The sequence below is a fragment of the Neovison vison genome, chromosome 3 (genome assembly GCF_020171115.1).
Source record: "Neovison vison isolate M4711 chromosome 3, ASM_NN_V1, whole genome shotgun sequence".
In the NCBI taxonomy this organism is placed as follows: domain Eukaryota; kingdom Metazoa; phylum Chordata; class Mammalia; order Carnivora; family Mustelidae; genus Neogale; species Neogale vison.
This window is the reverse complement of record NC_058093.1, coordinates 213,795,400-213,917,295: the sequence shown is the minus strand read 5'-3', so window position 1 is coordinate 213,917,295 and position 121,896 is coordinate 213,795,400. Positions and strand designations below refer to the sequence as shown.

The 121,896-nt window shown below is 51.6% G+C and overlaps 8 protein-coding genes across 16 annotated transcripts; 4 read left to right on the top strand and 4 right to left on the bottom strand.

The window, feature by feature from the left end:
* The first annotated feature begins 1,475 nt into the window (after positions 1–1,475).
* Positions 1,476–3,696, top strand: DERL3 (derlin 3). Of its 3 annotated transcripts, none has more exons than XM_044241072.1 (7): positions 1,476–1,600; positions 1,740–1,778; positions 1,864–1,937; positions 2,056–2,149; positions 2,615–2,810; positions 3,282–3,372; positions 3,472–3,696. In XM_044241072.1, the coding sequence occupies exons 1-7, from the start codon at positions 1,508–1,510 to the stop codon at positions 3,551–3,553; spliced, it is 669 nt and encodes a 222-aa protein (XP_044097007.1). In that variant the 5' UTR covers positions 1,476–1,507; the 3' UTR covers positions 3,554–3,696. The 3 variants fall into 3 exon arrangements, with proteins under 3 accessions (XP_044097007.1, XP_044097006.1, XP_044097005.1); XM_044241071.1 differs by having other exon boundaries at positions 1,716–1,778; XM_044241070.1 differs by having other exon boundaries at positions 1,713–1,778.
* A 1,881-nt stretch (positions 3,697–5,577) lies between these two features.
* Positions 5,578–43,052, bottom strand: SMARCB1 (SWI/SNF related, matrix associated, actin dependent regulator of chromatin, subfamily b, member 1). Of its 2 annotated transcripts, none has more exons than XM_044243797.1 (9): positions 42,792–43,052; positions 38,357–38,495; positions 36,565–36,694; positions 31,915–32,052; positions 29,762–29,889; positions 19,432–19,598; positions 13,646–13,836; positions 6,320–6,451; positions 5,578–5,924 (listed from the first exon to the last, which is right to left on the bottom strand). In XM_044243797.1, the coding sequence occupies exons 1-9, from the start codon at positions 42,882–42,884 to the stop codon at positions 5,885–5,887; spliced, it is 1,158 nt and encodes a 385-aa protein (XP_044099732.1). In that variant the 5' UTR covers positions 42,885–43,052; the 3' UTR covers positions 5,578–5,884. The 2 variants fall into 2 exon arrangements, with proteins under 2 accessions (XP_044099732.1, XP_044099733.1); XM_044243798.1 differs by having other exon boundaries at positions 38,384–38,495.
* A 1,141-nt stretch (positions 43,053–44,193) lies between these two features.
* On the bottom strand, positions 44,194–54,497 carry MMP11 (matrix metallopeptidase 11). Its single transcript, XM_044243796.1, has 8 exons — positions 54,387–54,497; positions 49,094–49,323; positions 48,011–48,154; positions 47,798–47,931; positions 47,417–47,658; positions 47,121–47,337; positions 46,211–46,468; positions 44,194–45,038 (listed from the first exon to the last, which is right to left on the bottom strand). Exons 1-8 carry the CDS (start codon positions 54,495–54,497, stop codon positions 44,905–44,907), a joined length of 1,470 nt encoding a protein of 489 aa, XP_044099731.1. The 3' UTR covers positions 44,194–44,904.
* A 2,367-nt stretch (positions 54,498–56,864) lies between these two features.
* On the top strand, positions 56,865–58,850 carry CHCHD10 (coiled-coil-helix-coiled-coil-helix domain containing 10). The gene is made up of 4 exons (XM_044241069.1): positions 56,865–57,010; positions 57,291–57,498; positions 58,384–58,531; positions 58,634–58,850. Exons 1-4 carry the CDS (start codon positions 56,970–56,972, stop codon positions 58,651–58,653), a joined length of 417 nt encoding a protein of 138 aa, XP_044097004.1. The 5' UTR covers positions 56,865–56,969; the 3' UTR covers positions 58,654–58,850.
* C3H22orf15 (chromosome 3 C22orf15 homolog) lies at positions 58,847–61,543 on the bottom strand. Of its 3 annotated transcripts, XM_044241068.1 has the most exons (6): positions 61,193–61,543; positions 60,512–60,598; positions 60,281–60,418; positions 59,969–60,043; positions 59,728–59,888; positions 58,847–59,383 (listed from the first exon to the last, which is right to left on the bottom strand). In XM_044241068.1, exons 1-5 carry the CDS (start codon positions 61,215–61,217, stop codon positions 59,749–59,751), a joined length of 465 nt encoding a protein of 154 aa, XP_044097003.1. In that variant the 5' UTR covers positions 61,218–61,543; the 3' UTR covers positions 58,847–59,383; positions 59,728–59,748. The 3 variants fall into 3 exon arrangements, with proteins under 3 accessions (XP_044097003.1, XP_044097001.1, XP_044097002.1); XM_044241066.1 differs by lacking the exon at positions 61,193–61,543 and having other exon boundaries at positions 60,512–61,089; XM_044241067.1 differs by lacking the exon at positions 61,193–61,543 and having other exon boundaries at positions 58,847–59,380; positions 60,512–61,089.
* Positions 61,544–65,333: 3,790 nt separating this feature from the next.
* VPREB3 (V-set pre-B cell surrogate light chain 3) lies at positions 65,334–66,558 on the top strand. 2 transcript variants are annotated; one of them, XM_044241065.1, is made up of 2 exons: positions 65,334–65,460; positions 66,228–66,558. In XM_044241065.1, the coding sequence occupies exons 1-2, from the start codon at positions 65,412–65,414 to the stop codon at positions 66,494–66,496; spliced, it is 318 nt and encodes a 105-aa protein (XP_044097000.1). In that variant the 5' UTR covers positions 65,334–65,411; the 3' UTR covers positions 66,497–66,558. The 2 variants fall into 2 exon arrangements, with proteins under 2 accessions (XP_044097000.1, XP_044096998.1); XM_044241063.1 differs by having other exon boundaries at positions 65,347–65,460; positions 66,180–66,558.
* Positions 66,559–68,150: 1,592 nt separating this feature from the next.
* ZNF70 (zinc finger protein 70) lies at positions 68,151–76,159 on the top strand. Of its 3 annotated transcripts, none has more exons than XM_044243792.1 (2): positions 68,151–68,199; positions 71,431–76,159. In XM_044243792.1, the coding sequence occupies exon 2, from the start codon at positions 71,508–71,510 to the stop codon at positions 72,852–72,854; it is 1,347 nt and encodes a 448-aa protein (XP_044099727.1). In that variant the 5' UTR covers positions 68,151–68,199; positions 71,431–71,507; the 3' UTR covers positions 72,855–76,159. The 3 variants fall into 3 exon arrangements, with proteins under 3 accessions (XP_044099727.1, XP_044099730.1, XP_044099728.1); XM_044243795.1 differs by lacking the exon at positions 68,151–68,199 and adding an exon at positions 68,381–68,414; XM_044243793.1 differs by lacking the exon at positions 68,151–68,199 and adding an exon at positions 68,613–68,633.
* Positions 76,160–99,726: 23,567 nt separating this feature from the next.
* On the bottom strand, positions 99,727–106,761 carry LOC122903203 (immunoglobulin lambda-like polypeptide 5). Its single transcript, XM_044243790.1, has 3 exons — positions 106,562–106,761; positions 101,295–101,413; positions 99,727–100,175 (listed from the first exon to the last, which is right to left on the bottom strand). Exons 1-3 carry the CDS (start codon positions 106,759–106,761, stop codon positions 99,859–99,861), a joined length of 636 nt encoding a protein of 211 aa, XP_044099725.1. The 3' UTR covers positions 99,727–99,858.
* Between the last annotated feature and the right edge of the window lie 15,135 nt (positions 106,762–121,896).

Here is a 121,896-nt window from a genome sequence, read left to right as displayed (position 1 = left end):
ATGCCCCAAACTCAACAGGGCCATGAAGGGATTCCGTCTGCTCTCCTTTTCCCCAAGCGTTTTTTCATCTTGTTAAAGGCCACCACCATCCATCCGCCCTATGGCTCAGACCTTCAAGTCACCCTTGGTTGCTCTCTCGCAGCTCCGTCCCATCAATGGGCAAAAGCGTCTCCCGCCCTTCCCCTATGCTCCAGGCTCCACCCTGCCCAAGCCACCGTTGTGCCTTGCAGCCTCCCCTGCTCGCTGATTCTTCAGGCAGTCTACTGTCCTTGCAGCAGCCACAGGGGTCTTTTTAAAGTAACAATCAAGCGTCACTTTCTCATCACTTGTTTGCAGAGGCTTCTCAGATCACCCCACCTGCAGTGATGGCTCACGACCCAACCCTCCAGTCTTGGCATTATTTGCGTCAGTTTACTGTCGTGGGAACACAAGCTCTCCTATTAGTACGAGCCTATGACTACCTGTCTCCTCATCTTTTCTTGGCTGCTGTATCTCCCACATCCAGAAAAGCGCCTGGAACGCAATCTGTGTTCAGTAAACAGTGGACTTAATGAATGAATAAATGGAGTTTCTCTTTTCCATCAAAATGATGAAAACGGGGTGCCTGGGTGGCTCAGTTGGTTAAGACGTCTGCCTTCCGCACAGGTCATGATCTCAGGGTCCTGGAATTGAGCCCCCAGTAGGGTTCCCTGCTCCATGGGGGAGACTACTTCTCCCTCTCCCGGCTCCCCCCGCTTGTGCACGTGCTCTCTGTCAAATAAATAAAATCTTAAAGAAAAAAAAAAATAAAGAGGCCCTTTCCAGCCCGTTCACTTGCTCTGGCCGGTGTTGTTACTCTGGCGTTTTGGGTTCGAAGACTGCCCGCAGGAGTCGGCGTGGGGTCAAGTGGACTGCAGGAGGGTACGGGGGTGGGGTGGTTGGACACAGTGCTGAGCGCTTCTTCTGTTAAGGGTCAGGTGGCACTGTGTTTGGCTGTCAGTAGGAGAGAAGGACGGGACAAAGTGTTTGGCGGCGCTAGGTGGACTCACAGAGCCTTCAAGACCAGACTCCCGTCGGTTCCGCCTTGCCCACCGCCCAGTGTGACCCCGCCCCTTCCGGTCTCGCAGTTCCGCGGTCTTTTCCCCTCTTCACTTGCGGAGTAACCTCAGTCCCGCCCCAAAAATCTTGTGCGTCCTCGCTATTGGTTCTCTCTAGCTTGCCGTGAAGCGACCCGTTCCTCATTGGTCACACGTTCTCCCGCGCCGCCACGCCAGCCATCACAACAACCGCCACGTGCTCAACCGTGGGGCCTGTTCTTTGGTCCCGAGCTCCGACCCGCCCACTACCCTGTCCCGCCCCCGGCTTCCCGTTTCCTCCTCCTATTGGTTACCGGGCCCAGGGTCCCTCCCTCGACCCTGGGCGTGCGGCGCCTCCCACGCGGATTGGCCGAATTCGAGAGTGAGGCGGGCTTTGGAGGCGGGTTAAAGAGCGCGCAGCAAGTTGGGCCACGCGTGTCAAAGAAGTTTCAATGGCGTGGCAGGGGCTGATGGCCGAGTTCCTGCAGGTGCCCGCGGTAACGCGAGCCTACACCGCGGCCTGCGTCCTTACCACCGCTGCTGTGGTAAGCTGGCTAGACGGGTGGGGGCATCTCCGTGGCTGCAGTCCGGGAGGGGTGTCGTCGTGGTTACCGCTGCGTTCCGGGGGCACCACCTGACGCGTCCCTGGTTCCGCAGCAGCTGGAGCTCCTCAGCCCCTTCCAGCTCTATTTCAACCCACACCTCGTGTTCCGGAAGTTCCAGGTGAGGCGGCCCCGCTCATGGCACCTGACAGCCGGGCCCTGCCTGCCCTGCGCCTGACCGCCCGCCTTCCTTCCCATCTCTGTAGGTCTGGAGGCTCGTCACCAACTTCCTCTTCTTTGGGCCGCTGGGATTCAGCTTCTTCTTCAACATGCTCTTCGTGTATCCTGCACCGCGCGGACCCAACCGTGGGGCGGTGGGCGGGTCGCCGGGCTGGGGGATGCGCGCTGTGGGGAAACTGAGGCTTTGCCTGGTGACACTTCCTTTACGGACGCCGCAGGTTCCGCTACTGCCGCATGCTGGAGGAGGGCTCCTTCCGTGGCCGCACGGCAGACTTCGTCTTCATGTTCCTTTTCGGGGGTGTCCTTATGACCGTATCCTTTCCCGGGCTCTGAAACTAAAGGCCGCAGTGCCTCTGCTCCAGCCTGTGCTGGCATTGAGCGACAGAGTCGCTCCCTCCAGCTTAGGATGTATTTACCATACATAGCGGACTCAGCTCCGGATGTCAGTGGCAGCTCTTCAATGCCGTACACAAAATGCTACAGGGCAATGTGCAGGGGAGCCGGGTGGCGTGGTTGGGGGCCAAGCCCTGCATGCCCATTGTCAGGAGAAACTGGGGCAATGACAGGCAGTGTTTGGAGGCTGGGGGTGGACAAGAAAGGCAGATCACTTGTGGGGCCTGAGGCCATAGTGTGGCCTTGATTGGAAGGGCACAGAGGGGTGATGAGGGAAGGGAAACTAGGGATGATTCCAGGGTGTTAGCAAGTCAGAGGGGCCCTGGGCAGGAGCTCTGAGGCCTGCACCAGGAGAGGGCCTCCAGCACCTTGACTCTGGCTCAGCTGCTGGGGCTCCTGGGCAGCCTGTTCTTCTTGGGCCAGGCACTCACAGTCATGTTGGTGTATGTATGGAGCCGCCGCAACCCCCAAGTGAGAGTCAACTTCTTCGGCCTCCTCACCTTCCAGGCACCATTCCTGCCCTGGGCGCTTATGGGTTTCTCTCTGCTGTTGGGCAACTCCATTCTCGTGGACCTGCTGGGTAAGCCTGCCTGTGCATCCGCCCTCCCCCAACAGGCCATCTGGTACCTGATGGGTCTTTGGAAGGACTCTCACCTGTCCTCCCACCCCCTCTTCCAGACCTTCTAGCTCCTTTGTTCTCCCGGCCCCTGAACAACCCAGCCAGCTACGGGCTCCCCATATTCGGGTGTACTGATGCTCATGTGGGTCCTGACTAGAGATGAGGATAGGTGTGTCAAGGTGCCAGCCTTGACTCCTATTCCTCCCATGTTCTCAGGCCCTCCCCTCCCTACGTCCTGCCCACTTCTGGGCCAGGTAAGCCTGTCCTTCAAGGTCAACCCTGTGCTGGCAGTCTGTGCAGAACACTGGGTACTCCTACTCTGGGGCCTGAGGTTGCTGGACCTGCCTGCGCATGGAGGCAGGGAGTAGGCTGTGAGGGCCTCGGGCTCTGGACTGTGGAGAGTGGCCTCAGCCATCCAGGGTTCTCCTACAGGGATTGCTGTGGGCCACATTTACTACTTCCTAGAGGACGTCTTCCCCAACCAGCCTGGAGGCAAGAAGCTGCTACTGACCCCCAGTTTCCTGTGAGTGCTAGAGATAATTCTGCTACCCTCCCTCAGATGTCTCCCTGCACCAGTGGGAACGCCCGCTGGCCTCAGCTCAGTGTGGGCCCCCCCCTACAGGAAGCTGCTACTGGATGCCCCACAGGAGGACCCCAATTACCTGCCCCTCCCGGAGGAGGAGCCAGGACCCCTGCAGCAATGACCCTACCCAGGGCCGGCCTGTTTTCCTGGCCTCTGGCAGGCCTCCATTCTACCCCTAACTCCCGATTACAGGAGAGCAACCTGTCCTGGAGACTGGGCTGGTGTCCAGGGCCCACCCAAATAAACAGAATGACCTGCTTCTCATTGCCCGCAGCACTGGCTCCCTGCCTTGGCTGGCCACATCCTTCCACGGAGCTGGGCAGGTGTTGCTGGCCTTGACCTAGGACCACCAACCCTGGCCTGCCCTCTCAGACCAATTGTAGGTGGTAGGATGGGAGGCCCAAAGGGGGTCAAGAACCTGCCCACAGTTGCCCAGCAGCTTTGAGCTCACACATGGCATACTCAGGGTTCTTACTCCAGCTTTGCCAACACCTTGATGGAGCCTTGGGCAAATCCCACCTGCACTGATCTCTGCTCCAGGCCAGGCAGCAAGGGGGTTGGCCAGGTCTCATTGGCTGGGGCCAGGACTGGGATGTTCCCATCATGCCAGGCATAGGGCCTCCTGTCCATGGTACCCTCAGGCTGATGCCTCACTTGACTCTTTCTGTCCCTCACAAGCAACAAGGGGACCTTTGCCCCATTTTCCAGCTGAGCAGCCAAGGGACTTGGCCAAGGCTCCATGAAGTCAGGTGCAGGAGAGGGCCAGGACCGGGGTCCTCTGCCCTTTCTGCAACCCCAAAGCTTAGAATTTTCACCTCCACAGAGTTCTGCAAAGTTCTCTCCCTGATGTTTGTAGCTGAGGACCATGGGAGCCTGATCTGATACCACAGCTCACTTTTTTCTTTGGTAAAGCGGGTACCAGACAGCCTGGCCAACTTTCCTCATTGCCCTAGACTAGTCATAGTTACAGTTGATTCCTGGATGATCAACAGCAAAGGCGTTCCTCCAGCCCTAGGCTGTCACGTTCACGGATGACAAAAGTATTCATCATGGAGTCTGACCTTAATTTTGTAGGGAAACAGTGTGGAGTTGCAGCTGGCTCTGTAGGAGCACTGGGCTGGGTTGCCCAGAGGGGCTGAGGCGGGCAGTATTCAGTCCATCCCACCAGTTGCATGGGCACATGGACCAAGCAAACCCTTCAGCAATGGAGCCCACTTGTCTCCAAGGCCAGGGGAGCCCAGTCCTGGAATCTTCCTCATTGTTCAGGGCCTTCCAGTGAAGCCCAACTTCGCTCCAGCAAGTTGCACTCCTGCATGAAGGGCAGTGGGCCTGAGTACAAACTCCCCAGGAGCTAGGAGCTGTCATGTTCCAGGACTTGATCACAGGACCCCCAGCCCAGATGGCCATCTACCCCTATATCCTGGCAACCAAAACCCCAATTCCTACTCAAGAGCTCTGCCCTTGGCCAGTGTGGGGCTCAGGTTGGGAGCCAGGTGGCACCATGCTCCTGCCACACCCGGGGAGCAGAGCTGCCCTGACCCAACAGGGAAGACGCGGCAGCAGCTAATGGCAGCCGCCTGGTGTTGGGGTCTGTTCTCTTCGGCAAGACTGCAGCCATGGGCTCAGTTCACCAAGCACTGCTTGGCTCCGTGAGGAGACCCGCACATGCCACCCTTGTGGTGCCTTCTGTAGAGTGGGGACATTTCCCCATGAGACAAGGATGCAGAGCTGAGGAGAGGCCCAGGGCTGTGCCTCCCTTCTAGACACACCACAGTCCCCACTCCAGCCCCAGGCAGGCGTGCCACTCCACATGTCTTACTCCTTGAGACCCACCTGAGAGAGTTGCTGGCAGGGCTCAGGGCTCCAGCCAGGGTGGAGCTGGAACAGGGTGGGGCTATTGCTGACAGGTAAGCCGGCCCCCTGCCCTCAGAACCTCACGGCCTCACTTCTGTTCCTTGGAGGATGGCACAGGTGGTGGGTATGGGCTGAGGGTCTGGGGGCCTCGGATGCAGCCTTATCAGCCCCCATTTGCCCGCCTGGGGCTCTGAGGCACAGAAGGGCAAGAGGCCTGGTGTGCTGGCCTTGGCCACACTCCACCCAGCCAGACCCTGCTCCTCGTTCCCTTTCTTATTTTTATGCTACCACTTTGAAAAAATGGAACATGACCTGTTGTCTTTATTTAAAAAGTGTTGCTAGCCCTACCTGGGGCTCCTATACAAAAACAAAACACAATCCAAAAATGAGGCCTCTTTCTGACCAGGACTTGGGTGGGGACTGGGGCTCAGAAACCGGAATGTGTGCCCAGGGGAGGGTGACCGTAAGCCCTCCCCACACCCCATGCTCCTCAGGATGGCCCCGGCCTGCCCCCTTTGCCTCCTGCCTTGCCAGGAGATGAAGGAGAGGCGGTCCAATCTTCTGAATGCTCCGTGGGAGCCACGCACCGACAGGCTGGTTACCAGGCTGGGGCAGTGTTGGCAAGACGCCTCATACGCCTGCAGGAGGAGAGAAGGAGTGACCCAGAGCCCCCCAGGGATCTCTAGTGCAGCCGGGGAGTGGGGACAGAGATAGGACATGGATGGTAAGAGGGAGGATCCCTAGCCCCACTCGGCCTGTGTCTGTCTGCTGCTGGAGGCCCTGAGTCTGCCCTCTCTCCAGCTTGCACAGGTCCCGCCTACCTCTCCAGGGCTCCAGATGTGTAGGTCTGGACTGTGGTCAGACCCAACCGAGGGCTTATTTTTGTTCCCTGCAGGGAAACCCACACAGGGGCCTGTCTTTGGCAAGTTGGTTCCCCACAAAACCAGGTCACCACATCCCTCACCTGCCTTCAAGACAGTGCCTTTGGTCAGAGCCAGCTGTAAGGGACCTGGAGGGGTGGGGGTGTGGATACCTCGTGTTCCTGTCCTGGTCGCGGATCTTCTTTTCCATCTCGGCATCTGTCAGAGTCTCCAGCAGCGGGCACCACTGGTCAGCATCCCCTGTGTTCCGGATGGCAATCTCCACCGTGGGTAGGGGGTTCTCACTGTGGGCCGGGTTGGGATGGAGTGGGGGGTAGTGACTGCTGAGTTCACAGAGTAGCAGCTAGAAACGTCCCCAGAAACAGTGTCCGCCCCCTGCCAGAATGCTGGAGCCAGGCCATGGCAGGAAGGCCCACGCCTTTCCTGCTACCTCCTCTGTCTCCTCCTTACTGAGCCATTTCCATGCCTGGCTCCTCAGAACAGCACTCCTGAGAGGAGTGGCCCAGTCATCACCTGTCACTCAGACCTCAAGGCAGAGTCACTGGAGATGCCAGCCCCCCCCCCACCACAATAACAGCCTCTCTTCAAAGCACTCTCAAACAGGCTCTTGATTGCTGCCGAGGTGTCTCTGTCTATAAGCCTGGAGAGGGCATTCCCCGTGACCAGCGTTGCTGGGGAGGCAGGGGAGGGCAGTCTATCCCACTCAGTGTCCAGGGCCAGGACCCACCAGCCTCAATTACTCATCCCACTGAAGGCCACTGGGCCGGCCTATTCCTGAATATTCTGTACACTTGCCCTTCAGCCCACTTCACTGGCCCAACTAAGCCCCAGAGAACTGGGCTATTTGCCTAAGGTAGACAGTTGGGCCTGGCACCCTTGTCCCCAAATCACTACACTCCGTAGCCTCTAAACGACCACTCTGATAGCCACCTAAGCCCCTTCTTGCCAAAGAGACACAGCATGAGCATGGGGAGAGAGGGAGGAGCAGACACCATGGGAGGGAGGACACAGCTGAGCTGCCACCTCTCCAGGCCTTGGTTTCCAAGCCTCAGAGCATGGCCTTCACAGTGACCCCTCCCAGCCCCTTCCCCTATCACCACCGCCACGTCACTAGGCCCTTTTCTCTCTTCTCCAGCTGGGTGGCCTGCACCTGTCCCCCGAGGCTCAGCACCCCAAGAAGGCCAGCCCCCTCCACTGCAGCCCTATCACGTGTCTGCCCCCCTGCAGAACACTGTTTGCTCTGGTCGGGCATTGTTGGTTTTGATATTTTATCTGGAAATCAGGAACAATACCACAGCTGTGGGAACTTTTCAGAGCTTTGCTGTTATTTAAACCAGCCAACATATGCCCACTATGTTGGTGTTGGGACGGGGCTCCCCAGGGGCCAGGAGCCTTGTCACAGAGTTTCCCTGTAACTGGTGCTCAAGGTTGTATGTGTGGCCCACTGGAGAGGGGCGTCCGGTGGGCACATAGCAGCCAAGGGCCAGCTCTGGCCTCCCTCGCGTTCTTTTCCTCATCCCAGAGTCTCAAGGAACGCGAGCAGACATGGGCTAAGGCTCTCACCACAGCCCAGGGCTCCCTCCGGCTCCTCTGCAGGAGTCAGGTTCACCTCCTGCTGCTGAAGCTAGTCCCCGAAGCCCAAGCTTGTGCTGGTGACTCAGAGGCCAGTGGATGCACCAAGCCCTCACCCGAGGTTCCCCGAGGCCGAGCCTCCTCAGCAGCTCCTAACAGCTGTTCTGCAGCCAGGGCCGTGGTTTGGCAATCCTAAACCACCCAGTCACAGACCCAAACATCATCCCGCACCTCAAGGCCTCCCAGCTGCCGCCTTCCTTGGGAGGACAGACATGAAAGGCGCCAAGCCCATGCTGAGGGGAGCAAAACATGTTTTCCTCTTAATTTAAACAAGAGCTCGTGAGTAGGTTCTGGAGGCCCCTTTGTTTACCTCCCCTTGGCTCTGGGAAGATTCCACTCCTGTGGGTTTGTTCTAAAATAAGAACTGCTCGATCCAACCCTGTAAGAATGGGCTTTGGGCCAGTAGGCCTGCCTTGGATCTGGGACAAACACAAAGGCGGGAGAGCCACCTTGCCTCCCACTCCTCCTCTGAGGGGATTCCATTCCACATCACGGCTTCAAGGTCACCTGGGACCCCAGATGCTCCTACTTTCTTGCAGAGTCCAGGTGGGGACACAGAGCCCAGGTAGGGGAGGGCTGTAGCTGAGGTGACAGAGGGCCCTGGGCCGCAGCTTGTAGGGTTGTCTTGCTGTGATCTCACTTTTATGCCCTTGAATGACACAAAAGCCAGGAAACACTACTAGGCCCACTTCACAAATGAGAAGGACAGACTCTTGGAGGGATATGACCTGCCCATGGCTGCTCAGCTGGGAGTGGGCAGGGGACAAAACCCGACACCACCCTCCTCTTCCTGGTCAACGGATTTTTACATGGTGTGGGAGCCCACGCAATGGGGAGAGAGCAGTCTTTCGAACATATGGTGCTGGGTTAGGCAGTGATTTCATAGGTGTCACATTAAAAAAAAGGACCGTGGGGGCGCTGCGCTGACTCAGTCAGTGGAACATGCAACTCTTGATCTTGGGGCTGTGAGTTTGAACCCCACGCTGGATGTAGTGATTACTTAAAATCTAAAAAAAAAAAAAAAAAAAAAAAAAAAGCACAGGCAACAAAAGAAAAAATAAACTGGACTACATTAAAACTTAAAACTTCTGGGACGCCTGGGTGGCTCAGTTGGTTAAGCAGCTGCCTTCGGCTCAGGTCATGATCCCAGTGTCCTGGGATCAAGTCCCACATCCGGCTCCTTGCTCGGCAGGGAGCCTGCTTCTCCCTCTGCCTCTGCCTGCCTCTCTGTCTGCCTGTGCTCGCTCGCTCTCTCTCCCTCTATCCCTGACAAATAAATAAATAAAATCTTAAAAAAAAAAAAAATTTAAAAAAAAACACAAAACTTAAAACTTCTGTGCTTTGGGGTTCCTGGGTGGCTCAGTGGGTTAAAGCCTCTGCCTTCGGCTCAGGTCATGATCCCAGGGTCCTGGGATCGAGCCCCACATCGAGCTCTCTGCTCTGTTGGGAGCCTGCTTCCTCCTCTCTCTCTCTGCCCGCCTCTCTGCCTACTTGTGATCTCTGCCTGTCTAATAAATAAATAAAATCTTTAAAAAAAACACAAAAACACCACAAACTTCTGTGTTTCAGGGCACCTGGCTGGCTCAGTCGGTGCCACATGAGATTTTGGGTCTCCCAGGTGTAGGTTAAAGCCCCAGGTTGGGTGTGGAGATTACTGGGAAAAACAAACTAACCAACCCAAAACCAAACCAAACCAAAACAAATAACTAAATATATAAAAAAAAAAAGACGACAAAAAACTTTTGTGTTTTGAAGGACACTGTCATGAAAGTGGAAAGACAATCCTAAAGTGGGAGAAAATATTTGCAAATCCCATCTCTGATAAAGACTCCTATCTAGAATATATAACGAACACTTAGAACTCAGTAATAAAAATGCAAATGACCCTATTAAAAAACAGGGGACCTGAACAGCCATTTTGTCAAAAGCAATGTACAAATGCCCAAGGTCATCAGGGGTCAGGGAAATGCAAATCCAAACCACGGAGTTCCCCCTACCCCACTGCCCTAGGAGTGCTAGATTCAAAAGTGAGATACCAGAACAGAAGCCTGACTGCTGGCTGGGAAGTAAAATGGGGTGGTGGGTGGTTTCTGGAAAGCAGTCGGGTCCTCCCTCCAAGTAAGTGCTCAACACAACTATCATGTGACCCAGCAACTCCCCTCCTAGCACCTACCCAAGGGCACTGAAAAGAGGCACCGAAACAAAAATGAACGCTCACCCCACTACCCTTAACAACAGCCCCAAAGGGACAACAGCCCAACTGTCCCTCGACGGCTGACTGGGTAGATAAAATATGGTCCATCTGTATGATAAGGTATCACACAGCCCTCAAAAGGAACGAAGCTCTGATACAGGCTGCCACAGGGAGAAGTGACACTGAGAAGTCAGCCACAGAAGACCATGTGATCTGGGATTCTATTTATACTGAATACCAGAAGAGGCAAGTTGACGCAAAGCAGATCAGTAGTCACCTGGGGCTGAGAGCCATGGGGGCAGGGCAATGGTGAAAGGGGGCAAGGCTTGCTGAGGGTGAGGAAAGGCCTGCCAGCTGTGACAGCTGGGGCTCTGCGGATCCTACAGATCCCGTGCTAGCTGGCTGGACCGCACCGTACATGCACTGTGCCTCCAGGAAGTGGTTCTCAAAGCAGATAAGCAGGCAAGCAAATGCCTGCCACCGGCAGGTGGGCAGAGTTCCAGGAGGAACCCGTGTGGCTCCTGGTCAACAAATCCAAAATGACCCTGGCGTCTCCCAACCCTGATGTGCACCAGGGACACTGCCTCTCTGGCCCCCATCGGGCCCAGATCCCAAGTTCTCTGGCCCCTCCCCATGTCCCTGGCTTCCTCCTGGCCGGCACTCTGTCCTCCCTCCCCACCCTGGGGTCTCATGCTCCCTACCCCGGGCCTGCACCCTCCAGTACTTTCAGTGGCCACACACAAGTCTCCTATGCTGGACAGGGTGCTATTTCTTCTCTGCACCCAGCTGCAGCCACGGGACTGGCCAGCAACTACACTGACACAACTTTCCTCACAGGTAGCAGCTTGCAGGTTTGGGTATCTGACAGCCTCCCATGTGCCAGTCGGCCCAGGCCCTTATCCTGGTGGAGCCCTGTCCCCCTCCTGCTAGGAGTCTGGGGCCCCCTATCCATTTGTTACATGCCATGCTCCCTCCTCATGCTTGCCACATCAGGCCTGCCCTTCCCATGGCTGGAGGGAAGCAGCCTGTTCTCTGGCCTAGCTCCTGAGACTTGTCTGCCTCTGCTCACACATGCCCCGTGACCAGCAGCCTGCCCTGCTCCACTGTGGACACAATTCAGTGCCACCATCACTGCAGATGGCACCGCAGCCGGACACTGGGCTTGGTCCAGAGGGCAGACAGACAGGAAGGACCAGCTGGCGGGAATTCAGAGCATTTATAACACAGGATGACGGAGGCCCCGGATTTCAAGCCCCTTTGAAGGAGTCATGTGACTCAGCGGTTGCCAAGCTTTGGGTGTAGCAGAGACCAGGCCAGGGCTCCTGATCCCACCCTCCACAGACCAAGTGGCCCCTGGCCCTGGGGATGTTGAGAGCCCACTCTACTCCCACTACACAGCCTTTCCTCCAGAAAGACTGACTGATACCCGGCTCCCTGAGGAGAGTCAAGAGCGGTCAGAGCTCCCAAAGGATGACATGGTGCAGTGGTGACAATGTGGGTTAGAGGCAAGAGACAGAAGTTGCAGTCCCTTCCCTTGATTGCTTTAGAAGGCCACAGTCGTCCGCTGGACGATGAAGCCTACGTCAAGCCAGCTTCTGACCCTAAGCTCCCATCCCTGTCTTGCAAACTCTCTTTAGAGTCCAGATGCCCACACCGCACCCAGCACACATGACAGGCCAGGCCTAGCATGAGGAGTGCAGGAGGCCTGGTCAGCTGGGAAATCACAAGCAGCCGTCCCAATACAAAAGAGACACTGGGGTGTCTCTCAGATCCAGACAGGCTGCGTCCCGCCGGCCTGGCCTGCTGGGGCTGCTGGGAAGGGGGTATGTGCTTACCCCAGTCTCTAGTCAGCGGACCTGCCTTCCACCCCCAGGACGAGAAACCTGCACACTCAGCATGACAGCCTGCAGATCGCAGCGGGCTGGGGCTCTGGAATGCTCCCCGTCCAGCCAGCTGGAACTTATTAAGTGGCTTCTGAGATGGGGGTGTGGGGGCCGTCTATAAGTCCTGACCTGCCGCCAGCAGGGACTCCCAAGGGGGCCTGCTCTGTGAGCTGTCTGGCACACCACCAACGGCCTGAAGCCTCGGCAGGGGCTATGGGAGGTTACCTGGGATCGCCCCGAGATAAGAGCAGGAGGACGCCACCACCCTCAGGGTCTTCCTGCTCTGAGCACCCCCAGTCCACAGCATCTGCTGGTCAGAATGTGGATTCTGACCTGATCAGCATCTGGGGGATGAGGTATCTAGCATCGGTGTCACTCCCATGACCTGTACCACATCACCACCTCCCAGGACCTGGAGAGGGGCACTCCAGCAAGTGAGGCCACCCCAGATCGGTCTATCAGGCCCATTGGCCTTGGCTTAGGTACAGCACGAACGGACATGTAGGCCCGCACCTCCAGCCGGACTCTCACAAGGGTCAGACGCCGCCACATTGCAGCTCATGGATGCCTCCTCCCAGGCAGGGCCTGGACCTTGTCTGTGCAGCAGGACCACCTGGACGGCAGGGCTGCTGGGAGGTTATGGGAGGGGACACATGTGCTGTCCCAGCCCAGATGCTGGGAGTGCAGGCGGCGCTTGGACACCCCCCGGGAGCTCAGTGGTTTCCCAGGGCCAGGATCCTCAAGGCCCAAAAGTGTATGGTCATTCCTTCTCTCTTGCTCAGATTTACAGGAACCAGTCAGAAAGCAGTCAGTCTCCTGGGATTTCTGGGAAAATCAGCTGAGACACAAACATACTCAAGAGCTCCGTTAACTGTCATATCTTTGCCAAAAGACCTTCGCACTGGCTCCTCATGGGCCATTTTAAGCTGCCGTCCCTGAGTAATAATTGCCAAATGTAGACAACGACAGTTATGAGCAGAATAAATGCTAACATCCTGTTTTGATGCAGGATACTCATCACTACCCACAGACTGCACTTTCCCAAGGGGAAAAGGAGCTCAGGGAACAGTTCTGCAGCGGGCAATCTCTACTCCCCGTGATCACTCATCAACCCCACCCCCTACCAAACCTGTACTCTGCACTCCGGGGCCACCATCAATGGGAAAGCCACATCTGCCTCTCCAGAAGCCACCATCCCCTGGTCCACCCCCACACTGCCACAAAGGACACAGGACTGGAATGTTCTGTTTACACTTCCACCTTCATAGGCAGCCTGGATATGACTCTTTATCTTTCACGACGCCCAGTATGGGGTCCTGCTGATGTGGGCGCTCGACTAGCCTCTGACTTAATAGTGAGATACAACAGTAAAAATAAACTGCTGGAGATCCCTGACTCTCCCGAGGACCAGCCCTTATTTGAGACAGAAGGCAAGTCCACCAGATGACAGTTCCTGGGGTGGGCAGTCTACCCCCGATGGAGGGAAGAGTCTGGGCAAAATCACAGAGGTGGCGGGGCAGTAGAGTGTGGCCTTAGGCAGTTGAGGGGGGCACTACTGGGTACAGAGGGGATAGAATCACCCCCCACCGTGATGAGGATGGGGAGCCCTGCCGCTGACACACAAGAGGCAGGAGGAGTGAGCCACCAAAAGGCTGCTAAGCTGGCCAAGGCTCCAGAGAGACCCGAAAGCATCACCGAACATAGGGAGATGTTTTTTCCCCCTAACAGGTTTGCAAAGGAATGAGGGCGGGCTGCATCTGGTCTCCTACCTGAAGGCATAGGTCTTCTGATGCCAGCTCAGCTGTCCCCGGATGCTGTAGGCAATGGTGGTGACGAACTCCCCGCCCAGCCCCAGCTCCGAGCACAGCTTCAGGGCAAATTTCTCTGGTGAGTTCTCCTTTTCCGACATGTCCCACTCAAACTGGTCCACCAGTGAAATGTTTCCCACGTGGATGTTCAGCTGGGGCAAGAACCAAAGAACACAAGGAAGAGGAGTCAGAACCACTCCCAACCTCGGGAGGCCTCGAAGAGGTGAGAGAGCTGACTGGGGAGCCGCCGGGCCAGGCTGGACCTTGCCCACAGCTTGCTAGCTGAGAACCAGGGCTGGCCCTTGTCCTTCTGGCCACACAGGTTCTCATCTAGATAACGGAGATGACACCATATACCTGCTGAGGGGTTGTGGCTAAGACCTGGCAGAGTCACCCATCTTGCTTAGTAAGTGTGATCACAGACCCACATCCCACTCGAACAGCCCATAGCGCAAAGCCTGGGGGCAGGTAGCAGAGGCTCACAGCCAGCCCAGCCCACCATGCTCCCAGCAAACATCCTGACATGCAACCTGGCGCCAGGAGAGGGTCCGGGCCGTGGCTGTGCAGCCCCCAGATCGAGATGGGACACAGCCTGAGCCACAGGAGCTCCCCACTGACACTTGCACTCAGAACCCCTACCTTTACTCATCACGCCACAAATGAGCAGGCCTGCTCTGAAACAGAAAGGACTCATCAGGGTCTGGCTGTGTTCTCTGCGCACTGTGCCCACGAGGGTCCTCCTATGGCTCTGTGGGGTTGGGACCACCCCTTACTGCTCTCCAGCTAAGCAGGCCACCATGCACCTGCCCATCCATGCTATTACCCCTGCGTGCTCAGCTTTTTAAGACAAAGATCAGGGTGGCCACTGCTCGGGGACCACCTGCTGCCCTCAGAGCAGCATGGGACCTCACTCCCTCTCCCCATTCACAAAGCCTTGCACCTCTGTACCCCACACACCACTTTTCCCTCACTGCAAACAAGCCCCATCTTTTCCCATTTCCATGTTCTGCTCATACTGGAGCTGCCTCTTCCCCTAACAGGAACCTAATGCCCAGTGAGCCCCAAGGGCATGCTGGGACCAAAAAGATGGGAAACAGCAGGCAACCCACAGAAAAACATCAAACAGGAGCAACGGGTGTAGCGATTCCCACGCAACCCAAGCAGGCCCTGCCCCAGGTGCAATGGCTGGAGTCCTCCTGGCCACCAGGCAGAACTGCGCAAATTTGGGGGCCTGTCCCCTGCCAATAACTGGTCATTAACACTTGCATCTATTAAAAAATACAGATTGTGTGTCGTCAAGGAGAGGCACAGGGAACAGAAAGGTGAGTATTACCGGCAAAAAACCATCTTCATGCGCTGACATTCCAGCTGGGGAAGAGACACCAAAGCAAGTGAAATGGCGCTCGACTAGTGATGTGGGCGCTCGACTAGCCTCTGACTTAATAGTGAGATACAACAGTAAAAATAAACTGCTGGAGATCCCTGACTCTCCCGAGGACCAGCCCTTATTTGAGACAGAAGGCAAGTCCACCAGATGACAGTTCCTGGGGTGGGCAGTCTACCCAGTGAATGGAGGCTGAGGCTTCCTAGGGGAAGGCAGCATTTTAGGAAGAACTGAATGGACATAGAGAGCAGACCATGGGGCTCCCTGGAGAGAAGGATCTTAGGCAGAGCTGGGCCTGAAGGCTCCAGTTTCCTAAGGGCTCCAGTTTCCACAAAGGGATCTGGAAGCCCTGTGGAATGTTTTGAGCAGCAAAACTTCCCTGGGCCAGCTGTGTCCGACCTTAGTGCTAGCAAGCCTTTGTGTCAGAGCCGGGCAGGAAACCACCTGAGGTGGGGAGTGGGGACGACAGGTGGGATGGAGGGCCTGAAGGGGCCCCACAGCTGCCTAGTTGCCAAGAAAGCCTCTGGTCAGGAGAGATGGTGGCAACCCTCAGCAGATTTTCAACTGCCTGACAACTTCCTATACGGCTGCCCATAAGCTCCACGAGGATTTGAAACAACACACACACCCAAAAATCCTGAGGAAAAAATACCAGGAAGCCAGCTGGTCAGACTCATGAGGACCCTATTCATGTCCAACCCCAACAATTTGGAAAATGTTGGTGGGTGTGGCTAAATCCCTAAGGCCACTTCCCCACTATGGTTATAGTTATAGGCGAGGATTCGAAGACTTGGCACAGGGCAGAGTCCTCAGGGACATCCTTCAGAGATGAGAGACGAGGCATGAAAATGCAGGTGAGGCTCCCACTGCCCCCATTTCTCTGTGAAGTTCCCCTTCCCTCTCAGTCATGCCCTTTCTCTGCTGCTTGGCCAGCCAAAATACGAAACTAGAATGGGTTAAGAAAAACAGATTCGTATTTCTCTCAAAAGAAATTAACCAGTGGGGCACCTGGCTGGCTCAATCAGTAGCACATGCAGTTTTTAAATTTTTTTTTACATTTAATTTAATTTTTAAAAAAGATTTTATTTATTTGAAAGAGAGAGAGGGAGAGCACAGAGGCAGAGGGAGAGGAAGAAGCAGGGAGCCTGACACAGGACTTGATCCTGGGATCATGACCTGAGCCAAACGTAAACACTTAACCAACTTAGCCACCCAGGTATCCCAGGACATGCAATTCTTTTTTTTTTTTAAGGATTTTATTTATTTATTTGACAGAAAGATAGAGAGCCCAAGCAGGCAGAGCAGCAGGCAGAGGAAGAGGGAGAAGCAGGATCTCTGCTGAGCAGGGAGCCTGACGCAGGGCTTGATTCCAGGACCCTGGGATCATGACCTGAGCTGAAGGCAGATGTTAACTGACTAAGCCCCCCAGTGCCCTCCAGAACATGCAATTCTTGATCTTGGGTCCCAAGTTCAAGCCCACACTTAAAAAAAAAAAAAAAGAAAGAATGAAAAGAAATTGACTAGTAAGGAGACTGAATGAGTAAACAAAACTTCCCCCACAAAGAAAAGCCCTGGGTCCTAATGGCTTCACTGGTGATTTCTATGAAACACTGAAAGAAGAACTAGCATCAATCCTTTTAAAATTCTGTCAAAAAACTGAAGAGGAAAGAACACACTTCATAGCTTGTTGTCCAGATATCAAAGCCAGATACTACAAGAAAAGAAAACTACAGATCAATATTCTTCATAAACACTGATGTAAAAATCTTTAACAAAATACTAGCAAACTGAATTTTGTGGCATATTAAAAGAATTATATGCCATGACCAAATAGGATTTATTCTAGCAAGGCAAAGATGGTTCAAAACAAAAACTGACCAATGTAACACACCATATTAACAGACTGAAAAACAAAAAACACAGGATCACCTGAATTAATACAGAAAAGGCATTTGACAAAATCTGACAAACTTTCATACAAAAAACTCAACAAACTACAAAAAGAAAAAAACTTCAACTAATAAAATCCACATATGAAAAACCTATAGTGAACATCATACTCAATGGTAACACCAGAAAGCTTTTCCTTTAAGATCAGCAACTAGCCAAGGAAGCTTGCTCTTGTCATTTCTAGTCAACAGAATACTGGAATTTCTAGCCAAGAAAAAGAAATAAGGTATCCCAATTGGAAAAGGAAGAGTGAAGGTTACTTCTATTTATAGAGGATATGATCTTATACATAGAAAACCTTAAAGATCACATACAAAAAAACTGTTAGAACAAATGCAACAAAGCAGCAAGATACAAAGTCAACATACAACTCATCAGCTGCATTTCTATACATGAATAAACAATCTGAAAAAAAAAAACAAATCGAGAACGATTTCTTTCAGAACAGCATCAAAAAGAATAAAATACTTATGACTTAACTTAACCAAAGAGGTGAAATGCCTGTATGATGAAAATTACAAAAACTGCTCAAAAAAATTAAAGAGAGCATAAATAAATGAAAAGGTATCCCATGTTCATGGACTGGAAGACAGAGTATTATTAAGATGTCTAGACTATCCAAAGCAATTTACAAATTCATTGCAATCTCTACCAAAATCTGAACAATGTTTCTTGCAGAAACAGAATAAAAATCAATCTTGAACTGAATCTAAGGGACCCTGAAGAGTAAAAACAATCTTGAAAAAGAAGACCAATGCTGAAAGACTCACACATCCTAATTTCAGAAACTACAGTAATCAAAACAGTGTGGTACTGACATAAAAACAAACACACAGACCAACAAAACAGAAATCCCAGAAATAGGGGTGCCTGAGTGGCTCAGCGGGTTAAGCCTCTGCCTTGGGCTCAGGTCATGATCTCAGGGTCTTGGGATCAAGCCCTGCATCAGGCTCTCTGCTCAGCAGGGAGTCTGCTTCCCCTTCTCTCTCTGCCTACTTGTGATTTCTCTCTCTCTGTCAGTAAATAAATAAAATCTTAAAAGAAAAAAAAAAAAAAGAATTCCCAGAAATAAACTCTCAAATATACAGGCAAATTATTTTTGACAAACTGTGCCAATAGCATTCAATGTGGAAAAGAAAGTCATTTCCACAGATGATGCTGGGAAAACAGGCTATCCACATACATAAGAATTAAGTTAGACCCTTACCTGACACCATATATAAAAATTAATTCAAAATGGATGAAAAACCCAAATGTAAGAGCTAAAACTATAAATATATTAAAAGGAAACAGAAAAAAGCCTCATAGCATTGGATTTGACAGTGATTTCTTAGATATGAGACCAAGGGCACAGGGAACAAATTAAAGGACAAACTGGACTTCATCAAAATAAAAACTTTTATGTATCAAAGGACACCATCAAAAGAGTAAAAAGGCAGAGCGCCTGGGTGCTCAGTGGGTTAAGCCTCTGCTTTTGGCTCAGGTCATGATCTTGGGGTCTTGGGATCCAGCCCCACATCGGGCTCTCTGCTTAGCAGGGAGCCTGCTTCCCCTCTTCTCTCTGCCTGCCTCTCAGCCTACTTGTGATATCTCTCTCTGTCAAATAAATAAATAAAATTTAAAAAGAAAAAAAGAATAAAAAGGCAACCTACAGAACAGGATGAAATATTTGCAAATCACATATCTGATAGAGTGCTGATATCCACAATATATAAAGAACTTGTTAAACTCAACAACAAAAGAACAAAATACCTGATTAAAAAAAGGCAAAGAACTTGAACACATTTCTCTAAAGATCTACAGTTGACCAATAGGCACATGATAGATATTCAACATCACTAATTAACAGAAATGCAAATCAAAGCCACAATGAAATAACACCTCACACCACAGAGGTGCTATAGCAGGCAGGCCTAGGCCCAAATCTCAGCACTACTACTTATCAGCTGGGCAGTATGAGACAGGTGATTTCACCTCTTCATGTGGCAAGCTCTTCACCTACAAAACAATGGGTAAGGCAACATCTTCCTCCAGAACTATAAGTGGGTTACTAGATAGTGGGAAGTGTGGTTGACCCAGCCAGTCCACAGGAAGAATGTGGCACTGCTGTCCATCTCACTGTGGGCTTCCCTATTCTGCCTGTCAGCTGGCTTCATCTCCTCTGTACCACTCGGGCTCTGCTCAACACCTGGCAATGCCCTGAATACACCCAGAATACATCTCTTACTCAGAGAAAACAGCCACAACCCTTCCTGGGGTAGAGTCACATGCTACCTTTAGGATAGCTTTCCAGAAGTCCAATTCCACAGCATGGACCCTAAGGCCAAGGAGGTTCAAAGACTCAATGTACTCTCAGCACCCTATAACCACCCAGGACAAGACAGGCTCTGGAGCAGGGTGAAGAACTGCCCACCTTAATGATGACACGCTGATCTGACTGGTCCTCCAGGATGCTGTCCGTGGGATAAGATTCTATCTGTTGTCTGATGGCAGAGGCGATGGCTGGCACAAATGTCAGCGGGTTCAAATCCAGGTCATCACAGAGGATTTCTGAAAACATCTCAGGGGTCATCAGCTTCTCTGAAATCAGGAAAAAGGGCAGGAATTGCCAACTGATTGCAGGACCTAACTTCACCATGTTTGGCCCTAGCCTCCCCATCCCCTTCCTTCTCTACTAGACCTCCCCAACAAAGTTGAGGATGAAGGGAATGACCACTCTGGGAGGGTGGGTAACCCTCCCAGAGATGGGGCTGGAGGAGGAAGTGAAGTTAGAGCATCACCGGCTTCTGGCCCGCGTTCCACATACAATCCTTTGACACCTTGATCTGGGACTTCTAGACTCCTGAATGGAGAGGAAATGAATTATCGTTTAAATAATCCAGTCTGGTATTTTGTTATGGAAGTCTGACCAAAATAATAGTCTCCTTCCAGATAAGTCACTTTGAGGTCAGCGTCCCACTGGCATACCATCATTCACCACTTCCTTTCCAAAAGAGAAATCCCTGAGATATTAGGCTGCTTGTGGCTTTTTAGGGACCTTACTTCAGCTTCTCTCAGGGCAGGACATACACATAACAAGGTGACGAATATGCAGGTGTAAATGGACCCTGGATGCTGGAAATGTAGCCATACCAGGTATGAATTTGCACTGGGCCATCTGCAACTGGCCAGTTACAGCAAGGTACCATGAGATCAAATGTTCTCTCTGTTCTGCCCTATTGTTGTAACCCAAACTGTAATGGCCATGCACCACTTCTGGGATGAGCCACAGACAAGAAAGGATGCATCCCCTTATTGGTACATGGCATGATTCCATCATCAGGAACCAGGTCTGCTCAACAACTTACCCTACTATTTCCTCACTAGCCCAGAAGGGCTAGAGACCAGCCATCCTAACAGTACCCCCAGGACAGACCCAGAACTCAGCCAGTAAGATCAGTAACTCATATAGCAAGCAAGCATAGCTAATTTTGGAAACTGCAGCATAGAGCTGAAGTGCCCTATGAAGCACCCTATGAGTACAATGTGCAAAACATTACTAAACTTTTTAGTTTGAGAGAACTGCAGATTAACATGCAGTCTTGATTACTGTAGCTATATGTTAAGACTGGAGACTGGGGAGACGGATTCCTCCTACTTTATTCTTTTTAAAAACTGCTTTAGTTATTCTAGTTCCTTTGCCTTTCCATTCAAATTTTAGATAATTTTGTCTACATATACAAAAAGTCTTGCTGAAATTTTCACAGGAATTGCATTCAACTTGCAGATCAATTTAGGGGAACTGACATCTTGAGTATTCTAATCCTGAACATGGTATGCCTGTCCATTTATTTCAATCTTCTTTAATTAGTTTTATTGGCGTTTTTCTAGTTTTGGTGTATAAGTCCTGTAAATGTCTGCTAGATTTACACCGAAGTACTGTTTTTCTTTTTTAAAAGATTTTTAGAGATGGAGATCTCATGTATGTGCATGGGGGTAGAGGGAGAATCCCAAGCAGACTCCATGCTGAATGTGGAGCCTGATGCCACAACTCTGAGATCATGACGTGAGCCAAAGAGTTGGTTGCTCAACCAATTGCACTGCCCAGGTGCCCCCAAAGTATTCCTTTTCTTATTGTGTCAATGTAAATGGTAACATAGTTTTGAGTGCCGACTGTTCACCAATAGTACATAGAAATACAATTGATTTTTGCGTGTTTATCTTGTATCCTATGACCCTGCTAAACTCATCATTGGTGTTAACAGGTTTTTTGTCAATCTCTTGGGATTTTCTATGTAGACTATCATGTCACCTACAAATAGGGAGAGTTTATTTATTTACTTATTACCATTTATTTTAGAGAGAGAGAGAGTGTGTGAGCAGGAGGAGGGGCAGAGGTAGAAAGATAATCCTGAAGCAGAATCCCTGGTGAGTGTCGAGTCCAACGTGGAACTCAATCCCAGGACCCTGAGATTAAGACCCAAGCCAAAATCAAGAGTTGGCACCCAACTGACTGAGCCACCCAGCCACCCCCAAACAGGGACAGTTTCTTTCTGATCTCTAAGTCTTCAATTTAATTTTCTTGCCCAACTGCACTGGTTAGGTACAAGAGTGATGAGAGCAGACATCTTTGTTTTGTCCCTGATCATAGGCAGAAAACATTCAGTCTTTCACCACTAAGTATGTTAGCTATAGGATATTTTGTATATACCCTTTATTATATTGCAGTAGTTTCCCTCTATTCTCATTTTGCTTCAAGTTTTTGTCAAGAATGACTGTTAATTTTTTTTCTGCAAGAAACTGCTCTCGCCTGGTTTTTCTTTTTTAGTCTGTTAATACGGTAGATTATGTAGACTGATTTTCTTTTTTTTTTTTTTTTAAAGATTTTATTTATTTATTTGACAGAGAGAGATCACAAGTAGGCAGAGAGGCAGGCAGAGAGAGAGGAGGAAGCAGGCTCCCCGCTAAGCAGAGAGCCCGATGCGGGATTCGATCCCAGGACCCTGAGATCATGATCTGAGCCGAAGGCAGTGGCTTAACCCACTGAGCCACCCAGGCGCCCTGTAGACTGATTTTCAAACATTTAACTAGATCTGCATCCCCAGAATAACAAACCCTATTTGGGTCACTGGTGTACAATTCTTTTTATATATTGTTGAATTCTGTTTGCTACCCTTTTGTTAAGGATTTATGTGTCCCAGTGCCTGGGTGGCTCATTCATTTGTGTCTGACTCTTGATCTTAGCTCAGTTCCTGATCTCGGGGTTGTGAGTTCAAGCCCTGCATTGGCTCCATGCCTGAGCACAAAACCTACTTTAAGGATTTTATTTATTTATTTATTTGTCAGAGAGAGACAGAGAGCACACACACAAGCAGGCAGTGTGGCAGGCAGAGAGAGAAGCAGGCTCCCTGCTGAGCAAGGAGCAATGCCAAGACTGGATCCCAGGGCCCTGGGGATCATGACCTGACCCAAAGGCAGTGGCTTAACTGATTGAGCCACCCAGGCGTCCCTGAAACCTACTTTAAAAAAAAAAAGGATTTATGTCTATATGGGGCGCCTGGATGGCTCAGTGGGTTAAGCCTCTGCCTTTGGCTCAGGTCATGATCTCAGGGTCCTGGGATCAAGCTGCACATCAGGCTCTCTGCACAGGGGGAGCCTGCTTCCCCCGTCTCTCTGCCTACTTGTGATCTCTCTCTTTGTTGAATAAATTTTTAAAAATCTTTAAAAAAAAAAAAAAGATGTATATCTATAATCATTAGGGATACCGGTCTACAATTTATTTCTGTACTGTCTTTAGTTTTGATAACAAGGTAGGTATGAGCTTTGTGAAATGCATGGGGGGGGCAGTAATATTCATTGGGAAGTGTTTCCTCTTCTATTTTCTGGAAAAGACTGCAGAGAATTTATGTTAGTTCTTCTTTAAATGTTTAGTAAAATTCCCCAGAGCCACTATTTGTGCCTGGAAATTTCCTTTTGGAGAGGTTTTCAAATTATGAATCATATTTCTTAATAGTGATAGGGCAATTCAAATTATCTATTTGATAATGAGTGAACTGTGTTAGTTTTACAAGAAACTGCTCCATTTTGTCTAAATTGTCAAACTTATGTGTGTAGAGCTTTTGTGGTACTCCCTTTTGATATCTACCAAATCTGTAGTGAACTTGATAATTTTTGTTTTCATCTTTTGTTGTTAGTCCTGCTAGGTGTGTCAATTTTACTGAGCTTTTCAAAGTATCAGCTGTATTTCATTAATTTTCTCCATTGTTTTTGTTTTTAATGTTGTTTGATTTCTGCTCTATTAAGCCCAGCCTTCTGCTTGCTTTGGTTTTATTTTGCTCTTCTTTTTCTTAATTCTTGAAGCAGAAGCTTAGATTAGATTCTAAATTTTCTACTTTTCTATTGTAAACTCTGATGCTACAGATTACCCTGTCAGGACTACTTTAGCTGTATCCTACAATTTTGGTATGTGATTATTTTCATTCAGGTTCATGTATACACTTATCTCCTTTTAGGTTTCCTCTCTGAACCATGAATTAGTTAGAAACATGTTGCCGAGTTTACAAGCACTTGAGTCCCTTCTGGTTGAAGAACACATAATGTACAATTTCAATTCTTTTAAATTTGTTGAGGTTTGTTTTATGACCCATGACATGGTTTGTATGGTATATGTCCCACAGGAAGTGGGACAGCATTTTGCTGTGACAGATGCAGTGTTCCACAAATGCTTGACACTGCTGGCTGCTGCTGGTGGTGGTGGGTTTCTATCATCTTGCTCATTTTCTTTCTTTTTTTTAATTTAATTTTATTTATTTATTCGACAGAAAGATAGACAGACAAGTAGGCAGAGCAACAGATGGGGGTGGGGGGCAGTGGGAAGCAAGCCCCCTGCTGAGCAGAGAGCCCAGTGTGGGGCTCGATCCCAAGACCCTGGGATCATGACCTGAGCTGAAGGCAGATGATTTAACCCACTGAGTCACCCAGGCGCCGCTCATCTTGCTCATTTTCTGTCTAGTTGTTCTATCAGTTGTTGAGAGAGAGCGATACCAAAGTCTGCACTGTAATTGTGGATTGGTCTGTTTCTCCTTTCAGTTCTGTTTTTGCTTCCCATTTTTTCCAGCTCTGCTGTTTGGTGGGCACATATTTAGGATTGCTATGTCTTGTTGGTGGACTGACCTTTTTATTATTACAGACCCCCCCCAACCCTTATCTGTGGCTTTGCTTTCCACAGTCTGTTACCTGTTGCCAACCTTGGTCTGGAAGCAGATGACCATCCTTCCGAGGTATCATCAGAAGATCACAGTAGGCTAATCCTAGAGCTCACTTGATCTCATCACGTAGGCATTTTATAATCTCAAATCATCACAAGAACAAGGGTTGAGTACAGTACACTAAGGTATTCTGAGAGAGACCACATTCATACAACTTCTATTACAGCACTGTTATAATTGTCCTATTATTGTTAATCTCTTGCTGTACCTAGTTTATAAACTTTGCTGTAAGTAGGTATGCATAAGAAAAAACATGGTATACATTGGACTGGGCACTATCTGCAGTTTCATGCACCCACTGGGGGCCTTGGAACATATTCCCCATGGAGAACGGGGTACGACTGTACTTCTTCTCTCTACCTGTGGTCATTTGCTTTGCTCTTAAGTCTGCCTCATCTCATACTAATGCTACCGTTTCTGCTTTCTTCTGATCAATGCCTGAATGATGTATCTTTTCTGTGTTCTTACATCCAACTTACTTATAGCATTATATTTGACATAAGTTTCTTTTAGATAATCTATCATTTTAAAAATGCACTCGGCTCAGTTGGTAGAGCATATGATTCTTGATCTTGGGGTCATGAGTTCGAGCCCCATGTTGCATGTAGAGGGTACTTTAAAAAATGAAGTGTTGGGGTGCCTGGGTGGCTCAGTGGGTTAAAGCCTCTGCCTTTGGCTCATGTCATGATCCCAGGGTCCTGGGATCGAGCTCCACACCGGGCTCTCTGCTCAGCAGGGAGTCTGCTTCCCTCCTCTCTCTCTGCCTGCTTCTCTGCCTACTTGTGATCTCCATCTGTCAAATAAATAAAATCTTTAAAACAAAATAAAAAATAAAAATAAATAAAAAATGAAGTGTTGAGGGGCACCTGGGTGGCTTAGTTATTAGGCATCTGCCTTTGGCTTGGGTCATGATCATGGGCTCCTGGGACTGAGCCCCACATTGGGCTCCCAGCTCATCGGGAGGCCTGCTTCTCCTTCTCTCACTCCCCCTGTGTTCCCTCTCTCGTTGAGTCTCTCTCTGTTAAATAAATAAATAAAATATTTTTTTAAAAAAATGAAGTGTTGAAAAAAATGCACTCTGAGAATCTCTCTTTTTTTTAACTGGTAATTACTGACATATTAAGGCTTACATCTGCCACTTTGTTTTTGTTTTTCCTGTTTTCTTTTCTTGCCTTCCTGTGGATTAGTTGGAACATTTTTTAGGATTCCATTTTGATTTACCTGTAGTATTTTTGAGCATATCTCTTTGTGGAGAATTTTCAAGTGCCCTTCTATATGTAACATCATATACACATAACTTTTCAGTCTATGGTTTCTTAATTTTTACCAATTCAAGTGAAGTATAGAAACCTTACCTCTCATCACGTCCCTTTACATTTCCCCATTTATGAGTATCTTAATATATTTCCTCTACATATGTTTAGAACCACATCAGACAGCATTACCACGTTTGCATCAACTGTTGAACATAATTTAGAAAACTCAAGAGGAGAAAGCAAGCTTATTATATTTACCTGTACCTTTGCTTATCATATTCATTCTTTCTTCATGATGTTCCGAAGTTTCTTTTGTAATACCCTTTTTTAAGATAAGATTTATTTGAGAGAAACAGAGCACGGGCACATAGAGGGGAAGTGAGAGGGAGAAGCAGGCTCCCCAGTGAGTACAGAGCCTGAAGCAGGGCTTGATCCCAGGACCCTGAGATCATGACCCAAGCCAAACGCAGCCACTTAACTGACTGAGCCACTCAGGTGCCCCTCCTTCTTTTTAAAAAAAATATTTATTTGAGAGGGAGTCAGTGAGTGAGAGCACAAGCAGGTGGAGGGGCAGAGGTAGAAGGAGAAGGAGACTCCCCACTGAGCAGGGAGCCTGATGCAGGGCTAGATCCCAGGATTCTGGGATCATGCCCTGAGCTGAAGGCAAACAATTAACTGACTGAGCCACCCAGGTGCCCTATCATCTCCCTTCTTTTAGGTTAGGTCTCTAGGGGATAGTATTCCTTCATCTGAGGATTTCCCTTTCATTCCTGAAGGATATTTTTACTGGGTGTAAGATTCAAGATCAGCAGTCCTTTTCTTCCAGTGCTTGAAAAACCACGTGCCATTTTCTCCAGCCTCCATGGTTTTGGATGAGAAATCTGCTGTCAGCCTAGGTCTTTCCCTCTAAGTCAGGTGTTCTTTTTCTCAGCTTACAAGATCTTTTCTTTGGGTTTAGTTTTTATAAGTTTAATTAAGATAGGCCCTGGCATGGATTTCTTTGGGTTTATGCTGCTGGGATCCACTCGGCTGCCTGAATCTGTCACTTGGGGTTTTTAAGCATCCAAAGGGAACACATGGACACAAACCTCTAGAGCCTGCTTCCTGTAGCCAGGCCCCACTGAGTTAACCTGCAGGGCCCTGGTCACCCCTGGCCCGTGTGTAGGAGAAGATGCCACACCTTCTCCTGGGGTAGCTCAGGGCCCTGCCTTGGGATGCCCTCAGCCCCTGGTGGGGCCACACTGGTGTCCACATGCTCTTGTTCAGCAGCTCATCCTTTCTGGAGGATTTTAACACACCCCAGGGAGGCTGGCTATTGAGACAGATGATGTCATACTTCACCAGTGACTCACATAAGCTCTCTTCCATATCCTTCTAAGAGAAGATAACCTTGAAATCATTGTTAACAGCTTCCTTCCAAAAAGTTTGTTGGAGCCAAATCCCGGTTCTGAAGACTGTCCTGGTTCTGGAGGACATGTAGTTCATTCACAGCACTCAACATTTTCAGTCCCTTGGTGATATGATAAAGTATCTCACACCCACCATAGTTACTTGAAATTTTGAAGTAAATGAGATATGATCACAAAGAACACCAGTGATTCCGAACATTTTAACTCCCATGCCAGGGGCAGAGCTTCCTAATCACCAGTTAAGAATTACAGCTCTTAGACAGGCTAAGTACCACTGTGGGCTGATGAAGAGCTTGCAGAACAAAATTATTTTGGTTCTTCAAGGGTTTGTACCAAATTACACTTAGTGGGGGATAGGATATGTTACCAGAGGACTCCTTTGAGGAACAGCCCAGAGAAACTCCTGGCAGTGTTCCCAGAAAGATACAGGTCTTCACTGCGTTATACAGTGTCCTCTTTCTGAGAGCCAGGGGGAAAGGTGCTTTTGGATGCAAACAGTACGTTGTCAATTCTGTCGCTTCTGAGCCTCGAGTGGCTGCTCATCCTGACCACAGCAGGAACTGCAGAACCGATCATCCTGTCGCTTTCTGCCCAGTTCTAAAGGGCCGAGTGGCATGCCCTCCCCTCACACCATACGCCTACTGAACTGAGAATATGAACCAGAACACTGGCTTCATTTTGCATCTTCTCATTTCATTTTCTGCCTCATCCAATTTTCCCTAATGACAACTTTTGCATTTGCTTTATTCTTTTGTACCCAGCGTTCCCATGTAAGATGCCTTCTCCCTTCTAAAATAGGGTGGGAGTAGGGATAAATAGTTAGAGCTTTCTACATGTTATTGAAGAAGGATAACATGATAATACGTGTATGGCGTCTGTTTGAACAGCTAAGTTCCTATGCCATGGCCTAAGGCCAGGTTCTATGCTAAATGTTGTAAGAAGAGCAGTGATTAAAAAAAACGAAACAAACAAACAAACAAACAAAAAACAGCTCTCTGACCTCAAGGGGTTGAAACAGGGAGAGAGAAAGATGAATTAACAATGAACTCTAGGGCGCCTGGGTGGCTCAGTGGGTTAAGCTGCTGCCTTCGGCTCAGGTCATGATCTCAGGGTCCTGGGATCGAGTCCCACATCGGGCTCTCTGCTCAACAGGGAGCCTGCTTCCTCCTCTCTCTCTGCCTGCCTCTCTGCCTACTTGTGATCTCTCTCTGTCAAATAAATAAATAAAATCTTTAAAAAACAAAACAAAACAAAAAAACAATGAACTCTAACACACACCAGCAGAGCTAAGCCGGGAATGGTGTAACAAAGGCCGTGCAGCACTGGCCATGGCCTAGGGCTCATTAGCTACCCTGTCCCCATGTTGGAGTATCACCAACGCACCATACCTGCCCTGTCTATGCTCATTACAACCTCCTGGAACCCCTCATCCCAACTCCCCCTGGCCATATCCTCTCTCTAGCCCACTAACCCATGGGCCCTGGAGGACAAGCACCTGGCTCTTGGGTCTTGTTCCCAGAGCTGGGCAGAGGCCCTTGAACTCAGGCCTGGCATGTCAAGTGCCAGGAGATGACCACAGGAAGCACCCGGATTCCTCCAGAAAGCTCAAGACAACCGTGTGTCAACAACTACACACATTGTTCCCTGAGGAAATCCCTCTGGGAGAAAAAAGTTGTAAGCAATTATGTTCTCTGCCATGGGAAGGTCTAACAGCAGAAGGAGTTTGAGCAAACAGAGGCACTACACTCATCAGAAAATCATGCACTAATTATGAAGACCAAAGAAACCAGAGAGATACTTATAACTGAATTAAAATAAAATTATACTTGCACTTTAACTACAAGTCTGTTAAGTTATGTTTGCACATGCAAATGACTGGCAGGGAAACTATTAGCAGGGACGGTGAGATTCTGGACAGTCTCAACTTTCCTTCACTTAAAAATTATACTCATGGGGTGCCTGGGTGGCTCAGTGGGTTTAAGTCTCTGCCTTTGGCTCAGGTCATGATCTCAGGGTCCTGGGATCAAGTCCTATATTGGGCTCTCTGCTTAGTGGGAAGCCTGCTTCCTCCTCTCTCTCTCTCTGCCTGCCTCTCTGCCTACCTGTGATTTCTGTCAAATAAATAAATAAAATCTTAAAAAAAAATTATACTGACTGGGGTTTTTCATTGTTGTTGTTTGGTTTGGATCTGAAAATAAATAGTCTGTTTATTGCAAACAGTCTGAAAGATTCACGAAAACAATAAAGAAAAAATAAACACAGGTGCAATCCTCCTTCCTCGTTGGGATGAGAACACAATACTCCGGCAAACATCTCCTATGCTTTTGTCTGCTCCTTTGCATGGAGTCATGCTCAGACTCTGGGAGCCAGGGGAAAGCAGGAACCTGACCCAGGACTTAGAAAGCCAATGGGAAGAGGAAGAACAGAGCAAGGGCAGACCTTCTGGGGCCCAGCAAGGTACAAGCACACACATAGATATGAAAAACCAGAGGGGTGGACAGGGCTGATGGGAGGCGTATGGATTGCCATGCGGCCAAACTGGTCTAAGCAGCATCAAGGTCATCATCAAGCTCTGTGGACAGATAGCCTGCATCGTGACTGGCCCCTGACCCGCCCACGCTCAGTGGGAGAGGAAGGAACCCGAAGCTCATGGGTCCAACCCTCAGTATGGGGGGCAGAAGCAGGATTCGAACACAGAGTCCACACCCTCCCCATCTATGCCATGACGCTCTGAATGTCGTGTTCAGAGTCCAGGATCCCAATGAGCAGTAGGTAAGAAAAAGAACCGTTCCACCACAGTCGGGCCTGGGCTTCGCAGAGCCCAACATTACCATTCATGTTCCAGGTAAAGGCATCTCGCAGCTTTTGCCCGTCAATCTCCATGTCCAGCCGGATGGGGACCAGCACCTCAGGCTGGGATGCGTTCTCATGGATCACAGCTGGGTCATGGTCATCAAAGCTGGAAGTGAAGTGGCAGCAAATTCAGCAAGGGGTGCTGTGGGTCTCCATGCTCAGGACCTCCCTCCCTGCACTGCTGGTCACTGTGAACCTGGCCAAAGGGGAAAATCCCACTTCTTATGGCGACTCATTGACTGAGAGCTAAGCTGGCAGAGACGAGCCAGCAGGGGTCCTGCAGCCACAAGGGCACAGCTCACTCTTCAAGGACATATAGGGAAGGGAGAGGGAGTTGTGAGCTATAACCCTGATGCACCCCAAAGGAAAGGAGATTTAAGCCCCAGAGCAGGTAGAATTTTCACAGAAAACTATAGGAAAGGAATGATATTTCCAGAAGAAGAATACTTGAGCAAAAGCCAAGGGGCAGGAGCAGTGAGGAGCTGTTGGGGGTAGTAAAAGCCAGAGCACTGGAGGAGGAGTGCAGACTGGAAGGAAGAGGGGGAGCAGCATGGGGGATGCAGAGAAGCTACAGGTGTCCACAAGTACCCACGATTCTCCACCTCAGGCTACGGAATCCAGCCTCTTCCCTGAGGGAGCCCCAGGAAAACCCAAAGCAAGGCAGTTCTGTGGTCATAACCGTATTTTAGGCAGACAAAGAGGGAACAGACTGGGGTGGTGAAGGGGATGGGGAAGATGCCGGAGGGTAAGGGGACCCTAAGGGAGTCTGTGGAATACAGAGGGCTGAGACCTGTCTCAGGTGGGGCAAAAGTGACAGACAAACAAAGGCCAGACACCAAGGCTCTGGGAAGCACGGATAGGGAAAGGGACAAGAGTGGCTGTTTTAAAGAGGGGAAAGCAGTGCTGAGAAAGTGAGGTCAAAGAGCGAAAGGAAGGAAAGGGAAAAATGAAGAGGGAAAAGGGGTCAGCGATGCAGATGCTGGCAAGGGGTGAACTCTTAGCAGAGGGAACTACAAGGGCAGAAGCTTCTGAGTGGCTCTGAAGGCAGCATGGAGGTTCATATGTCTGAGGCAGAGTGAGGGCAGCAAGAGAGGGAGCCAGAGAGTGGTAGCCGCTATAAGGACTCCAGCCCTGGCAGACACGTGACGGGGTATCTGGAAGACCTGCAACAGGAGCGGCGCCATCTATCCTGGGGCAAGGGGGCCCACATCTGAGTGGGGGGCTGGCTGAGGGTGGTCCAATTCCGGACACTTGGAAGGCTGAGAAGGCAGGAATCTGCTGAGACTAGCTCTGGGGCATGAGAAGAGGGCAGAGTTCTGAGGCTTTGGCCTGAGCGCAGGAAGCCTGGGATTGCTAAATCCTGGGTTGGACGGTCTGCAAACAGCGTGTGACAGACACCTGAGGACAGTGTGTAGGGGTGAGGCCGGGCTGTGGAGATGAAAGTGGGAGTGGATACTTAAAAAAATGCCTCCCAAAAGACATCTAGTCCTAATCTCTAGAACCTGTGATCATTATATGGCAAAAGGGGAGAGAGGGGACTTTGCAAATTTAATTAATATCTTAAGAGAAGATTCTCAAGTGACCCTGAAGCACCTCACAAGCATCCTTTTGAGATGAGGAGGCCCTGTGACCCACTGGGGCACATACTGGGGATGCAACCACAAGCCACCAGGGGCCAAAACAGGCAGGAACTGCTTCTCCCGAGAGCCTCCAGAGGGAGTAGGGTCCAGCCAACACCTTGATTTTGCTGCACTGAAACTCCTGCTCCTGAACTGTAAGAAATACACGTGCATTGTTTTAAGCCACCTAGCTTGTGGTGATCTGCTCCGGTGGCCGCAGGGAACAAACCGGAGGCTTCTCCGCGGAATGGCATCTGAAACCACAAGGGAAGATCCAAGGGTTGCATCTTCAGGAGCACCACTGGAGGTGTTGGGGACAGGAGAGAGCAGCGAGACTAAAGCAGGCAGAGCCTTAAAGCAGCAGCAAGCTGGACACTGGCTGTTCTCGAAGCCAAGGGGTACAAGTTTCAAGAAGGCAGCATAGCGATTTAGGGACCACAAGGTCAAAGCAGAGGGAAGAGGCTAAAACTGAGGTGGAATCTATGGCAGGGAAGGGTTTGAGGCATGCTCACCACAGAGGGAAGGTTCTCTTCTTGTCCCGGCCCATGCGGTTCCTGTTGATGGTCGTGGAGCAGGGCACAGCGTCCAGATGGTGGGAGCTGTTGGGCAAGGTGGGCACCCACTGACTGTTCCTCTTGGCTTTCTGTTCCCTGGGGAGATGCAAGAAACGCCCCTGCTCAGTCTAAGAGCCCATTACTGGCCATCAGGCTCCAAGTCACAGTCAGTGGACACCTACTGCACCTCTGCTGGGCTCCAGGACCCTGTGGGAGCCCCTAAGCACCCCAAATTCTGCACATGTCTACTCCTCAGGCTCCAACTGGCACCAATTCAGAGGCACCCGGGCTAGATGAAGGGTGCAGGGACTCCAGACAGCAGAGCAGCGCCCAGACCAGTGCTCGAGTCGCAGTGTAACACGGAACCTGCCAGGCAGGACTCCTGGGAAGCACTGTCCCCTCTGGAGGGAACGTGCATGAGGCGGCAGCATCCAGGAGAAAAGACCTTGGAGGGGAGCCTTGTGCACTTAGTTGGGGCTCACTGGGAGTCAGGATAGGGGAGTAACTGGAATGGGGAGGGCATGTCCAGAAGTGCACAGGTGGCGGAAGAGAGGAAACTTGGGCTGTGGGCTTGGCAGGCTGGACAGGTGGGACATGGAGACAGTCCTGATCCCAGGGGCTGGCATGCTCTCAAGGACAGCTAGGAGTCCCCAAGGAGTCGGAAGGAAGGCTGTTCTTCTAGAACAGGCTGTTCTTTTAGATACACAGGCCAGCTTGAGATGGACAAGGCAACACTTCTGGCTTCCAGGTTTCCAGACCAGCAGGGCGGATGAGAAGCTGTGTTAGTAAAAGCTTTCTAGAAAGTGAGGCAGGCTCCAAGTAATTTAAGTGACCTACCATAAAGGACTCACTCCTCTCTACAGATTACAGGCTTCTCTTACTACTAGGAAAATACCAGAAGGCTATTTTAAGCCGAGGCTCCAGGGCTGGGTTAGTCTGAAAGGCAAGTACTTTCCCACCCTGCCCTGTGCATCACTTTTTCATTCTCAAGGCCACCTTCCCTAGTGAGTCTGAGCAACGTGAAGGCAGCGACTGTGTGTCATTTGCTTTTATATCCCCAACGGCCACACTGCGTCTCCTTCAATGACTGTGTGCTACAGTTCTGAGAACAGGACAGCAACTGCTCGATTCCCCTCCCCTCGGTGTCCTCACAGGAGGGGCAGGGAGACGCGGCTGGCAGCCCTTCTTTCCATGGGATGGTGGAGGCAGAAGCAGTGGCCATGCCTGCCGGGCCGCAGGCCCTTTGACTCTTTCCTTTTCTAAAGCTGGGGCCACTTGCACCTTCAATGAGGCCATTGCAGAGCGCCCCTTTTCTAAGGTGGGGGCAGGGAGAAATGTAGAGTACCAAACTCCTGGCTGGGACTCTTATCAAGTCTCCCATACCCACATCTTACTCTGATCTGATGACCTGCCTTACCACATACCAGAGGCCTGAGCAAAGGAGGAACGTGCAACTAATTTGGGCAGAGCTTATAGCTAGGACAGCAAGACTGGGGTCCCCTACCACAGTACATATGGGCCAGTGGTTTTGAATCCTGGCTGCACAGATTCACATAAGGGTTCAAAACTGGGGTGCCTGAGTGGCCCAGTCATTAGGCGTCTGCCTTCGGTTCAGGTCAGGATCCCCGGGTCCTGGGACTGAGTCCCACATCGGGCTCCCTGCTCTGCAGGAAGCCTGCTTCTCCCTCTCCCACTCCCCCTGCTTGTGTTCCCTCTCTTGCTGTCTCTCTCTCTGTGTCAAATAAATAAATAAAATCTTAAAAAAAAAAAAGTGCAAAATTTCTGGTAGGAAATCTCCGAGCCCCACCTGTATCAAGGGACTCTAATCTCTGAAGAGGGCCCAGGAATACAAATTCTTTACAACTGCCCTGGGCGATGCTGGTGCAGCTGGCCCTATATTTGGGAACCTCAGGTCAAAAACACCACTTTTTTCCCGAGCCTCCCAGACCTGGCATTGTGGTTCCTCCTTCATCAGAAAAATCCTGCCTTATCTCAGTAGAGATCCCATTCACTCCCAGGCCTGGGTCGCTCTGCCATGCCCCTCTGTCAGGTAGCTGTCTCGAGGAGCATGCAAATCCTGTCCCAGACACAGGGAGTAAGCCAGATACTGAATCCAAGAATCTGGCTCAAGGGATTCAACCTTTCTTCTGCAACACGTAGGTCCGCCCAAGAGGTGACAAGGAGGGAAGGCCCCAGTCTTCCTACGGAGGTGATGGGTAGTGGGCCCTTCCTGAGCACAGAGCCCAAGGAAACCAGCTTCACTCAACTTCTAGCCCCAACACTCCCAGCAGTTTTTTGTTTTGTTTTGAAGTAGGCCATGCCCAGTTTGGAGCCCAATGCGGGGCTGGAACTCCTGACCCTGAGAGCTAGACCTGAGCTGAGATCAAAAGTCACCCACTTAACTGACTAAGCCACCCAGGAGCCCCCCCTCCCAGTAGTTTTGGGCTCTGGGGTAACTGCAGTACTCTATTCCCTCAGCTGTTCCTCATATGACATGATCATCAAGAAGTGTTTACTGCCCCATAAAAGGTTCCTGGCTGACATGTGAGGACTTGAAAGCCCCAGCCATATGTACATAATTTCCTTCTGCCACTTCCCTAGGAAAGTCTAGCCATCCTTATGCTCTTACCACATCCCCAAAGGGAAAGAGGAATCTGCAGAGCACACATGCAACATTGGCCAAGTGGGATGTGTGTCACCTTTGGGTGGGGGTGGGGGTGAGGGGGGGAGGATTAGAAAAACGACCCAATGGTAAAGTTGAAAGAAAATCTGGAAAGAAAGGATTTTTCCATAACCGCATCACTCAAAACAATAACCCTTCCCACCCCCTCTCGGTGCCCCCAGGGGTTTTGTGCATCTAAATGCATGTGTTCTTGAGAACCGAGAGGGTAACAGAGGTATTCTGCACAGTGCCTGCACACGAAGCCATGTTTCTGGTTGCTGCAGAATCTATTTAATTATGACCTAAACAGTCACCAACATCCCAGTCTATCTGGTTTGAGGATAGTCTGCCCTGTCTATGTCCTAGGATGTCACACCCTAGCCTACTCAGCTGTCCGCACCTCTTCTCGCTCGGCCTCTCCCTAAGGCTGGACACCCAAGGGGCTCCATATCGTCCGTTACTACTCCTGATGCTACCAAGTGCCTCTGGTGCATATTATGGTCTCTGCTGGTGGTGGCGGTCTTTTAAATTATTTGTCTGGGACACACTCCCAGTGGTGACGTTAATGGGCCAGAGAATGAAAACAGGTTTGGTGTCATCACCATGGCCTTGTACAAAGCCTCTGCAGGGTGCCTGAGTGTGTGAGCTCTAGCCTACCTTTCCTGGTAGGGAATGTCTTTATGTCGCTAGTTGTTTATTTGTTTTACTCCGAATTCTAAACACTACACAGGGACAAACATCGTCTCCTCTATTTGTTTACTCCTTGTGTTTCTGGGGCGGGGGACATTCTTTACCTATTCAGATACTGGAGTATCCAGGTTTCTCTTATAAACCTGAATGAATAAATACCAAATAAAATTACCTATGGGGGCACCTGGGTGGCTCAGTGGGTTAAGCCTCTGCCTTCGGCTCAGGTCATGATCGCAGGGACCTGGGGTCAAGTCCCATATTAGGCTGTCTGCTTGGTGGGGAATCTGCTTCCCCTTCTGTCTCTGCCTGCCTCTCTGCCTACCTATAATCTCGCCTGTCAAATAAATAAATTAAAAAAAAAAAAAAACCCACCTATGAAAATGAAAAACAAGATAAAAAATTAGAAAGTAAATCTGAACGAACAGACTCTATAATGTAACCACCATCCAATTACTTACCTAATCCTTACTGTAAATACTCTCAAAGGTTCTGAACTCATACATTAAAATCTATCGTTCATGGGCGCCTGGGTTGCTCTGTCAGTTAAGCATCCAGCAGTTGATTTCCGCTCAGGTCCTTATCGCAGGGTCATGGGCTCAAGCCCCCCAGCACTCAGTGCAGAGTCTGCTTGAGATTCTCTCCCTCCCTCTCCCTTCCAACCCCAAGGCTTGTACGTGTGCGCACTCTGTCTCTCTAAAAGAATAAATAAATCTTAAAATCGATTGTTCGCTCTTTTGTTAATTTATCTGGGCCACTCATTTTTTCAAACAGATTAGTCCCAGTTTGAAAGCATTCCTAATGGCCTTCCAGAAGCCAAGACTTGGCCTATGTTTCTCAGAAATTCCACAGACACAGAAGAAACTTGGAAACCTGGCTAAGACAATTTGTTAACACAGTGGGTTAAGTGTTGCAAAGTATTTTGGTTCAGCAGTGCTTGGGTGGAGCAATGCGTGCAGCTTCTCACTCATAGTTTCAGCTCAGGTTGTGATCTCAGGTTCTGAGATCGAGCCCTGCCTCTGGCTCCAGGCTCAGCAGGGAGTCTGCTTAAAAAAGACTCTCTCTCCTCCTCCCTCTGCCCCACCCCACACTCTGGATGTGCAAGTGCACACTTGTGCCTTCACTCTTTCTCCCACTCTCAAATAAATACATCTTTGAAAAATATTTCAGCTCAGCTGAATCACAGTTAGTTCTGGAGTAGGAGAAAAATACCTGTGGGTGTTGCCCCGAGAGCATGCCCTGGCCGGGGGGTGCACTACCTGAGGTAGGTGGGGGGCTCCGTGCTGATGGACACCGCCTTGTACTTCTCGTCATTGCCGTCAAGAATCTCTTCCACCTCTGAGGCTTTTAACAGTGTCACGCTGGTGGCCAGGGTCGTGTAGCCGTGATCTGTAAGCAGAGACGTCGCTGCGGTCACCCTGCTGGCAGGAGAGCAGGGAGCAGCAGCCAATCGATGCGGCACATCAAGGTCCTCACATGCACGAGGAGGGACAAGCAGGTGTCACCCTTACTACTGCTAAATGTTGGCCTCTTCCAAAAGGGCGATCTGGATGGAGTGCTTTGGGGGTCCTACCGAGTCAACACTCCCAGAGGACTGACTCGCACTGATTTGTGCCAGGAGCACCGGCACAGAGGAAGCACGCGGGGCAGCAGCAGCTACAGCGTAGCACAGCCAACCAGTTCTCTCCCGGCAGGGAAGGGAGGCTCCAGAGTAATACCACCAGTGGGAAGAGGTCTGACACCACGGCAATCCACGACACGAAGCAAAGTGGAGAGATGGAATGAAAGATGAAAAATACTTTTCTTTTAAGACAAGAGCCCAGAGAGTTAGAAAGAGCTGCTTCACACCAAACATGAATGCCCGGCCCCGCGCCAGTCAGTGCGTGCCGTCTGGGAAGCAGGACAGAAGCTAGGCAACTCGACCCAGGGCTCTTCGGGGAACCTCGGTCAAGAGATGCTAGCTGTCTGCGCATCCCCACTGGCTTCTCCTGGAGAAACAAATCAGTTATGGGGAAGGTGTCTCCGAAGCAAAAGGCAGAAGAGTCACTGAGACTTTTCACTTGAGGCTTGCCAGGGTGAATGCAAAGCTAGGAACTCACTGCGTTAGTGACTGGTGCTCCACTGGGGGGCAGGGGGCAGACGGAGGACAAAAAGGAGACTGTTTTAAAGCAAGTGAGTGGCAGTGTTATAGCAGCAGATAAAAAAAAGCAGCTCCGGCTCCTGCATTAAAAGAACAACTACTTTGCCCACAGTGGACAAGACCACAGCAGCACCTACAGACACAGGGCAGACAGACAAGCACGCACGTGCACGGACACACACACACACGCACGCACGCACACACGCACGCATGCACGGCTTTAGGCAGAGTCTTAACCCAGGCCCGGGGCAGCACTGTGTAAGGCATCACTGCCAAGTTCACATGTTGCGCCGCATCCAAACCGGAAGGTACAGCGAGATGCTCCCGCCAGAGCCCTCCGAGCATCTGCAGAGCACCTTCTGGCCCTGTGCAGAGCTGCCACTGCCAAAGCCCACCCGTGTCTCGAGTGTCGGGCAGCTCAGCCAGCAGGTCCCAGGCACACCTCAGGCACACCAAGCAGGGACATGCACGAGAGCACTAGCACGCCGGCTGCCAGGATGAGGTGCTACGGGATGGATGTGCTCTGGGAGGCGAAGCGGTGAAAGCCCCAGAGGGGAGTGGGAGCTGGGGCCACCACCCGCCGCTCGGGCTGCATGAAGGGTGACGATGGCGACACGCCCACGGCAGATGGCAGAGCATCACAGCATTCCTAAAACGTTTTGAGACCAACATGTCTTCACAGCACCCACTTGAGTCCCGGCCCCGCCGCCCTCACGCCCCCACAGGCCCTGCTAAAAATACCTGACAGGGACCGCTGGCTGTCTCGCCTGAGCTGTGTGGCCAGCCCCAGGGCAACCCTGCCCCGCTAAGGTCAGGGCTGCAGTGAAGACACTCTGGAGTGAAAACGTTTTATCTTCATGACATAAGCGAGTGGTTTTGAAACAGGTTTACAAACCCTCGTGAAGACGCACCCTTAGTGTTAGGTTTTGTTTTTTTACCATGTGACGATGCAACTATTTTCTTCCTCTCTTCCACAGTGGCTAGTCGCCTCCAGAGCGAGGGGTATCTCTTGTACAGAGAACCTCGGAACATACGGAGGTAGTTTCCCACCTATGAGTAAAGCAAGAAGGCTCATTATGAGGGTCACACCTCAATGCAGAAAGAGAGGGTCGTGGTGCAGAGGCTCTGTCCAGCTGAGTGACAAATTGAACATAAGTTACCCTCCGGGCCCCGGGCTTTCCGCAGCCTTAAAAACACATTCTGCTGACATCGAGGGTTCAACAGCAGTGCACATCTGGCCCCCATCTGCCCCTCATGGCAGGGGCCACAACATCTGCCTCCTGAAGACAGGACCACATTCTGAAAGGCCTGACAGGACGCTTCTGATGCAGGCTCCCAGAGCTCACTGAGGAGCTCACGGGGATTTTGATTTTAGACTGAGGATCCTGGGCCCTTTCCAGAAATGTAAGGCCTCTTTGACTTTCTTTTATCCTAAGAACAAGACTTTGATATTTTTACGATCTAATAAACACCAAAAAGGTCTTTTAATTTTAGACAGATGCAGGATAATTTCCCCCACAGCCCCTGTTGCTTTGTTTAGTAACAAAACTCAAACCAGGGACACCAAAGGAATTTTCCGAAGAGTTTAAAAAGCACTTACTGGCAATCACCAGATTGCTATATAAATCATTACTACCCCAAACAACTGCTTCAGCTTGTCTGCCCCAGATAGTCAAAGTATGACTTCCTTAATGAAATGAAATCTAGTCTCCAAGTTTTCATCAAGAAACTCAATTATTTCACTGACAGTGCAAAAATGACTGCTTGGGTCCCCTAGCAGGGGACCCTCAGTAGACCGAGTGCCATGTGTGGCTCCACCAGTGGTGGGAAGCCCAGCCCTTTCCTGGGTCTCCTCACTCATCTGTCAAACAGGCAGCAACTCTGAACTTTGCCCCACAGAGCACCATTTCTATTATTTTTTCCATTTACCTACCCGCACGATATATTTGTTGAATTAAAATGGGTTTCTCCCATTTTCACGAATCAAAGATTGTTAGGATTGACAACCAGGGCTGCGGAACAGCCTGATAAAGGAGTGGCCACAGGCAGTCAGTCGCTCATGCTTCATACAGAAGGCACAGACCCCTCTCTGCATTATTTGGCCGAGTATCATTACTATCCAGGGGCAAACAGATAATTTCCACTAGGTTTTTGGAAAGAAATTGACAACAATGCGCTCCACTATTACTCTGCGGGTCCTGTAGGGCTCCAGGACACTTACATCCTCCCCAAGATCCCTTTGGTACTTGGGAGACTAGGCTTTGCCTTCCTGGCTCTCCCCTACACCAGCCTTCACCCTCTCTGGAGGGTGAAACATAAAATGAAGGTTGGGGCGCACAGGTGGTGCAGTCAGTTAAGGGCCTGACTCCTGGTTTTGGCTCAGATCAGGATCTCAGAATTGTGAGATGGAGCCCTTAGTCGGGCTCTGTGCTGAGTAGGGAGTCGGCTTGAGATTCTCTCTTCCTCTCCCTCTGCCCCTCCCACTTTGTTCGTGCTCTCTTTCTCTCTCAAATAAGTAAATAAGTCTTAAAAAAATAAATAAATAAGAAGCACCTGGGTGGCTCAGTCAGTTAAGCATCTGACTTCAGCTAAGGTCATGATCCCTTGATCCCTGGGATCAAGCCCCGCATGGGGCTCACTGCTCAGTGGGAAGCCTGCTGCTCCCTCTCCCGCTCCCCCTGCTTGTGTTTCTTCTCTCGCTGTGTCTCCCTCTGCCAAATAAATAAATAAATAATCTTAAATAAAATAGAATAAGAAGGTGTGAACCTGGGGACTTCTTAGGGTCCCATCAGCTCTGTTACTCTGGCTTGGCAAACACAGCTGCCAGAAGATGGCAGGAAAACAATGACACATAGGCTTGCTGCAACTGCAGTTGCCTCCCAGGCAATCCCAGCGGTGTTGCTATGGCCAACGCAACCCTTCCAAGGGGAAGGGGCTCAGAGCCCATCTACCCAATGTTGTCACAGGAGCTACTGGTTATAATAGTCAGCTTCCTGATCTAATATCCTTCCCAGACCTCCAGAGGTCTGACAACTGTTAGCCTGGCCCAAGAAAGCAGACGGCTCTCCCCTCTCCCATCTAGGTTTCTACAGACTGGGTCTCAAGACAATTCTCACTCAACAGGGCTGCAAGAGAAGACTACAATTAGCCTTCGAGACACCAAGAGGTGTTATGGGAAAGATCTTGGAGACATTGAGTCTAAGCATCTCTCACACACAAGAAAAGTGAGGAGGCAGAGCAGAGCTGGAACCAGACCTCCGCCTTCCCATCTCTCAATATACTCCACCTAATAAATGAAAGCTTGCTTTTCAAAAGTAGCATCCAGGGACGCCTGGGTGGCTCATCGGGTTAAAGCCTCTGCCTTCGGCTCAGGTCATGATCCCAGAGTCCTGGGATCGAGCCCCACATTGGGCTCTCTGCTCAGCAGGAAGCCTGCTTCCTCCTCTCTCTCTCTCTCTGCCTGCCTCTCTGCCTACTTGTGATCTCTATCTGTCAAATAAATAGTCTTAAAAAAAAAAAAAGTATCCACCCAGAGTCAAGGCCAAACTGAATGCTTTTTCTGCCCATTAGATCAGGTATGGGCTTCTTTAAACAATGTATCCAGTACCATAGAGAAACTCTTTAAATACCCTGTATCCTGCATTTGGGCACTTCCTACAGGTCACTGAGAACCATTCTGAGCTGTGGCACATGGACAGGCACGGACTTCGCTTCCCCACTATGTCTGAAGAGCAGCACTGATGTGAAAACGTGAAAAGTTGATGGATAAATCCTGCCCTTTTTGTTTTATAAAAGTTGGTGGGTGCCTGGGTGGCTCAGTGGGTTGAGCCGCTGCCTTCGGCTCAGGTCATGATCTCAGGGTCCTGGGATCGAGTCCCGCATTGGGCTCTCTGCTCAGCAGGGAGCCTGCTTCCCTTCCCCTCTCTCTGCCTGCCTCTCTGCCTACTTGTGATCTCTCTCTGTCAAATAAATAAATAAAATCTTTAAAAAAAAAAAAAAAGAAAAAAAAAAGTTGGTGAGGGGCACCTGGGTGGCTCAGAGGGTTAAAGCCTCTGCCTTTGGCTTGGGTCATGATCCCAGGGTCCTGGGATCGAGCCCCACATCGGGCTCTCTGCTCAGCGGGGAGCCTGCTTCCTCCTCTCTCTCTCTGCCTGTTTCTCTGCCTACTTGTGATCTCTGTCTGTCAAATAAATAAATAAAATCTAAAAAAAAAAAAAAAGTTGGTGAAAAATGGACTCTAAAGTCCTGATGCTACTGACGACACTGATCTCCTAACCCGATACAACTAAAACAAGCCAGGAATCACAGGGTGTCCTCAAAGCCTCAGTGTGACCATCATGAGGCTCCATTCATGCATGCTATGTTCAATCATAAAGACTTAAATCCCCCATTATTTTAAAAAATGGGAAGGAAATGCTGGCATATGATACTGAACACTGCCACAAGGAGCAACAACCCAGGGCATCTTGTAACTGTTTTAGTTCTCCAGGACTGGCACTTACCTCATTACCCAAAAAAGACTCTATGGCTTGGTATTTGCACATCTGAACTGCATATCCCCAGTTACACACTAGCTGGGGATTACTTTTGGATCAAAAAGGGCTAGTCTGAGGCAATCTAGAAAAAAGCTTAGTTTTTAGTACAAACTCCCACAGAAAGACCAATTGTAGGGTTTTCCTAAAGTCAGCTGTCCAGCCGTTTCAACAAAATGCTGTCACTTCCGGTTAAGAACTGAAAATATTTAGAATCTCTCCCTGAAAATTCAAATTAAGTTCAGGATAGTCCAAGTGTCAATTTCTTCGGAACTGTTGATTGATCTAGCTCAGGGACTGGGGCCTCATCCACGCAAAAGCAAGCATCCTCCTCCCTATTTTCTCATTGGTGAATAAAAGTAACCAACACAATGAGGCATGAAACATCAGTGAGCCCCGTTTCCAACCTGCAATTTCGGGATTCCAGATGCAGCAATGGAGGAGGGATGCATGTGAAACTTTCAAAATCACTCCCCCAGGCGCCCCAGGGGCTAACCGAAACATCCTGTTTCTCCGCGGCTGCCTGGAGTTGTACCAACTCAGGGCGGAACCAGTGGCTCCTCGTGGTGCCCTAAGCCCTGGCCGCCCCTCACCCTGCGCGCCCCTCACCCTAGCTAACAGAGTAAGCGAACCCCGAACGAGAAGGTGCGCGGGGCGGAGTCAAACAGGCCCCGCCCCGCTCCTTCCTACGGGTCCCCCCCCCCGCGCGCGCCCGCCCACCGCGATGAATGGAGATGCGCGTTCCCGGCGCGCAGACCCGCCCCGAGGCTCCCGCTGGGCCGGAGCCGGAGGACGAGAACGCGCCGCGGGCTACCTCAGAGCCGATCATGTAGAACTCGCCATCGTCCTCCAGTTGGAACTTGACAGGCTTCTGCCCGAAGGTCTTGCTCAGCGCCATCATCATCATTGCGGCGGCGGAGGCGGGCGGCCAGGGCCGGGCTGCGAGGGATCGGGAGGACTGAGGAGGAGCCGGGGCGTGCCGAGCTGAGGAGAACCGAGGCCGGGAGGCGACAAGCGGGCCGATACAGGGTTCGTGCCGCCGCCGGGGTCCTCAGCCGCCGCCGCAGACGACGACCAGGCCGCCCTCAGTGCGCATGCGCGGGGCGTTGACGCTGACGCGCGCGCCGCCGCCGCCGCCCAAACAAAAGGCCGGGGCGCGCCCCCTCGGGCCCTTTAAAGGAGCCATGACCGGTTTTTCCTCCAGGCTGCTTCCCAAGTAGAGGTACCCGGCAGAACTTCTCAGGGACAGAAATAGCAGCCGAGGCCCTGACTCAAGCGGTGGTTTTCCCAGCCTCACTTCTGGGAGTAGGACTCCGTTCAGTGGAGGAGGAATGAAGTGGGGCCTGAGGCCAGAGCTATCTGTGCCTCAGTTTCCCCACCCAGAAAAACCCAGTGTAGTTGAGTAGATAAGAGGATCCTAAGAACAGATACCCTATTTCCGGGCCCACAGCTGTGCCTGCGGCTGTGGAGATGGGTGGAATGACAACACTGGGTGGGGGAGTGGCATGGGCAAATTTTCCCCAGGCTTGGCAGCATTCCAAGGCCCAGGTGGTATTTGGTTTGGCTGGCAAACTTCTCCATTCCTTCCTTAACTCTGCACTTTGTGACTACAACAGGCGCAGCTGTGGGGTGGTGAGCGAAATTCGATAGCCTTGGCCTGCAGAGCTTACAGCTGGGAGTGGAGCTAACACTGTTGAAAGCATCAAAGCTTCCTTGTGTCTGGCTGCACAACGCAGCAGGTCAAGAACAGCCCACCACTGACAATTTCACGTGGTTCAGTCTAATACAATTGCAGTTGTGATAGGTGAGGCTGGCTGGCCTGGCAAGGTGACCCTTCAGAGTTGGGTGGGAATCAGTTGTGCTAACCATTGAGTTTTGTTCTCAAAGACAGCAGTGCGAAACGTAGTATTAGAGGAGCGGGGCTAGGGTGGGACAGGATCAGATAAAGTGACCACCACTTGGTGGAGGATGCCCCAAGGGGCCAGTGGGGAAGCCTAGAATCAATTGCAAAGCCACTCCAGGTGTCCAGCCAGACAAAATGAAGGAATGGAGCAAGAGAAGCCCTAGGCATTGCGTTGGTCCCCAAGGGCAGAAGCTTGGGTGGGTGCGTGGATGGAGTAGGCTGTGACCCTGGTTCCTAAGACAGGAGGCTCCCACCTCCCCAGCTCTTTTCCCCTCCTGGCCTCATAGTTACAGAAAGAACTCAGGCACGCAAGTAGAAAATAACCATATTTAATAACAGTACTCAGTAGAAAAAGAAAAAAAAGGCTTTGTACACGCTGTACACACATTTACATGACTTCAGAGGGTCCCAGTGCTGGAATGAGGGCTGGGAAGGATCTAGCCCAAGCCAGGATTGAGGTATGTTGGGGCTTCCGGGGCCCAGGGTCTCCAGCAGGAAACACCCCCACCCCGCCCCAAGCTGACTCTGGACCTTTTGACCTGGATCCTGGGGAACACATCACTAGGATCATCAGCTAGAAGGCAGCCAGTTCCAAACACCTACCCAGAGCTGACCTCTCAGGAAAAGGCAGAATGCTCCCCCACCACATGCCAGCACCCTGCAGGGACCTCACAGCAGGGACAGAATGAGGGCTTCAGCTCCCCAGCCCTGCTGAGGTGCTAACCTGAGGGACAGGGATGGAGACTGAGGGCAGCAGGGTTTGAATGTGACCTGCACAGGTTGGGTGGGGCTGGCCCAAGACCACTGTCACCCTCAAGTAACACCAGAGTCTCCTTGCCCAGTCTGAGACAGTTGCTGGCAGGTGACCATGACCTGCATGGCCCTCCCTGCACCCCCAGCCCCCCTGAGGAAACACGGGTTCCATCCTGTGCCTGTACCCACAGCCACAAAGATGGCCACTGGTCTCTACCCCAGACCAGTGGTCTGGCAGGGGTCAGGAGCCCTGAGAGCATTGAAGTCGAGGTTAGCGGAAAGTGTTGGCAGGCTCGGTACAGCCGAAGAAGTCAGGGCCCACGAGGCGGGGGAAGCCCTCCAAGGCCTTCACCTTCACAGGGTCGAACTTCCAATAGAGGCGACCACGTAGAAAGTAGGCATAGCCTGAGGAGAGAGGAGGGTCACGCTGGCATGGGTAGACACTGGGCCCTGCAGCTGCCAGTCAGAATGTGTCCAGGTCTAGGCAAAGGGGGAGGTCAGATTGCCAGGGCTTGACCACTGTTGCACTCCTTGAAACCTGCAGGTCCCAGCATGGCCATTCCAGAACCTTCCATCCTTAAGAATCCTACTTTCCCCAGGTCTGAGCTGGACTATTGTCCAGCTTCACAGATGCCTGGAGTCTCAGAAACTCAAACCCTACCTCTCAGGAAAGCAAGTCTCCCTCCCTTCTCCAGACACCACCAATCCCCTCCCTGCCATGTCAGTCTATTCCTATACCTGCCAGTGACTATAGGCAGATGTCCTGAGGCAAGGTGTACCAATGCGGGTGACCGAGAGCCCCAGAGCCACCACAGGATAGCTCTGCCAGCAGGTCCCGAGGTAGGACAGCACAGAAGCAAGCTTGAGAGTACAGGGGAGAAAGTAGTGGAATGAACATCAGTCCTGCTCTAGTCCTTTGAGATTGTGAGAAGCCAGCCCGGTGGTTCCATGCTAAGCAGCAGGGACTGCCTGGGTGGGAGGCTTGGCTCCCCATGATCCACCTGAGAGGCACAGTTAGGGACCTCATCACCTGAACATCTGTTTGCCCCTCTGAAAACTGGCTTTGTAAAAAGTGTTAGGTCGGGGTGCCTGGGTGGCTCAGTGGGTTAAAGCCTCTGCCTTCAGCTCAGGTCATGATCCCAGGGTCCTGGGATTGAACCCCAAATCGGGCTCTCTGCTCAGCGGGGAGCCTGCTTCCCTTCCTCTCTATCTGCTTGCCTCTCTGCCTACTTGTGATCTCTGTGTCAAATAAATAAACTCTTAAAGAAAGAAAGAAAGAGTTAGGTCAGAGGGCTGCTCTGAGAACTGCAGGAGACACACCCGGAGTTTAGCACCGTGCCCAGAACATCATCAGTCCTCAGCATGCAGCAGTTATTATTTTCCGAATTATGACTCTGACCCTCAGCTTCCCATCTGCAGCATGGGGGCAGAGCACTGCCCTGGTGCAAGGAAGAGGGTGGATGGGGAAAGCCCTGGACAGAGGACCTGTGATGAGGAGCTAATGCCCAGGCAACTGCTGCGGGGGAAGTGCGGCTCTGGCACTACTCGTACCAGCCAGCCACTCCACCCCAACGCACCATCAGCATCCCGGAAGGCGGCGTCGATCTCTGGGGGCACCCCTCGCCAGTCAGTGGCCCTGCGGGGCACAGGGCTGTCTACCCGGCCGGTGCTGAGGTGGAAGCGCCAGTAGTCTCCGCCACCGAAGAAGTAGATCTTGTTCTTCTCAGGGCCCCAGGCCAAGGCGGCCTGGATGGGTGACCCCAGCAGGCCCAGCTCAGAGATGGGTGCAGGGCCCAAGACTGGCTTCTCACCGTTGTACACCCAGTATTGAGCACCTGCCGGAGAGGGGAGGTTGCAGTGGAGCTGCCCGACGGCTGTGCCCGGCCAGTGTGGACCCACGTGGCCACCACCACTGCCACAGACCTCCCCCAGCCTCAGTTTCCTTGTCCATAGAACACTCAGGCCAGTAATCCCATTTGACACCCTTATCCCCAGAGGGAAGTTAGAGCCAGTGGGGATAAGCTGAGGTGCTGCATGCTCTGGAGGTACCATGTGGGGAAGGTCCTTCTAAATAGGAAGGAGGCCTCCTGAGCTCCCACTCCTTCCCCTGGCATTTAGCTACCTGTGGCAAGCACTTCTGACCAGTCCCTGGGCCCCACCCTTGCCGCAGCAGGCTTGAGCCTCTGTGGCTGAAGTCCCTGCCACCTAGAATGTTCCAGGCTCCTGTCTCTCCCAGGTGAAAGTTACAGCACAGGGTCTGGGGTTGCCAGAACCAGATCAAATCCCTGCTCTGCCTTTTCTACACTGGGCCCTCAGGCGACACTGCCCCCCATCTACTCCCCAGAGACCTCATCTCTAGGGCAGGCATGCTAGTCACCCATAACCACCCTCAGGGCACTCTGGCTGGTTGGCTGGCCGGCCCTCTCCTTGGCCATGATGCTCCCGGCTCCCAGAAGTCTCCTGAGCAGAAACCCCAGTCCCCCTCACCTTGGAAGAACCAGATGTGGCCCTGGGCATCTTCAAAGGCTGCATCCACGGGGCTGGGCAGTCCCTGCCAGTGGCGAGAAGCCAGGGCCGGGTAGCCAGGCTGCAGCCGGCCCCCACGCAGCCGCCACACAAAGCCCGCCTTGAAGAAGAAGAGCTCGCCACGGATGGTAGAGACCGCATCAAAGGTGGCCTCGCAGGCATCCGGCGGGGCTTCCGTCTAGTGCGGGAGAGAGGGGCTGAGAAAGAGCCCGCATCGGAACCATGGAGGGTGAAGGGAGCTGGGAACAGGGCCTCACCTCCAGTGGGGCAATCTCGTTGGTGTCCACCCCAGCCTGGGGGCCCACAGCTGGGGGCCTGGAGGTGGGGGCTGGCCGTGGTCGCCCGTAGAGGTGCTGAATGCCCCTGCGGTCATCTGGACTGAGGCTCAGCGGATAGCGGAAGGTGTAGAAGGGGGACATAAGTGCCTTAGCAGCCGTCGTGTGCTGCAGCCCCAGCACATGGCCAAATTCATGGGCTGCCACCTGCAGGAGGTCTGTGCCTGGAAAAGGGAGATAGCCCAGCAATCCCCAAACTTCCTGCTGCAAGATACCCAGGCTCCAGAGCCCAGCACAAGGACTTGTCCCCATTGGCTATGGTCTTCACTTGCCCCAGCTGGAAAGGGGGTCCCTAGCCCATACCCTGATTGTTCCCGATAGTCCAGGTCTCGTCGTAGTCGAAGTGGACATCTCCTTCTCGGTGGGTCTTGGGGAAAAAGGCATGAGCCAGGATTCCCCCGGGCCCATCAAATGGCAGGTTGTCCCCATGCCAGTACCTATGGGTGGGTGGGGCAGAGTCAGCTGCCGCTGATAGGTGGGGTGAGCTCCCTGTGGGTTCTCAGGCCACTGGTTCACCTGGTGAAGTCGATTGTGATGTCAGCGTGGCCCTCATGCACCTCGGTGAAGGTGAGTGGTGTCACCTCGCTCCACACCTGCAGGGCCTCTGCTACCGTCTGCCGCACCTGCTCCCGCACCAGCTGCCATGGGAACCGGAGGATCCTGGGGGGAGGAGGAGGGGCCTGGGCCTCGCTTGGGACAGCTCCCTGCTGGCTGATGGGCCAGGAGTTGCCCCTGGGTGCTCAGCGGGGAGGCATGCAGGGGGGACACAAGTCAGGTGTGCTCTGGGCCTCAGCTGTGATCCCTCTTCCACAGAGCAACATCTTTGTAAGGGTTTGTATGTCCTTTGGTGCACACAGGTGTCTGCATTTGGTGGAAAGAACGCAGAACCAGGAGGAGCCCCAGGACCCACTTTCTAGACCTGACTGTGCCACTTGCTGTGGGGAGGGGACCCCAGCCTCTGGCCCCCAACTTGGTTTTAGCTCCCCACCCAGGACATTTCTGAGCTCTGATCTGTGTGACACCATCATCCTTCATGTGTCTTCTGTCCCAGGGCAACTCCCCACGTCACCTACAGGAGAAGCCTCAGCTTCTGCATCATTGCCCAGGTTACCTGTCCTGCTCGCTCACCATGGTTCCCACCCGCATGGACTCCAAGCTCTCATCATAGGTCTGAACAATGACATAGCTAATGCCTAGCTCCCCGAGAGGATAGGCCACGTCTCTTCCAACTACCACAAAATCCCAGGGCCCGGCACTTTCTAGGTCCCCACTAGAGGTTGCCTGGGTGATGGAAGGCCACCCCCCTGCATGTCAAGGGAGCCACCAGCTGTAGCCTTTTCCAGTGTTGACAGAGCTACGGCCCCCTCCGCGGGCAGGCATGGCCATATAGAGTGCTGCCTGTGTATGCATCTAAGTTGGGGTTCAGGGAGTCAGTCAGTCCACGGATGACTCGGGGGTCAGTGGACACAAAGGCCTGTTAACCACAGAGATCTAGCTCCAGCACGTGTATCAAGAAACAGAAGAGGGTGGCTGTTCCCACACAGACACGCAGGTTTGTGGAGACGTCTAGAATCTGCTTGCATGGCCACTGGCCCCTACCTGTAGGTGAGGTCCGTTTTTTCCCAGCGCCCGCCTGACAGCACGAACCGCTTTTGTCGGTTGCGGGCGCTCAACCCATCAGGCGGGTCAGGCACACCGCAGCGGGGGGGTCTGGGACTGCTGGCAGGCCGGGGACTCTCCTGGGCAGTAGGGGCAGGTGCCAGGCTGCCGGAAGCGGCTTCATGCCAGGGCTGTGACCCCTTCCTCAGAGGGTGGCGGCGGTGTGCATCCTGGACAGGAGATAGGACGGCAAGGCTTAATCAGGCCCTGGGTCCTCCCGACCCATCAGCATACCCATGTGCAGCCCCAGCCCACTTAATGGATGGGCAAACTGAGGGTGAGGGGGACAAGTCATCGCACAGCAGGGCCCTTCGGCATGGACAGGCTCAGATTTGCTGAGATTTGTTCCAAGGCACCCTGCTGCCTTCCTGCCCACTACGGGAGGGCCTGGGCTGCCAATCCAGCCCCCTGGGCCAGTAAGGTCTACTGACTACTACAGTAAGGCGCCTGACTCTCCACACTTACCCAGGAATAGATCTTACAAAGCTTTCAAGGAAAGGCCAGGAAAGCTCTTCCTGCTCCACCAACTGGCCCCCACTTTTTCTCTTTCCTTTCTTCCAGCCTCCCCGCCAAGCCCCACCAACTCTGCCCTCTCCAGTTAGGTGAATGGGTTCCGACACCCACCACCACCACTCCCCAGTGTAGAAGAGCTGTAGCCCTGCAGCGCAGCCTTGATGTGCTCACCTGAAAAATGGGGCGAATACCTCCCCAGTGGCGATCCATGTGTGGGCAGGGGGAAACAGATCATTATCAGTTGCCCAGCCCCCACCCAACCCTGCCATGCTGGAGCCCTGGCACCACAGATGGGTGTTGAATTCTAACCTGGAGCTCCCACCCTGTGCAACCTCCAGGGTCGGTCAGGGCGGGGGTAGGGGGGAGGTCACAGTTCTCATGCCTTAAAAACAGCAGAAGCTCCGGGAAGTTGGGAGACCCTTTAAGGTCACCCAGCAAGGGCACAGGCAGGGCCAGGTACAGACTCTGGTGTCCCAGGCAAAGGGGAGGCTAGCACAGAGCCATGCTGTTTGTTAAGGACTAAGTGTTAGGGCTGACAGGTCTGGGCGGGAGGCTAGGGCCTCCCCACAGCCATATTTGGGGTGGGAGCCAGGCCACCCAGGCTCCACCCTCGCCCTTAGCCTCTGGCAGCTCTCCCAAGGCTCTAGGCGTCCCAGGACTCTGACGCCCAGCACCCCCAGTCTCCCAATTCCAGAGCTACCAATAATTCAAGAGCCACCCAGACTCAACCCCAAGAACACCCCATTAGGAAGGGGTCTTCTGAACACCCAGAGGCCACAGCCACCTGGAGTATGAGAAGAAGCCTTTCTAATTTCAGACCAGCTTTCTAATTTCAGAGCTTGCTTCCTGAATGGTTTGTTAGTTCTCTGGCAGAGCCCAGCCTCACTGGCTTATAGGTTTCCGTCACTACTGGACTTATTGCTAGGTAAGTACTTCTCATTTGCAGTCCACATGTATCTAGACTTGGACCCCGCCAACAGTTCACAGACATGCTCTTATCCCTGTGTGGGATCTCTCACTAACTCCACTGTCCTCATCGCCCATTTCTCAGATGAGAAAACAGAGCCCAGAGCAGTTAAGCAATTTGCCCCGGGGAATAGCTGGCAGGTGGTAGGCTCTCTGTGCTCATAACCCACTCCCTACCTGCTACCTGGCTGTATTCTTCAAGCTGGAGCCACCCTTCCCCTGGAGGAGGGATCCAGGCTGGCCTCACCTTAGTGACAGTAGAGAAGGAGTGGGAAAATTATTAAGCACCTGCTACTTTCCAGGGCCCCCATCAGCTCACTGAACCTCCACCCCAACATCCCCAGTAAGATGGGGAAGATACACATGCAAGGTCTCACGCTGCAGATGTGGATCCCAGGTCTGTGTGCCTAGCCATGGGAGCCTGCCCCTTCTCTTCCCCATACTGCCCCCTTTGACTTTCTGGATAAACAGATTCCTTCCCCCAACCCTGGAACGGGCAAGACTGGGTTATTCCCTGGGAGCCTAGAGCCCAGAGCCCAGCCTACCAGGTCTCTTCACAGCTCTGTTCAGAATTCTCTGATCTTCTCTGCCCTCCCGTGAGGACTGGAGCAGCGGGCCATGTAGTGAGGGTGAGTAATGAACACACACACCATCCCTTCCTCTCTTGTCCTCATGAAGCTCTAGATCTGTGCCCAGACCCCTGGAACATAGTACTCTCAGTCCAACAGAAAGAGCCACAGTCTGAGATAGGCCCAATGACATAGGCCCAGTCCTATGTCACGGTCACCCTGGAAGGACGTCTCTTCCCTCTTTTAGCTGTGACTTCTCTGTCCGTTGAGGATGGCACCATAGCAGACGGCTTTAAATAACCTTCTTCTATATTGCCTACTGTAGCCTCTTCCCTGGCCCAGCTCCTTGGCCTTGTGGGCCTTCCCCTCCCACACTTAGATACCTGCTCTCCCCAACTGTGCTACAGCTCCCAGCACTCGCCTGGGGGCCAGCTCCCCCATAGTTCTCAGACCAAATCATAAACAGGAATTGCACCTAGCAGCAGGGAGCCAGCAGGCCCAGAGAAGAGGGACTGGTGCAGCATCTCCCTCAAAGCCAGAGGCTCGGGCTCATTGTCCATGTCACACTCACTGGTCTTGGAGTGAGTGAGCAGGAGGTGCTAGAATCAAGGTTTCCTTTCCAGTATTTGGGGTTTGGAGCCTATCATTTAATGGCTCTTGGCTTCAGTTTCCTCATTACTGGAATGGGACACGTGCTCCCTGACCTGCAGACCTCCCACACTTCATCTTTCTGAGTCTTTTCTGGCCCAGGGTCAGGCACCTTAACTGCAAGGCCTGGCACAAAGCCCCTTGCTGATCCCTAAGATTGGTGTGCTTTGTTCTTCCGAGGCTGCTGGGATTCAGTGAGGTGGGGTGGTAGGCACCGACCATGCCTGGCCTCTTCTACACCCCTGGAAGGGTTGTGGAGCAGGCACCAGCACATTTCTCAGAGGAAGAAACGAGCCCAGAGAGGTCAAGGACTTTGCTCAGGGTCACATAGCAAGTCAGAGAAGAGCTGGGTCTAGACCTGGGGCTCATGCCCTCTCCCCTTACCTCTTCAACTCTTGGCCTATCTCCAAAACCCACATTCCTGAGAGGTATTTCTTTTTCTGATGCCTTCCCTTCTCCTTTTCCTCAATCAGGAGCCTCTCCTGGGATTGACGTGTGGTGGGCACTGAGCTGATTCACCCCCGCCTTCCTCTTGGGGGCACCAAACCATAGCTTCAAACATACTTGAGGAACTTCTGAGGTGACTCCCTGTCCTGGCTGAGCTAGAGGCTTGGGGTCAGCACCTGGGTCAACTTCTAATCTAAAAAATGGGAGGCACCCCATAGAGGGGAGATAAAGGACCCCAAACCAAAAAACTGCTGGGTAAGACCGGCTAGTTTCGCCCCTCTCTGAGTGTCAGTTTGCTATTGATCCAAGGGGTCTTGTTAATAACAGCTCTGCCTTCTACAGTCAGCAGAAGGTGACCGTGATGGGAGGGCATGTGGTCAGACTGTGGGAAAGAATGGGGAGCATCACCACACCATTCTAAGGTGAGGCTCAGAGAGATCAAGCAGCCCACCCAAGTCGTACACCAGGCAACAAGCAGGTCCCTCTATTGCCCGCCTCCCCCAATGGCTCCAAGAGGGAACACAGCATCGGTCCCACAGGGCTGCGGGGCTTTCATCAAGCTTAAAAGCTGCGAACTGGGGTGGATAAATATTTACAGAGCTTTCCTGGCCCTGCCGACACGGCAGCCTGCGGATAAACACGGCAAAAGCGACCCCAAGTGCTCCCTGCATATCTGCGGAGTGATAGACAACAGCCCAGCTCAGACCCGGCCCCGACTGACCCTGCACGAGCATCAAAGTGGCAGCCACAGGTGACAAGTGTGTGTCCAGCATGACTGGCTGTGCCCTCTCCTCCCATGACCTCATTTAATCCTAGGTGTCCGGCAGTGGGCACTGTTATCCACCCCCTCTCAACCAAGATGGAGGGGTGGGGTCCAAAGACACAACAGGACTCACCTAGGGCACATGGTTCAAACCAGATCTCCAACTCCTGAACCCAGGGGCTACCCATGGGGATTCCAGACTCTGCCCCAAGCTCAAGGGGACTGGGAGGGGTTGGGGAAGAGGCAGAGCCTCTGGACTGAGGTGCCCCCCGCTCCCTAACCTACCCGTCCTATCCTCTTTTGCTCCCAGCCAGGATGGGGCAAGACTGGCCAGGGCAGAGCTGGTGTGAGTGGACAGAGGGGGCCTGGCTGGTCAGATCTCCTGCCTCACCAGACCATCCCACGACTCCTGCCTGTCACACCTGCTAATGCTCCCATCCCAGCCTGAGCTGTCTGGATGCCCCAGCTGAGGTCCAAGGGGCCTGTGGGCCTGCAGTTGCCCTCACTCTGCCTGGCCACCCTTGTGAGTGGTCCCTTGAGGCTCCAGCTGGGCACACAGGCTCTCACACAACATCCCGTGACTGCCCTTCCTCTGGTCACTCTGCTGCCCTCTCACCCAGACTATCTTTTCTCCTAATCACCCGTTCTTCTCTCTTCCCTTTCTCTCCCCATCTCTTTCCTTTCTCAGGGTTTCTGCTGCCCACTCTCGGCTCTTCTTTCTCTGTCGCATGCACGAACACACACACACACACCCTCCCTGGAGCTCTCACGCTCATTCTGTCCTGGTTTCACACCTCCCAAACTTGTAGGTGCCCAGGTGGTGCCACTTCTTCCGGGCTCAGACTCCATGTGCCGCAGAGCAGTGCTGCCTTCCCAGCTCTTCCTTAATGCTCCAGCTCATTGCAGGGGTGTAGGTGTGCTCACGGAGGCCACACACCTGGAGGCTGACACCAGCCTGAGTCTTTGTCCCCGCAATGAATAGGAGGCCCTGGAACCACTCCCTCTGCTACCTGGCCCAGCACACAGCCCAGCATCTGCAGCTGCGGCCACGGAGGAGCAGGTCCCCACGCTGGGAAGGGGCGTGCTAGTCTAGCGCAGAGTCTCGCCTCACCGGCCGGAGCGATCCCGGCATAGGCTCCACTTGCACACCTCCAGGGACGGAAAGCTCACTATCTTTCACGTTCACTGGAACCCAGAAAGCATTTCGGGTAATGGGCCTCTCCAGGCTACCCCGGACGCCCCCGTGGGTCCAGTTCGGCCCCTGGGCCCAGCCCGCGTGCCCGGCACCCCCTCCGAGAGGAGCGGCCGACCAGCGGCGGGCACTCACCAGGGGCTGCGGGGCCCGGGCCAGCAGCGGCGGCGGCGGGAGCAGCAACAGCAGCAGCGGGAGCAGGAGGACGCGCAGGACCGCGCCACGAAACCCGGCGGCCCGTGCCATCCGCCCCGGGGCTGCTGGGCCTGCTGGGCCGCGCCGGGCCACCGCCCCTTATAGCCTCTGCCCCGCCTCCGGCCCGCCCTGGCCCCGCCCCTCGTGCCTTTTGTTCTAAACTATCCCGGTGGTGGCCGCCGCCAGGGTGGGGGAGGTGGACGGGGAGCGGCTGGCCCGGGTGGGGCGGAGGGCCGGGGACCCAGCCCTTCCAGGGGTCGGGCGGAGCCTGAGGTCTCTGAGGCCCAGTGCTGGGTGACCGAAGCTAGCTGGCGCAACTCCGGGCCTCAGTTTCCCTGCTGTGCTATGAGGAGTCTGAGAGAAGTTGGGTTTTACTCCTTCTGGTCCCTACCCCCCATCTTTGGAAGGCTTTCCCTAGCTGGTCTCCCTGGTGGCCTGACCTCTGACCTATTGCTAGCCTGTGACAGGTGGTTGTTCCCATGGGCAAGTTCTACCCCTTACAGCCTTAGCTGATCCATCTGGAAGATGCCACAACAGCCCTTCTGATACCAGGATGTGTCTCAAGGGAAAATGAGGCATAAGGAGGAGGCTGGCCAACCCCCCAGCTTGGAACAGAACTACAATTTATAAATGGGAAAACTGAGGGCCCAAGAGGAAGGGACCAGATCAGGCTTTCCCAGACCAGCAGGCAAGAGAAGGGGTGGGGAGGGAGGGTGCTATCAGCAGGCTGAGGTAGGTGGGGGGATGGTGTCTGAGTGGGGCACCAGCTGCCAAAGAGACTAACCTGTTCCACAGGGGCCCTAGGGGTCAGACCCCTGAGATCTGAGAGAAAGGAGGTGAAAATCAAAGGAGAGGGTGGTGTCCATACTCTGGAAGGGATCCTCTGCTCTCATTACCTGGGGCCTTGTCACTTCACTAAGGCAATCTGCTCCATCAATGGCAACCATGTACAGCCCAGACCCAGGCTGTGGCTCTCATCCTGCCAGGCAGGGTCCTAAGAAGCTGCAAGGTGAGACTGTGGGCGCCCGGTCTGGGCCGAGTAAGGGAAAGAGTCAAAGAGGGAGAGGGGGGCAATCAGATCCACTCAACCCCTCCCTACTGGTCCCAGTCCTGCGAGTCCTCATAGCCTCTCCAGGAAGGCGCCACAGAGGAAAGAGAAGACAGACCTCAAGTGTTAGCAATCTATTTCTTTAAAGTGACTCACTTTTGCTTGGGGTGATTTCATCCTCCCTACAATCCTGGTGCCACAAGCCCTGTACCCACCTCCCACCCCACAGCACATGGGACAGTGATAGAGGAGGGTAAAGAAATCAGAGCTCCTCTCAGTCCAAGGGTAATAATATGGTCACCGAGAAATCACTCAGAAAAAAAAAAAACATAAACCTCAAGTTCCTGAAGGGCTGGGAAGCGTCCTAAACCCGCGCCTCCACCCTTCCCTTGGCCTGGAACCAAGATGGTAAAATCCGGAGGCCACAGGATTCAAACGCCTCTGGGCACCTTTGGAATGGGTATGCTGCTTGTATGTCCCGTAAATGCTGTCAGTGTCCGGCGCTGCGTCCGTTTTGCGGGTTAGGGTGTCAGGCGGGGTGCTGGGCGAAACGGAGGGGGCGGTCATCCTACCCGAGGAGGGTACTGCGCAAGGCTTCGCAGGGTTGCCATGCACTTGAACCAGGGAGTCGAAGAGGGGCTCCGGGCGCCCCCTGGCGGGAGCTCTGGGAAAAAATCCCGCCACGCCTTCTTTTGGGTATTTCTTCCCAGCTCGCTTCCCCTCTAGCCCAGCTGCCCTCCTCCCCGGCCGGGGACCCTGAGGTCAAGTCGTAGTGGGTAAACCCAGTCCGTAGGAGGGGGGACCAAAGCCTTGTCTGGCGCCTGGTGCCCCTCCCTTGCTGGCTTCATCCGGTCGCCTCCCTGTCTATTTCTTCCCTGGCGATCGGACAGCAACCAACTCCACTCCCTGGGCTCCGCGGTGGTGGATTTTTTTTTTTTTTAAAGATTTTATTTATTTGACAGAGTGACGGCGAGAGAGGGAACACAAACGAGGGGAGTGGGAAAGGGAGAAGCAGACTTGCCGCCAAGCAGGAAGCCCATTGTGGAACTCTATGCCAGGACCCTGGGATCATGACCCCAGCCAAAGGCAGACACTTAAAGACTGAGCCACCCGGGTGCCCTCAGAGGTGGTTTTTGAAGGGACTTGGCCCATCACCGCGGGGTCAGCCCTCGGCACTTTGCAGCATTGGCCCGAGTGCCCAGGGCCCACACAGCTCGGGCCAGGCGCAGAGAGCGCAGGATAACACGGCCAAGTAAGAAGGGTATTGAGACGAGGTGACGCTGTAAGGGACAGGTCCCGGAGACCCGCGTGAAGGTGAGCACCGCCCCACGCTCAGCCACTCCCTCTGGAGGCGTGTCCTCTAGGCCCCGCCCCCTTGCGCCCGCAGTGTTTAGCGGTGCCGCGTTAGTCCACGAGACAGAACCGCTGTCACTGTCGCCGTCTCTGATTGCGCTTGGTTGCGTCTCACCGCCATCATGCCCCGGGGGAGCCGAAGCACGACCGCCCGGCCAGCCAGGTGTCAGCGGGACAGGAGCGGTTGGGGAGGGGGCTAGGGAAACGTGGGCACTCCCGCGCAAGGGCGCAATAGCTTGACCTTGGCGGCTGCTGCGCCATCTTGGTGGGGGGAGGGGCGGGGTGCCGCAACCGCGTGTCTTAAGAGGGTGGTCGCCCACCCTCGGGGCGAAGAGGGGAGGAGGGGGAGGACGGGGTTCGTGTCCAGGAGCTGCGGGCCCTTGGGGCCCCAGTTCAGGGGTCCGGCCGCGATTAACCCTACTTAATTACCCCCTACCCCGCAGCCGCACTGTTCACCCGCCCGCGCACCCGCCGCCTTCGGCCCCTGCACCGGCGCCCGCCTCCTCCGGCCAGCCCGGCTTGATGGCGCAGATGGCGTCCACGGCCGCTGGGGTGGCCGTGGGCTCGGCTGTGGGACACGTCGTGGGTAGTGCCCTGACCGGAGCCTTCAGCGGGGGGAGCTCAGAGCCTGCCCAGCCTGCCGCCCAGCAGGTGAGCAGCGGGCTCAGGAAAAACTGAGGCCGACTTCCCATAAGGGTCACACTAGTAGGAAGCTGCTGGAATGTCCAGCGAGAAGTGCCCTGGCACCTTCAGAGCTACGTCAGGCCCAGGACTTTTCCAAGAAGGGTCTTTTTCCTCTCTCTGCTTTTAGCCCCCTGTTGATGACAGGCAGGCTCTCCTAGCCCCTTTCCTGAGGCCAAGGTCCCTACACTTCTAGGGACCAAGCAGCCTTTTAAAAATGGGGAAACCAAAGCCCTTAGCGATTCAGAGAGTGGCTCAAGGTAACCTAACCCTAGTGGAGGGATGTTGAAGTTCTGAGCCCCCACTCTCCCCATTCCCAGGTTCTGCCCTCTAGTTCCCACATCCCAAGGGCAAGGGGTAGCCAGCAGCAGGTCTGAGCCCCATTTCCTGTTCACCGTTGCCCTACTGGGCACCTCATTAGTCCTGAGCCAAATGTGGCTTAGTGGCAGGGTCAGGGGTCATGAGGATTGCTTTGGCTGAGCCTGTAAGCTGCTATTACTTGTGGGGGTGGGGCTTATACACCAAGAGTACAAGCACAACGCTTAGCTTTTCTAGAGCCTTCTCCCATCTCTCAGGCCCTGCTTACTCAGTGAGCCCATTATGAGGGAATTGGAAAATGCTGTCCATACCGGCACTAGCATCAGCTGAGTTGGTTTGAAAGGGCTGTGGGCTCCTGATTCTCAGAGCAGCTGGGACTAGACAGGGCAGGCTGGCCCCTGAGTCACTCAGCCTGCCAGGGAGCCCAGGGGCACCTGGGCTGGGGGTGTGGGGAGAGGCTGGCGGCCCCCAGCATTGGAGCCCACTTCTGGGTGCCAACCTAGAGCCGACTTTGCTGCCTCCTGTGCCATACTCTAGGCTCCCACCCGGCCTGGCCCCCAGCCCCTGCAGATGGGGCCCTGCGCCTACGAGATCAAGCAGTTCCTGGACTGCTCCACCACTCAAAGTGACCTGTCCCTGTGTGAGGGCTTCAGCGAGGCTTTGAAGCAGTGCAAATACAACCACGGTGAGCGGGTAGCCCCTGACCCAGGCTGGAGTGGGAAGGACAGTCCCTTGTGTTGTACCTGCAGGCTGACCACTGGCCTGTGCCACCCCTCTCTCTCTGCAGGTCTGAGCTCCCTGCCCTGAAGAGACAGGTGCAGACCGGTGCAGATCCATGAGCCAGCCCTGCACTATCCCACCCACCCTCCCCCCTTCACCGACAGCTGGACCATGACGTCAGATTGTACCCACATAGCTGGGATTGGGAGTGAGGAGGGGGTTTCTCACCCCGCAAATGACCGGAGACACAGATGTGCAATTAAAAGAGTTTATTTTAGACTGTAGCCTGCTGTGTGCCCTCTCAGTAGCCTGGGGTGAGAGTCTGCTGGGGGAGGGGGTCAAAGAGCATCACCGGACGTCCATTTGTGCGGTTGAATTGCTTTACCTTAAGCTGACATCCTGGGTGGGGGCTGGGGAGGAGGGCTGTTGTAATCTGATGACCTTGGACAGCCCAGATAGGAGTGAGGTATTAGCCTGGACCCCCAAGGGCATTTGACTCTGGGGACTGGAATCCCTGGATAAGCCTCTTTGTTGTCCTCTGCTCTCAGGGCTGCTTGCTCTCCCTTCACCCTTGTCTCTACCTCTGGATCCCTTTCTCTGCACCCACATTTTGGGGGCCACCCCCTCATGGTGCCCTCACAGCCACTCCATGACCTTGCCCCTCTGGCTGATGCAACTTCTTCGTAAGTCCAGATTCTGCAAGAATGGCCCTGGGCGGCTCTTTGGGCACGATCACATGGTAGAGGTCACGGCCATCCCCCTTGGATTGGAGTCCTGCTCAGCCACTTGGCTGTGATGTTCCAGATCACAGGACCTGCTGGAACAGACGAGCAGACCCTGCACAGCCAAGGCATACCTCACGATCACGTGCTCTGGGCTGCTGCCTTCATTGAGTGCATCAGCCCTGCCTTGAGCACCTACTGTGTCCTAGGCTCTGTTTGATATCTCCAGGCCACGGAGGATGTTCCTGAACTTGGGTACTCAGAGTCAAGTGGAGTGGTAGGGATGTCTTTTGGGCCAGTATGTTCTATCTTGTTGGTATTTGTGTGTGTAGTTGGGAGGGTAAAGGGGATGGTGGTTGTGGTCTATCGGCACATATAAGCCTGTCCCCTGGGACTTTGGGTGTGAGCATCCCCCCAGGTGTCCGTGTCTCCTCCTTACCTGGCCAGCTTCTGGCCCCAGCTAGCGGGTCCTGGATGGCAGGGAGCCCATCCTTCGTGGCCTTGAAAGGGAACCTTGCTCCTGGTGCCCACGCCGAGTGCTTGTGCGCTTCTTCCGGCCATCACTTGCAGGGTGTAGGCCTGACAGGTGGCGAAGCTCCTCTGGAAGGCCCAGGAAGCCCTACTTATGGGTGCTGGGGAAAAGGTGCGCCCTCCCCCTGGGGCTCAACCATGACACTCACCTGCAAGCTCTGGATACTGGTCATCCAGGTTCTCCAGGAGGGACTCATAGCGGGTGGGGGCCCCACCCTCCCCCTCTGTGGAGGGAGGAAGACCAATTCCTGACCAGCCTGCTAGTTTGCACCCGCACCTCTCACTCTGGACCTGTTTGCTGGGCCTGGCTGGGGCCTCCCGACAAGGCATTGGATGGAAAGGGTCAGGGCTAGGTCCTGGCCAAAGGTGGGGGGGCTGACCAGGGCCTCGGGTGGTCTCAACTGCTGCCCCCCTCCCTCATTCTAACATAACTCCAGGGGGAGATCTTGGGCCCCACTTACTGAAGATCTGCACGAGGACATAGGTTCCACGCTCCTGCAGCAGGGGGCTGCCCATGGAAGGGGCTGGGGATGCCTCCTCCTCCAGTCCTTCATCCAGACTCACTAAGTGCCCGTCCTCAGCCAGGAGGGCAATGATCGCTGGGAAGGCAGAAAGGGAGGCAAGACAGGGCTGGCATCTCTGCCGGGGGGCCCTTGGCCCCTCTTCCCCAGCACCCCTCCCTGCCCCCTCACCATTCGGGGGCACCTGCCCCCTCTGCCTCAAGTGGGCTCTGAGGGTCACGGGGCTGCACCAGGTGTTCACCAGCTCCCAGCAGCCAGCTGTAGGGGTGGGCAGAAGTGAGTGAATGCCACCCCTGCCTTCCCCCCAGTCTGGGACCATCTGTCTCTCTTCCATCCCTTCTCTAACCAGAGCAGAGAATAGGGCTCCATTATTGAGCCTGTACCCTCCTCCATCCATCTCTTGAGGTCTCAGTGACCAGGGCACACAGCTCCTGTCTCCTGCACGCAGTGCTGCCTCTGCACAGGACCTCACCTCCCACCCCAGCCCCACCTGCCACTGAATCTGCAACTGTGGCCAGAACTTTAGGTGCCTGATGAGCCAGGAATCTTGACCACCCACCGAATTAGAGATTGTGTAGTTCAACAACACACCCCATGGTGACGTGGTAGTTGGTTCTCTAGAGGAGCCATGAGAATTCCCCAGGACCCAGCCATCAGGGTTGCCCCACAACAGACTCCAAGCACTCTCTCTGTCTCCTCATAGAGCTGTTTCCCTAACCTTCCCCCGTCCTCTTACACAAGTGCATCCCCCTTCCCCACACTGTCTCCCTAATCTCTCCCAGGTCAGAGGGAAGCAAGCCTCTGAATGTACCACCCCCCTACCCATCTGTAGGGACAGGGGACCCCACTTACCTCCAAACATCACTTTGATAAACATGGCTGTAGGAGAGAAGAGACAGATGTGGGGGCTTTGATCCCCCAATCTGACTTTCCAGCTATAGAAGGATTTAGGGCTGAGATCTAATGGGGAGAATGGCACTGCCAGGAAATGTGTGTCTTGGGGGGAATGGGTGGGCGGATCGGGCTTAGGTCCTTGCTTGGCCACCCTTAGGTCTAGATTCTACCAGTCTAAAGGGGTCCTTTTGGCTTCCTCTTCCTCTTGCCTGCTGGTTCAGAGCAACCTGAGGAGACTGAGGCCCTCCCAGCTTCCAAGCTGGTCTCCATGGCAGTGGGAGCTGCCAAGTCATCTAGGCAGGAAATGCCTTCCCCCACCCCACAGTATCCCGGTAACAGGATCTGGTGCAGGAGTGCAGGCACTCCCTAAGGCAGGGCTGCAATGAGGGTTCAAGGCTTGTGGTCCAAGGATGGCCCAAGACCACATCCCCCCACCAGTAGAGAGAGAGACAGAGCTCCCTGGCTTAAAGTGGGGAGATTCCTGGATCAGTGCCCCTGGTCCTGGGAAAACTATGACCAGGTAAGGCTATGGCCTGATGGAAGCAGGAGGATTCTCAGCACCCTTGTGATCCCCTACCTTCTCAAGGCCCCCTTCCCTGTCCTCACTTCCCTGCCCTCTCTGCCTTTCTCCTCACGTCCACCCTCCCCTCTTTTTCCTTCTGTCCTTGTTTCTCTCCTTGTTTGGGCAAGTTTCTTGAGCTATGATTTACATACAGTAAAATTCACTTTTTCGTGTTTTCCAGTTTTGACAAATCTCATAGAACCACCACTGCATTCGGGAGGCAGATCATTTCCCTCATCCCCAGCCCCCAAATTCCTTTATGCCCCCTTGTAGTCCGTGCGAGCCTCTGGACACCATGGCTCTGTGTCCTGCCGCTGCCTTTTCCAGAATTGTATAAAGGGAATCATGCAGCATGGAGCCTTTGGAGTCTGGTCTCTCTCACTCAGTACGCAAATCACTCAACAGCTCGTTCCTTCTTGCTGCTGAGGAGGGTCCCATTGTCGGGGTGTGCCTGTGTGTTGATCTATTCACCTGCTATTGTTTGGATAGTTCTCAGTTTTTTGCAGTTACGCATAAGGCCAGGATAGACATTGGCGGACAGGATATTGTGTTTCTCTGCCTCTCCATCCATGCCCATCCTTTCTTTGACTTTCTCTCCCCCTTTCTCTTCTCTTCATCGTCTTCTTTCCTTCCTCCCCCTTAGCACCCTCTCCTTCTCTCAGTTTCTGTCTCCTGCCCCCTCTCCATGAGCCCCTACCAGACCCCTTCAGCCAGAGTGCCAGGTAGGCGTCTGGAGCAGGCTTCTGACCTTTGCCAGCTCCCTTTCCCCAAGGTTTTAGAAATGCACCGCCCCCCTCACTCCCTACCAGGGTGATTAGGCTATATGTCCTACCCGCTGGGCCACTGACTCCGGAGGAGGACTGGATCCTCGGAGCAGCTCACCCAGCACTCAGCTCAGTGCTCCGCCCCCATGGGGGATGGGCAGTAAGAACACGGCTCCGCAGAGTCCTCGTGAGGATTAAACGTGGTAACTCTTTTCTCTTTTCCTTCCTTCCCCCCTACCTTCCTTCCTTCTTTCTTTCCTTCTTTCTCTTTTCTTCTTTCTTTTTCTAAAGATTTTATTTATTCATTTGACAGACGTAGATCACAAGTAGGCCGGCAGAGAGACGAGGAGGAAGCAGGCTCTCCGCAGAGCAGAAAGCCCAGATGCCGGCTCTATCCCAGGACCCTGGGATCATGACCTGAGCCGAAGGCTGAGGCTTCCACTGAGCCACCCAGGCGCCCCTTTTCTTCTTTCCTTTCTGTTCTTTTATTTCTTAGTAAACTCCACACCCAGTGTGGGGTTTGATCCCAGAGATTAAGAGTTGCATGCTCTACCGACTGAGCCAGCCAGGCGCCCCTTAAACATGCTAACACTTTAAAGTGCTACCTTGGGGGGTGGGGGTGGCATCTGGGTGGCTCAGTCGTTAAGCGTCTGCTTTCAGCTCAATTCATGATCCCAGCGTCCTGGGATTGAGCCCCACATCAGGCTCCCTGGGAGCCCCCTTCTCCCTCTCCAGCTCCCCTGTGGCTTGTGTTCCCTCTCTATCTCTCTCTGTCACAAATAAAATCTTTTAAAAGATTATGTATTAAAAAAAGGGGTAGGGGCGCCTGGGTGGCTCAGTGGATTAAGCAGCTGCCTTCAGCTCAGGTCATAATCTCAGGGTCCTGGGATTGAGCTCCGAAGCAGGCTCTCTGCTCAGCGGGGAGCCTGCGTCCCCCCCCCCCCCCCCCCCCCGCCTGACTCTCTGCCTACTTGTGATCTCTCTCTGTGTCAAAGAAATAAAATCTTTAAAAAAAAAAAAAAAAGTGCTCGGAATGCCGCAAGTGCTCAGAATGAGCACTGTGCCAACAAATAGTATTTTGCAGATTAATTTAAACACTGGACACCACTGTCCCTGGGGACCTGTGTCCGGCAGACCTCAGGTCAGGAGGGGCGGCAACCAAATTCCAGAAGAATGTCCATGCAGAACCCTGAAGCCTCAGCTCCAGCAACCATCCTTGTTGTCTCAAGGGTTCATTTCCAGTGCTGCCTTGAAGGAGTCTTTGAAATTGAGTGTCTTGGAGATGCCCTAAGGAGATGTTAGAGACAGAATGGGACCCATTTGGGGGAGGTGGGGCTTTATAACCTCCCCCAAGGGAGCTCTCAAGGCTTTGAGTTAATGAGAATGTGCTGTTTTAATTACTTTTATAATTATTTAGGTATGCTAAGGCCAGCAGGCCAGGAGATTGCCTTTGAGAAAAGAGTTTGTTCCCCACAGATCTCTAGAGCATGGGGCATGCAGCACCACAGAGGGACACATAGGGAAGCACCCACACTGGGTCAGGAGGCAGAAGGCAAGAGAGAGCCCTGTAGTTTCTTTATCTCTATTTTTTTTTAAAAGATCTTATTTGTTTATTTGACGAGACAGACACAACGAGAGAGAGAACATAAGCAGGGGGAGTCGGAGAGGGAGAAGCTGGCTTCCCATGGAGCAGGGAGCCCAGGACCTGGGATCATGACTCCAGCCGAAGGCAGACACTTAACCAACTGAGCCACCCAGGCACCTTGGTCTGGCAAGTTAAAGGAGCTGGCCATGTCAAGTGCTAGTGAGGATGTCTCCAGACTTCTCCCACCTGCTGAGGGGGGGGGCGGGCTGCAAGATCCGTACAACCCCATTGGGAACACTAGTAGTTATCTACTAGAGATAAATGCGCATGTTCCCTCCGCCCAGCAACTTCTGTCCTGGGTGTCTACCAGAAGAAATGAGAACACAGGTGCACCAGCAGTTTTATTTGTAATGGCTAAAGACTAGAAAGAATGGGAAAGGTATGGCTTTGCGGTGGTCCATCCACATACAACCATGAGAATAAATTAGACACCGCTGTACACATATGGGTGACTCTTATAACGCTGAGCGGAAGAAGGAGGAGCAACAGGAACACACTGCCATTCCCTAGAGTTGGTGTTCTAGAGCAAGCAAAATTGATCTAAGTGATTGAAGTCAGAATGATGGTTACCCTTGGGGTTAGAGAGCCTGTTACTGATGGGGAAGGCACATGAGGGAGCCTTCTGGGGAGATGGAAACGTTCTAAATTGTCATCTGAGTAAAGGGTGCAGGGTATAAGTATAAATAAAATCATCTAGCCAGGGGTGCCTGGGTAGTACAGTCGGTCGAGTATTTGACCCTTAGTTGAGACTCGGGTGATGGTTTCAGGGTCATGGGATCGAGACCTACGTCAGGCTCCACTCTCAGCATAGAGTCTGCTTCTCCTTCTCCCCCTGCTCCTCCCCTATTCTCTCTCTCTAAAATAAATAAATAAAAATATTAAGAAAATCATCAAGGCATACACTTAAAAATCTGTGCACCTTACCCTACATGAGTTACACCTCAATAAAAAAGCATCTACCCACTATAATTGCACGTGTATATCTGGATTTCTGTTCTCAGGAGGCCCTGTGGGGCCAGGCCATCCACATTTGGGAACATAGGGCCCGCCGTTGGGCCCCAGCCACTGTACCCCCATGCCCCCACCCCCAGTCAATGGGCTGATTTGCATGCCTTGTCATGGTCCAGGGGCTTCCCCTGCTTGGGCTCTGAAGCACCTGGGACACTCCCAACAGAGCAACTCCTGTCTGCCTCCCTGCCTCTGGCCATGGCCTGCTGGCATCTGGCCCTCCTTCTGACTGGGACCCTCCTGTCTGGTGAGCTCCCCCAGGCCTGGCTCACCTGGGGTCGGGTGGGGGATGGCACGGGCTCCAGAAGGCCCCTGCAAGGAAACAAATTGATGTGGGCAGTGGGAGGGTTCTAGAAGGGGCATTAAGATGGAGGGGAGAACTGGCTACAAATAACTCTGCCCTAGACTCGGGGCATGTCAGTTCTCGGTGTGGGCCTCAGTTTCCCCATTTGTGAATGGGGAACGAGCAAATTGTTAGGATCCCTTCAGATTCTGATTCTTTGGGATCTCAGAAGAAATTGGAATTGATCGGTCACCTTTTTAGTTTTTCACGTGGGAAGCTACCCCAAGGGCCTCAAAGACAAACTACCCTTGACAAGATTCCTAGCAGCCAGTTGTCTGAGGTTGACCTGAAGGATGGGACAGCCCAGGAGGCTTCTGGGTGGTGGCAGTAGCCAGAGTCTGGAAGAGCCAGTGTGATTGAGGGGTAAGGAATGGGGGCTGGCAGAGAAGGACTCGGAGGCTACCAGTCCCACACTCTGAACTCTAGGTGCTCAACTGAACACAGATTCTTGGGAACATAGCACAAATGAGGACTTGGGGGTTGTCAGCTTTGTGCCCCACCCATCTCAATTCTATGCACAGGTCTATGAGCCTTTCGGGAGTCAGAGTCTCCTTGAAGAGAGACCAAGCCTTTGTGGGGTGGGGACAGGAAGAAAGGAGCCCACGAGTCTTTCTGTCTCTCAGTCTTTCAGCCAGGCTTACCCCAGCCAGATGCACTGCTGGTCTTTCCAGGCCAAGTGGCCCAACTCTCCTGCATGCTCAGCCCCAGCCATGCCACCATCGGGGAGTACGGCGTGTCTTGGTATCAGCAACGGGCAGGCAGTGCCCCCAGATACCTCCTCTACTACCGCTCAGAGGACGACTACCACCGGCCCCCTGACATCCCTGACCGCTTCTCGGCAGCCACAGACGCCGCCCACAATGCCTGCATCCTGATCATCAGCCCCGTGCAGCCCGAGGACGACGCAGATTATTTCTGCTCTGTGGCTTACACATCCTAGGGGTGGAGCGTGGGCTTCTTGTCTGCCTCTCATTCCTGCACTCTGATCTTGGGCCCCCCTCTTTCCCCAAACCTTGAACTTTCCTCTGTAAAATGGGTTAACAGTATTAAACATGTAAAAAAGAATAATATCAAACATATGAACAGTAACTATTCTGAGGGCCATGAAATTCCTGCTGAAAAAGTGACTGGGAGTGTGGGGGTAGGGATTCTGGGGATTGTTACAGAAGAGGAAGCACCTGAGATCCTTGGGGCGGGGTCCAGCCTCTCCACTAGCCCCCAGGGGGCTTAGACTGGGCTTCCTGTGACCTGAGGAGCTGGAGGAAGAGAAAAAGGAACCAGCTCTTGCTGTTCCTAGCTCCGCATGGCTGGTTGTGGTTCAGCACTCAAGAGGTGGCTGGACTGGGTCCTTATGGAGTCCCTGCTTACTCCTTGATGGGGTATGGAGGGGGTATGAGTATGTATGTGGGGTGGGGCCACTCAGAGGCATCCCAGAGCTCGGACAGAGGGTGCTCATTGCAGGTGGCAGCATCTCTATCTTTCTAAGTGTTTTATTTATTTATTTATTTGACAGAAAGAGATCACAAGTAAGCAGAGCAGCAGGCAGAGAAAGGAAGAAGCAGGCTCCCTACTGAGCAGGGAGTCTGATGTGGGACCCGATCCCACGACCCTGGCATCATAACCTGAGCTGAAGGCAGCCGCCTAACTGACTGAACCACCCAGGTGCCCCTGGGCAGCATCTCTCCCATTAGGAATGTGTGTTCTACTGGTCACCAGTGGTAGGCCTGTGCCCCTCTCCCTGACCAGTTCTCCCACAGGCGGGGAAGGCTGTACCTGAGCAACTGGGCCGAATGGGGGCACTGGGTAGGGGAGCAATCCTTATTAGAAGCAGAGCTGAGAGTCTGAATGTGTGGTGGGGGTTGGGAGGTGTTGGAGCGGGCTTCAAAAACACACTGTTCTTCCCTCCGGGTTCCTTGAAGAGGCGCCTATGTCTGGAGGTCATCCCTCACATGCACTGGGGTTCCGGGTCTCCAGGGTCCAGCCTCCACTCCCAGCTGTCTCCTGGGCCCTCACTCGGCCCCTTCTTGTCTGTCTCTGCTGGTACCAGCTCGGCAGGCAGGACCAGGTTACCCAGGAAGGGTGAATCATGCAGGACCCCTGGGCCTGCGCGGGGTGACAGGCTCCACAGCTCTAGTTACCCCTTCCCTTCTCCCGAAGACCCCCGCCGCCCGCGTGGCCTCTAGCTCGCCCCCACCCGCAGGGCAAGTGCAGCGGGAACTTGGCTCCCTGCCTGCGGCTCTACGCCCGCCCGTCCGCCCGCCCTTCCCGGCCTCAGTTGCCTCTTCTGTACTCCCGCCAACGGCTAACCAGCTGTCTCCCCCAAGACCAGGACTTGTTCTGGGAACCGCCCAGAGACCACCAGTCCCAGCCCTGGAACCTAGAGTCGTGGCGCCTAAGTTCGCGGACGCCAGGGGCCGCAGGAGCACCGAGACGTAGAGACCTCCACGCGGCCTAGAGCGGTCCCGGAAGTGCCCGCGGGTGGGGGGCGGGGCTCCGGGCGCTCGGGCAGCCGCGGGCTCCGCGTCAGCAGCTGCCTCTGAGCTAGGCCGGGTCGGCCGCGGGTTGGAGCAGCTCTGGTGCGGCCCCGCCCCGCCCGCCCGCGGCCCCGCCCAGGCCCAGGTGAGCGGCCCCGCCCCGGCCCAGGTGAGTGGCTCCGCGTCAGCCAGTGTGACCACCTGTCCCTCCGGTGGCCCTGGGTATGGGCGTCCCCCATCGGTGGGAAGCCTGTAGGGGCTCCGCGTCGCCTCTCGAGCGGCGTGTGCGTGTCCGCAGCCGCCCGCGGGCCTCCAGCCAGGAAACCCTGACGGGACCGAGGGTCTCCCGGGTGCCCAGGCCCCGAGGGCTCCCCGAAGCATAGGGTGAGCATACAGGAGAAGACGAGGAAGGCCCCGAGAGAGGTGGGAAGTTGGGGTTCCAGACCTTGGGATCTTCGGTCCCAAAATATTTAAGACATTGTTGAGGACAGATAAAGGATCGCCAACTTTGTGAACGGCGTGGAGACTTCAGCATGTAGGTGGTCTATAGTGGGAATGGGAAACCCTTAAGGAGGGAACCTTGGAAACATCAGGATTTAACAGGTGGGTGGAAGAAGAGTTGTAATCACAGATGCCAAGAAAAAGGGATCGGAAAGCATTAAAACGGGGAGTGGGGGAAAGAACTTTCATAAATGAAGAGAATAAAGAAGGACGTGGGAGAGGGGGGGGCTAAAAATCTTGAGGCGTTCAGGTATGCAAGGTGGGTTTAATGACAGGGTAGACCCGTTTTAACACATCTTCCAGGTTTTCAAGAGAAAGCCTGAAACCTACAGAGTTTCCAATATTGGCAGCTAAGTCAAACAAAAAGAAAAGGTTCCAGCCCTTTCCCGAGCCAAACAAAACGCGTCTGTGACAGGATCCTCAGGCTGCCAATTTGCAACTTCTGAAATGAAGGGTTTTGAGAAGGGAGCTTTTGGTGAGCACTGCCAAAAGGGGTGGGAAAGTGAGGTCTGAGAATAGAGGGATTGGCCATAAGGAGGTCACTGGATGGAAGAGCTGAAGATGCTGAAGTCCCAGCTGGAATTGGAAACTTGAAATTTTGTCTTGGTGCAGTACACAGTCCTATGATTTTCTTTGGCAACATTTAACATCTTAGGAGGAATTGACAGAGAGCTTTGGTATTTGGTGGCTGGTTGCAGCAGGGCAAATAGGTGAGGAACGTGATGCTGGTCAGAGTCTGTGGTTCGATCCACAATGGAGTCTAAGCTAGACAGGGAAGGGTGGACTAGAAGCGGAGAGCCAGTATGAAATCAGTGGGTTGTTAGACCCAATGAGATCAATCTAGAGAACCTGAAGGATGGGAGATTCTGGTTGCTGAAGAAGAGGGGAAGGGGAGATAAGTGATCAAAGAATTTTTGAGAATACTTCAGTTCTGTGCTTTTTTTCCACACCTGGCCTTCATATCGCCTGATTATTCATTAAAAAAAAAATTTCCAAATGGGAATGAGCTTCATTGCGACTATGCTGATTAATTTAGTGTGTTTTTGAGCTGCTTGTCTATGCTTCAGTGTACTGCTAATAGTACCTTTGTATATAGAATTGTGAGGATTAAATGCACATGTGCTTATAGAAGGTCTAGTAGTGCCTAGCACATAGTAGATGCTCAATAAACACGAGCTATTATTGTTATGATTCCTGGGGTTTCCCTTAAGCTTGCACAGCAATTTTTTTTAAGATTTTATTTTTTATTTATTCGACAGAAAAAGAGAGATCACAAGTAGTCAGAGGAGCAGGCAGAGAAAGAGGGGGAAGCAGGCTCCCTGCTGAGCAGAGAGCCCGATACAGGGCTCGATCCCAGGACCCTGAGATCATGACCTAAGCTGAATACAGGGGTTAACCCACTGAGCCACCCAGGTGCCCCTTGCACAGCAATTTCTGAACGAGGTCGCGAGAGGCTCCCTTGGAGGCCACCACAGTGGAATGGGGGGTGTTTCAAGATCCGTCCATGTCCCTATGAAAATAACCCCCATTAACTGGAGCATCTCTGCTTTTATCTTTTATTTATTTGTATCTCCCAGATGATTTATTTGAATAGAGTTCTATGCCCCCCTCCCCTCAAAAAATTGTAGCCATCAGTTCTAGCAGGAAAACATGACTTTTCTTCCATTCAGTCATGTATTTATGCAACCACTGTGTGTGGAGATTGTCCTGTTATGCTGGGGGCTGGGGGCTTCACGTTGAAGGAGCACAGTACTTGCCCCCAGGGAGCTCTCAGGCAGCATGTTTGCCATCCAGGGTTGTGAGTGCTTTGATGGACACATGCACTGAGCTCTGCAGATCCCTGAGCCTGAGATCACCAGACTTAGGGTACAGAAAAAGGGACATTAAGACTGAGTCTGGGGGCTCCTGGGTGGCTCAGTGGGTTAAAGCCTCTGCCTTTGGCTCAGGTCATGATCCCAGGGTCCTGGGATTGAGCCCCGCATCAGGCTCTCTGCTCTGCAGGGAGCCTGCTTCCTCCCCTCTCTCTCTGCCTGCCTCTCTGCCTACTTGTGATCTCTGTCAAATAAATAAATAAAATCTTAAAAAAAAAAAAAGACTGGGTCTGGGAAGATGAGCCAGTGGCAATCTGAGACGGGAGGGGAACCTGTTAGGAGGATGAAGCAGCAGCTAGGGCTACATGGAAGGAGAGGCTGGAGCTGGGGCTGGGACGGCTAGTGCCAAGGGCTTTTTGAAGGCTTTGGGCTGCCGCGAGATCCTGAGGAGATGATCGGGCCTGTGTTTGGGGTATTTGACGCTGGTGTCAAGGTAGAGAACAGACCTGAGGGAGGAGTAGAAGCTGGGGGTCGGTGGTCATTTGGGCGGTGAGCATTGAAGTGATCCTGGGGAACTGCATGAGGCCTGAGCTGCAGACTGACAGAGAGACAGAGACCTCTTAATAGAGCCTCAGGAAATGGATAGACTAGAAGTATGCGGTGAGAGAGGGAGAAGGTCTAGGCTGACTCCCAGGGTTGTGGCTTGGGCACCTGATTGGAGGGGCTGCAGCTAACCTAGTAGAGGAGGGAAGTTTGTACTCTCTCAAAAACTGCCATCGTCAAGATCCTCCATTAGCCAGAATCTTGCCCCCTTTCCACAGTGGCTCCACTTCTGGTCTCGTCTACCTTTCTGAACCCCTTCAGTCTTTAGATTCTAGATCCCTTGGTATAGCACTTGATTCTGTCCATCTTCTTTGTAGTGTTTCTGATAAATCAGACTTGTCTCTAACTCAGTGGGGATCATCTCAAGGGCCAGCTTGGATCTTATACCTATTTCGTTTGGTCCACGATAGATTCTGGCACAGGCAGGAGGTACGTCCTAGGGCCCTGATCTGCAGACTTGACAATGTTCCTTGTTTTCTTCTCAGATTGGGAGGACAGTAAGTGCCCTTAAGAAGACGATCTTTCAAGAAATACAGTTATTGGGGGTGACACTAGATTCACAATGGAGGTTCCCCCAGCAGCCAAGTTTGGTGAGACCTTTGTGTTTGGGGACAGCTTAGAGATACAGCAAGGACTCTTCCCAGAGGAGGACCTGGGGGATCCTTTTCTTCAGGAAAGAGGTTTAGAGCAAATGGCTGTTATTTATAAGGAGATCCCTCTCGGGGAACAAGACGAGGAACATGACGATTATGAGGGCAATTTCAGCTTATGCTCAAGCCCTGTTCAGCATCAAAGTACCCCCCCGGTGAATAGACCCCAGGATGATGATATCTTCAGCCCAACCTTCTTCCAGAAATCAGACCTTAGTATGTGTCAGATAATCCACAGTGGAGAGGAACCCAGTAAACACAATTGTGAGAAGGCAAACAGGGCACACTCAGGACCTAATGAGCCTCACAGAACTGCACCACCCGCAAAACCCTATGCATGTCGGGAATGTGGGAAGGCCTTCAGCCAGAGCTCACACCTCCTCAGGCACCTGGTGATTCACACCGGGGAGAAGCCCTATGAGTGCTGTGAGTGTGGGAAGGCCTTCAGCCAGAGCTCACACCTTCTCAGACATCAGATCATTCACACTGGGGAGAAGCCCTACGAATGCCGGGAATGCGGAAAAGCCTTTCGCCAGAGCTCAGCCCTCACGCAACACCAGAAAACCCACACTGGAAAGAGACCGTACGAGTGTAGGGAATGTGGGAAGGATTTCAGCCGGAGCTCAAGTCTCAGAAAACACGAGAGAATCCATACAGGAGAGAAACCTTATCAGTGTAAGGAATGTGGGAAATCCTTCAACCAGAGCTCCGGCCTGAGCCAGCATCGGAAAATCCACACCCTCAAGAAACCTCACGAATGCGATCTCTGTGGGAAAGCCTTTTGTCACAGGTCCCACCTCATTCGGCACCAGAGGATTCACACTGGGAAGAAACCTTACAAATGTGAAGAGTGTGGGAAGGCCTTCAGCCAGAGCTCCAACCTCATTGAACATCGAAAGACCCACACTGGTGAAAAACCCTACAAATGCCATAAGTGTGGGAAAGCTTTCAGCCAGAGCTCCTCCCTCATTGAGCACCAGCGCATCCACACTGGGGAGAAGCCCTATGAGTGTGGCCAGTGTGGGAAGGCTTTCTGCCACAGCTCTGCCCTCATTCAGCACCAGAGAATCCACACCGGAAAGAAACCTTACACATGCAACGAGTGTGGCAAAGCCTTCCGGCACAGGTCAGCCCTTATTGAGCACTATAAAACCCACACCAGAGAGAAGCCCTATGAGTGTAACAAATGTGGCAAGTCCTTCAGGGGAAGCTCACACCTTATTCGGCATCAGAAAATCCATGCTGGGGAGAAGCTCTAGAAGGAGGAACTCACACCAAAGCTTGAGACCCTTTCCCAGATGGAGCCCACACCCCATCGCCTTGTGAAAGACCCTGCCCACCTCCCTGATCCCAGGGCCAAATGGAAATGTGCCACCCCCAGCGCTTCTGGCCACACACGCTAGCAGCCAGGCCCCCTCACGGACCCCCAGGCACCCCACATACGGCCGGTTTACTGAGTGGCAGGGAGGGTGGAGTAATGGGAAGGCCCCTGAAACAGAGGCATACCCCAAAAGAGACCTGGCCTTCAAGTCATTCACATTTGACTCCCAAGCCTAGGAGATTGGGTTTTGCCATCTCTTTGCCTTTGTCAAAATCCAGAAGAATAAACAGAGGGAGAAAGTTGAGTGAAACACACAAAAATGTCAGATGGACTCTTTAACGTCAGCTGCCGTCTGGCACTTTGAGAAGACATAACTGTGTTCACGGTCCAAATCCGCTAAAGAAAAATGAATCCGGAAGTAGATAAGTTAACAGCAAAATGGAATCTTCCACCTGGCTTGAGCATTGGTGGGGACAACCAACAACCTCCCTTACAGAAGAAAGGGAGGGTCTGAAAGGACTCATTCTGGGGTTGGGGAAGAGGGTGGCAAGCCCCTGGCATGGTCTCTTGATCCCTGTTCTGGGTTAGAATAAGAATAGTTTCTGGCAGATGGCTCTTTCATAGGACGGTAGAGGTTTGGTCCTGTAGGCCAGAGGACATTTGACCTTGGCTTTGACTCAGCCTGGCCCAAGGCATTAGTGCCCTCCAGTTATAACCTCTCCACAAGACCTAGGGCTCCCCAGACTACAGCGTGCATAGGTCGGCCCTATGGCCGGTTTCTGGTCCAGTGGCTCTGTAGTGCTGGGGGACATGGGAAGCCTGGCCATCCAGTCAGAGGTCCCAGTTCAGATCCCAGTTCCACTCCTCCTGCTTGTGTGACCTTGAGGAAGCTCCAAGGCTCTGTTTCTCAATCTATGAGATGGGGCTATTGGGACCTGGCTGACTCCTGTTCAGAATGAAACCAGCCAGGAAGTGCTTTGGCAACTGGCAGTTGAGGATGGAGACCAAGAGGGACCCTTGCCCTAGCCAGAGATCTATTTCCTAAAGGCAGGAGAGGCACTCCTGCTGGTTCTTTGGATGCCAGGGCCTGCAGCCCACCCTCTTGTTGAACCAAGACTCAGGCTTTTACCCCCTCCTGCCTGCCCCTGGGGCTGTGGGTGCCCTGTGGGGCTACCTCCCACAAAGGGACCCTTTCCAGATGCCATCCTAAAGCTCTCCCCAGCGTCAGTGTGGTCTGTGTGGCCTGCATCGCCATGCTTCTCTCCTCTCAGGCTTTGCTCAAAAATTACCATTGCCTGCTGCCTGCCTAGACCAACTCATTTGGCATCCCCAGAGGTGGGGCTCAGTGGTATGTTTTTAAATCTCCCTAGGTGATCAGAATGTTCTAGTACATAGCCAGGGTGTGAGCCCTAGGCTAGGCATCATCACAACCCCAGCGTCTCCCAAATGTGCTGGGCATGAGCAGAGTTTGAAGGTGGCCATTCTGTCTCAGTCCCCACACCTCCCTTCTGCCAGGAATCGGCACGGGCCGAACCGTGTCTGGCTGGTTGAGAGGTGTCTGGCCCTGGTCCTTGGGCCTTCGTGTGTCCACCAGGATCTCTTTGTTACTGCCTTCCCCCAGGCTCCTCAGTGCCAGTCTGAGCGATTCTGAAGTTTTCCAAAAGTTTATGGCTGGGATCCCATGACCCCCATCATGGGAATACTGGCTGTTTCAGCTCATCAGAAGCTCAGCTTGGTGGTCATGTATTGTTTTGATGAATACAAATGGACAAGTAATGGTTACTTAGTATGTGGAGCTTGGCAGGCTGGAGACTTTAAAAGGCCAGGTCTCCATCTGGGGGGATGACAGCGGGCGTCCCAGCCATGGGGACAGCAGCTGCTCCTGTCAAGCTCCTCTCTGTTGCATGAATGTGTGAAACCTCGAGCCAGCACCCGGGTCTCCTAGAACCTACCGTACCACCAGCTAGACCAGCCTGACCAGCTGGCCCCACGTATTGTGGGCAGGTGGCCTGCACTGAGGGTCTGCATTCACTTACTAAAAGTGCAGAGATAATTGAGACCCCTGCTCAGCGTGGGTGGAACAGCACCCCCCCCACAAGATCTACCTCCTTGGCACCCCCATTTGACCTCCCCTTGGCCAGGCCTGTCCTCACCTGGCAGTCGTCAGTTTCCTACATTTGATGTCTCTCCGTGTGCTTCTGCACACCCCAGCCAAATTGATTTTCCTAAAGCTTTTTGCACATGCCACCACTTTCCTTAAAACCAACCCTTAGGGGCTGTTCTACGGATAAGCCCCCATTTCAGCCAATCTGGCTTGCTCCTTTGGAACAGACCACAGGGGCTTCAGGCCACCCTGCCTGGACGCTCCCTTGTCTCCCAGCTTCCCTTAGCTCATTTTATGCCCTTCTTGCGTTTTGGGATATGCACTTTTGCCTCCTCCTCATCCCCCGACCCCCGTCTCCTCCTTCCTCTTGACAATTTATGTAACATTGAGACCCCCTTTTCAGAAGGGTGGATGGACTCTCCCATAACCATGGTGGAACCAGGTACTTTTCAAAGACTGAGCAGGACCTAGTCCCTTCTGTTCGTATTCCTTCACTTTTATATATTTTCAAATCCTTCAATTTATTTAGGTTCTGGAACAGTATAGTATTACAAGAGAACATCCTGGTAACATTTTAATTGTCCTGGGATTTAGTTATTGTTTTTGTTTGTCTTAGATTTTTTTTTTTCCTTCTAATGGCAGATGTTGAGTGTTATAAAGCTCCGGCTTTCGGTTTTGTTGACTAATTGGATGGTTTTGTCCAAGTGTATGTATTGTCTGCTCTTTTTTTTTTTTTAACTTCATATTTTATATTTCTAAATTTATTTAGCTATAGCTAATCATATTTTTAATGTTTCTAGTAAATGCAGGTACTCTGGTCTAGGACTTTTTTCTTAGAGCTTTTTCTGCATTCTTTCAACTTGACACATGCAAGTTCTTGTTACCGTACGAGGAGTTGCCTTTTGGCCCAAGGGTTGTTATTTTTTCTGTACTTCCAAGTGATGAGTGCATAGGTCATTGCCGTTCTTTCTTACTGTGCTGTGGTATCAACATTTTTAAGTGCCCATAGAACGATGCTGGGCCTGAAGATACGACCAGTTTTTATAAAGCATTTGTGTACTCTCAAGAAATGGGTTTGTACTCCATCCGTTCTATTTGTTAACTTGTTTTTAAATTACTTTATTCAAGTTCATACTTTCTCTGTTGTTTACTTTACATTTCTTAACCTGGGGTCTGCATACTGCCCAGGAGCCCAGGAGCACACAGGTCTATTGTAGAGTCGGCATAGAGGGTGGAACAAAGCTGGGGGTTATGAATGTGAATGGATTGTTTGGGGTCAGGGGTTGGGGGGACATGTAGCATTCCCCACATTCTGGAAAGGCTCTGTGAGCCCCCAAACAGTTATGAGCACTCACTGACATGATCAGATCGTAGTCTGATTTTGTGTTTTTTACTTTGTTATTTCTGTTTCACTTCAATTGTTTCTATTTTATGTTTGTTGTTGTAATGTTAGATGTGATCTGCAGTTTCCTCAAATCCTTTTTGAGAAGCAGGGTATCACTAAGTAAGTACCAGGATATTTGGAGCATATATATTTAATAGTACTATATTGAAAAATTGTGCCTTTCTCTGCCCTCTTTGCCTCTTTGAATGCTTCTAGCTTACATTTCTCTTTTCCAGATACCATAATTGAAGCCCCTTGCTTTTTTCAATTTGCATCTGCATGAGAGTTGCTTTCACTCAGCATTTTATTTTCAAAATTTGTGTATATATTTTGCTGTATAACTTATAAACAGCAAAGTGTTGGATTTTATTTTCTGATTCTATAATTCTTTTTCTTTTTATGCAAGAAGTACTCATATCACAATTTAGAGTAAGGCATAATTTATCTTCATGCTTATGTTTTTATATAGATGAACTCACTTAACCCAGAAGAGGCCATGCTCATTTAAGCCCCATCTCTAGGAGTTATTCACCATGTGTGGAGTATTATTTCTGGGGATCCTGAGGGTGTGTTGTTGGGCACACCTGCTCCTTCCTGCCTTGGTCAATGCCAGGCTCTGTCCTGAGCCCACTCTTGAAGTCAGCCTCTGGCTGCAGCACACCTGGCTGATGCCCCTCACAGCCCTGTGGAACTCAGAGGAGTCAGACATACAAACCTGCATGGCAAACTGGAGGCAAAGAGGATTGAAATATTTCAATTTTCGATTCTCACTCCCAAAGTTCTTTCAGCATAACTTGGAATGGTACATTGTGGCTTACTTTTTAGAAAAAACTTCCAGATGTAGGAAAGAATTAGACCTCACAGATCCCTCCCCACACTCCCCAAGTCAACGTGTATAGTCATCTGGACGAGAAGCGGGAACACTGATTGCATAACCCCCATCCCCATCACCTCTCTGTCCCAGGTGGCTTCCCTGGTCAGCCTTCCCCCTTCCCCTTCTCCTGTGATGGTAGGGGGAAGCACTGTCACAATTGCAGAGGCTTGAGAATATGGTCACTCGGCCCTTCCTGTGGCAGGTGGGGAAACAGAGGCCATGACTATAGCATAAGTGAGGTGCTTTGGTGTCAGATCTCCCCAGCAGCTGTGGGAAGGAGGAATTCTGGAGGTTCTGCTGCAGCCTTGGGCAGCTCTTGGCAGGACTTTTCAGGTGGCAAGTGGTTTAGTCACCACAGTCCAAAGTGAAAACCAAGTATTCTCTGTCCGCTCGGAGCTGCTCAGCCCTTGGGGACAAGTGGACGTTTGCCAACGTCACAAAAGGTGGATATATGTATTTGCCAGAATGCCAACGCACAGAATTACTGGGGATGGGGAAAGAGAAGCCCTTTTCTTGTTGGAGAACCCCATCTTCAGTATCTAATGACCCAGGACACTGCATCAGAAGGCTGCCTGGTGAGTGCGGAATTGGGGTGTCAGGACGTGGACCATGCCTACTGCACCAGAGGCCATCCCCTTGCACACACTCAGAATGCTGGTGGGGAGCACATGCTGAAGACCGTCCAGGGTCCACACCCTCCCCACTGGGGGTTGCCTGCCTTCTGAGGTCCCGAAGTGCCTTCTGGTGGCCGTCTGCAAACACGTGAAATGTTGTTACCAGAGCTCCCCAAGTGAAGTGTCTTTCAGTCCCTGCTTCCCTTTATGAACACCCTTAGCCAGACTTCACCTTCTCCCTGGAGATGACTGGAAGCACCACCGTTTCTGCCTTCTGGACCTCACTTAGGTCTTCCAGGTCCTGGAACCCCTGAAGTGAGAGTGAGTCACAAACAGCCAAGTAATAACGTGCTCCTTATGTAACCCTCACATTGCCTCTTGGAAAAGCAAGTGGTCCCTTGTGTGGTTCTGGGTGGGTCTTCTCACAGGACTGTAGGCACCCCCAAAAGTGAAGAGCTGTACTAGGCTTGTGCTGGAGGTGAAAAGGGAGCACAGTTGCCTTCCTGGAGGCTGGTGGGGGTTTGTGTGGGTCTTATAAATAAAGCCTAATGCCTCTCCCTCCCTCTGAAGGCCCATCTTGGGAGTTCCCCTATAGAGGCCTTCCTCTCTGCCCATCTTCCTTTTTACCTGAGTCCTGGAGGGGAGGGACCTGCCACCATGTCTCAAGGTGGGCTGGAGACTGGAGCCTATGCTGTGTAAGTAAGGGGACTTACTCCTGCCTGTTGTGCATAGCAAGGGTTTTTTTTTTTTTCAACACACATTCACCTGTTCTTCTCTCCGTACTTGCTGATCTCAAGCCAAGAGCCAGACACCACCTCCTCTCCTGCCTTCTCGTTCACTCTTCCCCACCCCAAGTCAGGGCCTTACTCTCTCAAGGCCACCTCCTCCTGTCACTTGATTGCTCCTACTCAGGGCTGCTGCTGTCCACCTCTGGCCCACTGCAGGCCTCCCACCACTGACCTGACTTACCCTCCATGTCCGAGTGATCATTCTGACTCAGTCGGATGGGGTCACTCCCTTTCTCAAACACCCCTGTTGGTTTCTTTCTTTCTTTCTTTCTTTCTTTCTTTCTTTCTTTCTTTATTTTTTAAGATTTTTATTTATTTATTTGACAGACAGAGATCACAAGTAGGCAGAGAGGCAAGCAGAGAGAGAGGAGGAAGCAGGCTCCCTGCTGAGCAGAGAGCCCGATGCGGGCCTCGATCCTAGGACCCTGAGATCATGACCTGAGCCGAAGGCAGAGGCTTTAACCCACTGAGCCACCCAGGCGCCCTCTTTCTTTCTTTTTTAAAAAAGATTTTATTTGTTTATATAACAGAGATCACAAGTAGGCAGAGAGGCAGGGAGAGAGAGAGGAGGAAGCAAGCTCCCTGCTAAGCAGAGAGTCTGATGTGGGACTCGATCCTAGGACCCTGAGATCACGACCTGAGCCAAAGGCAAGAGGCTTTAAACCATTGAGCCACCCAGGTACCCCAATCCCTGTTGGTTTCTATGTAAACCTCTGCTGAGGCCAGCTTGTAGGCCCTTCCAGATGTGACCCTTTGTCCTCACCCAGGCCCTCCATGCCCCTGCCACGCTGAACCCTGTGTTCCCAAACATGCCTTCCTCTGGCAGGAAGAAAGGAAGGGTGCCCTTCGGGGGACTGTTGTCTCCCACCCACAGAAAGAACATGGGCTGAAGATGGGGCATCTTTCTCCAGGGTTAGCTACTCTGAGAAGGCCAGGTTCCCCCATTGTGCCTTTCCCGGCTCTGTGCTGTACTGCAGGTGTTAGGTGCAGCTGGACGAGGGAAGAAGGCCATGTTCAGGGTGAGGGTCAACACCTCAGTTAGTGGAGAATGAGAAGAGACAGTGGGTCCAAGATAGGGTGACTATCCTCCTCTGTGTCTCACGGTGACACTTTCACATCATCTCAAGACCTGGCATATTTATATATCTCCTAAAATTGACTTTGCAAGCCCCCTGGGGATCCCCAACTACAGTTTTGCCTGAGCCCTCACCCTCCACAGCCTGGCCCCTGCCCAAGAGAGCCAGGGCTCTCAGATCCTCACAGTGACTGAAGCTCACCTTGTCCTTGGTTTTTTTCCAGTGTGATGGAGCCAGGGCCCAGCCGGACTCTTGAGGGAAAGCCGCTCCATAGAGTAAAGCGAAGAGCCTGGAGTCCGTTTCAAGATTGTAACGGGAGACCTTAGTGTTTTGTGTTCTCAGGCACCAATGTTGAGAATTCGGGCAAGAGTCCAGAGTACCTGGAGCAGGGGAGTGAAAGGGAGGGAGACCAAGAGACCCGCCAATCCACAGGGACAGAGGAGAACCCGGCTGGGGCAACAGGGGGATCCCCTTGTCTGAGACCTCAGTGCTTTCTAGAGGCTAAGTATCAGATGTGGAGCAAGAGGCCACCAGTGGGCGCCAGGAGCCTGCCCCATAGAGCTACTGGGAGCAGGACACACCACCCCCTCACAGGACAGGTGCTCCCCAGCCTATGGGATGTCCAGTAGCTGCCTCCCCTCCCGCCTCTTCACACCATCTCCTCTCCCTTTTGCTTCAGCCATGCCCACTGGTCTGAAGCCAGACCTGTGTGGGGGAAGCCCACCTCCAGCTCTGGGGTCACAGGAGGCCAAGCCTGGAGGCCCTTACTACATGCACGGGTGCTACCAGATTTTTACACATCTCTACCAGTAACTTGTAGAAGAAGATGGCTGTGAATGAAAAAGGCTAGAGAAGACTTGAACAAGACAGTTGACCTCACAGCCATCTATGGAGCAGAGCGTGCCAAATGCGGAACACATTCTTTCCAAGGACACATGGAAAAAAAGTACACACATGCTGGGCTAGGCCGAAGTACAGATTATGTTCTTGGAATACAGCACAATGATGCTAGAAACCAGAAACGTGTAGCAGAGAAAGTGGAGCCGCTTCACCCCCTAGCCAGGATTTACAGGCCAGGGCACCAGCAGCAAGATGTGTCTCCCATACACACAGCTTCAGGCTCTGTTAGTTGAGAAGTTCTCGTTCCCGAGAGAAGCATGCTTTTTCCAAGGATGCAGTAAGAGGTCACCCCCTTGGCCACTGTGGGCATCTCATGTCAGGGCACAACAGGCGTGGGTGATCAGCCTGTCGGTATTGGGAGCTGGGAGGAATGCGGAGCTCCGAGGGCCTCAGGGTACCTTCATCCTGAGAGGACAGTTCATGCCAACTACTCCTGCCTCCCTCAGTCAGAAGGGCTCCTGTCCTAGATCCTCCAGAAAGGAGATTTGGATTACTGCACTGGACAAGGTAGCCAGGCCTGCTGAGTTGCTTGGTGATGGCCAAGGGAATACAGAACAGGCAGTGGAAGCAATAAGCACCAGCTGCAGCCAGGGAACCAGCACAGAAAACAGTAGTTCCCAGCATTTCTTTCTTTCTTTCTTTCTTTCTTTTTTATTATTTGACAGACAGATCACAAGTAGGCAGAGAGGCAGGCAGAGAGAGGAAGGGAAGCAGGCTCCCTGCTGAGCAGAGAGCCCAATGCGGGGCTCGATCCCAGAACCCTGGGACCACGACCTGAGCCGAAAGCAGAGGCTTTAACCCACTGAGCCACCCAGGTGCCCCCCAGCATTTCTTTCTTGCTTCTACATGAATATACATACATTTGTTTACTTACCTACTTTTAAGATTTTATTCAGTTTTTAAATTTTTTGTTCTATTTTATTTATTAAATTATAATGTAGTATTTGTTTCAGGGGTACAGGTCTGTGAATCATCAGTCTATTCAGTTATTTTTATTTTTAAAGATTTTATTTATTTATCGGGGAGAGAGAGGGGGAGAGAGAGCGAGCACAGGCAGACAGAATCACAGGCAGAGGCAGAGGGAGAAGCAGGCTCCCTGCCGAGCAAGGAGCCCAATGTGGGACTCCATCCCAGGACGCCGGGATCATGACCTGAGCCGAAGGCAGATGCTTAACCAACTGAGCCACCCAGGCGTCCCCTATTCAGTTATTTTTAAAGACAGAGAGAGAGCAGGCATGTGGGGGAGAGGGAGGTGGGTGGGGAGAGGGGCAGCGATAGAAAATCTCAACCAGTTTCCATGTCTAGCACGGAGCCCAACATGGGTCTTGCTCTCACAACCATGAGATCAGTACCTGAGCCAAAATCAAGAGTCAGATGCTTAACTGACTGAGCAACCAGGTGCCCCTACTTTGGAGATTTTATTTTTTAAGTTATCTCTATACCCAACATAGGGCTTGAACTCACAACCCCGAAATCAAGAGTTGCCTGTTCAATCAACAGGTCCAATGGCATTGCTTTCGGCCATGTATTTGTATTTGTCTCCACAAATTTATATGTGTATTTTTCTCTACAAATTTGGCCAGTCTTGTCTTAACAGTGCCATTAGTGTGTTCAGCAAAGCTGAGGACTGAGGATGGTCTGCACCATGGAAGTGTGGTAAAACTGGTCAAACCACTTGCTGAAGCACATGGTCAGTAAAATGGGTTCCATGGTTACCATGAAGGTCTAGAGGGATTCCCCCGATAGGCAAAATCTTTTTATTTTTTTTTAAAGATTTTATTTATTTATTTGTCAGAGAGAGAGCAAGCACAAGCAGGGGGAGCAACAGACTCCCCACTGAGCAGGGAGCCCGATGTGGGACTTGATCCCGGCACCCTGGGATCATGACCTGAGCCAAAGGCAGATGCCTAACTGACTGAGCCACCCAGGTGTCCCAGGGATAACCTTTCTAAGAGAATTTAGCTGCAGAAAAAGCAGCAGCCTGTCTGCAAGGGCAAGTATCAGCCTAGTGAGAAATCATACAAACCATGACTGAAACATATTCCTATCCACGGAATTGGGAAAGCTGTATGAAACCCATTTGCCAAAATTCAGATGGTCCAGCGGGCAGTTGAAAGTGTCTGGGCACAGTTTAAACAGGATTTCCTGGACTGTACTTTGACAGCTGGGACAAATGAGGTAGGCAATTTTATTAATTAATTATTATTATTTTTATAATTGTATAATAAGTATTGTAATTATTATATTTAATATTATTTAATTATTATAGTTAATCATTTATTAATATTTCCCCAGCAATATTGGCTCATGAATGCCATAATTTTGTCACCACACCAATGGTTTAATGTATGTACAGTGTTAGGGTAGTGGGAAATTTAGCGTTTCTGATCAGGTCGGATTGTTACTTCATCCAAATCAGAGTTCTCACTGCTTATCAAACCACAGCTATTAGATTTCCAATCTTATTTTTCCTTTTTGGGGACCAATTGTTGGGTGTCAGTGTTTCCAGATTATCATTTGGGAAAACATCTCTTTGGACCATGACCTGATCCTAAATCAAGAGTTGGACGCTCAGGGACGCCTGGGTGGCTCAGTTGGTTAAGTGGCTGCCTTCAGCTCAGATCCTGGTCCCAGGACCCTGGGATCGAGTCCTGCATCAGGCTCTCTGCTCAGCAGGGAGCCTGCTTCTGCCTGCTGCTCTGCCTACTTGTGTTCTCTATCTCTCTTTCAAATAAGTAAAATCTTCTAAAAAAGAAGCTGGGAGGGGTTGTTCTGAAGGAGAGTGCATTGGAGAAAGCCAAGAGTTCAGGATGATGATGGTTTCTCATTGTAAGTGGCTGGGGTGGTCAGTTTCTTGTAGAAGATGCAGAGAAAGTACAGCTTTCTCCCTTGGGGCCTGTAATTGATGGTTCTTTCCTGTTGATGCTTCTGCTGGAGGTCTGTGATTGACAACCCTTGGGTCCCTGCGGTAAGTCAGAGACCTCCTGCCATTCCATTTCAGCAAGCTTCCCTTTTATCAATGTTCACAAACTTCTGTTCAGCTCCAGTTGTTGTTGTTGTTGTTGGTGTGTGTGTGTGTGTGTGTGTGTGTGAGTCAGCTAGGAGAGGAATGAATATCAACTACATACCTTCTCCCTTGCTCACACACACAGACACCTAAACACACACCCCACACTCACACACTCAGGAGTCTGAGACTGGCACTTCCTTCATCCCTCACACTCCTGGTCAACACTCACAGTCTTTCACTCTCATTCATTGGTCCTCTGGAGCCAAGGGAGGATCCTTGCTCTACATGGAAGGGCCACGGGCTTAGAAAGAGAGCCGCACACAGGATGGGAACCTGATGAGAGGGTGCAAGGCGCTGGCGGTGCCCCGCAGCTTGATGGGAGGAGGGGTTCCTTGGGCTCCGAGACCTTTCTGCCTTCAACCCCAGAAGCGGGGCTGCCCTGCTCGCAAGTGAGGGGCGACCTGGAGAGGGCCCTCTCTCTGGGCACACTGCTGGCCGAGCTTCTCCCCAGAGTGTGGGTCCCAGGGAGGCGGTCCAGAGCTCTCTGCTTTCCTAGGAGGGGATGGGGGTGGCGGGGGCGGGGGGGCGCCCTGTCCCATCCGGCTCTAGCCTCCTTCAATCTCCCCTGGGCTCCCGGAATCGCCTCACCCTCCTCGGCCACGAGGTCTCTGACCTATCGTTAGAAAAGCAGGGAAGGGCTTGCGCGTGCACACGGACTGAAACAAGCGGAGACCAGGACGGGACTTCCGAGTGACACCACCGGAAACTGAGGCTCGAGAGTCCAGGGTTATACTAGGCGGGGGAGAATGGGGACCAGGATGGGGGGGGGGGCTTAGTGACCTCCATTTGATGCCAGGGGGCTTTATCAGGGTTCCCAGTGCCGCAGGGGTATGCTCACCGTGGGGGCAGCAACCTGCGAGCATCAACAATCCAAGAAAGGGCATGAACATGGGGACCCGGGGCATGGCCTGTCTCTGAGCTGCAAATGAGAGCCAGCTGCAGCTCAAAGTAAAAGTGACCATAGATGCCCCATGTCCTCGCAGCTGGAGGAATACAGAGGCCCTCTGCTCCTGCGGTTCCAGGTCTGGTATGTGGCCCTCTGAAGCGCTGGTGTGTGCAGGGAAGACGCGCCAGGGTTCTCGGGGCCAGTGTCTGTGGAGGAGGAAACAGAACTGCCCCCGTGTTCATCCATCTACCAGGATGGCCAGTACTGTGCTGTCTATTCATACACGGAGCCATCCTGCTCAGTCCTTATCTGTGTAGGAAGTTAGAAGGAGCAAGATATGTCCATGTGATGTTCAGGTACATTTGAGAACCTGGAGTAAAATGCAAGGGGCTCAGCATAAACTGCGGGGCTCCAGGGACACACTGGCTCCCTCTCCTGCCTCCTGCCCTTCCCTGGATGGGGCCACACTGGCCTCCTGGCTGTTCCTGCAGTTTGTCAGTTACACCCCACCCCAGGGCCTTTGCACTTACTGTTCCTTCTGTAGGAGCACCCTTCCCTAGTTGCCTACCTGGGATGGTCCTCTCACTTTCTTCAGGAGTGGCCTCTCCTGTCCATCCATATAAACTAACAGTTGTCACTCTCTCCCCCTTAACCCCTTCCTTTCTGTAAGGAACTCATCACGCCACATATTACAGTAGAATATGTTGTTTGTTCTGGCCTCTGCCACTCACTGGAACTTTGCTCCGGGATGTGGTCTCTGAGGCCACAGCCATGTCCAGGCCCTACAGCAGTGTCAGGCTTCAGAGAAGATCAGTTTCTGCTTGAAGACTGAAAGACATTGGGTTTCTTCCTGGAAAGTAGGGAAAGCATGGGACTATGGGGCAAGGGCAGGGACGAAGGGAGTCCAGTTTGACCAATTGTTTTTCTTTCTTTTTTAAAAAAGATTTTATTTATTTATTTATTTTGAAAGAGAGAGAAGTGGGAGGAGGAACAGGAGAGGGAGAAGCAGGCCCCCCACTGAGCAGCAAGCCTGATAACGTGGGGCTTGATCCTAGGACCCTGAGATCATGACCTGAGCTGAAGGCAGCCACTTAACCAACCGAGCCCAGGCGCCCTGACTAGTTGTTTTTCTTCTCTTAGTGAAAGATCTGAGTTGGTTGACCACAGGTTAAGATTTGATGCTTCTGTGTGCACCACATCTGTGTCAGCGTTCTTGGTATTTTTGTGGTTCCCCACCCCATCTAGCATGAAGGAGACCTCTTTCAGGGACCCTCTGGTCTAGAAATTCCTCTTCCCCATCCCTTCTTCCCATGTGGTAGGCTGTGCACCCTGTGTGTGAGGGAGTGAGGGGTAAGAAACAGCCAGCTCCATGGGAGAAGTCCCAGCCTCTGAGTTCTGGCAGGATCCTGGGATCTGGGAGGTGTGTGTGTGTGTGTGTGTGTGTGTGTGTGTGTGTGTGAGAGAGAGAGAGAGAGAGAGAGAGAGAGGACACTGTACAGAGACCCTCGGGATGTATTGGCCAGGAATGTATCTGGGACACTGTGCAGCACGTGGAGAATAGCCAGGGGAAGTGGTGATGTCCCTGTGTGGGTGACGCTTCTGTGCTGTGCACGATGACCTCCTGGCTGGGGCTCCTGACCGCTGGACCATCAACTCCTGATAGGCCCAAGCTCCTCTCTCAGGCATGGGCCTGAGACTCCTTGGGCTGGGGCAGTGCTGACAGGCCTGGCCTTTCAGAAGGGACCTGGGATGTTGGGTGTGGGGGAGTGGGCTCACTCTGCTCTCCCAGGCCTGAAAGGAGGAGTGGCAGGAGGGGAGGCTGAAGATGGTATCTGGTTGGCTGAGTTGCAGAGGTAGTGGATTTCTTACAGAAGATTCAAGGTAGGTCTGGTCCTTTTGTAATTGATTATTTTTTTTCCATTGATGATTCTTCTGCAGAAGATCTGTAACTGACCATGCTTCCTGAAATTGACATTGAGTAGTAGGGTTCTTGGTTCCAGCCTCTCCTTTATCCTCTGAAGTCTGCTTTAGTGAGGTTTCTCTTTACTGATTTACCCAAGGACAAGTGCCAGCTGAGCCAGGATGTGCTTAAATGTGCTTCAGTTCCACAGTCCAGAAGCAATGCTGAGTCATAGGGTATAGATCACAGAGCTGGAGCCCAGTGGGGTGGGGTGGGGGCGGTGCTTTCAAGGCCAAGGACATATGAGCACCATGTGAGAGAGAGCACGGGGCTTTGGGGCTGGTAGCCAGGCTCACAGTGGGGCCCAGGCAAGCCCTTCACCCCCTGTGGGCCTCAGTTTCTCCTGAGAAAGATGGGTATGTGTAGCCAGTCTCTAAGGTCAGCCCAGGCTCTAATACCCTTCCCTACCAGGATGGAGGCACCAGGTCCTAATGCTGAAGGTCTCCCCTCCAACCTCCACATCAAGGGCAGCTGTCCCGAGAAGGCCAGATGGGCTTCTGGCCTCAGAAACGGAGAGGCCATGTATTATCTGGGGCAGAGGGGACCAAGTCCCTTCCTTGGGTCCTGACTAGGGGGACCACCAGCAGGGCCTCTGTGCCTTCCCAGAGCCCCATGCATGTGGGTTCCACAGCTCCTGGTCCACAGCATTCATACCCTCCAAGCCCCCTGAGACCAGCCAGAGGCTGAGCTCGCAGCCCTGAGCCTTCTCCCACTACCTGGAGCTCAGTCATTCCAATGAGACACAGAGTAATCACTGGGGAGAGGGGTCTGAGACCTCCTGAGGAGGGGTTACCCCATGGTAGGTGCCCCAAGGGACTGGAAAGAGGTCTCAGAGCCCCCTCTGCCCCCTGCCTCAGGGCAGAGCTGAGATCAGAGTGGGACTGGTGGGAGGGCAGTGTCCTCAGGTGTGTCTCTGTCCACGCCCCAGCTGTCCCTTCCTCAGGGTCTAGGCAGGACTTCAGGGCTCTGAGGGATGGGTGGGGGGTATGTGCTGCCTTTCTGGAAGTTGGTCTATGACATGCTTCCATAGGGTTAGATAGGCATGACCTTCTATCCATGAGGTGATGGTCAGCCCGAGGTCTGTGGTGGGTCTGGTGCACAGGGAAGGAGGCCAGGCCGTTGGATGCGTCTTGTATGGAATGGTGGCACTGGCGGAACCCAAGACAGGCTGCCTAAGTGTCATTAGAGCCTCCCACTCACAAGGGTAATGCACGCCCAGGTTTCCCCACTCCTCTGTGGCTGTGTTGTTCGGTGACAAAAGAAGGTCTCTGTCTAGCTCTCATCTATTGTCTATCAATCACCTATCATCTGTCTATCGTCTCTTGTCCATCATCTGTCATCTGTCATCTATCGTCTAATTGTTGTCTGTGTGAAATGCAAGGTCAAGTCTGGAAGGACATACACCTGATAAGACCAGCACAATTTCCAGGCTGTGCTGGCTACTTCTTTATACTTTTCTGCTGTTTATTTTTTTAATTTTTGAAAAGATTTTATTTATTTATTTGAAGAGAGGGAGAGAGCATGAACAGGGGGAGGGGCAGAGGAAGAAGCGTAATTCCTGCTCAGCAGGGAGCCCTGGGTGGGGGGGACTTGATGCCAGGATCCCAGGATCATGACTTCAGAGGAAGGAGACGCTTAAGCAACTAAGCCACCCAGGCTTCCCTCTGTTTTCTTTTTTAAAAGAATCTTTAAATTTCTTTTTATAATCAGGAAAACAAACAAACAAACAAATCCTAAGCTGTCTCCATTTTAAAAAAGAGAATAAATGAAAACAACATGCTGTCCAGTGCCAGGGCCCCAGAGAAAGCTTCACTCCGGGCTCCACAGGTGTCTGAGGCTGGCTCTGGAGCTGGGGCACACCTGCCCAGGGTCGCCCAGGACCAGGTGCTACCAGATGGTGGCTCCTCTGCACCAGTGCAGCCGAACAAAGAAGGCTTGTCACAGCAAAGGGCTGGAGAGCACAGACGCTGTGTTGAGAGCGAGAAAACACACGCAGTCTAACTAGATCTGTGGGAAGTTCAAAGCCAGGCGAAGCTGAGAAATGGTTCAAGGGCACAGAGATATGACACTGCGGAAAGGAGAAACAGGACGTTGACCCAGGGACTGCTGAGGTCCTGGGCACATTCTGATTCGTAGGTGGGACGTAACAGTGATTTTGTTACTACTTTTCAAAGTTCACAGATATATTTTCTGAACAGATGTCATGGTCCTTCTAATGCATGGTTAGAACAGAGGAAGTACATCACAACATCAGCAGTGGCTCTTCTGGGTGAAGGATGAGGGGTGAATTTTTTTCTCCTGTTTGCTTTTCTGTACTTTCTACATTACTTGACTGAACTGTTGTTATTTTTAAACTAAAGGCCAAGATGAATAAACTGTATTTTAAAAGAAACTCAGAAAACAAATAAGGTGATTCTCCCTTGTGCTGAGCTGAGCTCAACACACTCGATTGCCTCCACCTGGGCCTGAAGTTCTAGGGACCCAGAGGGACCCCAAACCTTTGTGCCAGGATGGCCCCGAGGTAAGAGAGAAATATCTCCCCAGGCCTTGTTCTTTCCTCCCAAGATTAGTCCCTCCAGGACCTTTGGCTGACTCCCAAACCTTTTTTTTTTTTTAAGATTTTATTTTTATTGATTTATTTGACAGAGAGAGACACAGCGAGAGAGAAGTAGAAGGGGAAGCAGGGGGAGTGGGAGAGGGAGAGGGAGAAGCAGGCTTCCTGTTGAGCAGGGAGCACAATGCGGGACTCCATCCCAGGACCCTGGGATCATGGCCTGAGCTGAAGGCAGATGCTTAACCAACTGAACCACCCAGGCGCCCCTAACTCCCAAACCTTTGAAGGCACAACATCAAAAGGGATCTTTAGTATGGACTGTGGGCTTTGGTAACAAGGCCATGACAGTGAGAGCCCATTACCACTCAGGGGCGGGGGTGGAGGTAGGGGGTGGAGAGACCACAAACAGTGGGGGTACTGCGTGTGGCAGGGAGGGGGCACATGGGAAACGTCTGCACATTCCTCGCAGTTTTGCTGTGAGCCTAAAACTGCTCTAAGGTGAAGTATTTGAAAACAATCAGCTGGCCACAGGTGTGGTTTTCTTTCCAGACTCTCAACTCCATTGCCTTGATCCTTGGGCCAATACTGCATGGTATTGTTGCCTGTAGCTTTTAGTAAGCTTTGAGATTGGAAGGTGTGAGCCCTCCAGCTTTGTTCTACTTTTTCAAGATTTCTTTTTCTTTCTTTTTTTTTTTTTGGCCCTTCAGGGTCTTTGCATTTCTGTATGAGTTTCAGGATCAGCTTTTCTATTTCCATAGTGGACAAGGCCACTGAGATTTGGGTAGGGTTGTTAAACCTGCAGAGCGGTTTGGGTAGTATTGCCAATCCGTGACCAGATGGGATGGAATGTCTTTCCATTTATTTAGTAGATCTTTTAAAATTTCTTTCAGCAACATTTCATAGTTTTCCTAAGTATTTTGTACTTTCTGATGTTATTGTAAATGGAATGGTCTTAATTTCCTTTTTTTTTTTTGTTTGCTCATTGCTAATGCATAGAAATACAAATGACTGGGGTGCCTAGGTGGCCCAGTCAGTTAAGCAACCGAATCTTGGTTTTGGTTCAGGTCATGATCTCAGCTTAGGCTTTATTTTTATTCGTCCCAAAGTATTTTCAATATCACCTGTGATTTTTTTTTTCTTTGACCCATTGATGACTTAGGAGTGTGTTGTTTACTTTCCACATAGCTGTGAATTCACAAAATGTCCTGTATTATTTATCTCTAGTTTTATTCCAAGGAAGTTAGAGAAGATACTTTGTATTAATGTAATTCTTTTAAATTAGTGGGATTTATTTTATAGCTAACAGTCTATTCTGGAGAATGTTCATGTGCACTTGAGAAAATTGCGTGTTCTATTGTCGGATGGAATGTTCTATATATTTTGTGACGTTTGTAGTTATTAGATATGTCTTATTAGATGTGTTTTATAGTGTTATGTAGTTCCCCTATGTTGTGTTATGCCCAAGTTTTCGCGTCTGAGAGACCACCAAGGATCCAAGCACTGATGCAATCACACGAGGGTTTATTTGACAAGCTTAAGCTTGGACCCAAGTATACCCGACACAGCGGAGTAGGGACTTGGACCCCGAGGCTAGTTAAGGCAGGGGATTTATGGGTCATTACAAGAGGCTTGGCTGGGGGAGAAGTTTCAGACTTTTCTGCAGTGAGCTGATTAGCTGTTGCCGGGCTGTTGCAGGGTGGGATACTTTCTTGGGACTAAAGCAGGGTGGGCATTCCTGGAACTAAAGTAAAGTAAAGTAGGGGAAAGTTCAACCCTTAGGCCTGAGATGCTGCCAAAGCTAAGATGGCTGTACTTGTGCTAATGCTAAACCTGAGATGGGATGGCCTTAATTTTCTCAGCCTCCACAGTTTTTTTTGTTGTTGTTTTTTTTTTTTTTTTTTTTTTTTTTTAAGAGAGAAAAGGGGAGCAGGAGGAGAGAGAGAATCTTAAGCAGGCTCCATGCCCAGCGAGCAGTCCAATGTGGGGCTTCATCTAAGTACCCTGAGATCATGACCTGAGCCGAAATCAAGAGCTGGACACTTAATGAACTGAGTCACCAGGTGCCACTCCTCTATGTTCTTATTAATCTTGTCTAGACCTTCTACCCATTATTGATCGTGGAGCATAGAATTCTCCAAGTATAGTTGTAGAATTTATAATTGTAGAACTTATAATTTTATAATTGGAGAACTGTCTATTTCTCCCTTTAGTTCTATCAGTTCTCACTTTTGATTTTGGGGCTCTGCAGTAAGATATATATATGTTAATTATTTTATTTCTTTGCTAATTGATCCTTTCATCAATATATAGTATTTTTCTTTGTCTCTTGTAATGATTTTTGTCCCAAAGTCTATTTTGTTTGGAACCGGTATATGGTCTCAGTCACCTGCACAAGGTCATGCACTTGGAAAGTGGTGGAGTCAGGACTAGAATCCAGGTCTGTCTGAGCTCCAAGCTGGGGCTCTTCCCACAAGCTGTGATCCAACTCCGGGGGATCAGCTCAGTGACCTGCAAGGTCCTTCCACACCAAGAGCGCTTCCGGGAAGCCCTCTAGGGATCTTAAAGCACCTCCTTGCCTGTCTGTCTTTTCAGGTTATTTCCCAGAAGCTGAGTTGGTGAGGTGTGCAGGGCAGGTACTGACCCACATCTTGGTTGCCTGTGAGGGGACAAGGCTTAGAGACATTAAGGCAATGACAACGCCAAGGTCACCCTCACCATAAGCATCAGAACCCAAGTGTTGGGTTCAGGCACCAGGCACCAAGGGTCTGTGTTTCTCATGGTTAAGATCTACCCACCTACGTGGGGGGCCTGGGTGGCTCAGTGGATTAAAGCCTCTGCCTTCGGCTCAGGTCATGATCTCAGGGTCCCGGGATCAAGTCCCACATCGGGCTTTCTGCTCAGCAGGGAGCCTGCTTCCCCCTCTCTCTGCCTGCTTGTGATCTCTGTCAAATAAATGAATAAAATCTTTAAAAAAAAATATCTACCCACCCACCCAACTATTGTCCATCCATTCACCCATCCAATTACTAACCTATCCATGAACCCACCAATTTAATCCACCCGCTCATCTACCTATTCATTAATCCATCCACACCCACCCAACCAGCCGCACATCCATCAGCCATGCACCCGTCTCTCCATCTGTTCACAGAACCACCCACCCACCCATCCATCCATCCACCCGCACATCCATCACTCACTCACCCCCACACACATCTATCTACTCACCCATCTCTGCCTTCCTTCCCTCATTCACACTGTTTACTGGGAGCCTTGTGGTTCCCTGGTACTGAGCCGAGGATGAGATAGAGTCTGCACATCCAGGAGGGGCTGCACCCCGTGGGGGCAGCAGTTTTTCCTTTGTCCATGAAGGTCCTGGAAGGAGAAGGTCGAAGTCCCTGAGGTCTGGCCCTCCAGGATTCCAGGATTCAGATTGGAGATCTGGGAGGCAGCCAGGGGGATAGCACCAGGCACGGGAGTGGTGGGGAAGGGGGCTGGGCATAGGGGGAGGGCTCTGCTCTTCCCTGCTGTGAGCAGCACTAACATTCAGCTCTAGCTGAATGCCTCTGTCTGCCCTGTACCCTTCCCGAGCTGCACCTGGCTCTGTTTGTCACCTGTCCCATGCCCCACTGACCATGGGCTCAGTTTCTCTTCCCCATACTGCTCCCCATTTATCACTTTGAGTTCTAGTTTAGGTCAAAGTTAGGATTAACTTTAGCCTGGGGGTTCCCAAGGTGGCCTGCAAGGTCACCAGAGTTGGGGAAGGCAAGTTGGCCCAGCTCCCTTCTGCTTCAGGCCTCAGGGTCCTGGCAAGCACGGGCCTCCTTAACCAATGCCTTCATTTAGGAATCTTATTGTTTCCTAGCAGGCTGGCCCTTGGAACCTCTCACCCAGTTGTCCTTGAGCAGAGGGGAAGGCTAGGGTCCAGAAAGGGGAAGCAACTTGCCCAGGGTCACACAGCATGTCAGAGGTGTCCCTTGGGCAAGAGCCCAGGAAATGACAGCAATTGTTGGTGGTTAACGAGGATCACCATGGGTCAGGCACACCACAGGCATCGTCTCAAATCCCCACACCGACCCTGTGGGGAAGAGGTGAATTATCTCCCCCTTGTACAAAGGAGGAAACTGAGGCCCAGAGAGGGGATGCAAATCACCCAAGGTCAAGGGTGGAGAAGGCTTGTGTGTGGGTGGGGACTCCTGCCTGCCTGACCCTGGGGCTGGGCTCCCACTGTAGAGTCTTCCTGAGGCCTTTTGCCTTCTGGCCCTCCCTCCTCTCACCCATGGGTTAGAGGGACTGTCACTGGGGTCTGCACTCCTGGCTCAGCCTGACATCCACACTTGGACCTCCTTTCTGCACCCTGAGAAGGAATTGGGGCTGCAGAGTGATGGAGGGAGGTCACCGCGTGTGAGCATGTCTGGTGCCTGGCAGAGGGCAGCTCTCCACACAGAGCACCCCTGTGTGAGCTCAGGCGGGACCCGTCCTCTGCTGGCCTCAGTCTCCCCTCTGCACCTTTGCTCATGCTGCGCCCCCCAGAATGCTCTCCCTACCTCTGTCCTTCCAGCCCTGGGGGTCTAGCTCCCAGGTCCTGTTTTGAGGTTACAGAAGTTGTTGCTGCCACCAGACCACATTTGCTTACTGTGCATGACCCCCAGAATCCCCTACACCCTGCCTACTTGTGCTATCTCTCTGCTAAATAAATAAATAAAATCTTTAAAAAAAATCACACTGGGACACAGGCCTGAACTGGGAATGTCCAGGAAAATCCAGGACGCAGGTCCCTCCCCTTCCCCCAGAGCCTGCCCTGAGCCTAGATGCTCTGGGGGAGTCCACCACTTGTGGCATTCCTGGCCAAACAGAATTTGGTTGCTGTGGTCCCAGGTGACCAGCTGGTCCCCCATCCCCCCAGGTCCCTTCGCCCTCCCCAGCCTGAGGCTATTCTGGGCTCTGTCTTTTGGGCTGAGAAGGAAGTCACAGCCTCCCTCCCCCATCTGACTCAGTCCTGGTCCTGTCTTTCAGCTCAGGCCTCCAGCAGTAAAGAGGTCCTTAGGGATGGGGCTGCCCTGGGTCCTACAACTAGGCAGGCAGGGTCAGGTCAAACCTCCCTCCCCAGGACCCGTCCCTCTTCTCCGTCCTGTGTGGACTTGCCTGCCTGGTGTCCCAGGGCCATCACTCCTTCCAGGAAGGGATGACCCTGCTCTTACCTAGGCAGGGCAGCCCCAGTGCAACCCTCATGCTCAGTGACCTTCAGTGAAATGGGCTAGGACAGTCCTAACAGGGACATCAAGGGGCCATGAGGGATGGTGACATGCCCAGAGTAGTGGCCAGTGACGGCAGCTGCGGGCACTCAGCATACATTTCTGTTGGTTCCATCTTATTCTATGTGAGCAGGAAGAAGCTTGAGGTTCATCAGATGCTCCCTGGGCTGAGAGCTGATCTGGGGGCTCGAGGATGAGAGTGGGGTCTCCGTGGCTGTCCCGGGCCATGAATTCTTTCTCATCTCCTTGCTGCCAGCCCTGGCCCACAGCAGTGCTCACTGAGGGATTGTTGAATAAAGGAGGGTGTGAGTGAATGAGTGACATGTCACATAGGAGAGTGGAGCTGAGGAAAGAGCCTGCAGGTCAAGGACAGCAGGAACTCACCTTGTGACCCCAGGCTTTACCCCAACCCCCCAGCCCATTGTCAGAGCCTTGGCTCTCTTATCTGTGAAACGGGCACACAACACCTGCCCCTGCTTTGTTCAGGAGCCTGTGGCCCCCGAGGGGCCGGCTGACAGGCTCTGACATCCTCCAATCTCAGGTCTCCGGGGGAGCTCACACTCAGCATGCTGGAGGGTGCATGGGCCCGCTGAGACATCCCCTTGCTGAGAGGACAGGAGTGTGGAGCCTGCCCTGGGAACTGGAGAGTCAGAGGGTGGAGGCCTGTGGAGAGGGTCAGGAAGGGGCCAGAGCCTCCCTGAGCCTGCAGGCCTAACAGAAGGCGGGGAGTAGGTAGGAGATCCCTGGGTCCATGGCTGTGGTCCAGAGAGGCCCTGTGGTGACTGACTGACCCTGTCCCTAGGAAGTTGCCCGTGAGGTGCAAAGGGATAGGCACAAACCCACACCCCACACTCACAGCCGGTCACACCTGCAGCTCCAGACGCTGACACACACACCCACACACACATCCCACCCCCACTCACACACAGGGACACTCCTGCCGCCACACTCAGCATGTTCCAGTGCTGAGACCAGAAGGCCGAGGAGCCCAGATCCTCCCACCCCACAGAGCCTTAAGGGTATCTTTGATCTCTAGAGATAAACAGGGTCTGTGTGTTCAGCATCTTCTCCTGGCCTGGCATAGTTGTGACTTCTCCAGGAAAGAGGGTGACCTTGGGGTGAGGGAGAGGCCTGGGTGCCCATCGTCTCTGTGACTATGACCACCTGACCAGAGAAAGAGCTCTGCAGGCTGCCAGCGCTCGGGAAGCCTCAGTGTCCCTGTCTGTAAGGTGTGGGGGATGGGTACTTGCCTTCTGGGCTGCCCAGTGCATCACAGGAGGTCAAACAGGAGCCTCAAGCAGTACTCAGCAGGGGATCACCGTCAACCCATCTGTGGCCACCTCCCACAGTGACACACCTGGCCCATCCCACTTTAACCCCCCAGAGTGCAGGCGGGAGCGGGAGCCCAGGGACCCAGCATGAAGGGCTGCAGGTGCTGGGGCCGGGTCTATTGACCACCCCTCATGTCCGAGGGTATCTGGAACTCCAGGCCCCCAGAACCCTGTAGTGCCACCCAGAACGTCCCCAGTTGGACTCTGCTTTTCCCAGTGACTTCCAGGGTTGAGTGGAGAGAAGTCTCCCAGAGAGGCCCCCAGAAGATGGCAGATGATTTTCTGAGCCTCACACCTGGGCCAGTACCCCATCTTTCTTTGGCAGAGCTGGGGCACAAATGGGGAGTGGCTCATAGGCCCCAGAGTAGCCAAGGGGCCATCAGGCAGAGTGGGCGTGGGCTGGGCCTGCAGTGGGTGTGGGGCGCTGGGACTTGGCGCCAAGGGTCCATTCTGGGTCCAGGAGCAGGAGCTTGCCTGGCAGGGATGCACTGGGCCAAATCAGGGGACTGTAACTAGGTAATCACCCCTGCCCCATTGGGCTACAGTAACCTGGCAGTAATGGAGACAGGAACATAGGGGGCTCCCCATGCAGAGGCAGCGGAATCATCCTTAAGGTCATTGCTGTATCCTGAGGCTGCTGGAGGGTTATCTGAGTGTGTGTCCGAGCCCGAGTCCCATCCCTGGGGAGGTCTCAGGTGAAACAGGTCCCCACTTTTTTTTTTTAAATTATTTATTTATTTGAGAGAGAGACCGCGAGAGAGAGCATGATCGAGGAGAAGGTCAGAGGGAGAAGCAGACTCCCCAGAGAGGGAGCCCGATGCGGGACTCGATCCTGGGACTCCAGGATCATGACCTGAGCTGAAGGCAGTCGTCCAACCAACTGAGCCACCCAGGCATCCCAGGTCCCCACTTTTTATTATGGTACAAGATACCTGGCCTCAGCATTGAGACACCGGTTTCCCTCCAGCAGAGAAACTGGGGGGCACCTATTTCCCTCCTTGCACTGGTTCCTGGGGAGCTCAGAGTTTTTGCAGATGCCCAAAGCTCCCAGCAGGCCTTATGTTCAACATTTTCTTCCTGGCTTTCTTCTATTCCTCTTACATCTCTGAACCTGCCATCCAGTGAGGAATTCAAGTCCAGATTCAAGAGCCTGTGAAACCGAGCTACTGGAGTGTCCTGGACCCTATGCGTGGTCCAGCCTGAGGGAGCGACAGGGAGGGGGTGAAGTGAACAGAAGCAGAGCTGGGTGGGGTGGGGGGAGGAGGGCATAGGGGGACAAGGGCAAGGAGCAGAGGGGGCCCAGGTCAGAGCAGGGTTTCCAGGTTGAGGAAAGAGAGGACACCAGGGTGTGGAGGGTCCCCACAAGGTCAGGGAGGAAGAGCTTATCTGGAGGTCACAGCCATGGCCCTCCCGACCAGAGAGATAGCTGGGAATGGGCATGGTTCTGTGCTGGAGGAGGAATGGTGGAGGGAGAGGACAGAGAGACAGAGGTTCTAGTGACCAGACTCCTCCTATCCCGAGAGATGCTCCAAGGAGAGTGTGGGTCTCTCCTCTTGGGCTACTTTCCTACCTCGATCACATGCATGTCACCCTGAGAATCCTGGAGAGGCTGCTAATCAAGTGTGAGACCCAAAGAAATTAGCAGAGAGCATGATTTCTGATTGACAAAAGGACATTTTATTGAGCGCTGATTGGGCGCCCGGAGCAGGGCTGGGGATGACAGGCGTGAGCCTTGGCAAAAGCCCTCCAGGCCTGTCGGGAGCATCTCAATGCCTCAGTTGGGGGAGCCCTGGCACCCTCTCTTTAGTCTCTGTCCCTCTGCAGGTTCACCTGTCCTCATCCCACCCCTGAGGCACCCCAGCCCTGAGCTGTCCTTTTCCTGGCTTGCATCAGCCTTGAGACCTTAGAGCTCCTTGAGAAATCCATCTGTCCTCCAGCATTGGTCTGCCCGAGATCTCCCCCAGGTAACTCTCCCTAGTGTCTTCATGCAGGGATTCTGTCTGTCCAGCTTGGTCCTTCTGTCTTTAACATGGTGTCTGTCTTTCAGGCTCTCCTCCCTTCCAAGGAGAGGTTTCTTGCCTCACAGTCCCAGCTAGTGAGACCCCAGGATTCCAGGGAGGAGCTTAGCCATTAGCCCAGAGACTGCTCGGGGTGGGACATGGTCCACACAAGAATGGTAAACATAGGGAAGGAGCAGAGGGTGGGCTGTCCTGTCCTGCTGGCCTGTCTTCTATCCAGGAATATTCTTTTGGCTATTCTGGGTAAGATTGAAACTACCCCATAAGGAAAACTGAAGATTCCTTCTATCCCAGACGCCAGCTGGGATGGTCAACTGGAGAAGCAGATCTGAGTCCCAGCAACGAGGGCAGGAAGGGGTCACGGGAACTGGCCTATCCTGTCCCCACCAGGTGCTGCAGAGCGGGAATAGACTATAGGTGGTGAGATGGCCAGAGAAAAAGTGAACTTTCCAGAATGCCAGAGCATTCAGATCCCAGTCCTAGACTGAATGGGAAGGAGAGAAATTCAAGTCCAAATTTCACTTTGGTTCTCAAAGAGAGAGACAGCACAGTCACCTGGGTCCCTCCAATGAACACATCACATGGTGACATAGCCTGGAACACAAACCCTCTGTCGCCCACACACGCCCCCCCCCCCCCCCCCCCGCCAAACCCAGGCCCACCTGCAGATGCTAGGGAAGCTCAAGGTCCAGCCTCCTCCTTGTGGGGGCTGGTCTGGGCCATGGGAGCTTGAGAGGGGGCTCCCTCCCCACTCGCATCTTCAGGTCCTTGACGGGGAGGGTGAGCTTCCCCCCATCCCAAGCCATGGAGGGGCAGCGGGGAGTGTCTGAGTGACATATCCCATTCCAGGTAGCTTCCTGGAAGGAGCTCTGTGTGTGGCCCAGCTTGCTTGGGGAATGCCACCCTGCGGAGCTGACAGACCTGTTTCCAACACAGACATGATGGGGCCTGTGCCCTTGGCTGAGTGGAGGCCCACGGAGGGTTCTGGATGCCACCACACATCCTAGACACGTGCCCAACCTGGCCATGTGTGCAATAGCAGACATGCGTGTGTACTAGCATGTGCATACAACCTGACCGTGCATGTGCACGTGTCCAGTCTGTGTGTGGGACACGGAGCCGGGACCCAAGCTCCTGAGCTAGCTCCTAGCACAGCAGTCTTCCTGGTTCTCAGGGCCCATTGCCAACTCCTAACATGAGCTGGCTCATGGTTCACAGTTGTCCAGCACACACTCCAGAATGTAAGCTTGTCATTGAACTCATGGCCCCAGTGACTACCCATGGACATTTTGGTTTAGTGCTTATGGTGGGGTCAGTGGTGGATTGGACTCTAAAAGGTCCCTGCTTCCCAGGGACCCTGAATGCACGCTGGAACCCGATGACACATGTGGGAGGAGGAGGAGTCTTCAGTGGCAGTGCGGGATTGAGTGACTAGGTTCCAGGGACTGAGGGTCCTGTACTGAGTGTGACAGAGACGTCTGTGGGAGGGGCACAGGACAGTGTTCCTGGGGAGGCAGGAGCAGGGGGTAACCTAAGGAAGGGTGAATGCTCTAGGCTGACAATAGGGAATATCTAAATGGGGTAGAAAACCAGCCAAAACATGGCAATGGGGGGGGCATAAAGAAAGGAGAGTGGACATCTCAGAAAGGAGCTAGTCTCTGATGGTGAGGCCCTAGATCCAGGGTGGAGCTCACACGTTATCCAGGAGTCCACAGGGAACCAGAAGCAGTGGGCTTTGGTACTGGTGGTGACCGATGTGGTCCATGCAAGAAAAGTAAGCATGGAGACATGGTGGAGGAAGGCATTTCTCGGTTCTGCTGTCAGTATCTCCTGTTCTGGAATATTCTCTGGCAGTTCTGGGTGAGAGTAAAACTTGCCCTCCCAGAAACGTGACAATGCCTCTGTTGACTCCTTTCCCACAGGGTGAAAAGAATCATGTTCACATTTGAGGACACAATGCGTCTGAAACGCAATGAGCTGAGTCCACGATTTCTGATTGAATAAAGAGCATTTTATTGAGTATTGACTGGATACAGGGAGAAGGGTTGGGATGACCCTGGGGGTGGGTAGATCGTTCTGGAGGTCCTGTGTCTCCAGGCCCCGCTGGGTGGGGGAGGGTGTCGGGGACCTAAGAGCACTGTGAGGGGACCACCTTCTTCTCCACGGTTTTGCCCTCGTGCGTGACCAGGCAGCTGAAGCTGCTGTGAGATTGCCACTTGTCAGGCGACAGGCTCAGGTAGCTGCTGGACGCGTACTTGTTGTTGCTCTGTTTGGAGGGCTTGGTGGTCTCCACGCCCTGGGTGATGGGGCTGCCGTCTGCCTTCCAGGCCACCGTCACGCCGCTGGGGTAGAAGTCACTGATGAGGCACACCAGGGTGGCCTCGTTGGCCGTGATCTCAGAGAATGTCAGGAAGAGTGTGACCGAGGGTGTTGACTTGGGCTGACCTATGTGGACAGAAGGGAGAGTGAAAGATGCAGGCTGAGTCAAAGTGTTGGGCGGCCCTTCCCTTACCTACAGCCTCTGTGACTGTTCTCATGGTGTCCATGCTTGTTTACCAGGAGACCCTCCTTTCAACTCCAGCCCTGGACAGCAAGCAGCCCCCGAGGCTCCCAGCAGATCTGCCATGTCACCTCTCCCAGATGTGTGAGAAGTGATTCTGCGGCCTCAGTGTCTTCCTCAGGCCAGCATCTGGCCCCCATATCACTTCATTCTTCCAGATCCAGGTACTTGCCCTGTAAACTGGAGTCCCCTATCCAGCCTGCCAGGACAGCTCTGACGGTGTGTGGGGAGGTCCCAAGCCTGCGCCCAGTGGGGCATGGAGACCCTGTCACTCTCAGGGTCTTCCAGCAGGAGGCCAGCCCTTGGACAGGTGAGACACCTGGGGGTTATGGAGCTCCAGGGACTGGTAAGGCTCTGCCCCATGGGACCTGCTCCTTTCTGACCAATGTTTTAGGAGGGCTGTATTTCTGGTCACCCTGGCCTGCATCACTCTTGTCTCTGTGCCTGTGTCCTCGTGGCCTAGCAGAGGTTCTCAGCACTTCAGCCTAGAGCAAACCAGACTATTCTGTCCCCCTCCCATGGGCTTCCCCTCAGACTGCCCCTCTGTGTCCCCATAAGCTGGGTTCACAAGCCCCAACCATGTCCCCAGCCTCCTGTGTGGCCCTCCTAGCCTGGATGTTATTAAGCCCTTGGCCAAGACCTGAAGGGACTCTATGTAAGGCTGCCCCAGGACCCCTAGTCAGAATCTGCCTCAGACCCCACACAGCTGTCTGCCCTGGAAGAAGGGAAGGAACACCCATTTTTGGATACCCTCTCCATCCAGTGTACGCCCCTGGAATCTGAACACATTCAACTGTCAGATTCTAAAGGTAAATGTTTGTACCATTGGGTCCTTCCTGCTGGTTCCCTCAGGCCAATCTACTTCCCCCAGATCCCATAGATCTGCTAGGGGCTCTGTCCTTAAGGTTGGGAGAGAGGACAGGAAGCAGCCCCCAAAGAAAACTAACTTTCCCAAGACAACAGAGGGGTGGGACAGGTTGAGAAATGTGGTGAGAGCCACTTACCTAGGACGGTGAGCTGGGTTCCGTCACTGAAAACATACCAGGGTGACTGAGTTTCGGGCCAAAACCCACCGGGCCAGCACCTGGGGCCTGCCCCATGGGGCCCGGGCCAGAATAGGAACCTGTGATGGGCATAAGGCTGTAGCAGTGGGGCTGGGCAGTCAGCCTCCTAGAGGCTGTGACACACCTGGATGACCCCATAGGCCAGAGGTGTCCCCATACCCAACCCACTGATTGAGGTAGACGCCGCCCATGTCTTGTATATTTCTCCCCTTTCCAAGGCTGTCCTGGTCATCTCCTAATCCTCAGTGCTGATGGTGACATTGCATGGAGTAGGTGTTCAGTAAATCGCTGAGCCTCACATAGAGCTTCCAAGGGTTCCTCTCCTACAATTTCCCATGGTCCAGCCAGGTGGCTTCCTCTCTGGGCCTACTGGTTGGTCTGGGACTGGGACATTCCTGACTCGTAGTTCTCCCATGTGAAGACCCCCCACTTTTCTCTACACACCAAGGCACAATGCAGTCCCACTTCTTTGATGAAGTTTTTTCTCTGATCTCTCAGACCGCTGTTTTTCTGTCCACCTATCCATGTGTTCATGCATCTATCATCCTTCCAACCAACCATCCACTTACCCATCTATCCATCCAACAGTAGCTCCAGGCACTGTTTCATATCCTGAGACATGGAGGGCCTCCCTGGCTTTCATCTTCATCTCTCCCTGAAAATTCTCAGGTCAAGGCCAACAAGGCCCTCTTCCTGGTATTTTCCCAATTCCTGCTGTACATTATGTCTTTACAGGATGTAACATAGAGTCAGCCTCTTTTCAGTGACCCTCTTCCTGTTGGTACCTGAGACCTCCCATTCTCCTCCCCTAACCTCCCTTTCACTCCTGCCCATGCATGGCAGCGGACTCCCTGACCAGCACCCTGGGTCCTCCTTCTTTGCCATCTTCCTACATTGTGGATTCCCACTACTGCCCATTTGGTGAGGCTCGAGTCTATTCAGTTTCAAACCCTCTCCTTGACTCTTCCTAAATTGCTACTGACCATCTCCAGCTGGATGTTCAACAGGAATCTCAAATTTACCATACCCAAATGAGACTGACCACCATTCCCCCAACCCAGCTCCTTTTCTGTCTTCATCTTGTCACATGTGACTATGAGTGCTCTCACTGCTCAACCCTCAGGCCAGATCTGTAGCTTCAATGCAATCCTAATCAAATTCCCAGCAAATTAGTTTGTTGATATTGGCAAGCTGATTCTAAAGTTTCTATAGAGGGACAAAGGACTCCGAATAGCTAACACAATTTTGAAAGGAAAGAGCAAAGTCGGAGAAATGACAGTATAAGACTTTGAGACTTACTATAAATCTACAACAATTAAGAAAGTGTGGTATTGACATAAATACAAACCAATGGAATAAATAGAACAGAGAGCCCAGAAATAAACTCTTATGCATAAACTCAAATGATTTTTAACAAGGGTGCCAAGACCATTCAGTGGGGGAAGGACAGTCTTTTCAACAAATGGTACTGGGAAACATAGATATCCACATGCAGAAGAATGAAGTTGGACTCTTACTTAACATCATAGACAAAAATGAACTCAAAATGAATGCAAGACATAAATATAAGAGCTAAAATAATGACGCTCTTAGAAGAAAACATAGGCCAAAAGTTTTACAACATTGGATTGGCAGTGATTTCTTGGATAAGACACTGAAGGCACAGGCAACAAAGGAAAACTAGACAAGTTGGACTTCATGAAAAATTCAAAGTTTTTTTTTTAATTTGACAGACAGAGATCACAAGTAGGCAGAGAGGCGGGCAGAGAGAGAGAGGGGGAAGCAGGCTCCCTGCTGAGCAGAAAGCCCAATGTGGGGCTCGATCCCAGGACCCTGGGATCATGGCCAGAGCCGAAGGCAGAGGCTTAACCCACTGAGCCACCCAGGCACCCCAAATTTTAAAATCTTAAAAAAAAGAAGAAAGATTTCAAACCAATAACTTAAGTCTACCTTAAGTAAATAGAAAAAGAAGAACAAGTTAATTCCAAAGCTAGCAGAAGGAAGGAAATAATAATGATTAGAGTAGAAATAAATGAATTAGAGAGTAAAAAACAATAAAGAGAACCAGTACAACCAAAAGCTGGTTCTTCGAAGTTTAACAGCTTTGAGAAATGTTTAACAGACCGACAAATACAAAACACAGAGAGAACTGGGACGCCTGGGTGGCTTTGGGGGAAACCAGGTGAAGGGGACCTGGGCCCTTGTGTTGTTTCTTACAACTACATGTGAATCTACAATGATTTCAAAATAAAAAGTTTAATTTATGAAAAGGTTATATACTGTACTATTCCATGTATATGATAGTTTGGAAAAGGCAAAACTATAGGGTCACAGAGAGATCAGTGGTTGCCATGGTTGGGGCCCAGAAAGGGACTGATTACCAAAGGGAAACAAGGAAATTTTGGGGGGTAATGGAAATGTTCTCTATCTTGATTGTGGTGCTAGTTACATGACTCTATGATTTTATTAAAATTTACAGCTACTATACCAAAAAGAGGGAATTTTACTCTGTATAAATTAAAGTAAAATAAAAATAGAAATCTTTAATATGTTATTATAGCCACCAAATACATATCTCTATGTCTCTATCTCTATATATCTGCATCTCTATATATCATTTATTATTCTCTTCCATGATATGCCATAGTTAATTTTACCTTCTCTTATCATTGAACTTTGAGGGTGTTTCTACTTTTTCCTCCGAACACACATACAATATTTAGCTCAAATTCTCATTACTTCCTCAAGATAAATTTCTAGGAGTGGAATTACTTGGTTAAAAGGAATGCAGGTTTTTGTGAATTTTGACACATGGTGTCATTGTTCCAAGAATTTCGTCTCCCCCTGACCATCCATGAGAATGCCCAGTCCTTCGTCAACCCTCTGGCACGATCACTTTAAATTCACTTGCCGGTTTCACAGGTGAGCTTGGTCCTTGTGTGGACAGCCCTCCCTCTGCAGCTCTAATCTGCCGTCAAAAAATCCGGAGCCGGGGCGCCTGGGTGGCTCAGTGGGTTAAAGCCTCTGCCTTCGGCTCAGGTCATGATCCCAGGGTCCTGGGATCGAGCCCCACATCAGGCTCTCTGCTCAGCGGGGAGCCTGTTTCCTCCTCTCTCTCTCTGCCTGCCTCTCTGCCTACTTGTGATCTCCGTCTGTCAAATAAATAAATAAAATCTTAAAAAAAAAAAAATCCGGAGCCATTTTCCCAAGACACAAATCTGACTCTGAGAGTCCCCTACGAAAGTCCCTCAAGGATCTCAGGAAAAAGCACCAGTGCGTGAAACCCCCTGCAGTCGGCCGCCAGTCTCCCTCTCCCCTCCCCCAATCTCTGACGTGGCCTTCGCACCTCACTCTCCTCTCTGCCTTGGCTACTTCCTTTGCCTGGAGACATCCCATCACTGGCCAACAGCATTTTGTCTGTGAAACCAGCTTGGTCATTTCCCTCCTCCCACCTTACTGCTCTAAATGGTCTATCGGTCTGTCCTCAAGATGGCATGTGAGCTCCTTGTTTTGGGCCCATTCTCTCTATATCCCCTGGCCCTGAGTGTCAGGAAAGTGAATGGACCTCCTTGGGCGAGACCAAGGCCTTACAGACGCTCCTTCTCTTGGACCATTTTGTTAAGATACAGGACACACTGGTGCTGTCACAGCGTTCCTTTAACTGGCTAGCAAAAAAACCCCAGTGGGGGACATCCTGGCTCCTCCCTTTCCTGTTACTCCCACCTCCTCAATCTCCAAGGACCCATGCACTTTGCCAGGGAACCCGCCACACACGTATCCAAGTCTTTCTAGCCCTGGATTCCCACCCTCAATCACCCAAGTCTGGTCATGTCCTTTCCTTGCAAACATTCCCCAGGATGCCCCTTTTCGGGCATTCTATGCCCGTACCCCTTTGCCACCGTCCTTGGGTGTGGTTACTGTTTCACCTGCCCCTCTCCCGAGGGACCTTGAGCTGGGGCCAAACCTTCCTCCCCTGGTATCCCAGCCCCAGCATAAGGCCTGACCCTGCATGGGGCTCCATCTCTCTCTCTGTGTTTCCCTGGACCCTGCCGGACGCTGAGATACCAGTCCTTGCCCGACCCCCACAGGTGCTGACCCACCCTCCATGGCTGGCCTGCCAGTACAGAACAGACGCATCTCGTCTTGTTCTAGCCCTTCACCACGACGACACCAGCATCCCTGGGGTGGGCGTCAGACTACAAGGCCCTCACCCAATTGGGACCCATTGTTTTGCAGGGTAGGCAGCTGAGACTGCGAGGAGCAGACCTGTCAGCCCCCCCAAGTTAGGAGATCGGGTGGGAACAGATGCAGGCCATTGGATATGAGTGTTGGAGTCTGCACCAGCTATATGACACTGAGCAGATCCCCTCAGCTCTTTGGACCTCCATCCTCATCTGTAAAATGGGGATGACAGTGGGCTGTGCCTTGTGGGGCTGTTCAGGGACATTCTGCCCCTAAAGGGATTAGTGCCCATTATCATGAACGGACCCAGACGCTTGGCACTTTGTCCAGGGACTTCCCACCCATACATGAGAGGTGGGGGCTGGGTTCAATCAGCAAGTGGGGGCTGACCGTGGCCCCCCAAAAGACCCTTGTGGGGGCCTTTCCCATGGAGGAGCTTGCACCCTGGGTGGCTCGAGTTCTTAGGGGGTGGGTTGCAGGAGGTGGCTCTGGCTGAAAATGCTTGGCAGAGGGTCCAGTGACCTGGGGACAGCAGGGAAGGCCCACTCTGAGGTAGGAAGCCTGCACCCTAGTGCTCCAGGGGGTGGCCCTTGCCCAGCAGGAGAAGGGCAAGGAGATGACTCATCAGCATAAAGGAGGTGCCCTGGGCACCCTGGCCCAGCCACAGCACCCACCACCCACATGGATATCCTGCCCCTGCCTCCTTCTTCCCTACCCAGAAGACCAAGGTGAGGTGAGTGAGCCGCTAGCCTTGGGTGTAAAATTTTGGAGTGCCAGAAAGTGCAGTAAGTCAGATAAATAATATTTTAATGCAATAGTAAAAAAAAAATAATGCAAACAAATATACCCTGGACAAAATGTCAACACTTTAAATAAAGCCAGGGTCTGTCCAGCCTGCCTCTCTTCTCACTGATTTTTTTCCCTTGTCTTTCTTGTCCCCCTCATAGCAGCTCAGTGTCCCAGGCCCAGTTCTGGCAGCAAAGACGCTCTCCTCCCTCACCCCCGTGACTCACTCAGTCCCTTACCTGTCCCACAGGCTCCGAGAGCTGCTTCCTGCTGGGGCTCTGGGCTCTGGGGTGCTGTTCGGTGGGGCTACTGTCTCGGGGGGCAGCCGGCCCTGGGCACCCACAGCCAAGCCCAGCAGCAGCAGGGGCCAGTATGACTTGGAGCCAGGTCTCTGCCCCCAGGGGGCCTCAGAGCCCACCTGACCTGTCCCTGGCCTCATTTGCCTTCAGGGTCAAAGGACCTGCAGCCTGGAGCTCCCTGGAGGAGAGATAGTGGGTACCCCGGTCTTTCTTGCTGGCAGTGGGTATCCCAGTGTTCCGTGGCCCAAGTGGCCTCGTCCTCTGCCTGAACCTTCTCTCCAAGGCCCATGGCTATTACTCCGGGGGGCTCTCTCCCAACGGGCCATTGGCCAACTGCCCTGCTGTGGTTGGCATCCACAGCTCAACCGTCTTCCCTCACAGCTGCAAGCCTGGTTTTGCCCCTGGGGCCCTGGGTGGGGCGCACCTGCTCCTGCCTTCCTTCTCAGAGGGCGACTGGTTCTGCGGAGCATCTCCCCTGGGACTGGAGAGGCCATGGAGGACCAAGGACGCCAGGGGAGCGGGAGCCGCCAGCATTTGGGGCTCGGACTGGCGCTGCTGTTCTGAGCAGCCTGGGGGCAGGGGTGGCGACAGGGGAGGAAACAGGTGTAGTTTAGCAGGAAGCCGATGTTCAAGTTCAGGAATCATGATACAATTCTAAAAATAGTGTTTAAAGCACCATGTTCAGCACCTCATGGGAGTCATCTCTCTCTTTCTCTTTCACACACACACACAGACTCACTCTCACCCTCATAGATTTTATCCAGAGGTCAAGTCGTAAGTATAGCATGGACACACTGCACGCAGTAATGGCTTCCGTGAGATCCCTTTTCCATCTCCCTGGAATGCGCACACACTGTCCCTCCGGGAACCCCTGCTTAGGTGTGGGGTGGGCAGAAGCAATGAAGAGGGACTGAGCCCCCGCATGGGGTGGCCAGAGCCTGGTTCTGCAGTGGGTGCCGCCAGGAGGTATACTCTGGTCACCAGAGGGGACCAGCCAGCCCCGCCTCCCGGAGTCCCAGATGTCCCAGAGTATCCCTCCTGGCATCACCGGGAGATCACAGCCTGAGCCGAAACCAAGAGTCAGGCACTTAACCGACTAAGCCACCAAGGCGCCCCTTAATGTACTTAAAAAAAAAAATTAAATCCAATTAATTAACATAGAAGGTATTATTGGTCTCAGAAGCAGAGGTCAGTGATTCATCAGTCTTATATAACACCCAGTGCTCCTTACATCACGTGCCCTCCTTTTTTTTTTTTTTTTTAAAACCACCATGGTATTTTTATTTTGTGCTATACTATTCAAATAAACTATATTCAGATATAATTTTCTATTAATTTTTATGGTTCCCAAGTTCAGCCTTGGCTACCTAGTGCTTCTTTTTAAAAAATTATTAAATAATTTTATTTTTTTAATAAACATATAATGTATTATTAGCCCCAGGGGTACAGGTCTGTGAATCACCAGGTTACACACTTCACAGCACTCACTATATCACATACTCTCCCCAATGTCCATAACCCCACCACCCTCTCCCTACTCCCCTCCCCCCAGCCACCTTCAGTTTGTTTTGTGACATTAAGAGTCTCTTATGGTTTGTCTCCCTCCCAATCCCATCTTGTTTCATTTATTCTTTTCCTACCCCCAAACCCCCCACGTTGCCTCTCCACATCCTTGTATCAGGGAGATCATATGACAGTTGTCTTTCTCCAATTGACTTATTTCTCTAAGCATAATACCCTCTAGTTCCAACCACGTCATCACAAATGGCAAGATATCATTTCTTTTGATGGCTGCATAGTATTCCATTGTATATATATACCTCATCTTCTTTATCCATTCATCTGTTGATTGACATCTAGGTTCTTTCCATAGTTTGGCTATTGACATCACATGCCCTCCTTAATGTCCATCACCCAGGTACCCCCTCCCCTCCAGCAACCCTCAGTTTGTTTCCCATAATTAAGAGGCTCTTATGGTTTGTCTCCTTCTCTGATTTTGTCTTGTTTTATTTTTTCCTCTTCCCCTATGATTCTGTTTTGTTTCTCAGGTTCCTCATATCAGAGAGATCATATGATAATTGTCTTTCTTTGATTGACTTATTTCGTTAGCATAATACCCTCTAGTTCCATCCATGTTGTTGCAAATGGCACAATTTCATTTTTTGATGGCTGAGTAGTATTCCATTGTATGTCTATACCTCATCTTCTTTATCCATTCATCTGTTGTTGGACATCTGGGCTCTTTCCATAGTTTGGCTATTGTGGGCATTGCTGCTACAAACATTGGGGTACACGTGTCCCTTCAGATCACTGCATTTGTTTCTTTTGGGTAAATACCCAGGAGTGTGATTGCTAGGTCATAGGGTAGCTCTATTTTCAACTTTTTGAGGAACCTTCATACTGTTTTCTAGAATGGCTGCACCAGCTTGCATTCCCACCAACAGTGTAGGAGGGTTCCCCTTTCTCCGCATCCTCACCACCACCTGTCATTTCTTGACTTGTTAATTTTAGCCATTCTGATTGGTGTGAGGTGGTATCTCATTGTGGTTTCACATATGTATTTCTCTGATGCCGAGTGATGCTGAGCATTTTTTCATTTATCTATTGGCCATTTGGATGTCTGTCTCGGAGAAATGTCTGTTCATGTCTTCTGCCCATTTCTTGATTGGATTATTTGTTCTTTGGGTGTAGAGTTTAAGAAGTTCTTTATAGATCTTGGATACTAGCCCTTTATCTGATAAGGCATTTTCACTTATCTTCTCCCATTCTGTCAGTTGTCTTTTGGTTTTGTCGACTGTTTCCTTTGCTGTACAGAAGTTTTTTTTCTTGATGAAGTCCCAATAGTTTATCTTTGTCTTTGTTTCCCTTGCTTTTGGGGGCGTGTCTAGCAAGAAGTTGCTGCAGCCGAGGTCACAGTGGTTGCTGCTGCCTGTGTTCTCCTCAAGGATTTGGATGGATTCCTGTCTCCCATTTAAGTCTTCATCCCTTTTGAGTCTATTTTTGTGGATGGTGAATGTGCTTTTTAAATGGAAAAGTACAGCAAGCATAATGCATATGGAAGACGGCTGTTACGATCACATTTCTTATTGCTGTTCTTGTTAGTGTAGCCACCAGCTGGTCCATCCGGTGGGGCTGAGGAAAAAAATCACCAGCTAGCAAAAAATAAATGACACCCTAGTTATATCAACTGTCACCTTTCGAAGTTTGTCTTGTCACTCAGAGGACTTGTAACAGTTTAGTCAGTTGCAACAGCAGTTCAGTCAGTTGCAACTAGCATTTTGCAAAAGTGAAGTAGCCTAGAGCAGCGGGGAGAACAGAGAGGGTCCGGTGCAAGGAGCGGGGTGCTGACAGGTCACAGGATTTGGCTTCAGTTATCGAAATTCATATCAGTACTCTGGATGATGGTGGGGAAATGCCTTTCTTAGTGGGAATTTTGATAGGAAAACTTGAGGAAAATGCTATCTAGCAACACACTGGTTTGTCTGTGCATTCCAGCTGAAGCTAGCTGTCGAATCCACCTGCCCTTTACGGTTGGCAGACCTGGAGTTCAAGTTTGAAGCCACCCCTTGTTTTAGATCCTCTAGATCCTGGTGTATCCTGGAGCAGTGAGCTCCTGGTGGCTTGTCCATCTTTGAAAGGTTTCCTCTAGTGTCCCCCAGAGTGAATTTCATGGGTGCCATATGCCCTCATGGATTCAGGTGTTTCCTTGGCATCTGTCCAACCATGGTCCCGGATGCTGGAACAGACATTCTGACTTCCTCCTCGCACATGGAGCTCATGAGGGCCAAGTGAGGTTGGACTCCATGCAGGATTGTGATTCTGTTTGGATCCCTGGGTCCCACACTTAGTGACCCAGCATCCCTGAGAGCCGGGCACTGCGTCCTGGAGAGTTCAGGGTCAACAGGGAAATGGACAAGGCATGGAATAGTAACGGGGCCAGCACCCTAGCAGACGTCATATAGGGGACAGGGGCAGACCTTGGGAAGCCTCCGATTCAGTCCAGCTTTTCCTCATTGTGATACTGAACCCGCTCCGGCCTCTGACCTCAGGCTTCCTGCACCTTTGGACCTGGGGCCAGGTTTGTCCCAGGGGTCCAGGTTGAAGCTGCTCCCCACGCCCCAGCAACCCTGTGTGGGTGTGACACACTCAGCCAGTGCCCAGGGTTCTGAAACTGTGGTTCTACCTGAGACAGCCCCAGGTCTCAGAGAGAAGGAGGGGCTGGACCTAAGCTCAGGAACCCTAGCTGTCTTGCCATGGTCTTTGGGGATCACTGCCACAGACCACATCCTCCCATGGTTGCAAGGTTGAAAATCCAGGCGTGACTGCATCCTGAGGACTCTCACAGGCTGGCCTGGGCTTTCATTCTTTTATAAAGATTTTATTTATTTATTTGACACAGAGAGAGAGAGAGAGAGAGAGAGACAACAAGAGAGGGAACACAAGCTGGGGGAGTGGGAAAGGGAGAAGCAGGCTTCCTGCTCCTCAGGGAGCAGGATGAGGGGCCGTGAGGGGGCGGGGCTCGATGGGGGCGGGACTCGATCCCAAAACCCTGGGATCATGACCTGAGTTTAAGGCAGACGCTTAATGATTGAGGTTGAGTTGAGTTAGGAGGCACCCCATGGGCTGGGCTTCCTCAGCTGGTGCAGTGGCAGCTCTGACCCACCCAGGACTGCCCCCACCCCATTCCTGGACTGGATTCAGGCCTGGCCTAAAAGCCATTTGTATTCACGGTATTTCTTAAACCTTGGTTGAAACAGACGAACAGGAGACAAAGCCAGTCCTGCTCACCCACCTGTCCTGGCAGTTTTAATGGAAGAAAAATGCCGCCAGCAATGTCCAATGCCTGTCTGATTTGGGGCAGCTAATCTCATGGGGGTGGTTCCCGATATGGAGGGAACTAAGGGAGGGCAGCAACAGCCCCAGGCAGAGGGAGAGGCCTCCAAGTCCTGGGGGGTGAGGGCTTTGAAAGTGAAGGGTGGGGGTGGCAGGGGGGCAAAGGGCGGGGACTGGATGCGGGAGGAGGGACCTCAAGTCATCAAGGAAGCAGGGCTACAAAGATCCAGTGGGAGGCTTGGTCAAGATGTCAAAACAGCCCAGACTACCTAGGAGGGAAGGGGTGTGCAGTTTACAACCCAGTGGCGCCAGAGACCAAGGGGAAGTGACTTCTCCGCTTGCCCAAACGCGTGGTTTGCAGGCAAGCCTCTCAGCCGGTGAGGCTGAACCAGATGATGAGGGCTAAGGACGTGCTTTCTCAGTCTTCGGCGTGCAGAGAATGCCAGGGACCTGGGGAAAGTGTGGATTCACATTCAGCACGTCTGAGCTGGCCTCGGAAAGGAGGCTTTTTTTTTTTTTTAAAGCTCCCAGGGGGTGTCGTGGCTGCCACCCTACAGACGGACCACACTCGGAGTAACAAGGAGCAAATGCGACTCTGTACTGCCCCCTGGCGACCCTGTTGAAAGGTGTTCGCACTGGTCCAATAGGTAATGGAAGTGGGGGCGGCCACCTGCGGCCAGAGGGGCGACTCTGGGGGCCAGATCTGACCTCTGGTGAACTGAAGCCGAGCTCGAACTAGATCGTCAGAAGGTAGAACATTCGGAAGCCCGTGCCTCTTGAGATGCAGAAAATGAGAGGAGAGTGCGGATTTGAGGCACTTTCGCACACTTTGCAGTTAGAGGGTGGTTTCTGGAATGGCAGGGAGGGTTGTGGTTGGCCTGTAAAGACAATTATCCTTGCAGCTCCATTCGTCAGCGGCATTCCACATAGTCTGGCGTAGACTGCTCCCCAACTTCCTGCCTCCCTGTGCCTTACCTCTGTGATGAAAAACGAAGCCTCGAAGCCTCGGGGAAGGGGACAGGAGGCTTGCAGGGGATGGCGGTATTTTCCTCAGACTTTCACTCTTTCATTTTGAGGGAGTGATGTAAGGTGGGCTAATGTTATCCTGACATTATCCTTTTTTTTTTTTTTTTTCCTTTTGGGGTGGTAGACTATTCACTTCTCATACTCTCCTCCCACCCTTGTTTGGATCCCAAGTATCAGAAACCGTATTCAGGATTTGTTCAAACAGGTTCCTTCATCTGGTAATAGTGGTTGGAGACTCTGATATCCCAGTTTTCCTTCTTCTTCTTCTTTTGTTTTTTTTCTTTTCTGGCTGTTTATTGAAACTTTTCATTCTGGATTCATTATAATATTTTTTGTTATGTTAATTTTACTAAGTTTTAAAATGTTAATTCCAGTGCGTAATATACAATCTTATATTAGTCTCAGCTCCCAATACTCCACTTTCAGTAGTACATGGAAGAAGTAGATGGAAGCTGAACAAGGCAATAGAGGATCTGAACAATATCGTAAGCCAACAAAAACCAACAGACATCTCTAGAACAGTCGATCCACTCGACAATAGCAGTGTACACATTCTTCTCAAGCGCACGTGGAACATTCCCCAGGATAGCCCTTATGGGAGGTGATAAAATCAGTCTTCCTAAATTTAAAGGGATTGAGATAACACAAAGTACATTCTCTCACCGCAATGGACCGAAATAAGAAAGAAATCACAGAAGCAAATTTGGGGAATTCACAAATATGTGGAAATTGGACATGTTCTTAAATAGTCAATGGGGCAAAAAAAGAAATCACAAAAGAAATTAGAAAATACTTAAGATGAATGGAAATGATAACACAATGTACTAAAACTTGTGGGCAACGATGTCTTGGGTATCGCACCAAAAGCACAGATAACAAAAGAAAAAATAGACAAATCAGACTACATCAGATTTAAAACTTACTTGAGTCAAAGGACACAATTGAGAGTGAAGAGGCAATACACAGAATGGGAGAAAATATTTGCAAATCAAATACGTGATACAGGGTTGATATCCAGGGTATAGAAAGAACTCCTACAACCCAAAGCCAAAAATCCTAACCCAGGGATGCCAGAGTGGCACAAGTTGGCTGAGTGTCCAACTCTTGATTTCTCTCAGGTCACAATCTCAGGGTCCTGGGATCAAGCCCTGTGTTGTGCTCCACACTCAGTGGGGAGTCTGCTTGAGATTCTCTCTCTCTCTCTCCCTCTGCCCTTCCCCCTACTCACACATGAGCTCTCTTTCTCTAAAATGAATAAATACAATCTTAAAAAAAAAAAACCAACAATCCAGTTTAAAAAATGAGCAAAAGACTTGAACAGCCATTTCCCTAAAGATAGAGAATGACTGGCCACAGGCCAAGGAGTACGTGAAAAAATTGTTCAAAAATCACTCATCATTAGGGAAATAAAAACCAAAACCATAATGAGAAGCCACTTAACATCCACCATATGCCTGTTACTAAAATGTTCTCAAGGTCCGTCTTTCCTTTTAATGGCTGAATGATGTTCCATGGTATGGATAGGCCATATTTTGTTTACTCATATGCCGATCTATGGACAAATGTTGGTTCTACCTTTTAACTGTTGTAAATAATGCTGCTATGAACATAGTTGTGCAAATATGCCTTTGAGATCTTATTTTCAATTCTTAGGCTATATGCCCAGAAGTGGAATTACTTGATTAAATGGTAATTCTGTTTTTCATTTTTTGAGGCTCCTCAGTACATGTTCTATAACAGCTGTACCATTTTGCCTTCCCACCAAGGGCACAGGGTTCCCATTTCTCCACATCCTCACCCACATTTGTAATTTTCTATTCTTTTAATAATAGATATCACAGAGGAAGTGAGGGACTTGAACAGCCATTTCCCTATGTGCACGTCCCCAACGGGCGTCATCTGATCCATCAAGGGTCTGCACAAAACACAAAGGCAGGGGAAGGTTGGAACTACTCTCCCTCCCACTATCTGCATGAGCTGGGACATTGATCTTCCTCTGCACTGGGTGCTCCTGGTCCCCAAGCCTTCAGATTTGGACTAGAATCTACACCATTGCCCACTCCCCACTCCCTAACTCTTGCGCCTTTGAACCACACCTCCAGTCTGTGGGGCTTCCAGCTTGCGGATAGCAGATGGCAGGACTTCTCAGCCTCTGTGATCACATGAAGCAATACCTTACTATAAGTCTCTAGATATTGCTATATCTATCTGTCTTCTTTTTTTTTTTAAGATTTTATTTATTTATTTATTTGACAGAGATCACAAGTAGGCAGAGAGGCAGGCAGAGAGAGAGAGGGGGAAGCAGGCTCCCCACTGAGCAAAGAGCCTGATGTGGGGCTCGATCCCAGGACCCTGGAATCATGACCTGTGCTGAAGGCAGAGGCTTTAACCCACTGAGCCACTCAGGTGCCCCTCTATCTGTCTTCTTAAAATTTTAAAAATTTATTTGATAGAGAACACAAGTAGGCAGAGCAATAGGCAGAAGGAGAGAGGGAAGCAGGCTCTCCACTGAGCAGGGAGCCTGATGTGGGGCTTGATCCCAGGACCCTGGAATCATGACCTGAGCCAAAGGCAGCCCCTTAATCAACTGAGCTACCCAGGTGTCCCTATCTGTCTGTCTTCTATCTGTCCATCTGTATCTCTTATTGGTTTTGTTTTTCTGGAGAACCCTAAGATAAAGGTCAAGGTCAAGGAGGAGAAAGGGGTCAGGGATGGAGTAACATTTTGTCTGAATGCAATTTTCCATGAATAGTTTTAAATATATAAGAAAAATCTATAATTTCACTCTTTAAACTTTCCACTTGTGCAGGTGAAAATCCACCATAAACAAAGTTTATGGCCGAGTTGAGGCACCGGAGAATATGATTTAATCCAGAGGGGAGGGAGGAGGATCGGCCGTATTTCCAAGAGACGGGAAGAAAGGACGACCCTGGGCATCAGGCTGAGCAGGTGTGAGGCTGAAGACGACGGAGAAGACACGAAGCCCAGAGACACAAGGGAATGGCCCAGATGTCTTCAGGAGGCTGAGCCATTGCTGCTCACTGGACTCCTGTGTGTCCAGATGGAAGGTTGGCCTGTGAGGAAATGGCGCTGGTTGCTTCGGATGAGTGATGTGGTTTGACATGATGGCCAGTTACACACTCAAAATACCATGGTGCTTAAAATGCCAGGCATTGTTTCCAGAAGCTTCTTCTTATTTTTTTTTTAAGATTTTATTTACTTATTTGAAAGACAAAAATAGCAAGAGAGAGTAAAAGCAGGGGGAGCAGCACGCTCTCCAATGAGCAGGGAGTCCAATGTGAAGCTCGATCCCAGGACCCTGGGGTCATGACCTGAGCCGAAGACAGACGCTTAACAGACTCAGCCACCCAGGGGCTCCCTCCAAAAGCTTAAGATGAGCAACTAAACAAAGGCACAGGGCTTCTCCTGTCTGCTGTCCCATCTCACCACTGCGCTGTCCACTCTCCTGAAGGAGCCTTTCTGACTGCTACCCCCCTCCACCCCCCCACACCCCCACCTTGGCTTGCTCAACTCCGTAGGGGTCCATGTCCCTTGTAGTCCTCGCCTGTGGGGGCTCTGCGGGGACTCTTTCAGACAGAGGATGAGGCTAACTCCTCCAGAGGCTGCCTGGGGCCAGGGGAGAGGCTCCATGGGACCTACAGACAAACGCCCCCAGCTGACCAGCCCTGTCCATCTCTCCTTGCCCTGCCAGCACCACTGGGAAGATGAGACCACAGCTCAGGGGGAACTGGCTACTCAATGGCCCTTGACCAGGGTTGACCATGACAGAACATTGGTCTGACTTGCAAGTAGCCCAAAACACAATACCCGAGGGAAAGCCTTTGTCGAAGACATCTGTGTTATGTGTGGGAAGTAAGATCTCTCCAAGATACAGAGGCTGAGAAAAGCTTTGAAAAATATTTATATCAGAAACAATGAGAACATACATGAGCCTGACACATGCATGCGGGCGGGGGGAGGTGTCTCAGGTTGTGCACACAGCTCTGTCTGATACCTGCCTTTTCGGACACTCCAATGGTTCTCTCCTAGGCTTGGCCACCACCTGGGTCATATAGGTAGTGACTTCAACTGGGGCACAATCTCAATTTGATTTGATTTGGTTTTTTAAAGATTTTATTTATTATTTATTTGAGAGAGAGAGAGAGACAGAGAGAAAGCACAAGCTAGGGGTGGAGGGGCAGAGGAAGAGGGAGACAACATTGTGGGGTTCGATCCCAGGACCCCGGGATCATGACCTGAGCTGAAGGAGGATGCTTAACTGACTGAGCTACCCAGGCCCCCCACAGCCTCAATTTTTTTTTAATTTTTATTTTTTTTAATTTAAATATTTTTATTTATTTATCAGAGAGAGGGAGGGGGAGAGAGCGAGCACAGGCAGACAGAATGGCAGGCAGAGGGAGAAGCAGGCTCCCTGCCGAGCAAGGAGCCCGATGCGGGACTCGATCCCAGGACGCTGGGATCATGACCTGAGCTGAAGGCAGCTGCTTAACCAACTGAGCCACCCAGGCGTCCCGACCCACAGCCTCAATTTTAAAAGAAATCGCATTTGAGCATTAAAAAAGAAACCAATAAAATAAAATTCCCTTGTGGTGACCCTTCCATTCTCTCAGGGAAAAGGCTAAAATCCTTACAACAGTTTCCAGGCCCTCAGCCTGCTCTCAGCCACCTTGTTGCCTCTATTTGCAATGCTCCTGGTCTGGCTGTTCAGAGAACATTCATAGAACATTTTGGGCAGCCTTCCACCTAAGGTCACCTGCATTGGGTGTTCCCACCCCTGGTCTGGCTGTCGTCGTCTTGTCCGTCTGACTCACCCTCCCCGCAGCTGCTACTGCTAAGGCGCCCCTGCCCCCCTGCCAGAAAGGTCTGTCCTGCCCCCAACCAGGACAGCACTCCCATGACCCTCTGTCCCAACCTTGCCTTTGTCACCACCTTCAAATGATGTATTTGCTTAGTTGTTCAGTGTTTGTCTCCTTCCAACAAAATGTGAGATCCCTGAGGGGCTGGCACCTGTGTCCCCACTGCTGGATGTGTCTGTCAGATGGCATTCCCTCAATGTTTATTGAATGAAGAAATGAAGTTCCTGTCCATGATGGAAAGATAAGGGAGCGGGAGTCTGGGTGGGCAAGATGGGTGAAGGCAGGCAAAGATACAAACTTCCAGGGACACCTGGGTGGCTCAGTTGGTTAAGTGTCTGCCTTCAGCTCAGGTCATGATCTTGGGGTCCTAGGATTGACTCCCACATTGGGCTCCCTATTCAGTGGGGAGCCTGCTTCTCCCTCTGCCTCTGCCGCTCTCCCTGCTTGTACTCTCTCTCCCACTCTCAAATAAATAAATAAATTTTTTTTTTTAAAGGTACAGACTTCTAGTTGTAAGAAAAGTAAGTCCTGGGATGCCTGGGTGGCTCATTTGGTGGAGTGGCTGCCTTCGGCTCAGGTCATGATCCCAGTGTCCTGGGATCGAGTCCCACATCGGGCTCCTTGCTCAGCAGGGAGCCTGCTTCTCTCTCTGTCTCTGCCTGCCACTCTGTCTGCCTGTGCTCTCTCTCTCTGACAAATAAATCAATAAAATCGTTTTTTTAAAGATTTTATTTATTTATTTGACAGAGATCACAAGTAGGCAGAGAGGCAGGCAGAGAGAGAGGAGGAAGCAGGCTCTCCACTGAGCAGAGAGCCTGATGTGGGGCTCGATCCCAGTATCCTGGGATCACGACCCAAGCCTAAGGCAGTGGCTTTAACCCACTGAGCCACCCAGGCGCCCCAATAAATAAAATCTTTAAAAAAAGTAAGAAAGGTAAGTCCTAGGAATATAATGTACAATATGGGGACTCTAGTTAACAAAACTGTGATGTATTTGAAAGTTAAGAGAGTTAATCTTAAAGGTTCTCATCACAAGAAAAAAATACCTATATGTGGTGATTGTAGTTAACCAAACTTATAGTGGTAATCTCTTTGCAATAGACACATATAATCATATCCCACACCTAACATGAATACAGTGTTATATGTCAGTTACATCTCAGTTAGAAGTAATTTGACAAATGAACCATGTCCAGAAAGAAGTAAGATGATATTTCAGACCAGACTGGGCGTGTTCAGGGTGATATGGCAGTAGACATGATATTTCAAATATTAAATGAAATTCAAGATTCTGTTTATTTTGGCTATTTATGTTTTTCTGGATATACAACCTTCTGGATTATAGATACATAGTTGATTTTCCATTTGCTGTGGTAATGTTTTGCCATTTAATTAAACTGTAAGAAGCTAATACATTTTACTCCTTTTTAAAAAAGACTTTATTTATTTATTTATTTATTTATTTGACAGACAGAGATCACAAGTAGTCAGAGAGGCAGGCAGAGAGAGAGAGGGAAGCAGGCTCCCCGCTGAGCAGAGAGCCTCATGCGGGGCTCACTCCCAGGACCCTGAGGTCACGACCTGAGCCGAAGGCAGAGGCTTAACCCACTAAGCCACCCAGGCGCCCCCATTTAACTCTTCTTAATAGCAGAAATAATTTGAAAGTGTTTTATGTATCCTAGCAAATGAGAGAAGAACATTAGATGAAACCTCAATAATCTAATTGCTTGTTCTCTGAAGAAATAATTATGAGCAGAAAAGAATCCTCAGTCCCTTAAAGAGTGAAATTTGAAGCACAATATAAGCTTGTAGTTAAGTCTTTTGTTATTAAGTCTTACCAGAACTTGCCACATTAAAAAAAAATGCAGCTACCTATCTTCTCTGTATGCAAAGATACATTTCAGATATATTGAATAGCTAAAAGCAAAGCAAAACAAGCAGAAAAAAGAATGCATTAAAAAATTTTTTTATTAAGTAAACACTACACCACCCAACGTGGGGCTTGAACTCAAGACCACAAAATCAAGAGCCCCTGCTCCCCCTGCGGAGACAGCTAGGCATCCCAAGTTAATGCATTATTAAACATAGAATTAAGAAGGGTTATGTAACAAGAAGCAGGAGCCAAGAAAGAAAAGATGGAAACGTTCGGCTGCCCGGAACGAGCACCCATCTGTTCGTTCTTCAGGCACCCCATCTCTCAGAGCAGAGCTGGCAGCTAGGGGGCTTGAATCCTGTCCACTGTCTGTCCGATGCTGGGGTCTTGGATCGAAGAACCCCTCCCGGAAATACTGAAATTTGATCTGTGGCCAGCAGGGGGCGCTGTGGCCTCGCCCCAAGGTGTCCTCACGTGGGCTGCTCACAGCCGCCTCGCAGTCTGGGATTGAGCTTCCTGCTCACTGATGCAGACTCCGTGGCAGACTCCACGGCACCTGGACTTGTACTGGGTGTACTGACCCAGCAGCTGCTTCCTTCCTTTCCTTGTCATGCAGAAAACTCTATGTCAAGCCCCAGCCATGCCAGTGTCCCAGATCAGTGCTGATTTTTGAAGGGCGAGCCTCTGCCTCACCCTCCTCCAGTCAATAGCTGTGGCCACCACCTAAGGGCAGACAAGCCCATCATCACTGGCAGTGTTCACGTTCTTTGCAATGTGATTTTCCCATTTCTGTTGACTTCCCTCTATGCTCCACAATCTTACAAGCTATAAACCAGAATAAACTCATCATCAGATTTCTCTAGAAATCTTTCTTCTCAGTCACTTGGGGTTGGCTTCATACCATTTTGCCTGAGCTCAACTAAACCACGTTAGCAGAATTCTCTTCCCTGCATGGCTTGGCTAGAATGAGGTGTAGGGGAACACTCATGGAAGATCTGGAAGTTGAATGCAATGCTGCATCGTTTCTGTGCCATGGGTCACTGCCAGCACTGAGGTTAACGTGGGAGAGGAGATGGGTATAAATTTGCCTATGTTGCTTTCTTTCCCAACTGCGGATCTGGATAACCTAGAGCAAGCACAGGCTCAACAGTAGAGGAGAGGCAGTAGCCTGTGAATATTGCTCCACCGCTCACACCACGGCAAAAACATCCACCCTCCTAGTAATCCTTTGTTCTGTATCCTTCACAGTGATTCTGCTTCCCTAGTCAACCCTGACTGACACTTACCTAGATCGGGACCCTCGTACACATCAGGACTCTCCATCTGCCTCCAAAATCTTTTGAATTAACATAGTCCTCTTGGTCTCCACTGCGAGAATCTTCATTCAGCCTCTGGAGATTGTAGTAGAAGCTGTCTGGTACCTGCCTGTATTCCCTCAACACTTGCATTTCTGCTTGACTTTTAGTTTCTATCACCTGAGCATCTCTGGCCATCAGTGTCGGTGTGCAGGGGAGGACAAGGGTGCAAGAAATTATCTCCTCCCAGAGCAGCTCTCAACCAATGACCGATGAGAGTTGGTAGGTACATGGACACCTTTGTTCTCCCACCCTTCCAAGGCAGTAGTCTTGTAAGGGCCTATTCTGCCAGAGCGGCCCCACCCTGGTTGAACTACCATTTTGTTGTAAAACTTAAATTGACTCTTGCTCCACCCCTCCACCCCCCCACCCGAGAACTTACTAAAAACAAGTCCTGGAAACCAGTCCCAGGTAAAAAAAGCCCAAATACAAAGGTGGATCAGGCCAGGTGGAGGTATTCAATCAGTGGGGGTGCATATTGTCTCTTAGCTACTAAGTAGTATGGGCCCTGCCCTTTGGGCACCTTTTGGGCACCAATTCTGACCAAGGTGATAGGCTGATTCAAGCCCCCGCATCGGGCTCTCTGCTCGGCAGGGAGCCTGCTTCCTCCTCTCTCTCTGCCTGCCTCTCTGCCTACTTGTGATCTCTGTCTGTCAAATAAATAAATAAAATCGTTAAAAAAAATGTCTACTAGGGTAAATTGTAATTCAATTGGTCACTTATGTGTGACCTAACATGACTGTGCAGCTTTCTCTGTGTGTTACAATTTCATTGGCCACCTGTGTGTGGCCAGGCCCAACCACATGGCTCTTGCTCTATAAAAATTAGCCTGTGAAACAGAGGGGGGTCGCCCTCTCTGTAAGGGGTGGCCCTGACTGGTCTGTTTGACAGTCGGTCTGATTCTTGATGCTTGGCACGAAATAAAGCTTTGCTTAACCTTCGCTTTGTATCAGTCTTGCTGGCTCCAGTTGCCCAAGAGTGATAACTTGTTTTCCTGCCATCCTTCCCTTTTTTAGGAGCATCTCCTAAATATGCTACTTGCATTCGATTCAGGATTGGATTCTTGTGAAACCCTAAGCTGCCTGTCGTGGTCATAAGAAGCAGATCTTCAGAGTGAAATTCTGGAATTGGATAGCTCACCAGTCAAATAGAAGTAAGGACCTTATTAGTGACTCTAGCATGCTCGGTTCCCCAAGTAATAAGACATTTACTGAAAAAGCCCCTCGCAAGTGGTGGATCTGCAGGTTCAGATGGAAGGGGTTGCATTGACTAATATCTCCAACATTTGAGCAATATGATGGAAATGGTCAC

Coding starts and splice junctions, on each gene's coding strand:
- DERL3 (XM_044241070.1), top strand. CDS start 1,508: ATGGCGTGGCAGGGGCTGATGGCCGAGTTCCTGCAGGTGCCCGCGGTA. Junction 2,150..2,614: donor TCGGGGGTGTCCTTATGACC/GTATCCTTTCCC, acceptor ACTCTGGCTCAG/CTGCTGGGGCTCCTGGGCAG. Junction 3,373..3,471: donor CTACTGACCCCCAGTTTCCT/GTGAGTGCTAGA, acceptor CCCCCCCTACAG/GAAGCTGCTACTGGATGCCC.
- SMARCB1 (XM_044243797.1), bottom strand. CDS start 42,884: ATGATGATGATGGCGCTGAGCAAGACCTTCGGGCAGAAGCCTGTCAAG. Junction 36,695..38,356: donor AACAAAACCTAACACTAAGG/GTGCGTCTTCAC, acceptor CTCTGCTTACAG/ATCACGGCTACACGACCCTG. Junction 13,837..19,431: donor ATCAGCGTGTCATCATTAAG/GTGGGCAGTTCT, acceptor TTCTTGCCCCAG/CTGAACATCCACGTGGGAAA.
- MMP11 (XM_044243796.1), bottom strand. CDS start 54,497: ATGGCACGGGCCGCCGGGTTTCGTGGCGCGGTCCTGCGCGTCCTCCTG. Junction 47,338..47,416: donor ACGAGATTGCCCCACTGGAG/GTGAGGCCCTGT, acceptor CTCCCGCACTAG/ACGGAAGCCCCGCCGGATGC. Junction 45,039..46,210: donor CGCCTTCCGGGATGCTGATG/GTGCGTTGGGGT, acceptor CTCTCTCCTCAG/GCTATGCCTACTTTCTACGT.
- CHCHD10 (XM_044241069.1), top strand. CDS start 56,970: ATGCCCCGGGGGAGCCGAAGCACGACCGCCCGGCCAGCCAG. Junction 57,011..57,290: donor ACGACCGCCCGGCCAGCCAG/GTGTCAGCGGGA, acceptor CCTACCCCGCAG/CCGCACTGTTCACCCGCCCG. Junction 58,532..58,633: donor GCAGTGCAAATACAACCACG/GTGAGCGGGTAG, acceptor CTCTCTCTGCAG/GTCTGAGCTCCCTGCCCTGA.
- C3H22orf15 (XM_044241066.1), bottom strand. CDS start 60,737: ATGGATGGAGGAGGGTACAGGCTCAATAATGGAGCCCTATTCTCTGCT. Junction 60,419..60,511: donor GGGGCAGGTGCCCCCGAATG/GTGAGGGGGCAG, acceptor CTGCCTTCCCAG/CGATCATTGCCCTCCTGGCT. Junction 59,889..59,968: donor CCAGTATCCAGAGCTTGCAG/GTGAGTGTCATG, acceptor TGGGCCTTCCAG/AGGAGCTTCGCCACCTGTCA.
- VPREB3 (XM_044241063.1), top strand. CDS start 65,412: ATGGCCTGCTGGCATCTGGCCCTCCTTCTGACTGGGACCCTCCTGTCT. Junction 65,461..66,179: donor GACTGGGACCCTCCTGTCTG/GTGAGCTCCCCC, acceptor TCTGTCTCTCAG/TCTTTCAGCCAGGCTTACCC.
- ZNF70 (XM_044243792.1), top strand. CDS start 71,508: ATGGAGGTTCCCCCAGCAGCCAAGTTTGGTGAGACCTTTGTGTTTGGG.
- LOC122903203 (XM_044243790.1), bottom strand. CDS start 106,761: ATGAGGCCAGGGACAGGTCAGGTGGGCTCTGAGGCCCCCTGGGGGCAG. Junction 101,414..106,561: donor TCTCGGAGCCTGTGGGACAG/GTAAGGGACTGA, acceptor TGCCCATCACAG/GTTCCTATTCTGGCCCGGGC. Junction 100,176..101,294: donor AACCCAGCTCACCGTCCTAG/GTAAGTGGCTCT, acceptor CTGTCCACATAG/GTCAGCCCAAGTCAACACCC.